Source organism: Astyanax mexicanus, chromosome 6, assembly GCF_023375975.1.
Source record: "Astyanax mexicanus isolate ESR-SI-001 chromosome 6, AstMex3_surface, whole genome shotgun sequence".
Taxonomy (NCBI): Eukaryota; Metazoa; Chordata; class Actinopteri; order Characiformes; family Acestrorhamphidae; genus Astyanax; species Astyanax mexicanus.
Window position 1 is genome coordinate 14,001,860 of NC_064413.1, and position 118,686 is coordinate 14,120,545.

The 118,686-nt window shown below is 39.7% G+C and overlaps 3 protein-coding genes across 4 annotated transcripts; 1 reads left to right on the plus strand and 2 right to left on the minus strand.

Moving 5' to 3' along the window:
* The first annotated feature begins 15,893 nt into the window (after positions 1-15,893).
* LOC103038500 (C1q-related factor) lies at positions 15,894-29,263 on the plus strand. The gene is made up of 2 exons (XM_007232955.4): positions 15,894-16,860; positions 26,369-29,263. Exons 1-2 carry the CDS (start codon positions 16,210-16,212, stop codon positions 26,546-26,548), a joined length of 831 nt encoding a protein of 276 aa, XP_007233017.1. The 5' UTR covers positions 15,894-16,209; the 3' UTR covers positions 26,549-29,263.
* A 32,214-nt stretch (positions 29,264-61,477) lies between these two features.
* On the minus strand, positions 61,478-76,069 carry dcakd (dephospho-CoA kinase domain containing). Of its 2 annotated transcripts, none has more exons than XM_007232953.4 (5): positions 76,014-76,069; positions 75,364-75,476; positions 72,806-73,009; positions 68,646-68,733; positions 61,478-68,467 (listed from the first exon to the last, which is right to left on the minus strand). In XM_007232953.4, exons 2-5 carry the CDS (start codon positions 75,473-75,475, stop codon positions 68,182-68,184), a joined length of 690 nt encoding a protein of 229 aa, XP_007233015.1. In that variant the 5' UTR covers position 75,476; positions 76,014-76,069; the 3' UTR covers positions 61,478-68,181. The 2 variants fall into 2 exon arrangements, with proteins under 2 accessions (XP_007233015.1, XP_007233016.1); XM_007232954.4 differs by lacking the exon at positions 76,014-76,069 and adding an exon at positions 75,779-76,007.
* Positions 76,070-84,688: 8,619 nt separating this feature from the next.
* On the minus strand, positions 84,689-113,094 carry LOC103037419 (protein FAM171A2). The gene is made up of 8 exons (XM_007232952.4): positions 112,683-113,094; positions 107,290-107,517; positions 97,744-97,836; positions 95,920-96,072; positions 95,509-95,688; positions 93,363-93,476; positions 92,121-92,247; positions 84,689-92,000 (listed from the first exon to the last, which is right to left on the minus strand). The coding sequence occupies exons 1-8, from the start codon at positions 112,780-112,782 to the stop codon at positions 90,455-90,457; spliced, it is 2,541 nt and encodes an 846-aa protein (XP_007233014.3). The 5' UTR covers positions 112,783-113,094; the 3' UTR covers positions 84,689-90,454.
* Positions 113,095-118,686: the final 5,592 nt, after the last annotated feature.

Below are 118,686 nucleotides of genomic sequence, written 5' to 3' on the forward strand. Positions count from 1 at the left end.
CCAAACAGTTCACACAGAACAAACCATCCCTGACACATCCTTCACTGTGGTGGGTGGAAATCCAACACACATGCATACACACACTTATACACACACACTGCAAATAGGTTAAGATTTTATTTTTGATCCCAGTGTAGTGAGTTGACTGCTCACAGGTTTCTGCATGAGCGCGTGAGTGACTGAGTGAGTGTTCAGTGTATGAGGAGGCAGGAAGATACCCTCTTGGTTCTCGTTGCTCATCTGCAGTTCAGAACCAGTTCACCAAGATAATCAAAAATGACAAAAGATACACAACTTCACTGTACTTATGTGTGAAAAAGATGGATTTTTTTTATAGTGAAGAAACTAACCGTAGAATGGTGCAAACACAGAAGCACACAGAAAGTAAATGTGGAAATCATTCACATAGAATTTTTAGAGACTGGCATTTCTGGCTATTGTGACTACTTTTACCTTCCCTCTTCCAGTTAAAAATGTGAAATAGATTTTTAGTGTTTATTTCATTTCTTGTTGATGATTATGGCTTACAGCCGATTAAAACCCAAAAATTAATGTCTCAGAAAATTAGACCAATTGGTACTTTAAGCAGTGTGGGCAGTGTGCCAAGTCCTGCTGGAAAATGAAATCTGCATCGCCATAAAAGTTGTCAGCAGAGGGAAGCATGAAGTGCTGTAAGATTTTCTGGGAAAACAAAACTGCACTGACTTTAGACTTGATAATAAAACACAGTGGATCAACACCAGCAGATTACATGTCTCTCCAAACCATCACTGTTAATCAGTAAATGTTACATTTTATTTAGAAATCAAGGGACCAGAGTCTGGAGGAAGAGTGGAGAGGCACACAGTCCAAGCTGCTTGAGGGCTAGTGTGAAGTTTCCACAATTGTCATGGTGAGCACAGAACGCAGACACGTGCAGATACTGATAAAATTGTGTTTATTATAAAATAAACAGATGTAAGACGTAGTCAATACAGAAAAATGAGTAATCACCAATAACCAGAGCAATGAAGACAGAACCATACCATAAACGAGAGACAGTCCAGAGTTCATACACGAGAGATCCAATGTCAGAGGTAATCCAAGAGGCAGTAGTGAAAACTAGTGATGGGTCTAATGACCCTGAAACCTCGACACATGCGCCGAGCTGTCAAGGCGAAACCCCGTGTCGGTGCGCGTATCAAGTTAAGGAAAACCACGTGACCGATACACTTCCTGTATCGTTTGGTAGCGATGGGTCTGACGACACTGGAACCTCAGCGCATGCACCGAGCAAACAAGGCGATCCCCTGTGTCAGACCGCGTATCCTTTTAAGGAAAACCACGTGACCGATGCATTTCCTCGCGCAGTTGCTTGCAATGACTTTCTTAGTCCAGCAGATGTCGCCATTAAGTGATACAGCAACACAGTTTCAACACAGTGTCGATACAGTTTGGGAAATGTGCCATACACCCAATGAGGTTTCATCTGCCCATCACTAGTGAAAACACAGTCCGGGTAATACACAAGCAATCCAATATCAGAGGCAAGGCAATAATCGGCGTCGAGAAAAACAAAGGCAAGGTCCTACACAAGATAAACTGAGACGAGAGATATAGAACGCTTTGTAATGAGGAGAACCTACAATACGCGGCGTGGGTGTTTGTGTGGAGTGCTCTTTTATAGTGCCAGTAATCAGTATTCGGGACTTCCTGGAGGAAGCAGGTGAGGTGTCACGTGACCAGGTGAGTGCGTGATGTCAGCGGGTGGTGCATTCTGGGTAATGTAGTTGTTGACCTGAGAACCTCCGTTAGAGCTGGATGTGGAAGGGACAGAGGAGCTAACAGCACCAGACGTGACAACAATCAGTGATGGTTTGGAGAGACATGTGATCTGCTGGTGTTGATCCACCATTTCTGATAATTGTTTTTTACCTTCCCTCTTTCACTTCCACAATGTGCATGAGTGAACATGAATCAAGTCAAAGAGTCGAGTAAAGTGGCCATGAGTTGGTCTGATTCACTGACCACTCTGAATCCTTATTTCTTAAATATTGCCGACACAATTTGGAGATGTGTTTGGGGTTGTTATCCTGATGTCGGATGAAATTGTCACCAATCAAGCACTGTCCACAGGTTATGGCATGGCGTTGCAAAATCTTGTGGTAGCCTTTTTTTTTTTTAAGATCCCTTCAACTCTGTATAAGTCTCCTATATTACCACCTCCAACGCATCTCCAGACCATCACGCTGCCTCCATGCTTGACAGATGGCATTAAGCGTTGGTCATGCATCTTTTCATTGGTCATACACCTCACAAATGTTCTTCTATTTGATCCAAAGACCTCAAACTTAGACTTATCTGTCTACAACACCTTCTTCCAATCTTCCAGTGTCCAATGTCTTTTCTCTTTGGCGCATCGCAGTCTTTTCTTTTTATTGGCCTGTGTGAGGTAAGGCTTTTTCTTGGCAATTCTGCCATAAAGTCCAGCATCCTTAAGTCGCCTCTTGACCGTTGATGCTGACACCGGTGTTTGACGGGTTCCATTTAGTGCAGCTGTCAGTTGACAGTCCATAAGGCATCTTTTACTCAAACTGCACACACTAAGATATTTATCTTCTTGCACAGTTGTGCATCGGGGCCTCCCACTCCTTTTTCTGTCCTTGTTTGTCACTCTACGAAGGGAGTAGTTAACAGCATGGTAAGATATTTTCAGTTTCTTGGCAATATCTCACATTGAGTAGCCTTCTTTCCTTAACACAACAATGGACTGATGGGCCTCTAAAGAAAAAATAAGCCTCTATACAACAATAGGCTTTAATACAAACATTTTTATTCTTTAAAAATCATCTGATACACTTAAATTCATTGTGAAATGCACAATATTGTCTGTGAATTGCATGAAAATGTGTTTTTTTTTTAATTGATCAATTTTAGATATAATTTAGATAAAACTTTTTAACTGGCAGTGTAAATGATGTTAATAATGCAGTACTGTAGTGATGGGAGTGAAGAACATTACTGTATGTTTTTGATACTCATTCTCCACATTATATCTGAGCCTTCAGGAGTGCGGTCACACCTGTGTGCTTGTATGTGTGTGTGTGTTTTTGTGTGTGTGTGTGTGTGTGTGTGTGAGAGAGAGAGAGAGTTAGAGAGCGAGAGAGAGAGAGAAGCTGGAGTGTGTTAGTGATGTGTGTGTGTGTGTGTGTGAGACTGTGGTGAGCGCTCTGGGTGTCAGCACTGCACTGTGTGTGATGCTGAACGGAGCAGACAGCTGCTTATTCTGATGTTACCAGCTCTGCTGTGCTGTTCTTCCAGTTTTAGCCAGCATAAACACACACACACACTCGCACACACACACACACACACACACACACAAAACACACACACACTCAGAACATGTAACCACTCACTCATGACACACATTCACATGTCTGACTAAACAGACCCACTAGTAGGTTTATTCTGCACCCTATCTACACCACCTTCCCATTTACACACACACACACACACACAAAGAGAGAGAGATGCACAATAGAATAGACAGTCTCTCACGTCTGAAGACTGTAATGTGTATATTTATTAAGCAGTACATTGTGAATTTAGTTTCAGGGCTGTTGTTTTTCTGTCTCAATTTCGTTCTCTGACATACACACAAGGCTTGTTTTTCTACAACCTCAGGACAAACATATCATACAGTATGTATAAATCATAAATCACTTTGCTAAAAAAATCCAGCTCTTCTTTGGAAGACCAGCTGGGCATGGCAGTCATACATATATTTCTTTTTACAGATATGTACAGTAATATGTAATTGTATATGTACATACAGTACATACTTAAATATAAACATATTATTTTTTATAAAAATGATCATTGCTTTTGAAACAAGTAGAAAATTCACATAATCTAAAAAAACTTGTGTGGGAGTGCCCATAAGTGATAGCTCATCAGTGACATCAGTGTATAAACATTAAAATTCTGTATTGGGAATGTACTGTGTTTAGCACAGATTTTAGTATTTATATTATCATGGTCACACAGAAACTTGCAGTGGAATTTGATATAAAAAAAAGAGAATTTTTATTGGAAATCAAAGAATACCAAAAAGGAAGAAGATGGTCCACTGTATCACAAGTGGCCGATGGCCAATATATAAAGCCGATATTAAGTCGATTTTATAGCTTATATTTTCCCCATTTATTCACAATAATAATGATACACATTTAAGCCATCTGGAATTACACTATTAGTAATAGTTTAGTACTCTGGACTCACTTAAATTCCAAAGGACTGTAGGTTTGAATTAGTGATCAACGGATATGTCGGCCAGCCGATTAATTGTTTCTTTAGATAATTGGCATCTATCCGATTGGCTTTAATAATGAGCAGTAAAGCTTTTGTGTTAGATGGAGTTTTACTGTCTAGTAGCCTCTGTGCTAGCTAACACTAACAGCCAGCTAACGCTAACAGCTAGCTAACGCCAACTGGTTACTTTAACTCAGCTCAGCTAACTCAGCTAACCCAGAGGAGAGAAACTCCTGTTTATGATTCAGGGTGCTTTCACACCTGCCTTGTTTGGTCCGGACTTTCAGACTTTTCAGTTTGGTCCGAACCAAAGTAGCAGGTGTGAAAGGGGCCGCGAACCACAGTCCGGACCAAAGGACCAGATTTTGGTCCGACCAAGAGAGGTGGTCTCGGTCCGGATCTTCTGAACCATGGTCCAGTTCGCCTGCAGTGTGAAAGCGCCTTTCTGGATGGTTCGAAATTTCAGATCAATTACAGGAAGTTGAACAGGCGTTCCTTAGCAACGGCAGCAGAAGACGAAAAATAAACATCTACTACTGACTGCAGCCTGCGGGAAGGCGGAGTTGGACGTCCAGCGCGTCCAGTCCCACCCACTTTGACCACGCCACGCCTCGTCAGTCTCGCAAGCTTGTAGTGTATACACAGTATTTAAGCCGAACGACGCGCCACATTATATTTAAAGTCCGCTAACTGCCCTGTACATTGTTTACTTCCGTTCAAAGGCGGAGCTAAGACATGATGCTGACAAAGTGGGTGGGACTGGACGGCATGACGCTAATAAAGTGGGCGGAGCTAGACGCACTGAACGTCCAACTCCGCCTTCCTGCAGGCTGCAGTCAGTACCCTCACAAAATAACCGGAAAAGCAGGAAAAAAGAGTCGTGGATACAGTTGCTTCAGGACAAGCATGTTCATTTGGCGAATTTGAACTAACCTAGAATACTGTGCCTGAAGTTGCTACTGCTGGTATAAAAAACACAATAGCAGCTACTAACTACTATGGAGACGAAATGAATCTGTTCATTCATTTTATCCTTATCCTGGAAAGGCTTTCCACCGAATGAACCACCCGCTTAATTATCAACACGCCAACGTCAGACGCATGTCCTTCTAAAACCAATCAGCGTCAAGTTAAGGAAAACGCAGCGATACATAATTGATGATGAAAGGATGTAGGAGTATCACACAAAGGTCTTTGGTGCGCTCCCTAAACTGCAGTGTGAAAACAAAAATAAGCGGAACAAATATATACAATGAAGCAAAAACATGAACTTTGATTCGGACCACGGTCCGGACTTTCAGGTGTGAAAGCACCCAGAAACTCTAGAACAGTGCATACTGAAGCCTAATCACTCAAACAAAACAAAACAAAACAAAAAAAATACAGCCAAATAGTTAAACAGTGGGGAAATACCAGCTCCCTAACCAGTTAATGTAGCCTTTGCATTTATATTACGTTATGTGTTCATCACGTAAATACAATATACTGCATGTTTTAAAGGCATTATTAATTGGGACTTGATAAAATGCGGCAAGTACCAACCTTCATTAATTTCACTGATTGAGTAAATACTGCAGTAATAAGAAGCTCTAACTACCAGTTAATAGGCTAATTTACCCACTGCTTACTGGATTCAGCTTTTTACCGGGCCCATTATTAGTGTGAATGTTGCACTGAATGTTGGTGTAAATGATAGAGGTATTATTAACTGTGTGTCGTGGAGCTATAATGTGTGAGTAGTGTGTAAATAAAAAGTGCTTAGGTTGGTGTCAGCTATTGGAGCAGGTGTGGCTGCTGTAATGAGTAAATGGCAAATTCTGTAGTTAGGTACTTTACTTTAAAAAAGTTTAACATGATGAAAGACTAATTTCTTACATTTTATTATTTATTATCACAGAAGACAGCCACACTCCCCTGGATATCAAGATGTACTTTTCAGCGGATGCTACTGCAGCCGCTCAAGGAATAGACTAAACTATTTACACAGGAAAGAACTACTTTCCCACAGGCCAGATTCTCTTATTACTCTGTAATGTCACTGACTGACTAACTGAGGTAAGATAATATTGTTGTAATTTTTATGTCAGTATTTTAGCCATATTCTATGTGTTTTACATAAACTGTAAAAGAGATTCCATTGCCTCTTCTTTTTTTACACTGTGCACTTTGTAAATGTAAAAGTGTCTCAAAACATTAAATGTATGAGCCTTTGGAATTCAAGTTCGAGTTCAGAGTACTAAACTATTTTAATACTGTAATTCCAGATGGCTTAAATGTGTATCATTATTATTGTGAATTAATGGGGAAAACACAAGCTAAAAATCAAAATATCCGCTTTATATATTGGCCATCGGCCACTTGTGATCTCTAACATTGGCCATAAAATGGCATTGGCCATAAAAAAAAAACAATATCGGTCGATCAATAGTTTGAATCCCATATCAAGAATCAGGTGGGGAAATTGGCCTTTAATATTGGGAAGAAAAAGAGGGATAAAATTAAAGAAAATAAATAAAAAAAAGTAACAATATGGATACAAGCTGACAGTGAGGAAAAGCTGGTTAGAAGACAACGGGTGTGGTTGCTGACTTCACTGTGAACTACAGACACTTAATGAATACTTAATAAATAAACAATTTTAAGCTAATTAATAGATCTGCATATCAGTTTGTTAGAGGATTTTTTAGTCTTAGTTTAGTCTGAGGCTAAGTTTTAACTTTAATCTTTGCAAAAGCAATAAAAAGGTTTTTGTTCATGAGATTATTGTTTGGAATAGATGTAAATACACACACACACACACACACACACACACACACACTCACAGAGCCAAGCCTTTATCATATCCTCTCTGTGGCTCTGCCCTGGGTCTGATCTCTGCATTATGTTTGCTTTCAAGTAAAATCAAATTACAAGTTAGCGATTCGCCCTCGTGGATATTTTTCCAGGCACACGGCTGGAATGTGCTTCTTCGGCCTCTGGGACTGACTAGGGGGGGTTGTTGTCCTCCCCTCATGGGATGGAGGGCAGACAAGGGTAGTGCCGTAGTTGTGGCACAGAGAATCTCTCCGTCTCTGGGTGCTGTGCACTGCGTTACAGCCATGGTCAAGGGCAAGGTCTCTCTGAGTCAGCGGCGTGCGGCCGCCGCCCGCAGGTCCACTGCCCGCTCCTCGAGCTGCCCAAAGCCAGTGACGAAACAAGGTGGGGGGTAGGGGAAAAAATGAGAAATAAATGAAGTCGGGAGTCAAATAACTTGAGTCATAATGTGTAGTATTAAAGATGAGAGAAGCTGGGCATTATGGCCATGGCCTCAGTCTAGACTGTTTCATGCGTGGGACGGGGCGCAATCTGAAAAGGTCGTGTCATTTAGACCAACTGCAGAAAGACACAGATGATTCTGTAATTTCTCTCTAAATATGACATTGCAGTGATACAACAATCAGTCATCTACAATTAAATGAAAAGATACAGTTAATACTCTCAAACATAGAGAGATATTATAGATATGCTGCATAAACAGAAAGAAAAGTCCAAAATACAGTAAAAGATATCAGGATAATTATCAAAATACTTACATTTCAACTATACGACTATTTTTTTCTATTTATCAGAGTTGTAAGACTTTATAATAATATAATACACAGAAATCATATTTTTTCAGTTTAATCACCTTTTATTTTCTGTTACGCATTCATCCACCCATGTACACTGATCAAGCATAACAAGCATGATAACCACCTCCTTGTTTCTACACCAATTATTAATTTTTCAGCTCCACTGATCATATAGAAGCATTTTGTGATTCTGTAATAACAGAATATAATCCTTTTGTTTCTCTAAATACTTCATTATTCTGCATTCACTCTGTGCTTCAATGGTCAGGACCAGTGTTGTGCCAGTTCAGCTTTTCTGAACTAGTTTAAGTTCAGTTCATACATGCTCAAAGTGAACAGTTCACGTTCAAAGTTCACAATTTTAATTCTGAACTAGTTCAAAGTTCAGTTAATTTTACTTTTTTCGTGAGATTCAAATAAATACTTTTTTTCACACTACAAGCTAGAAATCACTATACGTTCTTTGAAACTGCTCATTGTAGACATTTGCTCATGACACTGCAATTGTGGGTTTCTTACCAGGTGATGAAAATGTTCATAAGGAGAATTGGTGTCTGTCTCCGTGCCATCACATCCACTAGCCATTTTTTTTAAATTGCAGCGCTTTCTCTCTCGCCCTCGTGCTCCTCGCTCTCCGTGTCGTTGCTCCTCTCTCTCTCTTTCTCTCTCTCTCTCTCGCCCTCGCGCTCTCTGCTTCGTTGCTCCGCGCTCTTTGTTATTAACTAGCCAACGTTCATTTACAGTGATGTCTGCACATACTGTGAACTAATTCACGTTCAAGTTCTTTATTAAAAAATGTGTTGCGTTCAGTTCAACGTTCACGGAAAAAAATATTTTGAACTCGTTCACGCACAACACTGGTCAGGACCCCGAAGGACCACAGATTTTATTTAGGTTGTAAGTCATTCTCTGCACTGGTACGAGTGGATCAGATACAGCAGGGCTGCTGGAGTTTTTAAACACTCTGTCACTCACTGTCCACTCTATTAAACACTCCTGTCTAGCTGCTTCAACACGGAGATGTTAAGTCAGAGACAGAAGCTCATCTGTGTTCATTTGCACAGTTTGAGTTCAGTGGTCACAAGACAATTCTCACAGAATGCTGTTTGTGTACTATTCCTGTAGAGTTCAGCAGTGACCCTGTCTAATCCATGCGTTTCAGCCCTACACACCCTACATGATCCACCAACCAAATAATATCTGCTCTGTGGTGGTCCTAAATCATAATTTTATGCTTGATCAGTGTATATATCATTTGGGGTCTACTGATGCTTGCCTTTGAAGTTCCAAGTAAATTGATAAAACTGTAGCTGTATTATAAACTGAAAGTAAAAAGTTGTATCTTTTCATCGAGCACCAGAAATCTGAAGTTTCTGAAATTCAATATTACATTAATTGACCTCTTTTGATTCTGCAGTAAATAGAAGACTGGTCTTGTATGACCAGGAAAAAAATGCTTGGGGATTTTGTCAAGATTTCTGCTGAGTGAAGACACTTGTAGGAACTCTGATGCTAGTCAGGCGGATGCTAATGTTAATTTTTGGAGCATGCTGTGAGCACGCTAACACAGAAGCCTAAATTTCCAGGCAACAGTACTTCACGCACCACCAAACTGAACTCATTTCCGGTCTGAAAGAGAGGTCTTTCCCTATACAAGCGCATTCTTTTCATCTACTAACGAATCTTCGAGGCATGTTCTCGCCGCGCGCAACGCCGCAAACCAGTTTTACTCAGCTCACTTGCATGGCTAGAATCAGGACGAGCGAACATATAATGACATGATTATGTAATGCTGTATAAGACAGAGGGCAGGAGGAAGGCTTGTGTGTGGATGTGTCAGTGTGTGTGAGAGCAAAATGAGTGAGACTCTAAATAAGCTCATATTTAGAATAGTAGCCAATTTAGTGTTTATAGAATACTACTAATAATAAGGTGTCATGTTACAAAATACAAATACTTCATTACCTTAATTAAGTAGAAATGTTGGTTATCTATATTTTACTGGAGAATTAATTTTTATTTTTCAACTTTTTTTCTGTACTTTACATTTTAAAAAAGGCCTATTTCATTTTAGCTTGTTTTCATTCCAGCTTCTAATCTTTCAAAAAAAAAAAAAAAAAAACGATATAGTGAATCTGATTGTGGTTGGATGAGAAGTATACACATACACCATTCTGACACGCTTTTGGTTTATACGTGATCCATCACACCCTCACACGTCACGTCCACACACGCAAAACCATAGCAAACGTACAGGGGTTGGACAATGAAACTGAAACACCTGTCATTTTAGTGTGAGAGGTTTCATGGCTAAATTGGAGCAGCCTGGTGGCCAATCTTCATTATTTGCACATTGCACCAGTAAGAGCAGTAAGAGTGTGAAGGTTCAATTAGCAGGGTAAGAGCACAGTTTTGCTCAAAATATTGCAATGTACACAACATTATGGGAGACATACCAGAGTTCAAAAGAGGACAAATTGTTGGTGCACGTCTTGCTGTGCGGCGCATCTGTGACCAAGACAGCAAGTCTTTGTGATGTATCAAGAGCCACAGTATCCAGGGTAATGTCAGCATACCACCAAGAGGGACGAACCACATCCAAGAGGATTAACTGTGGATGCAAGAGGAAGCTGACTGAAAGGGATGTTCGGGTGCTAACCCGGATTGTAACGAAAAACATAAAACCACACAATCAAATCACGGCAGAATTCTATGAGCACTTCAACTCTCCTGTTTCCACCAGAACTATCCTTCGAGAAAATACATTTTTGTGGTCTAAACCAGGTGTTTCAGTTTCATTGTCCAATTCCTGTGTGTAGTCTAGTATGAAAACTCTTAAAATGCATTAATTTTTTATTGGACATATATGAAGCTGAAACAGGGAACAGCCTAGTCCATCCCAAATTTATCAACATTAATATTTTAATATCAATTATAGTCATTATGGCTTTTAGAAAAATGTATTTTGGCGAGGGGGATAGCATTATAGGACCCTGTGGTGCAGCCTAAGCTTTTGATCTTAATGGCTTTTTTCCCCTTACATTAATCTACTTTCATACTTTAAGTAGTTTTTAAACAAGTGCTTTTACACTTTTACTTGAGTTAAACGCTTGGGTTCATCCTTCAGTTTCTACAGAAGCACTTTTAACCCCTAGTATTAGTATTACATTTATTATCTGAGTAATGAATGTAAATACTTTTGACACCTTTGGACTATTATTGAAGATTTCTAATTCTTTTGATTATTCATTATATTTATAATAATTTAGATGACACAGAATCATATTTTCCCAGCTTAATTGCTTTACATTTGTATTTGAATGCATGTCCACTATGTCATGTCAAGCTGCACAACAGGATGGAAAATGACAGGGTGGACAACTTAAGTGACAATTAAATTGCTGATGGTTTATCATGATGGGTGGACAATTTAAGCTTTATCTCAGCTAAATATTTAGACAATATGAGAAACATCACGTTAAAATTAACTAAATAATTTTTGTACATTAAGCAAGTGTCTTCAGTCCTTTAAAAAATAATGTCACTAATATCAAAAGCGGGGCTATCCTATGAAAAAACTGGAGCTAAATGAATATTTAAAATGAAAGATTAAAGGTTGGACAGGGAATTCTTGGAGCTTTTTTATTATTATTTTTTTTTTATCAAAGTTGATATTTGAATGAAAATGTCAATGAATAATGAATCTAATCTAAATCTTGTATCAGACAGCACTGCATACATGTAACTAATGTACAAAAGATACTTTCAAGTAAAGATTAGCAGTACTCTATATCTGTAATAATGGGTTTATTCAGAGTAAATCTTGGAAAATGTATTGTTTTACAGTGTACTCTATGTGATTTAAACTGTTACTTTATGCTGCTGAAAGATAAAGCACATAATACTGATATAGACTGCTCTCTTGAATATTATTCTGCACACTGGTCTCTCTACACTACAAAGCTCCCTCTGTGCATTCAGACAGCACTAATCGCGAGACTTGACTTCACAATCATGCAAAACTCTACCTGGCCAGTAGCTGGCTCAGCAGCAGATAACAGAAAGACACTGCTATCAGATAGAGGTGTGTTTAGTGACTGACCATAGGCAGATCATAGACCAGCTTAGCAGTGCAGAGACCAACTCAAGGCAGCAAGATGATAAAGACAAAAAAAAAATATCTGGCCTTTAATTTGACATTTAATTAACTAAGACATCATGATGATGGGGTCCCACTCTCACAAACAATCTCTCTCTTTCTCTCTCTGTCTATTTCTCCTTTCGTTACAATAATTTCATTTCACATTTACAGTTTACAGCGGTACAGTTACAAAGCTCCGTGCGACAGTAGGTGAGCTCTGCGGTACAGTTAAAAAGCTCCGCGCGACAGTAGATGAGCTCCGCAGTACAGTTAAAAAGCTCCGTGCGACAGTAGGTGAGCTCCGCGGTACAGTTAAAAAGCTCTGTGCGACAGTAGGTGAGCTCCGCTGTACAGTTAAAAAGCTCTGTGCGACAGTAGGTGAGCTCCGCGGTACAGTTATAAAGCTCCGCGCGACAGCAGGTGAGCTCCGAGGTACAGTTAAAAAGCTCTGTGCGACAGTAGGTGAGCTCCGAGGTACAGTTTAAAAGCTCCGCACGACAGTAAGTGAGCTCCGCAGTACAGTTAAAAAGCTCCGCGCGACAGTAGGTGAGCTCCGCGGTACAGTTATAAAGCTCTGCGCGACAGTAGGTGAGCTCCGCAGTACAGTTAAAAAGCTCCGCGCGACAGAAGGTGAGCTCCGCGGTACAGTTAAAAAGCTCCGTGCGACAGCAGGTGAGCTCCGCGGTACAGTTAAAAAGCTCCACGCGACAGCACATGAGCTCCGCGGTACAGTTAAAAAACTCCGTGCGACAGTAGGTGAGCTCCGCGGTACAGTTAAAAAGCTCCGTGCGACAGTAGGTGAGCTCCGCGGTACAGTTATAAAGCTCCGCGCGACAGTAGGTGAGCTCCGCGGTACAGTTATAAAGCTCCGCGCGACAGTAGATGAGCTCCGCGGTACAGTTAAAAAGCTCCGGCAACAGTGCTCTTACTGTCCCAAAGATTCAAACCCCTAGTAAATACTGTAAGTAAATCGTACACTTGTTTTTATTGGCAGCTGTACTAATCCTTTAGCTCTGTACTGTATTTAAAAAATGTTCTGTCTCTGTTTGCATTAAGCATAGCCTTAATATGACTGGTTATGGTTATACATAGTTAAAGTACAAGAGATTTAGGAGAAAAAAACACAAACCATAGGCTTAATATGACTGGTTGTGGTTTGCACTTATTGTTTGCACTATATAAGACCTAGAAAAGTTTTATTTTTATTTTTTATTCTTATTTCTATTTCTTATAGAATCAATGTGTGAGAGAAACCAGTCTGTTAAGTGTGCGTTATATGATTTTGTCAAATAAAACTCTAGTTTTCAAGCCGTTTTTCATTTTTACATTTTATTTATAAATCTTGTCTCGTTCTCGTGAACCCAGTATCGTGTCTCGTCTCGTGATATTGGTGTCTCGTCACAGCCCTAAATTGAAGTTATGGTTTGGTCTTGCATTAACATGCATTGTCAGATATCTGGAAAGTCCTTATACTAAAATCCATCCCACATAAAAAAACCCATTAACACATACATTATATGTCCATATATTTGAGAATACCTCTTCTTAAAGTGGCATCCATTGCTGCCACAGATGGGCTAGAGAAGCATACAGCAGTATACATCACTGAGCTGTAGAGCAGTGAAACTGTGCTTTCTGGAATGATGATGCTCCATTCAGTACTTTTGGAAAGAGTTGGGGAATTTGGGATGGGACTAAAGTCTACAGCAATGCTCCAGAATTTAGTAGAAAGTATTTCCTGGACAGTTACTCCAAAAAAGCAGGATAAATGTGTGTTTAATACCATTTATTTAGGAAGAAACCCTTGAAAAGCAGACTTCCCAGTATTTTTGTCCATGTACAGCATGTCATTTCTGTTAAATCTTCTGTGACCATATGAATACATGATTTGTCACCTGCTGTTACCAGATTTATACAAATAATAAAAAGATACATAAAATGTACTTAAAATATGCAAAATTACTTTTACTTTGTCAGACAAATATCTCTATTACATGTGAAAGGAAATACATTTTTTGCCTTGATATAAGATCATTTCACTTTCAAATACAATCTGGAACACTTGATATTGGATTGTGTGTAATGTGCTCCATTACCTCAAATGCATTTGCCACCCCAGATCTACATCAAACATGAGATGCAGAGACATTGAGAGACAGATAGACAGCGAGAGAGAGAAAGAGAGAGGGAAAAAGAAAGTGAGAGAGAGATGGTGATTGGGATCCTGTTAACAGGGGGAGCACATTTTTCCCCACTTCAAGAATTTGGTGAAGTGAAACCCTTTCTAGAAAAAATAGATTATTTCGATACCACTAAATGCTAATATTATGGAATTACGTCCAGCAGAACCAGCTTCATGTGCAACACACAAAACACCAAATAAACATCACCAAATAATATACTGACTGCCTGTGCTACAGCGGCTCATTTAAATTTCTTCAATATACTTTCTGTAAAAATCAAGAAAACGTGTTTTCATGCTGCAAATGAACCCAGAACAAAAGTCCTAAATGCCATTGGCTATTCTGGACTTGGAGGCTTGCCGTTCAGAGGTGAGTATATCATCGGACTGTAGTGTGCATGTTTACCATGTTAACAAATTGTGAACTAATATCATCCTGGTTAGTGGCTAATGCTAATGCTCCAGCCTTAGTGCTGGAGAAATCTGAAAATCTAAGGTTACTGTAAATAAACAACAGCACTTCACTCACCCATATAAATAGGTTTCAGGAGAGAAATCTGTGTAGATCCAGCGCTCATTTGACATTGAAAGAGTGTTTTTTTTTTCAGAAATACAGTTCTTTGATAGTGCACCCTATAAACCGGTGCTCTTTATAGTGTAAAAAAAAAACTGTACACTGTGTGTCCATCAATACTGTTATAAGCAACACGCCAGTCATTAGGGGCATCGCCTGGCCTGGGCTTTCAGAGCTACAGTCCTGAGCATATTTCTACTTCTTTTGAATTATTTTCATTAAGACAGCGGCAATCAAGAATCCTAAATTTAAAGCAAGCTTTGTTTATTTGTCAATTAATTACATAAAAAAGAAAAACTATATATTATATGGGATGCTTACAATATCTTTAAAAAATATCCTAGAATTAACAGACAACTGTCTGTCATTGTATGTGGGAGTGTGTAAGTACACTTCTGTGATGCAGCATTTATGTAGAAAATAAATTGAGATCTTACAGTAATACTGCCTTTTCCAGGGACACCTTTGCATTTTTTCAAAAAGACATGAAAAATCACACGCTGCTCACATTACAAAAGCATGACTGTGGGACAAGAAAGTACAGGCACAAGACACAGGTAATGCACTGTCTGCCCGTGTGAAAAACTTTAAACCAATAATGTGACAGTGATGAATCCGTATTGTTGAACACTCTTAGTCCTGTAGAAGAATGGGACTATATATAACACCTTAAACACTTTATTGCTTAGTATGCTCAGTGCCAAAACATATTTTAAGAGTTGTGAAAACGAATGGAAACATTACAAAGTGGTAAATGCTTTACTGTCCCAGCTTTTATTTCTAATTTGGGGTTGTATATAAGGTGATTTTTCATCTTCTTCCCATTTCTTCCTGTCCATCCACCAGCCGCGGAAACCTCCCAGCTCAACAAGTGGAAACTAAATCTCATTTCATAAGACTGAACAATAAAAGCACAGTGAAATGACTCTGTGATGTCTCTGGGTGTTGAGTTTGCCTGGCTGCGCTTCTCCCTCCCTTCATCCCTTCTTTCTCTGTACCCTCTCCCTCCTCTTCTTTCTCCTCCCACTCCCACCCCCTTGCCTCCTCTGAGTCATGTCAGGAGAGTGTAAGAACATCATCTTCTTCTCCGTCTCTTTCTTCTCTTCCTACTCTACACACACACACACACATACACAGACTCTTCTTTTCTGCTCACCTGCTTAGAACACTCCTCACACAACTGCCATCTCTCTTTTCCTTCACACACTCACACTCACTCTCTCACACACACACATAGTGAGAGGACCCTCCAGCGTCCTCGTGCTGAGTTTCTAGGTGGAGGGAGTTTGGTTCCCTCTCCCGTTCACCTCTCACCATTCCGCCGTGCGGGGAGAACTCCGCGCTGGCGGCCCCACCCCTCTCCCGCCTCAGCCTGGGACGGAAGACCCTGCTGGGGGCCGCAGCCGCCGTCATGTTGCTTCTCATCCTGGTGGTGCTCATCCCTGTCCTGGTCAGCTCAGTGGGTGGCAGCGAGGACGCCGGGCGCTACGAGATGCTGGGCACCTGCCGCATGGTCTGCGACCCCTACCTGGAGAAGGCGGGCGGCACGACAGCCGGGGCCATGGGCACAGCTGTCACTCACATCCAGGGGGAGGCCGAGGCCCTGTCCGACCACAGCATGGGCCCCCCGCTCCCCACCTACGCTCACGGGCCACAGGGCAGGCCGGGGCGTCCTGGAAAGCCTGGAACTCCTGGACCTCCAGGACCCCCGGGACCACCTGGTGAGCCAGGTCCGCCGGGACCCGTGGGGCCTCCGGGGGAAAAGAATGAGGTAGAGCAGCCAGGGATCTTCTCCTTGGGTGGCAGGGCTGCCACAGGCATCAGCACTGCCACCTACACGATGGGGCCCCGCGTGGCATTCTACGCGGGCCTGCGGAACCCACAGGAGGGCTACGAGATCCTGAGGTTCGACGATGTGGTCACCAACATCGGGAATAACTACGACGGCGCGTCGGGGAAGTTTGTGTGCAAGGTGCCAGGGACCTACTTCTTTACCTACAATGTCCTGATGAGGGGCGGAGACGGGACCAGCATGTGGGCGGACCTTCTGAAGAACGGACAGGTGAGGGGATTGTTGCCACCTTATTATTCTATTCTACACTTTTAGCTTAAAAGTACTAAACTGTACTTCTCTGCACAAATGCTGTCCCAAATGCTGAGGTGGAACCCTTAAAGAGTTTAGATACATTCTTAATACTTATCAAATATCATATTCTAGTCAAAATCTTAAGTTTGTCATTTGTTTATTGAGAACAGAAAGGATTTCACTGAATAAAACTTTTGTCTGAAGGCAAAATTCTGATTTCTGAAATTTGTTTTAATGTTAATGTTTTAATTTGGCTACTTTTCCCAGCATTGCATGATGACAAAACTACAACTTACAAATATGTATTGAACAGTGAACATCTTTAAGAGCCCAGCAGACATACCAACAAATATGTTGTTGATCTTGTAATCAAAAATGTCATTGTTTAGTATAAATTATGCAGACTTTTCTCGTATTTTTAGAACACATGCTTTTTTTATTCTCAGACAAATAATTCAGGCTGCTGAATATTCTGAGCTGAGTGTTCCCTAAAGAAAAATATTATTTTAGGTGAATTAATGGTGGTTGGGACAGTTTTATCTTGACATTAATAGAATAAAATACCCAAACAAAATATCAATTTGTGTTATATTGAAGAGGTTTGTTTTAAGTTTGTGTTTTCACAGCCAGGGCTCAGCAAAAACTTCACTTTTTTTCCTTCCATGCAATAAAATAAACCTTTTATAGCTCACAATATCTCTCCCACTCTCCCATTTGACCTCATGTCCCAATCTTAATTAAACACTTAACTCACCTTAGCATTCCTGTTTAAAAGATAAGAAAAGGCTGATTTTCTTGACAACTAATTAGAGGTTATCAAATTAGTAAGTACACCCTAAAGGTTAGATTTTACCTCTGAGTGCACATTTACATGGTTTGTAATTTTGTTGGACATATCTGTTCTGTATTTAGTCAGATATAAACTGTGTGGATCCTCATGGGGATTTAGGAAAATCTTGAGGAACTTTCTTGAGTCTCTTTCTTGTTATCTTGCCTTATTTGTACCATGTTAATTCTAGAAGCCAGTAAAGACTCTTTAAAAAAAACTATATGTACTTGTACAGACAAATGGAACATGGTTACACAGTGGAAGGACAGAAAAATACCACAAAATAAGCCACCAATAAACCCAGCGTGAGATTAGGAGTCATACCCAGTCATATCCCATCTGTCCAGGCAGAGAATGTTAAGTTTCCTCGTTCTGTAATGAAGTGCTTAAGGGGTTCTGAACGCTGCAGAAGAAGCGCGTGTGCCACAAACACCAATGGAGTTATCTTTAAGAAGATGTTGAGCGGTGTCAGTACACATTTTGCTGCGTGCTCTGCTGAGCGTAAACAGACTTGAGATCTTATGAGGTTTCTGTGAACCAGCGAAGGCTTTCTCCGCAGGACAAGCCACAAACAGTATGTTTGCTTATGTGTGTTTCTGTGTGTCCTTCTCTTCTGGCTTCCCTTACTATGTCATCCCGAATCAGTAGATTTATTAAACACACACAGTGCCCCCCCATACACACACACGTGCACCCACACACACGCACACACACACACAGCCAGTGAATCAGCTAGGCAGCAACAGGGTTTGAGGGTTTACGCATACAGGCATGTACTAACATGTACTTACTATACACATTATGCATGTATTTAACACACACATATACACACGTCTGAAATATTATATTACTTATATAATATAAGGATATACATCTCTCTTTCAGCCGTGATTAACTTTACCTACAGCAAAATGCTCCATAATCTAACCCTAATGAAAAATGTGAAAACTGCCCTTTTTTAGAGCAATTTTATCATTTTTTATCTTTCTGAGAACATCTGATTCTCAGAAGAGTAAACAGACAAGCCCGTCAGTGTCCACGCACACACAGTCACAGCAATGTTAGTCTGACGGACAGCACTGTTGATGCCAAAAGCAGTTTTAGAACCTTAGCGTGACGACAACAACACCTGTCAAGTGCTAAAAGTGCAAATTACAACAAGACCAACAGAGAAATGCAGCAAACCAACGGCCATTTAAAGAGAGTCTGTATCAACATATATATGTGAACAAAAAAATACATAAACACATAACTGATGGAATAGCTGCAAATGTAATTCGTAAATATTCAGACAAAAAGTCAAAGAAAGCATTTTCTTTCCCTTTTCTTTAGAGCTTAACTGGGGAGAAAAGAACAAATTATGAGAAAAAAACTAAATCTAATACATACTCAAAATCTAAATAATAGTAACAGATTAACAGTTTATTGTAACACATTACACATCCAGAAGACTTGGTGTCATTGTGTGGGGTGCTGTTTCATAGGATGCCAGATCATCTTTGGGCTTCATCACAAACACACTGACAGCTCAACATTACTTAAATAAAGTCCTGCAACCAGTGACTCTATGGACCCCATCGTACACCCTGAGCAAGGTGCGTCACAATGCTCGTTTCTATCTTACACCCCGTCAACAGTCTGTTTTCACGCCTTGCGCACCTGACGTTAAAATAGCATTGGAGTTTAGGAATATATTAACGCTGTCTGGAAGTGAGGTGTGTTCAGGTAAATTTCTGCTGTGTTTCTATCTTGGCGACAGGAAACACAACAGCGCCACTAACTGATTAAAACCCTGACAACAGTCAGCTGCGCAAACATGTCTGGATCACTGTGCCCACTGCACATCCCATGCTAAATACACATACCATCACTTCTTTACCACAGCAAAAAAACACCTCCCCGAGTCTTCAGCAATCAAAAAATGTGCACAGTTACTATACATTGTTATTATTAGTTATATTTCCTTCTGACATTAATAAGGACTTTTATTTATGTTCAGTACACAGACTTAATAACTGTAGCTTAAGCAGATACAGGCATTCTGCTGTTTTGGAAATAAAAAACTGAACATTAATTTATTTTATTTCAGTTCGCTATTATTTAACTGAAATTCACTTTTAATTTTGAAAAAAAAAATTATATTTGAAAAACATCAAAGCACTTTTCCACTAAGGTCTCGCTTCTCGTGCCACCCCGTCAATTATTCAAAACTTTAAAAAATTTGAAATACACAGATCTATAAAGCTAAATATTATTGTTAATTTCTTATCACCAGGTCACATTTTTTTTTAAATAAACTATATTAAATAAAAAAAAAAGTTTAGAATAAAAGAAGAAGGCAAAGATGGTCACAGCGCGTCGGCCTCAATGTTTTTACATTAACTTGCCATGACACATTAAAGGCTTTTAGTCATTTTTCCCAACAGAGTGCTATGACTTATATATTTTTTTCAGATTTAAATTTTTGCCCAGCTTCAAAAGAGCACCTGTTGGAAAGATTCACATTTCTAATACTCCTAGTAGCACTTCAGCCTATCTTTATCTTTAATAATCCATATTAATTTATTAATGAAAGTCTCGTCCAGTGCTCTAGAATTCCACTGGCTACTGGAGACGCACGGTGGAGTACAAAGTGGTATTGCCTCTTTTCTCTTAAAAAACAAACAAACAAACATATAGGCTACAGATATAAAACTCAGATCAGTTAAATAAACTTAAGATGAGTAAGACCCTGTAAAGTTAATCAAATTTTGTCAAATAAAAAGTATAGGTTGAGGTTTTGGTGAGCTGTTTCCATGATTTAAAAGTGAAACTAATGTCAGTTAGTCAGTGCTGCAAACCGAGCTTTTACATCAACAATAAATAGAATAAATAATAAAATAACTTTGTTGTTCCCTTAAATGAGCTGCTGGAGTACCTTTACAGCGTGAACGTGCAGTCAGTGTCCTCTGATAAGATGCACAAAGATACAAACGCGCCAAAGTCACAGAGCATCTGACTCTTAAAGGGAATGACTGATTGGTTTTTTGGTTTATTTCACTGATTGCTTTATTTCTTGTTACGCCCAAAACACACCCATGAATAATTAAGAGAATTAGAACAGGCCTTTTTGACTGTTTTGAGAGGAACCTCTACAACTTCACATTGCAATGTCTAGCACGTTGTATCATACATGCAATATACATCAATTACACACTACTTCGTTATATGTAGTTCAATAAAAAATAAATAACCAAGGGTTGCCATATCAGTCAAAAAAATGTTATCACTTATCACCCTGGTAACATTTACTATAACTGTCTTCTGATAAGCATTGTAATTCAAAACGTCCTTCTGGGTGCAGCTATTTTTGCAACTATGTCTATAATGAAAACGCATTGAAAAACAACTAAAATGCATGAATGTTGGAAGAGAACATTCAGAAATACGAAAAGCATTCTGTTCTACTCTGCTCAGCTTGTTGGCTCTTTTACATTGCTGCATAAATACAAAGACAGATGAAAGCAAGTCTTAGAACATTTTAAATTATTACAAAAACATCCAGCACAAAATAATCAGCTGCATTTTATTTAAGAAAAGCTGACTGAGGTTAATGAACAAAACATGTTAGAATGTGAGAATATGGAAAAATGCTACCTTTGTCTAATATCTCTTTCACTGCTGTCCTTGTAACTCTGTGAAGTGAATGACGTTAATAATGTTCTGAACATTACAGAAGAAATGACTTACAAAGTACTTTAGCTTTTAGAAGCACAAATCTAATTATCTAGTAAATGAAAATGTATTTAAGAGACACTATCTGCAGCTGGCATTGACTAATAATGTGAATACTAAATAGTTTTTTGTTTGTATTAAATAGTATTGTACTGTTTTAATGCCTTTACTATAGTATAGTGAAGTCTATAATAAATTGGAAGTAAATACAGTTTTTGTGCTTTTGGCTCCGACACGTTAAAACAAACTTCTGACGACTATGAGATTAAAACAATACAACAATTTACAACAATATACCCTATACATTTATGCTCAACATACACCACCCTGTTTAAAATCACTGTTTAAAAGTTTAGAAGCAATGTTTTCAATAACATAAATCTATTTAAGTTTCAGATAAATACATAAAATTATTAAATAATTAAAATGTTTACAGAAATGAAGAAGAATAAGGTTTAGTTACATGTCCAGATGTGTGTACAGAGCTGCATTTTATACCAAAAATTCTCTTCAAAATACATTTGAATTCAGATGTTGAGTTACAAGAGGGACATTTTACTTCCACAACTAAGAGTTCCTATTCAGAAATTCAGGAAAGCCGTAAACAACCCTGACTTCAGAATCCAAGATGGCTGCCCTGCACATCAGCAGTAGATAGATAGATTGATTGCTGAATAAAGCAGTAGAATTACCGTATTTTTCGCACTATAAGGTGCACTTAAAATCCTTTAATTTTGCAAAAATCGCCAGTCCACCTTATAAACCGACTTCTTTATGAATTTTACCAGTCAGGTTGTAAGAAGCAGTAAAGCCACTCATCTGCTTTATACAGGAGTTTTAATTTAGTTCTCCTGCAGTATTAGCATTACCTGCTAAGCACTCGCTATTCAGCCATTCAGATGTGAGTATTATCAGCCTGTAACTTGTGTGTTTACCATGTTAAAACAAGCTACGTGGGATGAACCTCTAGCTAATATCACCCTCAAGGTTCCCCAGTGTAGTTCTGTTGGGTGGCAGTTAGGCTGCATTAGCAGTTAGCCGCTAATGCTAATGCTCCAGTCTTAGTGGAAATCTGGATATCTAAGCTTGCTGTAAACAAATGAAAGTGCTTTACTCACCCAAATAAACAAACAGTCTTTAGGAGAGAAATCTGTGTGGATTAATATCCAATGCTCATTTGATTTGTCTGAAAATGTTATTTTAAGAATTACAGTTTTGTTTACTAGACTTAGCTTAGAAGGAAAACTTGGCCACACCCCTTTTCCTAACAAGAGCCGCTTTAAAATACGCCCTATAATCTGGTAAGTATTATGTATGAAAATAGACCATAAAATAGATGTTTTTTGATAGTGTGCCTTATAATCCGGTGCACCTCATTCACTTTATTATCTTTTCTATCTTTTGGTGTGTCATTAAATCAGCTTTACACACGGTACTGTCCTACTTCTATTTAGGGACATGTTTCTATGCTGTTTGGATGTGCAAAATACTGTATACCAGTTATCAGCTGGTATAAATAACAATGCTAAACTGAGAAAATGCTAATAATAATAACCTGGGACATAAAAAGTGCAAAATACTTGGTTAGATTCAACATAAAATACCATTAAATAATTGTCAAACCTTTAAAGCTGAGCTAAACTCCAAAGTATTTAATTAAATGCAGCTTTAAAATGATAGAAACGGAGGTCAAATATGCTTTACATATTGGTTATAAAATTATTAAAACATAAATATTTGTAAAATGCAAAAATATATGTCACTTACAAGCAAAATGTCTGATCTTTAAAATGGCAGCTTTAAAAAAGAAGGGAAAAAAACTTCCTAATTGTATTCCAAGTTATTTTGGAGGATGTTTGTTGGACTGTTCTTCATGAAATTTAGGCACAGTTTAAAGGAGAAAAATGTTGATATTTTATTTTTAGGTTTTTACTTTTATTTTTGCAAATACTATGTGGATACAGCTCTCCAACATCCCATAACAGCAACAAATGAAAACACCACATTTAGGATAAAAATGGTCTGTGTTTTAAATAAGTGATGCAAAACAAGGTCTCTCCACATATAAGTACATTTTATAGGAATAAATAAAAATTATCTGATTATTTTCAGTCTGTGCATGCATAGCAGAGACTGAGGTAGCAGAAATAAGTGAGCAAAGTTTAACATTCACAAGACGCTGCTGAAACTAAAGGCTTTAAATAATATTCATTTCTTTAGCTGATATATGTTTATTTATTTATTTTTTTTACTATTTTCTCCCCAATTTGTAAGGCCAATTACCCAACCCACTAATTAAGATCTTTCTATCCATGTGAAGTCAGCGCTACATAAACAGGATTCGAATCGGCGATCTCCTGATCATAGTGGCAGACAGTGCTTAGCCCACTGAACCACTCAGAGCCCCTGATATATGTTTATATTATGGCTCGATGCATTCCAAAAAATTTTAAGCATGAAGTTTGGGCTTTACATGATATTTACACCATGTCTTATTTTGTGAGATTACTTAAAATAATTAACATTTGATTATAAACCGGCTCATGTACATTTCATATTATTCCTTTTTCTGATTACCAAAATTAATATAGAAATCCTAATCGGATTACTAATGATCTCTACAAAATATTCTGCAGTATTTAGATTATGAAGTGCATATATGTACATATACTGTACACAATCATATATAATGTATAAAGTATATATAGTGTATGGCAAAGTTGCATGGAAGTGTGGAATTATTATGATAATTCCCCATAGAATATGCATTTAAAGAAGCATTCTGAAATATTTAACATACAGACATAGAGATAAGCATATAGGCATGACTGTGGAAGTGTGCATGTTTGTACTGTGTGTGAGAGATCTAATGTAGTGATACGTGTAAAGACATTAAACGTGGCCTTACAGTCAGATCTGCTGACCTAGGGCCTGTCAAAACTATACATGTGTCACATGTGTACTAAGGCATTTGGTAAACAGTGTAAAAAGCAACAACTCTTTTGTGTGTGTGTGCGCACTGACCTTGAGTGCTTTAAGCACTAATACACACTGATCTAGCACACACATATGTGCGCGCACACACACACACACAGACACACACACACACAAACATGCACAGTGCGAGCTGGTTGAGTCAGCATTGTTACTCATGTTAAAGAGAGAGAAGGATGAGGCGGCCTGCAGGGACACAGTCTCCTCGCCTGGCTGATACACTGACATTTCCCGCACTTCTCTTTCTCTCTCAGCATTAGCCAGCATCCCTCGTCCGTTCCTGCCCGAGCAAAAAAACACTTCACTCTGCCCAGCAGAACACTTACAATACACTTACCTCTATCTGTGCCTCAGTTTCAGATTTAAATAGTTTTGTTAAAATTAACTGAAATGAGCTGTTACAAAACAATGTCAGTAATGCCTTGTAAAACCATGCATTAACATTAGTGATAGTGACAATACTACTGCAAAAGAAATTTTCAGAGGCTACTTGGTACCACTCTCCATCTTTCTCCATCTCAATTTCTCTTTCTGCATCTTCCTCTTGCTTCATCTCTACTTTTCTACATCTCTATGACTTTTTTAGTATAACTCAATCATTCTCTTTCTTCATTTCAGTCTATTTCTTCACTTCAGATGTAAAGTGAAAAAGATCTTTCAGTATCTTTATCACTTTACATCTCAATGCTTTCAGTCTCTCTATCTACCATCATCTCAAACTCTCTTTCAGTATTTCTCTCACCACATCTCAATCTCTCCATCTCAATTTCTCTTTCCGCATCTTCCTCTTGCTGCATCTCTACCTTTCTACATCTCAGTCTTTTTACAGTATCACTATCTTTTTCCAGTTCAGTCTCTTTCCTACACCTCAGTCTCTCATTCTGTATTTCTTTTTTCTCCATCTCAGTCTCTTTCAACATCTTCATCACTCTACATCTCAATCTTTATATTGCATTCCTACCTCTCTACATCTCCTTCTCTCTTTCAGCACCTTTTCTCATCTCAGTCTCTTTCAGTATGTCTATCTCTCCACATCTTTTTCCAACTCTATCTATCTTTTATTATGCCTCTTACCTTCTTATTCACTCTTGAGGCATTATTTTCTATTTTTTCACTTCAATCTCTCTTGCATTGTCTCTATCTCTCCACATTGCAATCACTTATTTAGGATGTTTCTTTGAATCTCTGTCTCTCCCAGTCAATTGTCAATGAAAAATTGCACATTAATTGCTAAAAATTAAGTAATTACAGGTGTGATCACGAGAAAGCATAAGTGTTGTCCCAATGCCCTACAAAAAGGCTTTTGGAGGCTTCTTTTAGGTAGTGTACCTCTTGTTGAGAGTTGTTGACTCTTTCTTTCCACATCTCAATCTCTCCAGCTTTCTCCATCTCAGTTTCTTTTTCTGTATCCTCCTCTTGCTGCATCTCTACCTCCAAGTCTATTTTTTCATTATAACAATTTTTCCAACTCAGTCATTCTCTTTTTCCATCTCAGTCTCTCTTTCAATATCTCTATCACTCTACATCTCAATGCTTTCAGTCTCTATCTAACATCATCTCAATCTCTCTTTTAGTTTTTCTCTTACCACATTTCAATCTATCCATCTTAATTTCTCGTATTTGAATCTCTGTCTCTCCATGTCAGTTTCTCAGTTTTTCTATCTCTCAGTGTGTATATATTTTTGTCTCTTCATGTCTCTTTTTCTCTCAATTTGCTTAGTTGTTTAATTGATTTGTTGGCAAGACAAATGATGTTACATTTGCCTGTGTTACATGGTTGGAGATCTTTAAAAGAGACTGATCACACAACATACGTTTAAACAAATAAACACCTTAAGCTTTAACTTTTAGCACTTAACATTTTCCCTCTCTTTCTAAATGAGTAAGAGGAGCCTTGGCATGCGCTCACATAACTAACTTTCTCTCTCTCTCTCTCTCTCACTGTAGGTCAGAGCAAGTGCTATAGCTCAGGATCAGGATCAGAGTTATGACTACGCCTCGAACACGGTCATCCTGCATCTGGACCCTGGAGACGAAATCTTCATCAAACTGGATGGAGGCAAAGCCCACGGCGGCAACAGCAACAAGTACAGCACCTTCGCCGGCTTCATCCTCTACTCTGATTAGGGTCAGGAGTCAAAGGGTCACGAGGTGGAGGGGAAATAGTCAGGGCTCATGATTACATAAAGAGAGAACGTTTCAGTGTCTTGATCTCCACAGGGAGAGAGATGAGGAGGACTTGGCTGATCTGCTGCTTACAGAACTGAAAGTCTTCAGTTACGAGTAGATTGAGCACAACTGAGGCTCAGCAAGGACATGGACGGATTCATTTCTTTCTTTTTTTTCTTCCTTGTAAACGGATGTGCTTCAATTTTGACAGGCAGTCACATCTAGTTCACTGACTGATTCTATTGTTTTTTTTGTTGTTTCTAATTTATTTGACGATTCACAGTTTTGTTTTATTGCTTCCTTATAGTCATTTGTTCATTTACTTATTTATGTATTTACTTGTTTGTTGGTGGGGTGGTTTCTTTATTGGTTTATTTGCTCACTTTCACATTTATTTATTTACCCATTCTCTCTGTTGTTTGTAGACACTTGATGCCTATATCAGTTCAATCCAAATAAGCCATATTAATTTTTTTTCAGAGAAGTTTTCTATTTTTTAACTCTCATTTAAAAAAGAAGCCATGTTCATCCCACACAAACCTCTAAAGAGCAAAATCGGAGTCTCGCACAGTAGATCAGCAAAGCTCTGTTTGTCTCTCTCTTATCCACTCATCTTTTCTCTGGGAGTGCTACTTTCACTGTATGATGAGGCCGCGAGCGCAGGGTTTTCTGTTTCTGGACAGTAGCCATGAAACGATGGTCAAGCCAAGTTGCATTTAGCCGTTTCATAAAGATATTTGTCTCTGTATGAGTGTTAGTGTCTCGTCTTTAAATCTGCGGTGATATGTGTCGTGCATAATAACTGACCTTATGAGAAACTATACCCAGAAGATCACGAGATTGGTGTGTCCAACCGATTCTGAATTCAATGTGAAAAAGCACCCTGGTCCTGATGCTCCATCCAAAACCATAGCATTTATACCAGTATCTGTAAAAAAAAAAAAAAAAAACATTGGATGTGGAAATAACGGCTTACGATTCCCTAAAACCTTGTACTGTGTGGTTTTTAAAAAACAAAAAAACAAACCTAGTAGAGAAAAAACACTACTCAATGTAATAAAAAAGAAAGAGATTATTTAAGGGCTCCAATCAGGAATTGCTGAAACAGCACCGCAGGTCTTTGCTCTAGGATGGAAAAGACAGTGACTTCACTTATCTCACTGATGCATATCACTGACGTTAATTACTTGCAGGTAATTGCTAGACGAAAGCACAAGTGGTTGGCCTATTGAGAAAAAGCAGTCCATCAATTTAAAGAGAAAGGCTACCACTGGTACAACAAGGTGCATCTTATTGGCCTTAGTAAAAACGCATCATTAGTATAGAAATGAAATGTCAGAACATTGTTTCTGAAATTTACATTGACTTTTATTTCCCTGAAGGCAGTATGAACCCAAGATATGTTTTATTTTGTTTGATTAATATACATCCATTCCTGCATTTCAGACCTGCAACACATTTCCTAACACTTTGTTGTTAGGACAACAAAGCCTGTACCATTTTGTAATGTTGCCATTCCTTCGTATTACAATTAAAAGAGGTTTAGCACTGAGGATACCAAGCAGTGAAGTTTTTATGTGTTATTTTGTAGGCAGGCCAGTCCATACCTGTAGCTTTTTTCTGCAACCAGGCCTTTTTAATGTGTAGCATTAATGTTTGGCATTGTCTTGTTGAACAATGTATGCACGTGCCTGGAAAATATGCCATCTTCAATGCGGTACACTGTGTGTTGCTCTATATTGTGACCACAATGCACAATTCCAATGTGTTTGGTTCCTTACAGAAGTATCCAAGCCCATAGAAGATGATGCTGGACATGGTTAACTTTGTGCCCATGTGGTTCTATCAGCTATTGTTGAATGGCAGTTCTTGATGCAGAGCCATCTGAGGGATTGGAGATCACAGGTGTTCAGCTTAGGTTTGTGCCCTTGCCCTTTACGCACTGAAATTTCTTAGATTGATGCAAATGCAAATCCCTTCCAATTGTCAAACTGCAGTCTTTGCTTCCCAAAGAGTCAGCCTATTAGGAACACTGATTGTACTAAAAATACAGCATCATTTACTTTTTGTTCCTCTTCACTAGCCCTAAACTGCCCCTTCACATCTTTTTGGAAAGTGTTGCAGGTCTAAATTGTAGGAATGGATATGTATTAATAAACAAGTTGATACTTGGATTTATAAAGTCTGCAATTAATGGTTCTTTAATGGCTAGAGCAGATTCAAATTGTCCCATGAGCATCCCTCAGCTTCGCTTCCCCATAGTCTACAAGTGTAGCCATTCCTGATTGGGTTGTTGAGGGTAAATCTGTAAATTATATTTGCAATGGAAGACCTCCTGGAAGACAACCCTGCCCTGCCCATTTCAGTTTCATCCAAAATAACCCTTGTTTATTAGCTAATTAGCTTGATCAGATGTCTAAAGGCTAGCATGTGGAGGGCAGGAGGATCTCCAGGACTGGGATTGGAAACCAATGGTCTACAGTCTGTAATTGAACACATACAGTATATAGTATACTGTACCTTTAGGGTAGGTGCACTGGTGGTGCCAAGGAGGGCACTAGATAGCAATGTGGCTACCACTGGAGTTGTTGAGAGAGTCTGTAATCTACCATATGTATCTGGATACATCAATGTAAACTATACTTTTGCTAATAAATGGAGATTTTCTAACAATTTGTGTCTCTCCAATGACTGACTAAAAGAAGAAAAGCACTTTTATTAGCTTCTAGCACTTTTGTGTTTTGTTTAGGTTGGGACAAAATTACAGATTGGAATAATCTATCACATCAAAACAGCAAGAGGCCATCAGAGAGACAGAGAGAGAGACAGAGAGAGAGAGAGAGAGAGAGAGAGAGAGAGATAGCAAGAAGAACTTCAGATTGATTATCCTGATTGCAAAACAGAGGGAGAAAAAAGGAAGAGACACATCGCGGCTAAATATAAAGGGCGTGAAATATCAAATGACTGCAGGGCTAGTGCCCTCTCACAATCAAAAGAGATCAGCGTCTGTTTCAAATCAGCGAGAGGGCGGGAGAGTTTTTGGAGTGGCAGGAGAGATAAGCAGAGGGAAGAGGGCTGCAGTGAGAGAGTTCTGTAAAGGAGGAGGCGAGCGTTGCAGAAATGGGAATTCCTGCTGAAACAGGTAATGCTTCATTTACGGCCTCAGAACTCCCGCAAACACTCATTCAGTGTCCTCCGAATTCACAGTCGTGACTCTCGAGCCAAGAGTTGGATCTCATTTCTTAGGAGTTCTTAGGCTCCACATCCTCCCAAAGACACTTCAGGTCTGCAGGCTGAATTAGTGAAGAAGTGACCCTCCTATTCATCAGCTGGCCAAAAATAAATTGTGTATTACAGTCATTAAGGAGTGGTTGATATGCTGTGCAGAGAAAGAAAAGCTACTGTAGACAAGTGTACAATGGATCTACAGTAATCTAGTAATGACTTATCAATCCAAACAATTGAATAATAATAATAATAACAATAAACTTTATTTATAAAGCACTTTTCATACATTAAAATGCAGCTCCTGCATAAAATCAGGATAAAAAGGAAAAAAATGGAAAAAAACAGAAAAAAGTAAAGTAAAATTAACAATTCAGATAAGACAATAAAAAATAATAAAATAATATAAATAGTAAAACTGTAAAAGAACAAATAAAATAATATTAATTAAAATTAAAAAAGGTTGTGACTGTGTTATATTAAAATAAATCAATTAAAACAAAAAGGTAACATAAACATCAAAACATAAAACAGCAAAAGAAAACATAAAAATGTAACTCGATACATATATATTTATGTACAATAAAAATTATTAAAACAAAGTTTATAAAAATATGTCTTCAGCTGCTTTTTAAACTGTTTACTGATGCTGCTTGTCTGATCTTAACTGGTAAGCTGTTCCATTTTTTTGGAGCATAAAACCAAAATGCTGCTTTTCCACTTCTCTTCTTATTAACTTTAGGTACTTTAAGCAGACTGGAAGTGCTAGATCTTAAGGTACGACTGGGAACATAAGAAGATAAGGAGACAATCTGTAATATATGATGGTGCCAATCCATTTAAAGCCTTAAAAACTAATAGCAGTACTTTAAAATCTAATCTAAAAGAGACTGAAAGCCAGTGTAATGATGCCAGAACTGGTGTCATGTGTTCTCCCTGTCGTGTTGCTGTTAAAACACTGGCTGCAGTGTTCTGGACCAGTTGCAACATATCAGTCATCTTTTTTGTTAGACCAGTAAATAAAGAATTACAGTAATCAATTTGTGAGAAAACAAATGTGTGTGTGAGCTTCTGAGCATCAGACAGGCTAATAAAATGTCTAACAAGAGGAATGCTGCGTGATTGAAAACAGGCAGATCATGTAACATTGTCAATGTGTTCTTTAAAACTTAGTGTAAGACATAAAAAAGCAGTGTTTCTGACTGGGGTAATTGGTAGAACCTGTAGGAAAGAAAAGGGGGAGGGTCGAGAGAGAGGAGAGGGAGACGAGAGTGGGAGGCGGTTGCTGGTGTTCTGTTTTAAGAGAAAAAGAACTATAAAAAGTATTAAGAACAAACTTGTTTGTGTGTCCTTGAGTTTGTGTTCACTCACGTCCTCGCTACCTACACTCCTCAAGAAGAAGATTTACACTAGGTCAGAATCTAAAAGCACTCCAAGTTAAACCTACTGGTTTAACTGATTTACTCAGGTCTTAATCGCTTCCATGGCCACTAGTGTATAAAACCTGTTTAAAACACCTAGACACTAGAACTGCTTCTATAAACATTAGAACATAAGTAAAAGAATGAGTCACTCTCAGGAGCTCCGTGAAATTCCAGTGTGTTAATTTAATAGGGTGCCATCTGTGCAACACGCCCAGTCATGAAATTTCCTCACTGCTAAATATTCCACAGCCAACTATCAGTGATATAATATTACCTACATTATCATCACTGTCCAATGAAAAACTATATCCCAAAAAGCAACTTCACAGGAGAGAGTTAAAACCTTTTACTTTAAATGGAAGTCAATGTAAAAAGAGTTTAGTTCTGGTATATTAAAGGGATTTCTATTGGTGAATTCAGCAACAAATTCTGACACAGTGGAAAAAAGTTTGTTTGTTCAAATGAAATAAAAAACAAAAAATAGTAAAAAAATAGAGAAACGTTTTTTTTTTTTTTTGGACAGCGACAATATGTATATATCATAACAAAGTGAAGCAACAAAAAATAGAAACTCAATTGTGCCAACGTTAAATGATAGAGCAAGGTCAGCAGAGGCTTAGGCACATAGTGTGCAGAGATCACCATCTTCAAACAATCGCTACAGACCACCAATCATGTGGTCTTCAGATTAGCTCAAGAAAAGATAAGCGTAGGGAGCTTTATGGAATGGGTTTTTATGGCCGAGAAGCTCCAAGCCTTATGTCACCAAACGCAAGGCGAGTAAGCCAATACTTTTTGGTAATATAATGTATGTAAAAGACATTCCTGGTCAAATTATATGTTTTGTTGATTTAAAAAAAACACCAACAAATGCAACTGTTTATGCAGGCCACTTTTTAAATATTAAACTTAGATTTAATAAAGCAACAAATAAAATGGAAACTGTGACGTGCAAAAGTCTGGACACCCCTCCACAGTCTCACTAACTGAAAAAAAATTTTTTTGCCTTTTTTGACTCATTATAACTGGTTATTCTGACTATTCGAAGATCTGGATCAGGTTCTGGTGGTGCACCATTTTACTGTGCAGCTTTGCTAACACAGAATAAATAACATACCCGCAACCCTAAAACAAATGTTGATGTCTGTATTGTGACAAAAAAATGTGACAATCGTGGGTGGATCTATTATGCTTGGAGGTTGTGTCGCAGATTGGGAGGAATGGGAAGATGGCAGAATAGATTCTACTAATATCAGTAAATTCTAGTGACACAATCAGTCACAAAGCTGAAGCTGAACAGAAGCTGGGTTTTACTATAGAGCAGTGGTCCAAAACATACCTCAGAATTCAGCATTAACTACCTCAAGAAACAAATAGTGAAGCTTTTGGAACAGCAATCCCCCCCTCCTCTCCCAAATACACTGTCTTTTAGTCAAGTCAAGTCAAGTAATGCATATGTACAGGTCATACAGAGAATTGAAATTATGTTACTTTCCTTCCCAAAAATGACTGCAAGTACAGAAAAAGATTATAAATATAAAAGAATGGGAGGCACTATATGTACAATACAACAGGGACACAGATAGACATAAGTGAGACAAAAGACAATAGTGCAAAAGTGATGCATCTGTGTCTTCAGTGGTCTGAATAATCAAATAAAATCTGATTAAAATGAGTCCTGGGTGCATTTCTATGAGGATGTCCTCTATTAAGTTCAAACACCTGCCTTGAGTATTGGGTGTAAACATGACTTCAAACACTTACCCAGTGACCTGCATACCTACTGAAATTCAAAAAGTCACAAGACAACAAAAGACTGGCTTGTACACTATTAGTGATGCTTTAGCATTCTGCTCTAAAAAGTATGGCTACTCCAAATGACCTGCTACTAAAAATGAAACAATGAAACTGAAACACCTGTCATTTTAGTGTGGGAGGTTTCATGGCTAAATTGGAGCAGCCTGTTGTTCAGTCTTTATTAATTGCACATTATTGCACCAGTAAGAGCAGAGTGTGAAAGTCCAGTTAGCAGGGTAAGAGCACAGTTTTGCTCAAAATATTGCAATGCACACAGCATTACGGGTGACATACCAGAGTGCAAAAGAGGACAAATTGTTGGTGCACATCTTGTTGGCACCTCTGTGATCAAGACAGCAAGTCTTTGTGATGTATCAAGAGCCACGGTATCTAGGGTAATGTCAGCATACCACCAAGAAGGATCAACCACATCCAACAGGATTAACTGTGGACGCTGTAAAAGGAAGCTGTCTGAAAGGATGTTCGGGTGTTTAACCCGGATTGTATCCAAAAAACATAAAACCACGGCTGATCAAATCACGGCAGAATTCAATGTGCACCTCAACTCTCCTGTTTCCACCAGAACTGTCCGTCACCACAATAAATTATTGTGTTTTAAAACCAGGTGTTTCAGTTTCATTGTCCAATCCCTGTTTATGGTAAGAATACATCTGCAATACTTATAATATACACTATGCAGACATGCAGGATGTAATAGGACATGGAACTAGTGTCCCATGGCTTCTGCCAAGTCCTATAGGGGCAAAAAAACAACACTGCCCTGACCTGCAGAATATGTGTGTGGTTATCCTACAGAGTCACTTGTCTGTTTTCACAGACAATTTTAGCCATATGCTGCTAGTCTTGATGATCACCACCCACTGCGCTGTCTATTGTGGGCGGTAATGCAATCTGTAAGAGCTGGTGTCAGGCCTAGGTCCTTTCTGACCACCAGAAGACTGTGAGTCAGCCTGAAGAGGTAATGTTCCTCACCTGGGCTAAGCCCAGAGATTCAGTGTTGAGTTTTGAGGGCTCAGTTATTCCTCTATCCTCATCTCTGTTGTTTAAAAGGTTTTAGAGTAGCATAGCAGACTCATCCAGAGGGTCGCTCAAGAACCTAGACTGGGTGAAAATGGTATCCATGGGAAAGTTCCAAGACAAAAACCAATCCTTACCAAAAAGGATCTTGATGACGAGATGTGTATCCCGTTACATTTGGAGTACTTTCATAATACTGAATGACAAACATGGTGGTGGTAGTGTGATAGTCTGGGGCTGCTTTAGGACCTGGACAACTTTCTGTAATTGATGAAACCATGAAATCTGCTCTCTACCAGAAAATCTCTAAGAAGAATGTCCAGCAATCAGTTTGTGACCTCAGGTGTACTTGGGTTCTGTAGCAGGACAATGATTCGAAACACACCAGAAGGACCACCTCAGAATGGCCAAAAATATATATAATATGTTATTATGTTTAGGGGGAAAATACTTTTTAGTGTGTAGTGTCTGTGTGTCAGCTAGGATTTAAGCCCCTATCATAGTGAGCATTATTATTCCCATTACTTATTCTTTAGCCCTATTCGGACAGGATTAGTTTTTCAGTGGGACGTCTGTGAATTTTTTTTCACACTTCTACTTAGTGATAAAACTCTTGCATCCAAACTGCTATTGAAAAAAACTGGAGGACCAGAGAGGTTTTTTTTTTTAACTTTGTTCAGTAGCTCCTCCATTTCCACACGCTGTTTTGTTGGATCTCCATGGAAACGCGCACCCAAAGTATAATTACGGCGCGTAGCAGTAGACAAATAGCTATTTTATTAAATGCGAGGTGGCGAAACTCAGAGATTTGCATCTGGATGGGCCTAAATTTACTGTAGGAGCACAGAGTTTAGTGAAAAATAGTAGGTCATTCAGCCTGTAATTTTCTCAGAGGATGTCTGGGAAAAACACATACATGGTCATTCTGGACGGGAATAAAATCACAGAGGACCCCCCATAAAAGAGAAAATTACCCCTAATCCCATCCATATAGGGCTCTTGAGGTATTTCCAGTTCACATGTGATGTGACACTGTGGATTGATGAATGTTAAATGTCCACAAAACTATAGAAAATGATTGCTCCATCCATCTAGCACTCCCTGATAACCCAAGCTGTGTTAATTTGAGGTGTCAATTCATGACCAATTTACATTTCTGCTTTCCTATGACTTTTGGCTTTTCAGTGTAAAGTCTAAACGAGGATTAATTAAAATATAAAGTAGGGTTATGGTGGATTTCTGTCTAATCTAATTTTCTCCACAGTGAAAAACAGTTAAACAGCACAACTGTTAGTGTAGATGTTGTGTAATCCAATTACGCTTTGGCTGGTTGTCAGTGAGCCGGACAAGATGAGCAGGTGTAAGACCACATCGAGCAAAAGATACAGAGCGTGGGGTCACACCTTGCTGACAGGACTGACACAATACCTTCACCAGACTCAATTAACGAGCTGTGAGATGTTCCTGAGGAGAGCACACACACACACAAACACACATACACACACACACACATCGTTAGCAAGCAGAGGTTGGCCCATCCATCAGTACTTTCTTGTTTCCTCCGAGGGCATGGGAGTGTTTTCTCAAATTAGCAATTTCACTTCAACACAGACACACACACACACATACACACACACTGAGAGAAATATCAGGATGTCAACACTGACAGACAAAAACAAACAACCGATTGGATGACTGACAGGAGAGACGATGAACCCACTACAACCCCAATGGCCTTCTCAAACTTCCAGAGAGATTGACACAAAATGAGTTCCAAAAGTATTTCCAGGCTTTTTGATGCACTGCAGGACTTTGGTGACTACAGTGCTGGTAGGGATCCATTTGACAACTTTCAATCTTTCATGTCTTTAGGAAACTACATTCACTGTACAACATGGTTCTCCCTGAGAATAAGAATGCAGCCATTTTCATCAGAGTGTAAAACTAACTGAATAGGCTTTTCTGTCCTTTTAACCACTTTTTAAATCACTTTCTGTTTCTTTCTCTCTTTTTTTTATTCAAGAGAAATATATACTTATCATTACTTTGCTAGTTTGGACCATGCCAACAGCTTGATGATGGGAGGAGACTGTAATAGTGGGAGCAAAACTTTGAGACTAGAGTTTGTGAGATTTCTGCTTCGCAATAGAAGGCTAGGCTTGGTTATAATAAGCAAAACATTGGATAAAGGGATATGGCAACGTGTTAAAAGTTAAAGGGAAGTGATGGGATGGGAAAAGGTTGTAACTGTGAATATAGAAAAAAAGTAAAGATGGCATCATTGCTATAAACATTAAATTTGAGGTTTAGGGCTTGTTCAGAAATGTTTGGTGCTATAGCCCCAGAAGCCCAGGCCAGCCGATGCCCCGATTCTGAGACAGTTGCTCTTTTTCAATGTGTCCGATCTCAAAATCCTGCTCTGATTTCGTAGTTAATAGTGCTACATGAGGTGACCTGAAAAAATAATTGTTCATTGCAAGGTTACAATGTCAGCTTTACCAGCTGATTAATTTTAACATTTGTTGATTGAACCAGTCATCTTGTCACTCATAATTTGCCTCCCACTGAGAGATTTGGCCAGAGCTGGCACTGTGCAGACCTATGCACCTTATACCCTGCACCCATGTTGAAATGAAAGCGAGGCTGGGGGGTACGCTCCTAAACTGGAAATTCCAAGGCAGCGAGGGAGCCAGCAGAATATCCACAAGTTTAAATGGCAGTGCCTATGTGAACAACTATCCTCACACACCTCCCTGAAATAATGGTAAAAGCGTTCGAAAATGGGCAGAAAATAAATGCAGGAAATGTTTGGTTGAAATTATTGCTGCCAAAGGAGAGTCAACCAGTTATTAAATCCAAAGATTCACATACTTTTTCCACCCTGCACTGTGGATGTTAACATGTTGTGTTCAATAAAACTATGCAAACATATAATCTTTTTGTGTGGTCTTAGTTTAAGCAGACTGTGTTTGTCTATTGTTGTGACTAAGATGAAGATCAGAACACATTTAATGACAATTTATGCAGAAATCCAAGTAATCCCAAAGGGTTCACATACTCTTTCCTGCAACTGTATACTATATCGTGGTAATGATGACTGAACCCTGTGATGGACTGGCTCAATATCCAAGAAGAAGAGAACTTCTTCCTTGACCCAAAAGTAGTGGATAAAAAAAATTGATGAAAAGACAGATAGATGGACTAATAATTGATTTTGTGGGATCATGGCCATGACCAAGACAAATCAGAGCATTAATAGGTTTTTATCCAAGACAATAAAAAGACTATACTCAAGTATACATCTATACATCACTAGCTGTAGGTTGACATTTCTACTGTATCATTAACTGAATCATCACTGGTGCAGCTTTCTCTATCAGTGGGAGCTGACAGCCACCACAGACATATGTCAGCTGACAGAATCGACAGTTAGGGTTCTCCTCCAAGCAGATTCAGCTGTCATATAACATTGCATTGGGGGCAGTTCAAAAAGATTTGGGGGCAATTCAGAGGAGGCATGTGGCAGCCCTCTTCCTCTCATCACTGGTGACACTGTGTGATGGATGGAGTTTTAGCTAGTTTGTGGGAACAGGAAATTACAAACTTGGTGAGAAAATGATTCCTCAGGAAATTAGTTGTTTATTTCACTGCAGTCAGTATGAACCTAAGATATTTCATGTTTTATGTGCTTAACATCATTTCATTTGTTAATATAAATCAGTTCCTGGATTTCATGCTGAGGTTTCCACATTGGAAACGTGTATTGGGTTCAGAAACGTCAGTATTCTGGATCTTTCTTGGTAGAAATAGATGCTTTAAGCTCTGAACCAAAAATGAACAAAACCATCCAGACTGTTATCAGCAACATGTCCAAGGTCTGTCATGGTATGGGGTTGTCAGTACACGTCTGTGTGACAGTATTGTAGAAAAATAAAAACTAAGACCTAAAACTAACACATGCTGCCTTTAAAACAACATTGTCCTTGCATTGTTCAACAAGACAATGCAAATCCATATTCTAAAAACCTTATAAAGGTGTGTCTGTAGAAGAAGAGGGTACAGGTACAGAACCGTCCTGCCTGCAGTCCTGACATGTCCTCATCCGAGAATATGTGGAGAATTTTAAATGAAAAACATGACAATGACCATTTACTGTTAAAGTTAATGTTAACTGTAAAATGAGTTTGAAGGAAGAATGTAAAAAAAATACCTAAACACCTAAACACTTTATTATATGACATTACATTACATTAAATTACATTTGGCAGTCGCTTTTATCCAATGCAACTTATAAATAATTATATACATTTAGCAATACAGAACATAGTAGTTCAAGGCAAAAACATTTTTAGACAAGTTCTAAAGGGAAAAGTGGAACAGTGGGATATAGGAGGAAAAGAGGGGGAGCAGAAAAGAGATTAGAAGTAGTTAGTTTGTTAGGAGAGTAGGTTGTCTTTGAAGAACTCTGTCTTCATGAGTTTCTTAAAAATAATGAGGGGCACATCTGCTCTGGTAGTTTGTTTCACCACTGGGGAACTATGTATAGGAACCATATGTGAACTATGTACTTTATCGATTGGTATCCTCAGTACCAAAACATCATTTAAGTGTTGTGCGAAGAAATAACATCATTACAAAGTGGTAAATGATTTACTGTTCCCTAGTGTTATAGTACTTGAGTCCAAAAACGCGCGGTCTCGGTCGCATACTCCACCTTGTTTGGAATTGGTCTTGTCTCAGTTTCGAGGTGAGGTGAACTCGGAGACTGTGGACGAGTCCGACCGAGTTTGAGTCCTCTGTCTGAGGTGAAGTTCAGTAAAAACTGAACATTTTTAATATTGTTACTGAACATCAACAGTTAATTCAAACAGACCGAATCAGTCCTTTTTCTGTGTGTCAAAAATCTGATTGACTAACAGCGGGAGTAGTTTGTTTTTTCACTGTTAGCCAATCAGATTTTAGACACACAGAAAAAGGACTGATTGGGTCTGTTTGAATTAATTGTTGATGTTCAGTAACGATATAAAAATTTAGAGAACAACTTAGAGAACCCAATTTACCTCATCTCCTGACTGTGAGAGGAAGCAGAGGAAACCCACACAGACACAAAGAGATATGGAAACTCCACCAAGACAGGGAGGCTGGAAGGCAAATATGCTAACCAATAAGCCACCATGCCGCCATCAAAGTCAAGTATAAACCAATGTGAAGGAGCTGGCATGTGCACATTCAGCAGACCAGTGATGAGTAAAAATAACACTCAAACATTTTTTTGTTTTTTACAATCACAGTGTGATTTGTTACTCTGCTATATTGTGATCATCACGTCCACAGCTTTATATAAATTGGCGTCTTTGTCTGATGCTTAAAGGCCTCTGTGCTGAAGACTTGCAGTGGTCAGGAGATTATTTTTTAAAACTAGACTCATGTTTCTGTCATCAGGTGTAAAATTCACTCCTAATAATAAGCAATTGTAGAAGCTGGAAAAAGCGAATGCAAATGTCACCATGTCTAACACGTTTCGCTCTTTTTCAGCCTGTATCTAAACACCAATCCTCGTACGTTGTGTGGAAAAGGCCATTAAAGATTATGCGGCCCCCTGCTGGTTAAACCCTGTCTACATTACCACATCAGGGTCTCTTGCTGGGCATGAAAACGATGTGAGATAGTGGTCAATTCGGTGCATAATGAGATTGGTGGTGGCATTTGCAGGCTGTGTTGATAAGACCGGTCTCTTATCTCTCAAAGACAGACCCAGAACTAGAGACGGACACCTGCTAGGGTAAACAGCCCGATCATTACGCTTTATCTGTGTTAAGTATCTCTGTCTAGTGCTAAAGCAGCCAGCAGTCAACAGCTCTATAGACTAGTCTGATGTCTGAAAGCATATGGTTGAACCTCGATGGGTCAAATGAACAGTGTTTTCTTGTTTGTTTGTTGTCAACTTTTATCACAGTTATCAGTGTTAGCCGTGAGGAGAGCAGGAGTGAAGACAGGAAAAAGTCTTCTGAATCTGAGTAGGTAGATATTTCAAACAGGTAGTATTTACAGATTTAACACAATGCACTTTATATTGACTGCTTTGTGTACACTGATTCTTATCACTGGAGTTAGAATCTAAACACCACCGACAGAGGTTTTCTATAGACGTAGAAAATTGTGGAACAAAGTTTCAGTGGAAGTCATGAACAATCTACTATTCCCACATTAGATCTTAACATTAGGATCATTAGAACATAATAAGATGCATATGCCATACCCTATACATTAGATCAGGGGTGTCCAAACTTTTTTTGTTGGGGGCCAGAAGGAGAAATATATTTGAAGTCACGGGCTACACTCTGTAATAAAACAAATAATGAAATATACCACTTTAAATAATACATTTTTCCTGATTACTTTCATTTACACACCATTTTACTTGACTTACTATCTTTATCTTTGACAGTGTTGTGTAAACTAAGATTTTTCAAATTGATGTTTAATTTCATGATGTCTCTTAATATTAAACTCCTTAATTACAGCAACTTTTAGACTCTTTGGCCCGTTTCTCTGAGCTAGAAATGCACACCCTCTCCGCTTTTAGACTCTTTGGCCCTGTTTTTCTGCGCTAGAAATGCGCACTCTCTCCACTTTTAGACTCTTTGGCCCGTTTTTCTGCGCTAGAAATACGCACCCTCTCCGCTTTTAGACTCTTTGGCCTGTTTTTCTGCGCTAGAAATGCGCACCCTCTCCGCTTTTAGACTCTTTGGCCCGTTTCTGACACCTAGCGTTCAAACTTTGAATCTCACATTATAAAAACCTGTTTAACAGCGGGACAACTTTCATTCTATTTCTAAAATACCTTGCGGGCCGCTCCAAAAAAGAAAACGGGCCACAAATGGCCCGCGGGCTGTAGTTTGGACACCCCTGCATTAGATTAGAAAGCATATACAGTTGCTGGTGTATACTTGTGTTTTCAAAGGGTGTTGTCACACGTACAGTTGGTTCAAAAAATCGGAACTAAATTCGTATGAAGAGTTTCTCCCTTAGTTTGGTTTGTTTTTCACAATATATGTCACAGCAAACCATGTGAGCACGGTCTCTCCAGCTTATTGGTCAGACCAGTCTGGGATGGGAGCAAGAGAGTCAATACAGGAAGAAGGTTCAGTGTATTTGACTAGTGTATATTTCTGTACAGTTTATCATGAAGCAATGGAAGAAATAACATTCGAGTAAAGGTCCATTATTTCGATTTAGGGACATAAAATTCCTCCATGAAGCTGAAAAATATACTGTCCTGGGGCCTCATTTATAAAACTCTGCGTAGCTTCTGGAGTGAAGTTGTGTGAACGCACAAAAAACTGGAAATAGCATTACCCATAAAAGATCCATGCAAATCACTTAATGAATATTTAAATATTGGATTCCCCATTCATCCTAAGCTGTATAACGGAGGAACGCACCGAAAAGACGTGAAATTATGTAGACTGTGCAGTAAAAGTCTTTGTTTCAGAGGTGGAGGAGGAAGAATGTGTTGTTTGGTGGTTTTAACCCACATGTGGCTGCAGCAGTTAATAATAATAATAACTTGACAAGCTGAACTGTTACAGAGGTTAAATAAAGTGTTTAGATTTAAAAATCTTTTTCGAAGGTTGTAAACACCTGTAAATGGAAATTTATTACCTCATTCTGTAACATTGGTTTCTAAAAATCTTTGCCCAACTTAGCACACAGTTCAATGTAAATAGCTACTAATAGCTAATAATAATAATATTGATAATAATTGCAATAATATAAATAATAATAATATTACTATATATATAGCACCTTTCGATTTTTAAATTGTGAAATAAAACAAACCAGATAATACTAATAAAATTTGTAATAAACTACTACTACTAAGTGAAATACACAAGTTAGCATAAAAATAATAAAAGGCGAATAAGATGTGGGACACACTGAAACTTTATACATGCAGACAAAATATATTTGAACAAGTATATTTATATTTTGTTATATTTCCTACGTTTTTAATCTTGATTTATGCAGTATGTATTTACCTGCAATTCCGTGCATTTGAAGGGATACGCACACCTTGCTTAAATGTGAGCTTGTTTTCATGGCAAGTATTTCTTTGTAAATCACAGTTCTTGCGTGAGATGTTGCGCACGCATATTTCAGGCCTGTTTTCATGCATACGCATCCTTTATAAAGGAGGCCCCTGGTGACACTGCTGAAAGAGACAAAGGGCCCTATTTTAGCAATTTATAGGCAAGCCGTCAACAGCACACCATGCATGCAGCTTGATTTAGGGCATGTCAGTGTGTCCAGTGCTATCAAAACCACAGGAAAAGTAAGCATTGAGTGGCTTAAAATATGCAAGGCATAAGGCATGTATTAATTTACTTAATTAATCACGGCTGTGTTTGGATATAACCTGAAATATGTGAAATGAGCGTGTTACTTTCAATTCCCTTTTAACCACACAGCTATGCGGACTTTTCCAACCCTTCTCTTTAGAGAAAACTGAGCTGCTCATTCAAACTGAGAAGATACATGAGCAGGTCATTTTCAGAAACTTTTTATTTTATTTTGTAATTTGTTTATTGTTGGGCACGCAAAGGTAGCAATATACATCTAACCATTGACATCTGTCTAGGTTCTAATCAGTCTGTGGCGCACCTGTGTTTTTTTCTGTTGCTAAGAATGCAATGCAGCAAAATTTCACCTGAACACAACTCATTTTGAGACCACCACGCCCACTGTTGTTAGATATATTCACTAGCACCGTTGCAATTTAAACAACACAGGCGCGAGGCATAAGAAAGACTGTTGGCGGGGTCTAAGATAGCAATAAGAATTGTGAAGTGCCTTGTGCAGGGTGTACGATATGACCCCAAGAGTCAAGAGATGTGATTTAAGAGGGAAAATCTATGTATAGTGTTTTCAATTTTAAATACACATTAATCATCAAAATAATAGTTGCCCAAAGCAGAATAGGTACAAATCGCACTTTGTCTCATTGGACATAAAATCCATGTGTGAACCTGAACTTTTAAAAGGTCCTGCAACCAGTGGTTCTTCTTTTTCAGAATGCATACCTCAGTGTGATATTCCAACAGGGCAATGGTTATCCACAAACCGCTGCCATCTATATAGGTTGGCCAGATACATCACCAGACCTAACCCTGATTGAAAATGTGTGTGGTACTAGTTAACATTCAACCCCGACAGCAAAATCTGCAGGAAATGTGTGAGAATATTTAAGCTGTGATGGATGTTTGCATGGCGCCATTAAGAACCTCTACAACTCCATGTTGAGACAACTGGCATGTTCCATAATGTATGATTTGCACACTACCTCTTCTGATCCGTAGCTCAATAAATATTGCCCATATCAGTCTAAATTTTAAATGTTTTCTTCTGGGTGCACAAAACTTGTATTTAAATACATTTAATTTCAAATTTAATGTGATATAAAATACTCATGCCAATTCAATGTCACTTCAAATAAAGTGTTACCCAACGTTGTATTTCTGACTTTCTGATCTTTTTCTTTATGCCTTTATTTTAATGATCTCTCTAACCCACTCATAACAGGGAACGCCACTGATTCAGAGATTTGATGTGAAGTGCCTCATTCTGCAGAAGTGTATTGAGTCAGAATTGTTCACAGTGGTGGTGATGAGAACTAGACATGTGAAAAGATTAATGCCTCGAAAATCATGAAGGTTATTACACTACATGATTGTGAACACACAGCCTGGTGCCTGACATATAGTAATATGACAGCTTTCAGATGGGTTTTAAAGTATAAAAAAAAACGTAACAATAAGAACCTGCAGAAGAACATTTTATTTATTGTTGGGCGCAATAGTTCCTGAGAGAGAGAGATAAACTAGCATGCTGTTTTATCTGCAGTTCCGTTCAAAAAACTGCAGAGCGTGAGCACACACACACACACACACACACACACAGACACACACGACGCAGCCGTCAGTTCCCATTTTGAAGGGTGTTTTCCAGCAGAGTTGGCATGACAACACTGGATGACTGGACCAGCGCCAGTGTGGCATGAGGCAGGCGCTGCCCGAAGTCACACAGTATCGGTCAGGGTCCAGTTGCAAGGCCTACTGCGCTCACATACACACACACACACACACACACACACATATACACACACACTTGAACTCGTACCCTTATCTTATCAATTTCAAAAGTGCATCCCTCCTTCTGTATCAAAGCCCACTTTTACACAAGCACGCTAGCTTTGGTCACTATTATTTTAAATCTGTTTCTGCATGTAAAGATACTTTTCTGTCCAGAAAAAGATTGTGTGATGGTAGTTTGTGTTGGACTGTCTAATGAATGAATGAAGTTATATACACTGAAAAAGTTTGAGCACCCCTGAAAATCTTCATGATTTTTCTTTATTAATTATTGGCTGTTCAGATTAGCAATTTCAGTTAAATATATCATATAGGCTAGCAGAGAAACCTACACATACAGGTGAATCCAATAATGAGAAAGGGTTAAGGTGCCAACTGCAAGTTTTTTTCCTCTTTGCATGGCAACATGGGAGCATTAAAACACAATTCTTAATTCTTGTTTGTTTAACATCATGATTTAGGGGAATGATACAAAAGGCTCTCTCCGAGATTTCAGCTGTCAGTTTCCACTGTGAGGAACATAGTGAGGAAATGGAAGACCACAGGCACAGTTCTAGTTAAGACCTGAAGTGACAGAACAAGAAAAATCTCAGATAATCAGAGGAGAAGAATGGTGAGAACAATCATAGTCAACCACAGACCACAGACCAGCTCCAAAGACCTAAATCATCATCTTGCTGCAGATGGAGTCACTCATTGTTTAAATATTCAGCACATTTTACACAAGGAGAGTCTGTATGGGAGAGTAATTAATGCAGAAGAAGCCTTTTCTGAGCACACGCCACAAGTCGCTTGAGGTATGCTAAAGCTAAAGCACATTTGTACAAGCCAGCTTCATTTTAGAATAAGGTTCTGTGGACTGATGAAACTAAAATTGAGTTATTTGGAGGGCGGTATGCATGGTGGAAAAAGAACACAGCATAAGTAGAGTTGTTTATACAAAAATGAGAACAATAAATGTTTGACAGAAAGTAGGAAATTTGTAAAAGTAATAAGAATTTAAGCTCACTGTCAAACATTCACATCACAGCTACATATCTGAGGAACTTCCTGGTTGTGGCTTGACTAAAGAACTGCAAACAAACCACCTACTTGATTACAGTAAAATCAGGTGTCATGTTTCCCACCCAAATGCATGTGGTTAAAATTAGAATCCACTCCAGATTCTAGTCACATAAGTGACCAGGGTAAATGTAATTCCAACACATTACAATTTATTTAAATCAAATTTCCCAACACATACCTACAAGTTCTTAAAGCTGCTTAAACAGAGTGAGCTGGTTGGCTGTTACTTCATCTGGAGAAAAAAGGCATCCAGAACAAAATGTGTTGTGATTGGAACATTATGTTTATCACAGGGTGTGATAGCACAGATTTTTGGAAATGTATTACATTTTTGTTATAAGCTCTACTCAGAACAGATTAATTTACAGGGGGTCCTGTTTAAATCTGCTTTTTTACAGGAGCTCCTCTTTTACTTTAATTCTGCCCAGATCACCCAGGTCTATGTTTTCTCATTCATCCTCCGAGAAAATTACAGGCAGATTTACTGGCTGATTGTTTTCACAAAACTCAGCTGTGGTCTGATGATTTTACTTTACTACATTATTTATTCTGGCAGATGTCTCTTCAGATTGAGAAAATATGTTTTTATTTGCCCACATATAAGATACACCAAGCTACATAACATTGTCTGTGTAAACACTATCAGAACAGCAAGGAGAAAACCTTCAAAATCGTAAGATGAAAGTGAAATTAGATTTTTTTTAAGTTCAAGCAATTATTGCAATCAAGCTGCAATCAAGCTTTACCAATAACTGGTAATGAGTCTTTCACATCTTTGTGGAGGAATTTTGTTCCACTCTTCTTTACAGAACTGTTTTTGTTCAGATACAGTACAGGCCAAAAGTTTGGACACACCTTCTCATTCAATGCGTTTTCTTTATTTTCATGATTATTTACATTGTAGATTCTCACTGAAGGCATCAAAACTATGAATGAACACATGTGGAGTTTTATGTACTTAACAAAAAATGTGAAATAACTGAAAACATTATTTATATTCTAGTTTCTTCAAAATATCCACCCTTTGCTCTGATTACTGCTTTGCACACTCTTGGCATCATTCTCTCAATGAGCTTCAAGAGGTGGTCACCTAAAATGGTTTTCCAACAGTCTTGAAGGAGTTCCCAGAGGTGTTTAGCACTTGTTGCCCCTTTGTCTTCACTCTGTGGTCCAGCTCACCCCAAACCATCTGGATTGGGTTCAGGTTTGGTGACTGTGGAGGCCAGGTCATCTGCTGCAGCACTCCATCACTCTCCTTCTTGGTCAAATAGCCCTTACACAGCCTGGAGGTGTGTTTGGAGTCATTGTGCCGTTGATAAAATAAATGATCGTCCAACTAAAAGCAAACCAGATGGGATGGCATGTCGCTGCAGGATGCTGTGGTAGCCATGCTGGTTCAGTGTGGTTCAGTGTTGCCTCTCCTTAGCAGTGGTTTCCTAGCAGCTATTTTACCATGAAGGCGCAGTCTCCTCTTAACAGTTGTTCTAGAGATGGGTTTGCTTCTAGAACTGTGTGGCATTCAACTGGTCTCTGATCTGAGCTGCTGTTAACGTGTCGTCCTCATGTGTGCCAGTTTTGTTTTAGCGCTTGATGGTTTTTGCGACTCTACTTGGGGACACATTTAAAAATTTAGCAATTTTCCGGACTGACTGAGCTTTATTTCTTAAAATAAGGCTGTGTAGTAACCTGACTTCTGCACAACACAACTGCTGGCCCCAACCCCATTGATAAAGCAAGAAATTCCACTAATTAACCCTGATAAGACACACCTCCTCACCTCTTGAAGCTCATTGAGAGAATGCCCAGAGTGTGCAAAGCAGTAATCAGAGCAAAGGTTTGAAGAAACATGTGAAAACGCATTGAATGAGAAGGCCTGTACTGTACATTGGAGGGTTTTCGGACATGAACTGACTGTTTAAGATCAGCCACAGCATCTCAATCAGACTTGGACTAGGCCACTCTAAAACCTTCATTTTGTTTCTTTGAGGCATTCAGAGGTGGACTTGTTTGTTTGCTTTGGATCATTGTCCTGCTGCAGAACCCAAGTACGCCTGAGCTTGAGGTCACAAACAGATGGCTGGACATACTCTTTCAGGATTTTCTGGTAAACAGCAGAATTCCTGGTTCCACCTATTACAGCAAGTTATCCAGATCCTAAAGCAGCAAAGCAGCACCAGGCAATCACGCTACCACCACCATATTTTACATTCAGTATGATGTTCTTTTTCTGATATGTGTTTTATGCCAGATGTAACGGGACATACACCTCCTTAAAAGTTTCCAAAGAATATTTACCAAAGATCCTGGGTAGCATCAAGATGTTTGCTGGTAAATATGTGATGGGCCATTGTGTTATTTTTAGTCAGCAGTGTTTTTTGCCTTGGAATTCTGCCATGGAGACCATTTACACCCAGTCTCTTTCTTATTATTGAAACATTAATACTGACATTGACTGAGGCAAGTGAGACCTGCGTTCGTTAAATGTTGTTCTGTGTTCTTTTGTGACCTCCTGGATGAGTAGTTCATGCCCTTTTGGAGTAATTTCCGTTAGCCGGTCAGTCCTGGGAAAGCTCACCAGTGTTCCATGTTTTATCCATTTGGGAGATAGCTCTCAATGTAGTTCGCTGGAGTCCCAAAGCCTTAGAAATGACTTTTTCCAGACTGATAGATAACTAATGACTTTGTTTTCACATCTGTTTTTGAATTTCTTTAGAAAGTGTTGCTTTTTGAGATCTTTTAGCTGCTTCATGTTGTCAGAAAGGTTCTATTTAAGGGATTTTTTTAATACTACAGTTGGCTTGGATGTTTTTTTTTTCCCTAAATAAATAAAACTATAATTTAAAAAGTGTTTTTTTTATATTAACTTAGAGTATATTTGTCTGATATTAAAGTCTGTTTGATAATCTAAAAAATATAAGTATGACAAAAATGCAAAAAACACAAGAAATCTGTAGGGTGCAAATACTTTTTTCACGCCACTGTATATGTCCCTCTGATAAACTAATCCAATCCAAATGGGGCTATAGCTAACCCATGAACAGAATGACCAAAAACAACCACATTCAAATTTTGGCCTTTAACCCATCTATGCAGTGAACACACACTTTTACACTGGTGCACACGCATGCACACAAACATGAAGGAAATTCAGGCCTCCAGCAGCAACAACACAATACAATAAGAAACATATTCAAACATAAGTTAAAACACAGAAGAATATAAAATATATACGGCTTTATAATCTTGATTATGCTTCGCAACTGCAAATCAATGCTTTGCATACATTATGAACTTACAAATACACACTTATACTGCTTTAGTTGCAATCCCAAATGGTCAGTGAAGAATTGTGTAATAGCACTTTAAGATATTAAGTAAGCATCACTGCCACTAACCTCTGTCTGCCTGTTTGACCAAGTAAGTCAGTTACATCACACTGCTGGACATTCCCAGCAGCCCTGTCTGTCTTATTCTTCTCTGCAGTTGTTTTGTGTATGAGAACATCAAATCATCTCTTAGATTAGCTGAGTCCAGATAGCTGCTCCAACACAAACACTGAAGCTTTTCTTCTATTAACTCATTAACTGTAGCTGATATAGGAGTTATTTTATGATAGCTAACCTTTATTTTTGAGGAGTGGAAATCAGAGGAGAAGAGATGAGAGCAGACTGGGAGGTTAAAGTGACAAATTTACCCAGAGCATCACTCACAGCAGGCCTGCTTGTCAATCAAATGAGATGTCAGTGCTTTTAATAAATCATCAAGTGATTAAGTAAAGTGAAAAATAAGTCTATAGGATCTATATATGTTATTGTTTAAAAAACCTTTTCAAACTTACCTGTTTTGGTCCAGAATTTTCTTTTAGGTCCAAACCAAAGCAGCAAGTGTGAAAGGGGCAACAACCCCTTTCCAGACCAAGGGACCAGAGTTTGATCCGACCAAAAGAGATGGTCTCGATCCGGACCTACTGAATATGTTCCGGGTTACCTGCAGTGTAAAAGCACTTTTCTAGATGGTTCTAACTTTTAGAACAATTACAAGAACTTAAGACAGTCTTTACACAAACCAGAGGACAATGAATTGGTGTTGTGCCGAAATCCGACTCTCTGCAGAATCCGACTCCCCTTCGCGAGCAGGATTTCGGTACAAAACCGCCTGCAGTAAAACTGCTGAAGTGGAAACAGCGCTTATAAATAAATTAACAAACACAAAAACGAAGGGTATTTCAGTTTGTTTTAGTTAGTTTTATAAACTCTCAATTCAGTTTCAGTTATTTACAGTTTTTTTATTAGCTTCTGTTAGTTTCAGTTAACAAAAATCTTTTTTCTCTTTCAGTTTTCGTTATTACGTTCGTTTTCGTTAACGATAATGCCTTGCTAAGAAGAATCTTACACTCATTCTGCTGTGTGGTGCACATATAAAGGAAGGGGAGTCTGTTTCCGACAGACATTCTACATTCTAACATTCTACAAACCGATTAATATGAAGTATAGAGAGTTCTTTAGTCTGCAATGTGAAATCAAAACTGACTGTGCCAAATATACACAATGTAACAAACACAAACCATGGTGCAGACACATACATCAGTCAAGAGGTACTGCACACACAAGTACATAACCAGAATATGTCCTACTTTACATGTCTTAGGATATTAATGTTAACTTTGTTAGGTTTTCTAGTTGATAACATGTTATGCAGTATTTTGTACATGCCAACAACATAAAAATATGTCCACAGACAGAGACACAAATAAATGGAATTATTAATACACTGTAAACTGCTACTGCTTTAACTTTTGTCAATGTCTGGTGTAGCCATCTTTGATCCTGATCTCTTGGTTGGTGTGACTCTCCCAACTGTCCGAATAAGAAATCTGACTTGTGAGGGCATGGCATTTCTTACATCCAAATTCAAATGGAATCCAGCATAACACTTTTGAGTTTACGGAGAGGGAAGAAATACAGTTGTAGTTAGAAGTTTTATAATAGTAATGTTGAGATTTCAATGATTTCATTAAACTGTTCTTCTTGGCAGCCTGTCCAGGGGTGTATACACCTTCTGCCTGTTGCTGGCTGGGAAAGGCTTCAGCCTTAAACCCCCCCACCCCCCACCAAACCCCCCACCAGTCCAGTCTTGGTCTTGAAACCAGTCTTAACACCATAAACAAGCCAAGCGGACCCAAGCGCACCCAAGCGCAGAGAAAAAAACCTGTGAGAACAGGCTTTAAATTAAAGTGGCTGTATGCCAAAAGAAACAAATATGTTTAAATTGAAAATAAATGTTTATTGTTTTAGTAAGGGAAATGATAAAATGTAACTGATATAAGGGGATTTGTTGAAGTTATTTTACACTTGTGGTGTAGCTGTCTGTGGCTGGGTTTGAACCAGCAAACTATGGTTTAGCAGCCCAGTGCTCTACCACCACACCACAGGGGAAAACTGCTGAAAACAGAAATTGCACCCTTAAGAGTGCTAGTAGGGAAAAAGGCGGGAAAACAAACAAAGGAGACACCACATGTGGTGTGGCTCAAACTAAAAAGCTTTTCCCAGAAACTCAGACAACTGAAATAAGTGTTACCTTCTCTTTTTCTTTTATACAAAATAAAAGGGGCGCTAAACAATTCAGCCCCTGAAACTTTTAGGCTTTAACAAGCCTTGCTTTTCTTCTTGGCTTTGCTTTGCCTTCCTTTTTAGTTGTCTTTAGTTAAGCTTTAGCTTTTCTTTGCTTTTCTTTACTTTTCTTTGTTGTTCTTTGCTGGCTGGTGCAACCTTACCGGTCACCTCTCAAAAAAAAAAAAATGTGTGACAAAGGCAAGCAGGAAACACAGCCTTAAATACAGGAACCTGGAGTTGAAGCTAATTGGCACTAATTACCCCTGGAACTCTGGGGATGAGTGCCTCGCTGCTGCCGCCTTCTGCTGGTGCAGGCTGAACCCTTACAATTTCTGTGTCTTCTCAGTCTTTGTCTTGACTTCGGTGGACTACTACTGTGTTGAAAGCAGCCTAATCCAATGCTAATGCCAAAGGTAATGATTATTAGGAACTAAACTTTTGTTCTATATATTGTTTAGTGTAATATTTTAGACAATATATAATTGACTATATTGATACTGTAGATATCATGCATAATAAATAATATATATGATAAAAAAAATCTGTATTTTTAGTCTTTTCTTGGTCTTGGACATTCCTGGGTTCAGACTTGATTGTGCTGTATATTTTTAAGAATCTGATCACTGATCTAGCTAAGCATGCCAAATTGTTGTATAGAGTGACCATTCATAAAGATTGATCACCGACAAAAGCTCTGCTCGGTGTAGTAGTGTGAACTACTGAAAGCTCCTCGCCAAGCCATCGCCAACTGATCACCGACCAGTCACAGACACCTTACAAATATTTGACATTCTAGTTATCTGACCTAGTTGGCACCTGGGAGTCAGGAGCAAAGGCTACATACTGTCAGTGGAATTATGCAGAAAGACAGAACCACAGGTCCAAAACACACACCCTGCATTACCAAAGCCATTTCTGGAGAGTCTGACCACTTTTTGTTCACTGTTAGATCATGACATGACCGGTAAACTCCAGAGGGAGCCCGAGAGTGAGTTCTCCATGAATAGGGGTAAATGGAGCTAAAAGCGAAAAACTTTAAATTAAAAATAATTATAAACTACTTGTTCTGAGTATTTCTTTAATTTAAGAAAGTAGAATAATGTTTTTTACTAAAAAAGCAAAGAAAGCGTTCCTGTATATTTCAGTTTATCTACAGAAAACAGGTTTACACTGTAAAGCACTAGCATTACTGCTAATGTGAGCTGATTGGTTGGCGAGCTGGTCATGGAGATACAGGTAGAGCATGTTTAAAAAGCTTATAACTGGAGTTCAAAGTGATAAAAAAAAAAAAAATTATGTCTGCAGTACTGAAACATTTGATATAGTACTGTGTTTAGAACATAAGTCCATATTTCAGTATAAAACTGATCAGACATTTATAAACTTTATAAAATTTATAAACTAAATTTTGCTCAGTTGCTTCATATGAACCTATTTATGTTGGACTCCTCTAAATCCTCTATAGAGATTCTCTGCCGTGGCATTGCTAGTTTTGGTGTGTTTAGTTTTAGTGTGTTCTCCTTCCTGCAGAGCAGCCAGGTGAGTCTGCGATTTCCCACGATGAGAAATCGTGTAATTTGTGACCCTGTGTCGCTAATCACTTGTGTGAGTCAAGTAGTGTGAACCTGGCATTAAACACAGAGATTTCACAAAGGGTGACAGGCCCATATTACTTAAAAGATGTTAGTTCAAGAAACAAAATATAATAAGTTATACACCAATTCAGAATTTAATTCTTTGATTTATGTGGGGACATCCTGCTATCTGTGGTCACAGGGTTTTAATAATTTAAGTCTTCACTAAGCCTGGCAACATGTGATGTAAGATTTAGCAATAGAAATGCAAAATATTTAACAATACATTCTACAACTGGGTGTCCACTACTAAGTCTTGGGTTTGCCTTATGCCAAGCTCAGACTACACAACATTTTTGTCCTTCACAATGTTCACTATGTCTTTTTAGTTTAAGCAGTTACCTTAAAGTTTTGTGTCGTTCTCGGGGAACTGGCAACACTACACGATAGTCACTGACCAGTCATCTTCCATGTCCTTGTGTGAGTTCGTAGGTGGGAAAGCGTAGACTCTGACAATCATGGTTACAGAAACGCTTTGCATGATGGTAGCGCTTTTTTGTTTAGAAAAACACAAAAAGAGGAGGAGGAAGCAACTGTGGGCTCGCTCCTGTGTGACCCGAAGAGGACATCACAGGCTTTGTGTAATATACTCCAGAGAGAACTTGAGGTGAGGGAAAGATGTAGCTACTTAGGTTTCAGTCCATGTAATCCATGAATCCATGAATATCTCATGGATGAAGTAGATTATAAAATGATTATTATATTATTCTTCTGTTTTGCTTGTCCAGAGAACTGCAGGAGCACAGACCCGCTTTCTGTTAGCCATGTTTACATCTGTGCGCCACAGAGCGCTCTGTCTTCCTATTGGTCAGCTTCAGGGAGCGTGTCGCAGAGCATGTCAAACTAAGTGATAAAATACAAAAAAATTCTAACATGCTCAAGCTGCCGACATTCAGAGGGAGCAAAATTGGCCCTGCTCCCTCCGGGTGGGTAGATGGCGCTCTCTCCCCACATCACTCCTAAGGTGATGTCCACAGCACAGGGCATCTGTGAGCTGATGTATCAGAACCGAGTCGCTGCGTTTTCCTCCTGCTCGGCAATGCTGCATCAGCAGCAGCTCGAAAAGAAGCGGTGGCTGACTTCACATGTATCGGAGGAAGCATGTGTTAGTCTTCACCCTCCTGGTGTTAAGGCTTTACTAGAGATAGGGGGGGGTCCTAATGAGTGGGTTGGGTAATTGACCATGTAAATTGGGGAGAAAATTAGAAAAATGAAAGATAGAATTATAAAGAAAAAAAAATTTAATATGCTAATCTTTTTGTTTTTTTCCCTCACGTCAACAGTACACGGACCTTGGTCGCTTGCGACAAGAAAATTGGGTCACAATCGGGGTAAATTTGTGTAGTCTGAGCCGGGCATTAGACTCTGCATGTCCTGGTCTGTGTCTTGTCTACAACACCAGCTAAATGTCCAAAGAGAATTCTGGTAGAAGCTTGTTAATGGCTACCAAATGTGTCTAATGAAGGTGCAACATGTTAAGGAACATTCACCTGCCACAACTGTTATGTCCTGTTTTTAGTTATGTTAAAATAGACCCGTCCCTCAGAACGGCCATGTGGCTGGAACCACGTCTCTGCAGCGGACAGAAATTTAAAGGGAAAGACAGCTGGACCACAGTAGGATGTCTGGTATGTTTCTAGGGGTTTTCTCTCTTGCCCTGCTGAAAAACATGAGCGTTCTGCTGTGTGCATGTCCTGTGCTATAACTGGCTAATTGTCAAAGTCTCTCACTCGTTCTCTGGAACACGCATATGACCTCTGAGGCCCGGCACGTAGTCCTCTTGCTCACAAACACACAGAAACACACACACACACACACACACATACACATAGAAACACACAGTCAGTCAGACGTCTTGGTTGTGGGGCCGCTGGCCCTCGTCAGTCCGCATTAGCATAAGAGCAGTTTATTAGAGAGGGAGAGAGAAGAAGGGAGAGACGGAGAGAGAGAAGAGCCACTAGCTGTCATCTCTGTTAAGAGTCTATCAAGCCCACATATCAAGACAGCAATAATTCCATGCACAACAGCACATACATACACACATACAAGATGAGTACATGCTTTATGTAAGCACACATGTACTCACACAGGGCTCTCAGTGACTATGAATAACTCTCGCAAAAACCAAAAGGCAAACATACGCCGTGTCTTAACGTTTTATTTATGCCCTCCGAGTGTCTGACTGTTGGTAGAACGTATCGCTGCTGCCTGGGAACCCTTTACATTTACATCAGCAGTTCTGCTCTCCTTTCACCCTTTATCAATGGTGAGCAACACCACTGTGCCCATTACACTCACAGCAGTAATACATACACTACCATGCCAGTGTGACTACTGTGTTAAAAATAATCCCCTTTCATGCCTCATATGCCTCAGATTCTTTGGCATATCTAGATCGTGTCAAAATTTTCTTTGATAGACTGAACAGTCAGAAACTACATGAAATACTGTAGATAGACAGATATTTGCAAATCAGATCCAAACCACATATTTAGGTAGCTGGACATGTGATTGGAATCAGATTTATATTTAGAATCTAGAAACTTATTTTTTTATTTATCTTAAAATACAAGAAATTTTGCATTGATGATGTGATCTTGTTTTTTATTCAAATGGTATTCAAACATTATTTCAAAAAGGACAATCTGTGTACAATGTACGCTGTATCATCAGATATTAAGGACACATGCTGAGCTTCAGTCATTATTTTTTATTTGAACTGTGCAGTACATCACAGAAATCTGTGTGAGATTTAGCCTCCGAATCTGCCCAACCACATTCTCCCGGTCCCATTCCCACACTCAGGGTTGCCAGGTATAGACAGCAGCTCGCAAACAGTGTGCTGCAGCCATGGAATTGTACCAGCTGGCTATTTCTTAGATGAACAGGTAATCATTCAGCTTCAGTAAGTTTATTAAACATATCTGGGTAATTTATCACCACCACTAGCATAGTACATACAGGCATTTTGGGCACTGAAACATATATATTCACTAATTAACTACATAGTGAGACTCATAAGCGCTTGCCACTGTGTTTTAACCTGACAACCTGCATTAGCTTTGTGTCTGAGGACCAACAGATGGGGCAGAAAACTCGATCCAGTCTTTGGAAAATAGGATTCCTGTAACAATTTCACACACTTACTCGCATTTATTACTGATTGTTCCTTTAAACAAAAATATCTGAATATAAATAACCATATAAATAAAAAAATACCATTGGAATGATCCTAAACAGATTATTTTATTTTACATTTAAATATCCATTATTGAAAGTTTTAGTGTTAAGAAGCAACCAATGCAGCTGTCTGTGATGTCCAGACATGCAAATCCAAACTGGTCACTGATCACATAACAGTGCACAGTCATCAGTTTGACTGCCATCTTTACATCTGTGTTATCTCAGTAAACAGCTTGGGAATGCACACAGCTGTATAAATTGTAAGGTGTTATCTTATATGAGTGAGACACTGTCCAGCATGCCTATGGCAGAGCAATGTGAGTTGCAGTTGGTACTTCTTTCAAGATTGTTATATTTGTTTTACAATACAAAAAAAACATACCTGTCTTTATCCCCAAATCTTTCTCTTTTAACTGCCAGATTTAATTATTATGTCCTTTTTTGGGGTTTAAAGCTCCCAGGATTTCAAGGGATCTCAAAGGGATCTGGATGAAGATTCCTGCCCCCCCTGCTCTTCTTTTTGCCTCACCTATGACCCTTCAGTTTCAAAGTAAAACAATTAAAAAATATTCAACTCCCAAACAATCTAGCAGCAGATTAGGAAAGCTTGTAGTCTTCCTGTTATACATGCTCCAGTATGGTACAATCATGCCTTCCTACATTCTCTATCTGATGGCATATTTGGTAATTGGGTTAAAAATCCATTGTAATGCTGAAAGATCTGTACATACAAAGTTCTCTCTCCCTAACTCTGATTTTTTCAGGTTCTTACAGATAAGAAGTTATATCTTTCAGAATGAGGGTGACCAGATTTGGGTTTCTGAAAAGGAGGAAAACTTCTTTTTTATGGGGGGTTTGTGGGGATGTCGGTTTTATTGAATTCATGTATAATATGTATTTTCTGAATTTCTCTGATATAACAGCTCAATTCTACTTCTTCAGGTTAAAGGTGCTTCCTCCTTTAAACAGCTATAACATATATTTTTATCAGGCTACAAACAGGGCTGCTTTATAAATTCATGCAATGCAACAAAGTCTTTGACACTGTTTTACTCTTATTCAATGTGGGCATACCTTTTGCTAATATTAATTTTATATTTTTTACACTTACTTTTTAAGTTAACTGATCATTTATCAGTTTTAAAATCTGTTATTTCACTTGTTTTAGTGCTTTATAAAACATGTTGATCCACAGCATAGAGGCTACAAAACTCAAACTATGCAGCCTTTCAGCACACCTTTAACCCAAATATCTAAAATAAAATAATGTAGCCTAAAATATACACTTGCTGCTCATCCAACACTTTTCAGTCTTCACCGTTTGCTATTTTATCAGCCATTGCTCATCATTCTCCTGTAATAGAACTAACATTACCTCCATCACCTCAAAGTCCCTGTGTTATCCTAACTATACTAACGTTACCTCCATCACCTCAAAGTCCCTGTGTTATCCTAACTATACTATAGTTACCTCCATCACCTCAAAGTCCCTGTGTTATCCTAACTATACTAACGTTACCTCCATCACCTCAAAGTCCCTGTGTAATCCTAACTTTACTAACGTTACCTCCATCACCTCAAAGTCCCTGTGTTATCCTAACTATACTAATGTTACCTCCATCCCCTCAAAGTCCCTGTGTTATCCTAACTATACTAACGTTACCTCCATCACCTCAAAGTCCCTGTGTTATCCTAACTATACTAATGTTACCTCCATCACCTCAAAGTCCCTGTGTTATCCTAACTATACTAACGTTACCTCCATCACCTCAAAGTCCCTGTGTTATCCTATCTTTACTAACGTTACCTCCATCACCTCAAAGTCCCTGTGTTATCCTAACTATACTAACGTTACCTCCATCACCTCAAAGTCCCTGTGTAATCCTAACTTTACTAACGTTACCTCCATCACCTCAAAGTCCCTGTGTTATCCTATCTTTACTAACGCTACCTCCATCACCTCAAAGTCCCTGTGTTATCCTAACTATACTAACGTTACCTCCATCACCTCAAAGTCCCTGTGTTATCCTAACTATACTAACGTTACCTCCATCACCTCAAAGTCCCTGTGTTATCCTAACTATACTAACGTTACCTCCATCACCTCAAAGTCCCTGTGTTATCCTAACTTTACTAACGTTACCTCCATCACCTCAAAGTCCCTGTGTTATCCTAACTTTACTAACGTTACCTCCATCACCTCAAAGTCCCTGTGTTATCCTATCATCACCTCAAAGTCCCTGTGTAATCCTAACTTTACTAACGTTACCTCCATCACCTCAAAGTCCCTTTGTTATCCTAACTATACTAACGTTACTGCATGTTTATGTGCTACACATTCCCGCTCAGTCTGTCCCTCGGTTTCTCCGTCACAAGCCTGCTCTCCCCCAATCTGCTGCTTCTGTCTTCACCTACAGAGGACGTGGGGGCTCTGTAGATAGATTAGATAAAGTAGATAGATTTGAGGAGAAGGGAGTGACTAATTTGCGATACAGAGAAACCTGGAATGGAGCGGAATGGAGTGGAATGGAACGGCGTGGCAATTCTAATCACAATGCACTGTACTGTAGGCAGTCAAACAAAATCCCGGACGATTTTCTAATTCCCCCTTGACATTTTTTAGGTCTCAAAAGTAGGACATAGTAGAGAACGTCTGGTCACCCTAGTCACCCTAGTCAGAATGTAACACTCTATTATTCTCTCCCATCTAAGGATCTGGTGTCGCAGATTTTATTATGACCAACATCTATGAAATTTTTTCACAGAACACCTTAGGGTTGCATGGGAGAAATAAATGTTTATGATGCTAGAGAGCAATGTTTAAAAGGAAAGTCTCACAAGAATAAGCTCAATAAACGCTAGACATAAGCTTCTACAATTCAAAGTTATACATAGACTTCAGTAGGGATGCAACAGTACAGTGAGGCCACGGTTCAGTTTGTATCACGGCTTTTGGGCCACGGTCTCGGGTTCGGTTTCGATATATCAATATTAGAGCTTAGATTCTCTGCCCGAACCCGACCCGAGATTTCCCACCACATTCCTCGGGTCGGGCTCCAGAAAGTAGTCTGTGACATAGGCATGCTATATTTATTTTATATAAAGCTCTGGCGTGATAATCACAACATAGCTAAGTAATCAATATTATCGTTAATGAAAACAAACGAAAAAAAGCGAAAACTGAAAGTAAAACTGAAACTAATAAAAACAATAATAAAAAAGATAACTAACAGGAACTGTATTGAGAGTTTATAAAACAAACTAAAACAAACTGCAATTCGTTGTGGTGTTAGTTAATTTATTTATAAGCGCTGTTTCCACTCCAGCAGTTTTACAGCGGGCGGTGTTGGGCCGATTCTACTCGTGAAGCAGAGTCGGATTCTGCGGGGAGTCAGATTCGGCACAACAGTGGCAGAGCGCGGCACAACGCTCTCTGTGGTGTTAGTTCTTGTTTTTAGCGCTTGCACTAGCCGCCAAATAAAGACAAAAAACCCTGAGGAAGCTGCAGAATGGGATTAGAATATGAGTATGAGGGAGATCACTTATTCTGTAGTGAAACAGGATATACAGTAAGTGGAATAAACACCACACAGCTATAAGTCCAGCTGTGAGAACCTTTACATGTGAGTAGCTCATACACCAGAACACCCCATGCGGAAGAATGAACTGATAAATCTCTCTGTCTTTCTTACTCTCTTTCTCTCTCTCACTCACTTATAGGTGATAATTTTGATGAAAATTGGTGAAGCCTGTAGAGTTTATTGAGTTTTTGAGTTTGTTTATGTGTTTCTCAGATTGATGTGTAAAAACTAATAAAAACTAGCAAACCCACTCTAAACACTAATAAAACTAACTGAATTGGACGAGAAAAGGTGAAAACAAAATAAAATTAAACTATAATGAAACATTCAAAACTATTATAACCTTAAGTTACAAATCAAACTGTTTAAAAAAATTCACCAGTTAGAATGTTAGAATGTTATAATGTTAGAATGTTATAACATGCGAGCTTCTCTACTTGTCCGCGTTTGACTTGCAGCACTGTGTGTAGCTGTTCTTACACATTTTTATTACATAATATGTATAAGAAAGAATATGAGGAGCACTCACTGCAACCACCAATCGCTGCGCCCCCAACAGCATGCGCTAAGCAGCGCCTTCCCCTGGCCCTTCAGTACCAGAGCATTCATTCGCTCTGTTAGTGCGCGCACCGTTGCATCCCTAGACTTCACTATTGTAAAACATTATGTGACAGATGTAAAGGTGCAGAAGCCACTCTGGCTCATCTATTTTGGATGTATCCTAAGCTATCCTAATTACTGAGGTGATAAATTTGGCTGTTACTTAGAGGTGCACGAATGTAAGAATTTCTCCTGACCCTGAAATGGCTCTGTTTGTTTTTTCAACGGCTTTTGATTTTTTTGATTGCTGTACACAAACTGCTGTCACATATGGGATGATAATTGACAAAAAGATCATTTTAAGACTATGGAAATTGGATACCCCACCTAAATTTATAATGTGGCTTACACAAGTTGCAAACATGCTGCACATTCAAGAGGCTCAGGTATACATTGTTTATACAAGATTTTTTTTTTATATGACATCCATTTTTGAAATACCTAGACAATATACATGACCATTAGGTTGAATACTGTAGCTTATTTTATTTTCTTTCTTTTTCACTACTCTGTTGGAGCTGTATGTATGTGAACTTTTTTTTTTATTGTGCCCTCTAATGTTATGTTTAGGATATGGATACATTTTCTGTTTTTTTTTTTTTTAATTGCAATATTGTCAAAGTTAATATTGTGGAATTTAAAAATCCTATAAATAAATGTATCAAAATGTGATGAAAAGGGACGAGGGTGGCTAGTAGTCTGTAAAGCAGTAAACTGAATAAAATAAAGACATTTAGTGTAGTAGTGAAGCATTATTGCCTATTCTATTTATAGTACAATAAAGCCATCATTAAACATAAGCTTCTGGGCTCCTAATGGGCTGTGGATGGTCTGGGTCCACTGGGTTCTTCCCTATCTGCCTCTGGATCGCAGGGGCATGGTGGCGGTTTCATGCCTCCATTGTGGTAGGCATTTCATGACATAATCCGTAACACATGACATATTTTTGCAAAAAACAATAGAATAGAAGTAACTGTGCGTGTGTGTGTATGTATTTATGTGTATTTATTAATATGTATGTATATTTATGTATGTGTGTATATGTATAAGCATATGTATAGTTAGATATGTGAGTATGTGTATATATGTATGTTTGTTTATTTTATGTTTATTTTATTTTATTATTATTATTTTTTTTGTTTGTTTGTTTGTTTTTTGTTTAGTTTTTTTTTTCTTTTCTTTTTCTTCTTCTTGTACCCCCCTCCTGTACCTCACACTCCGATCCTTCCAACCCTGAACTCCCACAACTATATCCACACAAAATATATATATATATATATATAAAATAATAATAATAAAAAAAAACAAAAAAAAAAACATAAGCTTGAATTATCTGAGGCCATTTATATCTAAACTTTTTCTTAACCACTTGCTTACTAATACTAATATGAGTCACTGTGCATCACTTGCATTTAGGTTCAGGTGAAGCCTTTTTTCATTTAGGTTTCTCTTTTTTTAAGCCCTGTGCCTCCGACTGTTTTCACATTTCCTTTTATCACCATGACAGCATCTGTCACAAAACAAAACGTAAGTGCAAATGGACTTTAGAGGTAGAAGTAATAGACTGGAACACAGAGTGAGCATTACAGCAGGTGATGTGGTGAAGCCAACCTTGTTTAATCTGCAGATTAGACCAGTTACATTCCTTTTTATTTGCAAACAAATACATTCTGTTGACGTATTGTGTGAGTGACTTCACCATAAACTGAAATACACAGTGATAACAGAGCAGATGATGGACTGGAAGTGTGCAGTTTTAGCATTGTCTTTGATTACAGTACATAAGGAATGACCTGTGACAGGCATCACAAACCTCACAACCTCAGCATCAGGCCTGAAACCAGGGCTAAACTGCGTCACAAAGTCTAAGTCATACAAAGCTGTTTCAAAGTGAAGGATCCTTCGTAAACAGCCAAATAAATGCAGGAGAATTTTTGGATGATTTGAAGGACACAGCTGATGTATCCTTTATGGCCCTCGGAGGCCCACAATTAAATGAGCACATTCATTGCAAAGGAAAAAACTTGGCAAAAATGGTGATATACAAAGACTCTTGAGAAGTGTTTAATTAAAAATATTTCAAAGTATTTATTCATTATTTCTGTAAATAAATTAAAAAGCACATAACTTTTGTGCCTTATCACGTGTGTGTGATGTCACTACAAAGTAGGGGCGTAACGGTACGTGTATTTTTTACGAACCGTCACAGTACAGGGGTCACAGGTTTGGTTTACGCAAACGGACGCAAAATACACGAGTAGGAGAGTAGGAGTAGCAGTAGGAGACTTGTGGAACCAATGAACATATCCCGGAAAGTGCAGCTGTAGCACTGTTGCTACTAGCAACTCGCTATTGACCCATAGACTGCGCTAAGAAGTTTAGCTCTGATTGGAAACAGTGCAGGCTGGAGCACACAAGCAGAGAGCAGCGCAGAATCACAGATCATTCACTCATACTGTCTTTCTCTCTCACACTCTCTCTCCCTCTCTGAGATATTGTAATACAGCACAAAATGATCTAGTCTGCCAGACCTAAACCACACTACCATATTCCAGCATAAAAAATGATTGAAAATTGCATAAAAAATTGCATTAAAAAATGATTTTAATTCATTTTTAAGTGATTGACACCACTAATATAATTTAATTGTAACAATCGAATGCTGATATTTCTTAAAAAGAACTCAAACACTGAAATGCATCCAGTAATATGCTTAGGAAAATATTTGTAATTTAAGCAGTTAAAGTAATGCTGTTGTTTTTGTTTTTAATAAAGCTCCACAATCAGGCTCACTGTTTCTTTGTTCCAACAAGATCCAAAAGATGTTGCCTCTCATGATGACAGTAGGAGAGAAACCTGGTTTCAAGCATTTAATAAAAAAGCTCGAGCCCTGTTACAACATTCACACCCAAAAAACAAAAAAATGGTTATAAGTAAGATTCATTGTTATTGTGAAGTTAATTAAAGTGAGGCTATACATAATGCACTGCCTCTTTATTTTTTCCACCAACCGCACGTACCGAAAACGTACCAAACTCAGGGGTTTAATACAGAGGTGTGAACTGACCCATGAATATTCTGTACCATTGCACCCCTACTACAAAGCATAGCTAGACTGATCCAAATGTGCACACAACAGGTTACTGAGAAGGAATCTTTATAGGACAAGGACCCGGTCTACCTCGACTGCAGACTAGATTTTGAAACGCAGCTAATCTCTGGAAGAGATTCTATATGTACGCGAAGATTCGTACAAGAGAAGAGTTAATCTGAGAGAGAGAGCATGGTAAACTTGTGTGAGCACACCTATATTTTACACGTGAGCAAATAAAATCTGTGAGCTCTGCATGAAATAGGCTCTTGCATTCAAAAACTTCGCTCTCGACTATTGGCAGTAAAATGATGCCATAGTTCTACTGCTAACTGTAGAAAACTTGGATGCTGTGGTTTTATTGTTTTTAGGTCTATACAAATAAATACAACACTGTCCATCATGTTGTAAAAATTGCAGCAGAGACTAGAAATAGAGCCAGATATGCCTACTCATTTGATAGACCCGTCCCCTTCTTACAGAATAAGCGTATTAGATTAAAGCTATACTAGCTGTAAACTACACCATTGCATACACATGATGGCTGGCTTTCATCTCCTTTCATTTGCTGGACCAGTTTAGTGTGTCCATTGTGTGTGTTCATAAAATGAATGTGATGCTTTTAAGAGGTACCCTACATACTAACCCAATAGGGGCAGTGCAGACAGGCAGATCCTAAATGATTTAAAGTTTTGAAAAAAAGTTACCTATGTTACTTTGATGTGTTTTTGCTGCTGTGCAATTAGAAACCCCCAGTGTCACGGGCAAGTATGGGAACAGTTTTATGAATGCATGTTGAAACTGCAGCCTGAAGGACCAGTAGCAAATTTGATTTTTGCCCCAGATAACCATTTTTTCAGTAAATGTCAGTAAAATCAGTGCTGAAGAGCCAGTGGATTCACAAAATAATACAACTCTTTTCTAACAGGTTGGTTTAGAAGTCAGAATTAGTTAGAAGCTCTAATTCCCCTTTTAGCCAACATAAACCCACTATTTAAAGCTTATTTCACTGTAACCCTCAATAATAACTAAATAAACCACTACGTCTTTAATTTTGTATGCAGCAATAAATGTACAATAATAAATGGAACTGTTTTAATAGGCTGCAAATTGACTGGATCCTTGTTTTTAGAAGTCTATGGTATGCTTTTATGCATAATTTAGGTGATCTAATTCTGTGTCTGTGGTATATGGGCATACACGAGTGTATGCATAATACATAATACATAGACAGGAAAAGCTTATTTCCAATTACTTATTTTGGAAGAAGCAAATAATGCATCAGACTGGCTAATGTAAAAGTTAATGAAGCTGAACAGCTTAAAGGGGAAGCCCATCCATTTGTCACAAACATTGCATAAATCACAAGCAAGAAAATATAAAAAGTTCTTTAACATACGTAGTCCTACTTTACTTTTTGACAAGCACAGAGCAAGACATGTAACTTGGGAAATAACTACAGCTATGGAAAAAAAAAAAAAAAAGAGACCACTTCAGTTTCTTTGATTTTGCTATTTATAGGTATATGTTTGAGGAAAATGAACATTGTGGTTTTATTTTAGAAACTACTGACAACATTTCTTCCAAATAAAAATAATGTTATTTATATGCAGAAAATGAGAAATGGTTGAAATAACAAAAAATATGCAGAGCTTTCAGACCTCAAATAATGCGAAGAAAGAGTAAATCAATATTTAATGGAATAACCCTGGCTTTTAATCACAGTTTTCATGCATCTTGGCATGTTCTCCTCCACCAGTCTTACACACTGCTTTTGGATAACTTTATTTCACTCCTGCTGCAAAAATTCAAGCAGTTCTGTTTGGTTTGATGGCGTGTGATCATACATCTTCCTCTTGATTATGTTTTAGAGGTTTTCAATTTGGTAAAATCAAAGAAACATAATTTTAATTGGTCTTTTATGTTTTTTTTTCCATAGCTGTATGTTGCAGCTGGGCATCGAAATAAATATAATCTATTCATGGTGGAGGTAAAATAAGGGAAAATAGTTCTCATATAAAACTTAAACTGTATTTAAAACTGTTCCTTGTTCCCTACATGATCCATAACAGATCACTATGCAGAACAATAATAATATAAAGAACACAAATTTTCCTATATATTTTCCCTATACATTTCCCTATACGTTTCCCTATAAAGTAGTGAATGATTTTGCAAATCTGGTAATAAGTGTGAGCTCCCATAATGTGTCTGAACAACAGTCTTCCTCAGACAATCTGTGAAAAATTAGGCATCAGCCTATTTGGAGAATATTTCAATGCGATACTTGCTGAGTAATTAATGCATGCCGGGAAAAGAACCAGGTGACACTGGCCACACTACTACAATTGCCCAACACTGGTCACACTACTTTAAAATGATTTGATTCAAGCTAGTTTGTATACATTTTCCTAGGTCCCCTAGTAAAGTTATACCAGTGTGTGTAGTCTCTGTAAGTCATAAATATGTATATCATCATCAGATCGGCAGAAATGTTTATTATGTGCAGTTGTTTTAAAAATGATTCAACCCCCACTGCTGTAAAGTGTTTTAGCAAGTTTAATATTTAGTTTTTTTTATTTTGTTTACAATCAGATCAAAGAAGGACTTGTATAATAGCAAATGCAACTTAAATGAATAAAATAGAAAAATTCTAATACACCAACAAATGTCCTTTTTGTGATTTATTCTCAAAATTATCAACCCTTAAAGATTTCCACACTCAAGAATATAAGTTTTAATTAGCTGTTTTTAATCAGGCATTTAGAACAGAACCATAACAAGCAGCAATTAGCAGATTTAATTACGCAGAGCTGAGGATTTACATACTCAGCACCTTCTAGTCAGTTAATGGTGTCTTTGCAACATGGTCAAGTCCAGCGAATGGTCACTGTGGGTAAACCACAATGGTTGGTGGGATACTGTTCTTTGGAACGACGAGACAAAAATTTTATTATTTGGGCCTATGGATCAGTAAGATGTTTGGAAGAGAAAAAAAAGGCTTATACAGAAAATATCACCTTGGCTACTGTGAAGCATGGTGGTGGATCAGTCATGCTCTGCTGTGGAAGATACCAAGAATTCAGTTAACTACCAGGAGACCTTGGGTGGAAATGTAATGCAGTGACAAAGCTGAAGCTTGGGAGACGCTGGATCTTCCAACAGGACAATGAACCCAAGAATAGCTCTAATTCTACCATGGCTTGGTTGCAGAAGAAGGGCTGGAAGATTCTGGAGTTGCCATCGCAATCGCTAAACTTAAATTCCTTAGAAAATCTCTGGTGGGACTTGAAGAAGGCAGTTGCAACACGCTATCCAAAGAATGTCAAAAAAAACTGGAGGTCTTTGCATATGAGGAATGGGCAAAAATACCTGTTGATCACTGCAAGAAATGTGTGTCAAGCTATGTTTCATGTTTGAAGAACGTTATAACGTTATAAAGTTGTTCTAAGTATTAATGTTGTATGTGACTAAGGGAATGAATAATTGTGTTAATGAGGAAATCACAAAAAGGTCATTTTTTGGTATATAGAAAAAACTTGCTGTAATTTAAGTTGCATTCGTCTATTATACAAGTCCTTATTTGCTCTAATCTAATGAACAAGATAAAAAAAAAGTTAAACTTGCTAAAACACTTTACTGTAGAGGGGGTTAAATAATTTTGAACACAACTGTATGAAAATATGTTATTTATAAAAACAAATGAATCTAGCTTAAATCAAGTAATTTAAAGTAGTGTGTCCAGTGTCGCCTAGTCCTTTTCCTGAACTGGCCCAGAATTCCCACATCAATCCATCCCTAAATAGGAGCAATCCATGTTTGTTTGTACACTATACGTTACTCAGCGCTGAAATATCAGTTCTACATTTTAGGTCACCGCTACAAAATGGCAGAACCTCGCAGTAGTATATAATGAATAATTCTGGGCACAGTTTAAGTTTTGGACTTGCTCAAAATCTGACATTTCAAGTCTCGATGCTATGCAGGCCAACCTGTACAGGTGTGGCCGTCCCCTGACATTTGACATTTAAGTTATTTATACCACTATAAGGACTGACTGTCCAAGCTGCCATTACATTTCAAACAGCTCTTAATTATATTGTTATATTCTTGTTTAAGCAGAAAATTGATTAAAATGTGAGAGTCCCCTTTAAGTGTTTTGCTAACTACTGCAGCCTACTGGAATGCTTTAGCTTGGAATGAACACAGAATGCCAAATGACTGACCTTTAAATGGACTAAGCATCAGTTATTAGATGCAAATTCCAAAATAGATCTCATACAAAACCGAAAAAAGACGACTAAGTGGACATTAAACGTGTTCACAAGCTGATATACATACACAAGCAGTTCTTCAGATGTGGTGAAGAACGTCCGATGTCTTATGCGCCGAGTTGTCCAGCGGTCTAAAGCGCTGCCACTATGAGCGGGAGGTCGCAGGTTTAAACCCCCGCTCATGCAGCTTTGCCATCAAGCTGCCGGCGTCAGAGGGAGCAAAATTGGCCCTGCTCCCTCTGGGTGGGTAGATGGCGCTCTCTCCCCACATCACTCCTAGGGTGATGTCCACAGCACAGGGCGTGTGTGAGCTGATGTACTGGAACCGAGCCGCTGCGTTTTTTTCCCTCAGAGCGAGCTGTGATGCTGTTTGGTAATGCTGCATCAGCAGCAGCTCGAAAAGAAGTGGTGGCTGACTTCACATGTCTCGAAGGATGCATGTGCTGGTGTGTTGGGGCATTACTAATGATAGGGGGAGTCCTAATAAGTGGGTTGGGTAATTGGCCGTGTAAATTGGGGAGAAAATGAGCAAAATAAGAAATAAAATTATAAAAAAAAAATAAGAACGTCCGATGTCTAGTACTGTTTGAATGTTTGATTTCCTTCAAAATTGCTGGACCTCTAGGAACAGATCTGAAGAACTGTGAAGTATGTGCACTGTGTTAAGAAGTCAGAGGTCATTTGTTTGTGAGGTTTAGATTGTCAAATTCATTGTGAGAACTATTAAAAATGTCATTAGTGTTTTCTTATAATATATATTATAAATCTATTTAAACATTAAAACCTTCAAATTTCACATTACATTTCAAAATCACATTTTTAACCCACATTCACCATATTCTCCTCCACCGTTACTGCATGGAAGCCCTTGGCTCCATTTTAGAGGGCACATCTCATTAAAAGTTCCACCTAGCGGCTAAGACGCCAGGAGCCTAACCGTGTACAGGAAGAGGCCTCCTAGGCCGGCAACAGCTGCCACAGCAATGGCCCTTACGATCAGGAACTCCATGGAGTCCTCCAGCTTGGTGTGCAGTTTGAGGACCTGGCGGTGCGTGTCCTCGCGCGAGCCCGAGTTTTCGATCACGTGGCTGGCCAAACCTCGCTTCTCGTTCAGGGGCATCTGCGCGGCAACTCGTCGCTCGGCCTCCTCCTGGCTCAAACCGTCCCTGTGCATCAGCCGAGCCAGCTGTGTGGCAGGATCACTGAGGCAGAATAATATAGAGAGAGATGCAGAGAGAGACACCAGCAGAGAAAAAGAGATTTATGAGACTACAACACAGAAACTAACATGCTGAGAACAGCTTCACGAACAGGCTCAGTTAAGGATGGCAGTAATAATGAGTGCACTGTGAGAGGTGGTGCAGAAAGAAAAGCACTTACCAGTAGACGACAACTGTGTGATTTAAGAAGCGCGTGAGACGCCGCGTCTCAAACAACAGAGGCACATCCAGAATCACGTACCGATAACCTTATGGAAAAAAACACACACAATGAACACACACACCCACACCCACACAGACAGGAGGACAGATAACCCATCACAGAAAGAGAACAAGAACTGCTGGATTTGAATGTACAGGTCAATAAAGTAAATCATGACATCCTGATTTTGGAGAAGTGAAATAAAGTTTATAGGATTTACAGAAAGTGTGCAATAATTATTTAAAGAAGATATGGCAGGTGCCTAAATTTGGGCACCCTAACAGAAAAATTACATATATCAATATTTAGAAGATCCTCCTTTTGCACAAATAACAGCCTCTAAACGCTTCCTATAGCTTCCAATGAGAGTCTGGCTTCTGGTTGAAGGTATTTTAGACCATTCTTCTTTACAAAACATCTCTATTGACTGATATTGACAGAAATCAATGCCACCCTCAACTTTATTCCTCAACTTGATTCCCAGTACCTGCACTGATCACACAGCCCCACAGCATGAAGAACCACCAAATTTTACTGTGGGCTTAGAGTGCTGTGCCTTCCAAATAACTCAATTTTAGACATCATCATCACCTTATTTGAAAATGAAGTTGGTTTGTCCAAATGGGCTGTAGCATACCTCAAGCCACTCTGTTTGTGGCGTGAGAGCCCCCATACAGCCTCTTCTTCTGCAAAGGGCGCTGAATAATCGATGCACAGTGACTCCATCTGCAGCAAGATGATGATGTAGGTCTTTGGAGCTGCTCTGTGGGCTATGGGACTATGACTGTTCTCACCATCCTTCTCCTCTGCTTATCTGAGATTTTTCTTGCCACTTCGGGAAACTGACAGCTGAAATTTCTGAGACGAGCTTACTGTATCCTTCCTCTAAACCATGATGTTAAACTGTCTTTGTTTTCAGGTCATTTGAGAGTTGTGTTTTGAGGCTCTCATGTTGCCACACTTCAGAGAAGACGAAAAAGAAAAGAAAAACTTGCAATTGGCACCTTAAGCCTTTCTCATAACTGGATTCACCTGTGTATGTAGGTCAAGGGTCAATGCGATTACTAAACTAATTTTGCGTTCCAATAATTAGTGCTAAAGGTATTTAAATTTAAAGGGTGCTCAAATTTATGCACCTGACTTATTTGGTTTAAAGAATTATTGCACACTTTCTGTAAATTCTATAAACAAATTTTTCATACCACTGGACATCATGTTATGGTTAGCATGTGTATACATTTAAATGCAGCTCAAACTTTTCATAGCATTTATTAAAAACTAAAGGTAAAGGTATTCAGTCAGTATTATAGTCAAAATAAAAACTACAAAACAAATTGGAAAATAAATGCATTCATTGATTAAAAATTAAGATCAATGTAAAAAAAATCTCAGTAGGAAAGGTTAAATGCTTAGAAGAAAAAAAATATGTTATGTCTTAACAGATTTTGTGTGGCTTTTTCCACTTAATCATTGCTGTATAAACCAAAAGGTTGTCAGAAAATCAGCGTCTGTGGCAAGGAGCATAATTTTGTTTTTCTTGCTCCTTCCATCTAATTCTAGCATATATTGGTGTCTGTTAGCTGAAATGATACTGGTAGAACCACCAGTTCTGACTTGAGCATTGGGAGATTTCTAAAATATGTCTGGAAACTGGAAACGACTTAACTGAAAAGAAAGATGTCAGCTTCCCACATTCTGTTTATTTTCTAGTTGGAAATAAGTGAGCAAATCCTCTGTATAAAACAAACAGATCTATGGCATTTGAAATCATCATATTTATTTATTTTTAATATTTTAAATACATGTGTACATGTGCATTGAAAAGTGAATTGCTCCAAAATTATTTTAAAACTCCTGAATGGTCTGTATTTCTGTTAAGCTCCCTTTCTCATTACTCCCAAACTAGAACTTATATTCTTTCAAAAATATAAAAAAACCTTACTATTTATTTGAAAAAGAAAATATACTCATTTGCTTGCGTCCCCAAACTTTTGACAGGAAGTTCAAACACAAACACACACACACACACACACACACACTGTTTTGAGTGCTGTGATTGGAGCACCCGGGGCAAAGTCAGCGGTTTGTTAGTGATTTGCTCAGCGGTTTTTCGCCTAGACCGTCAGATGAGGGGGGGAAGAGTTTCCAAAGGTTCTTTGAACTGGCATCCGCTACTTTAAGGGCAGTGCAGATCATTCCTTGTGACAGAGCTAGAAAAAGACCTGCTGTACTATTCTCCCTTTGGTCATCTAGGCTAAATTGATTGTGACATCCAAATAGAGATGTTTTTAGACAAAGCTAAAAGCCACGTTAACGGACCATGCGGTAAACACACTGTCCCGCATGCTGGAAGGCTCGACACTGTGCAGGAACTTTTTCATCTACAACTCGCAGAGTATTTAGTTTTTGGTTTCTACAGGCCATTAAAGCAGGAAACAGTAATAAAAACAAAGTGGCAGTTAACCCCTAATGCTGATAGTGATTTCTATTATACACTAATAATTACTATGCGGTAATTACATGAACAGCAATGCGCATTTGGGACTGGTATAAAATAACTGAGCTCTGTTCTTATTGGCTGTCCAATTAAGTAAACTGGGAAACCATAAATAACTCTTAATCTATCATATTTCTTAAAGTTAAACTGCTAAAAATGTTTATCATGTCCATGTTCCACTCATGCTTTTCCTTTTTTACTGTACTGGTGTTTTGTACTATATACCAATTTAACCCCTACTGTCCTAATAAAGAGGAATATTTTGTTTATTGTCAGAAATGCATGTACAGTATAATACAAAATAAGCAATATAAACAAACAGAATATCACTAATTGCCGTGTTTCGCTGATTAATACATCTCTGGAAAAAATTAAGAGATCACTTCAGTTTCTGAATCAGTTTCTCTGATTTTGCTACTATTTTCCTATTAGGTATATGTTTCAGTAAAATGAACATTGTTGTTTTATTCTATAAACTACACACAACATTTCTCTCATATTCTAAATAAAAATATTGTCATTTAAGAGGATTTATTTGCAGAAAATGAGAAATGCAGAAATAACAAAATACATGCAGAACTTTCAGAGCTCAAACAATGCAAAGCAAACAGGTTCATATTCATATAGAGTCCAGAAATCAATATTTGGTGGAATAACCCTGTTTTTTAATCACAGTTTTCATGCATCTTGGCATGTTCTCCTCCACCAGTCTTAAACACTGCTTTTGGATAACTTCATGCCACTTGATGGCTTGTGATCATCCATCTTCCTCTTGATTATATTCCAGAAGTTTTTAATTTAGTAAAATCAAAGAAACTTATTCCTTTTTCAAGGGGTCTCTTAATTTTTCCCAGAGCTGTGTATAAAACTGGAACTTTTTATTTATAAGTCATGATAGGAATGTCTGCTCTGCTCACCATAAACAGATAGAACTTTGCAGCTCTCAGACAGTTCTAAGAAAAAACAGGTCATTAAATAATAACCTGAAGCATCATTTAATTAACAAAACACATTCTGCGTTTCTGAGTAACTAACAGCTTTTAAAAGGAACATCTGGAAAATAGACTGTTGTGCTAAGCAGCAGTGCCATCAGATTCTTATCCTTATGGTGTCTAGGACACATGCGGGTGAAAGAAAAACAACTGTATGAAGAAGATATTTACGCTGTAACAAACAGCCAAGTTATTAAGCAGCTTATCTATGTGCACTTATTACCGTCTACAGCGTTGCACTGCATGTGATTTAAGGCATTAATCCTAAAAACACTGATGAATATTGTATTGAGTGTAAGATGTAACAGAACACAAAGGCCTTGAAAGATGCAGCTGAAAGAGCCGCCACACTGTTTTATTAGAAAGGCCTGTGTGCATGTTTAAAATCTGTAACCTAAGGAATTATATGTTTTTCCTTGGTGTGTGTGTGTACTGTATTGTATTTTTCAATAAAGAACAGCAGTCTGTGTCTGAGCCAGTCTCCACACAAATGAAACAGCAAGGAAGCATGCGTGTGTGTCCCAGCTACAGCAGTATCTGATTCCAACACCTGTTTCTTTGTGAATGAGGCAGACAGTGCGATAGCAAGTGTGTGTGGGTGTGTGTGTGTGTGTGTGTTGTTTTCTAACCTCGGATGAAGTAGAGCAGGATCTGTTTGAGCATGGCTCTGTGGATCTCTGGGTGTGTAATAGAGTTGAGCAGCCTGCGTTTCTCAGGGCTGGAGAAGATGATGTTTCCCAGCTTCTGTCTGTCTATCTCTCCGTTCTCCAGCAACACCTCTTGCCCAAAGTGCTGCACCACCAGCCTGTACGCAGCACTGTGTGGCTCCACCACTGTCACGCATAACACACACACACACACACACACACACACTTTTACAAACACATCTGTTAAAATGGCAATGGAACAATGAAAACTTTTCCAGTACATCCCAAAGATTCTCAATGGAGTTATGGTCTGGACTCTGGTGGACAATCCATGTGTGAAAATGATGATCTCATGCTCCCTGAATCACTCTTTCACAATTCCAGCCCCATGAATCCTGACATTCTCATCTTGGAATATGCCCGTGATCATCAGGGAAGAAAAAATCCATTGGTTGAATAACCTGGTCTATATTCAGTATATTCAGGTAGTCAGCTGACCTCATTCTTTCAGCACATATTGTTGCTGAACCTAGACCTGACCAACTGCAGTTTTAATCCAACATCATTTACATGATTTTACTTGATATCCAGGTGGTGACTTTTTATTTGGCCAGGCAGTGTATTTGTATTGATATTGCAATACGAGTTAATAACAGCCCATTTTAAAAGCTGCAATAAGGCCTTGACTAACTCTACTAAATCTATCCAACTGTTACCAGCAAAAGATGGTCTTGAGCTGGAATTTTCAGCAGGGGAGTTTTCACCACTAAAATGATCCCCTGTGTAAAATTATTTAATTTATTTTTTACACATCATGCCCACTCTAGTTGGACAAAATTATTTAATTATTTTCCAAATTCCTATCAACTTTGAGACAACCACAAAGACCATCCACCATCTTTTTTCCAACTGCCGCTGATGCTGCATCACCGGGTATCCAGGGTAGAGGACAGCGCAGATACCCAATTGCTATACAGTACCAATCAAAGGTTTGAACACTCTTTTCTTTCAATGTTTTTTCTTTCTGTGTATGATTTTTTTTTTACATTGTAAATTTAATATTGAAGACATTAAATCCATGCAAGAACACATGCAGTATTATTTTGTATACAAAAAGTGATAAATAAACCAAAATGTGTTTTATACTTTAGGAAAGTGTTTTTTACCAGTTGTGAGGACAGAATTTTACACGCTTGGTATTTTAATCTTACATTAACTGCTTGCTTCAAGCCCTTCCACATTACCCTTGGACATTTCCAAACATCACGTTTATTCTTCTTTAAAGGTGTCCTTTCACTAAAATCAACTTTTTTCTTGTTCTTTGTAAAATACAACAGGTTTCTCTGATCATAAAACTGTTCCTCAATCTCCATTGTGTGCAGCAGGAAAAGAAAATATAAAAAAAACAAGTTGATCGGGATAAGCACTGTGTCCTCGTCAACTCGTGAATTAGTATTGGCCTCGCCCACCTTGACTCACTTTGACAGTGCTGGTGACAGGCAGGCAGCCAGGTACGTTTCGTCAGATAGAAGCTAACAGCCCTAGAAAGAGCATGGCAGAACAACTTGTTCCTGTGTTATTTGTGCAAATAACACATCAGTGTTATATGCTTTGCCCAGTAATTTAGAGCTAAGGAACAAATGGTTCGAATTTGTCTATGGAACACCAACAGTGAAGTTGAGATAGGTAGGTGTGTATGTTTAAAGCAGTTCTGTTTACACTAGTTACTTAGCCAGTTAGCTATCATGTGTAAGCAGAAAAGGGTAGTCCAGGTCCATGACGTAACAATCCACCTAAGGGTTTTGTTACAACTGCCTGGGCGGCTCTGCTGCGGCCCAGCCAATTTTTACTTTATGTATTTTTTATACATCATGGACCTGGACTACCCACCTCTGTGGAAGTAACTAGGTTTAGTAAATAGGGTCTCCGCATTTTACAGAGACTCTAAGACTAGGTCAGTGGCTGAACTGCACCTAGCAGGGCATCATTACACATGTTGTAAAGTAACGCATGACATTGCAAAGACTGTTATTAGTGTAAAAATGTCTATTTTAAAACGTTTTTAGTGCTGTTAGCCAATCAGAGGCGATATGTTTGCATGTATGATTATTCATGAGCTAGAGCTGAAATCCTATCATTTCTCACCATCCACTCCTCCACCGGACTAAAGTAGCATTATACCGGATCACCGGAGCACTTTTGTTTTCTTTCTTTTTTTTTTTTTACAAAAAACAGCTCACATGGCATTCATTCATACTAGAGACCACAACTATACATTTAAAAAAATTACAAAATGAATAAAAATACAATGGAATGAGACCTTTAAGCATTCTTTGGTAGGAAGATTTAGGAGCTTAGGGTCGTTGTTTCGGTTCCTGACCCATCTTTTCTTCTTTTTTTATCCGTAGCCTAAAATGGTCATACATTTTATGGTCTTAACATTTTCCCCCCCCCCCAAGACTAATATTGTGTCCAAAACAATAATTTTTATTGTGACCGGCATAGTGGTCATCTGTGACAGCTTCCTGTCCTTAACCTACCTTTTCTGGCCACAACATCTGCATCAATGACAGGGCAGCCCAGCTCCCTCAGCTGAGAGGACACGGTGCTCTTCCCTGAGGCTATCCCTCCAGTCAGCCCTACCAGAAACATGCTGAAAACACAAAGCAGAGACAGACATGGAGCTACAAAATCAGCCAAGAACAGCAGATCTCCTCCGGCTCTGTACACAGAGAGTAGATGAAGGACGCCGTTTGGCGGTCATATGGAAAAACTGCACTCTCTGATATAACTACTGAACACAGAGAGAGAGAGAGAGAGTGAGAGAGAGCGGAGGACTCTTTTACACATTACACTTTTAAATTATTATATAAAAACATTATAACCACACAGAGCAGCTAGCTCGACGTGCAGGAGGAATGAGTTAACCTAGCTAAGTAAGATAAACTGACTTACACTCAGTGTGGCTGAGTTTAAGTCATTTCTTGAGTCTTTTCCACCTCACTGAACTCACACTGTGTGTGTTTATATGTTTAAACCGAGCTAAGCTAAGCAGCTATCCAGTCAGACACCATGTATATGTGCTCTATAGTCCGCATACAGCCGGTAAATCTGTGTTTTAGTCATTTAAAGCTCTGTAATGTGTTTAAATGTGTGTAAACAGCTGATTTTAGCCTTAGCTATAACTTACAAAGCGGCGGTGTTGTTGAGCTGTGTGTTTTAAACGGGCTCGACCCCCTCTCTCTCAATTTTTCAATTCAATTCAATGTAGCTTTATTAGCATGACTGTGAATTACAGTGTTGCCAAAGCCTTATAACAATTAACAACAATGGTATATGAACATACATAACAGACATAATAACATTTATAACAGAAAGTAATTATGACTATTATAATAATTATATCATTTATCAATAATTATAATTATATTATAATAATCATTTTCTCTGGGATGGGGTCCCCAGGATTTTAGAGGTCATTTTGAGGTGTTACCCACTGTCTCTCAGGCTGTGACATGCACTGACGTATTTGGCAGCGAGGGGGGCGGTGTGCCCCTCCCCCAGAGTGATCCGTAATTTTTCTAATAGTGAAAATGTTTCAAAATTTTGAATTAAATAATTAAATTTGTTAATGAAGAAATTTCGTGTTTCTTTGAATTTTTCACACTGTAGAAGGAAGTGCATCTCCGTCTCGACCTCACCTGTCGAACAGTGAGCACACAGTCTCTCCTCTCTGGGCAGCCAGGACTGTTTATACCTGCCGGTCTCTACGGCCAGTCTGTGGTCACTGAGTCTGTACTTGGTCAGGATCTGTCTCTGCTTTCTATCTCTGACAGTCAGGAGATATTCCTCTAATTTATACTCTGTTTTTAGGGCCCGATAGCATTCCAGTTTGTTTTGAGTTTGGATTTCTTTTTGCCAATGTTCCAGATAATCACTCTGACTGTGTTTGGTGATTTGCCTGATGTTGAGTTTGGGTGGTAAAGCAGTGCTGGGCTGAGGCTGCTGTCTATTAGTATCTGTTAGAGAGTTAATAAGCCTCAGGACCAGCTGACTGAGGGAGCTCTTTTCAGGGTTCAGTTCTTGGGTCTGTAACGCCCTAAATTGCAGCGTGTCACTGGGACTCGTCTTTAGGTGCATCCAGAAATTTAGAGCTCGTTTTTGGATGTTGATGATCAGAGGAAATCGGCCTAATTCTGCCCTGCATGCGTTGGTTGGAGTTTTTCTCTGGACTTTTAGGATCATTCTACAGAATTCTGCATGCAGGACTTCTGTTGGATGCTTGTCCCATCTAGTGTAGCTGTGCTGACTGAGTGGACCCCATACCTCACTCCCGTACAGCGCAATGGGCTGGATCACACTGTCGAATACTTTACACCAGATTGGAATGGGAATGTCAATATTGAAGAATTTTCTCCTGATGGCGTACATTGCTCTGTGAGCTTTATCTTTTAGTGCATTCACTGCCGAACTGAAGCTCCCGGATGCATTAATGATGAGGCCGAGGTAAGTGTACTGCATCGTGTGCTCTAGGGCGGTGCTGCCCAGACTGAACTGGTATCTGTGTTCCTGACATCTGGGCTTCTTTTGGAAGATCATAACTTTGGTCTTTTTCAGGTTTACTGCCAGGGCCCAGTTCTGGCAGTACTGCTCCAGCAGGTCCAGGTGCTGCTGTAGCCCCTGTGCAGTGGGAGACAGCAGCACCAGGTCGTCTGCGTAGAGCAGGAACTTCACCTCCCCACCCTGTAGAGTGAGACCAGGAGCTGCAGACTGTTCCAGCTGCACCGCTAACTCATTAATGTAGATATTAAAGAGTGTTGGACTCAGACTGCAGCCCTGTCTCACTCCTCTTTTCTGAGTGAAAAATTCTGTATGTTTGTCTCCAATTCTTACTCCACATTTGTTTTCCAAATACATCGATTTAATGATGTCATAAACTTTACCCCCTACACCACTCTCCAGAAGTTTATAATATAGTCCTTTGTGCCAAATAGAATCGAATGCCTTCTTAAAATCTACAAAACAGGCAAAGATTTTTCCATTTTTGGTTTGATGTACGTGTTGGTTAATTAGGGTGTGTAGGGTGTAAATGTGGTCTGTAGTTCTGTGATTTGGAAGGAAGCCAATCTGATTCTTGCTCAGGACATCGTGTTCGGTAAGGAAAGACAGAATTCTGTTATTTAAAATGTTGTTAAACACTTTCCCCAGATTACTGCTCACACAGATGCCTCTGAAATTGTTGGGATCTGATTTGTCTCCACTCTTATGGATTGGGGTAATGAGTCCTTGACTCCAGATGTCAGGAAAACAGCCTGAACTCAGGACGAGGTTGAATAATTTGAGCATTGCTTCCTGCAGATCAGGAGTGCTGTTTTTAAGCATCTCGTTCCTGATGCTGTCAGGACCACAGGCTTTTTTAGATTTTAATGATTTAAGTTTTTGAGCCAATTCTACCTGTGTAATTGGATAATCGAGAGGATTTTGGTTGTCTTTAATTGCACATTCAAATGACTGTAATTTTTGTGTGATCAGATTGTAATTGGAATTTAGATCTTTCTCTGAGATTTCTTTGTACAGATTTTCAAAATGATTTTTCCACATTTCACTATTTTGTGTGGGTATTTCCTGTGATTTTGTTTTGCTCAAGTTATTCCACATCTCCCAGAACTGGTTGTGTTCAATAGAATCTTCTATGTCTCTCAGAGTTTTGTTTGTATAGTTTAGTTTTTTGGTTCTGATTGAGTGTTTATATTGTTTAAGAGTATCAAAATATTTTTTTCTCAGGTCCTGATCTTCTGGTTGTCTGTGTTTTAGATTTGATAATTTTCTTAATTCTTTTCGAATTGATTGGCACTCGTAATCATACCATTTTTCCTTTTTCATTTTTTTGCCTGGTTTCCGTTTAATTTTTTGGAGTTCAGCCATAGAAGATGCTATGTGAAAAATGCTGTTAATTTCACTCACAGCATGATTTACACTTTGCTTATTGTTTTCAAAATCTGTGTTAATAAAGTTAGTGATTTTGTTAGATACATTAACTGATTGAAGTGCATGGATGAATTTGTCTGCACTATCTGGAGCCCATCTGTAGGTCCTGTGGACTGTGTACAGCTTACTGGACTCTGCTGCTGTTTGTTTGGGTGGATGTGACCATTTCAGGTACACATTAATTTGGTTGTGGTCTGATAGAGGGGTTTGCTGTCGGACAGTGAATGCGTTGAAGGAGGAGGGATCCATGTCAGTAATGGCGTAATCTACTACACTAGCTCCAAGAGCTGAACAATACGTGAACCTCCCTAAAGAGTCTCCTCTGATCCTGCCGTTAAGCATGTATAGACCTAAGGCTCGACAGAGATGCACTAACTCTTTACCGCTCTTATTTACTGAGCAGTCCAGGCTGTTTCTGCTTCTGAGTGATGGTGTGAGGTATGGAGAGCCCTGACCAAACACATGTTTGTTGCCCTGTGGATCTACATAGTCTAATTTAGATCCAGTTCTTGCATTAAAATCTCCACATAGCAGCACATTTCCCTGGGCCTGGAAATGGCTGATCTCTGTGTGGAGGCTGCTGATGTACTCCTCATCATAATATGGGGATTCTGCTGGAGGAATGTAGACAGCACAGAGGTATGTATCTGTCTCTGATATGCCAATTTGTTTATGGAGTTTTAGCCAGCAGTGTGATTTTCCTAATTTAACAGTTGTAATGTGTTTGGCCAGTTCTTCCCTGAACCACACCAAGAGACCTCCAGAGTCTCGGCCGCGCTGGACTGTGCTTAATTTGATTGAGGGCACAATAACCTCACAGTAGCCTGAGGGACAGTGGGTGGACATGTCTTCACGACACCAAGTCTCTGTGAGAACAAGGATGTCTACACCTACAGTGTTCTTTATAAATTCAGGATCTCTAATCTTCAGACCAAACCCTGAGGAGTAAAGACCCTGAATGTTCCAACAACTAATATAGAATGAGCGCATTAATAACAAATATAAAAATACATATCAATTAGGTCTATTTGAGACATAACAGAAGAAATATATAAAGTAAGAAATATATATAGTGTAAACAGTACAGTATAAGCTATTTAGAAATATTATTATATCAAATATATTGAACAGTGCAATTTAGTTATGTTATAATAAACAGTGCATGTATTAAACAGTGCAATTTATATATATATATATATATTTTTTTTTTCTTTCTTACAGGTGATTTGCTACATATTAGTATTATTATAAACAGACATTTTTTTTTTTTTTTTTTTTTTACTTTACCAGCAGTCTTGTGCACAGGGTGTAAAGCATCTCTTTTATCTCTCCAAGCTCAGTTGTAGCTGATGGGGGGGCTTTGGGTAAGGGTGGCGGGGGCTGTGCCACAGCAGCAGCGTAGCTCTGTGGTCTTTGCCGTGGGGGGGATTTCATTGCAGGTGATGCCTTTGTTTTCTCCTTCCTGGTGGGTGGGTGTGGAGCAGCAGGTGAGTGTGGGGCTGTGGTGGGTGTGGACGCAGGTAGGTAAGTGGAAGCAGAAGGGTGGGCAAGAGGAACCCAGGGCCTGCTGTGCCTCGCAGGTGAGGGTGGGGTGTACCTTGGGATATATAGGGGGGGTGGTCTGAAGGCTCTTGCAGGCGGGGTGAAGTGTGGTGTGACCGTGTTGCGTCCCAGGGCTGCATCTTTTAGGGTTTTTGCAAAAACCCGGACGCCGTCCTCGTGGAGATGAAGCCCGTCGTACATGTCGCGGGGTGTGATGGAGTGGTGGTAGGCCAGGTGGACGTTGGGTAGTGTGGCACATCCTCTGCTGATCTCTGCGTTCAGGCTGTTGATGACATGTGGAGGTGTGTCAGAGCGTGCCAGCAGAGTGGAGATGATGATACGGCTCTCGGGGAACTCTGCGCTGGCTCTCTCTGCCACTTTCCGTACAGCCTCGGCAGTGTTGCTCCGCTTGGTGTGGAGGTCATTAGTGCCCGTGTGGATGATAATGCACTGAGGGCATCCAAGGGTCTCCTTCTTTAGAAGCTGGTGGGCGTGGCTAGTGGTGCTGCAGGGTTTTGCTGTTACAGTATGACCAGGAAAGAGCTTCTGGGGGTCGAGGAACTTTCTGTTGGAGTCCATAAGTAGCGCCACATGAGGCCTCTGTTTTGCTGAGGTGGCAGTAGTGGGCTGTGGGGGAGGTGAGGGCTTAGCAGAAGGTTTCTGGGTGTCTGGAAGTGAATCATCCTTTTTATCAGGTGGGTCAGGCTGATGAGGGGGGCTGAGCAGGTCTGAGCCGGGAGGACTTGAGGTAACTGTGTGTTTTGTGTTACTGGTGTCTGTGTCTGGGGGTGTTTGTGTGGAGGCTGAGGCACAGGGTCTGATGTTCTGGATCTGATCCATCATGTCCTGTAGCTGGGTTGTTAAAGCTCTTTCTTTTGTTATTTCTTCTTCTTTTAGTTTTGCTATCTGTGCTCGCAGGCTGTAGTTTTCCTGCTGTAGCTCTCTGAGGTTGTCTCTGAGCTCAGCGATGCTGGACTGGCTCTCTCTCTGTATTTGTTGAACCTCCTCTCTGAGCTGCTGGATGGGGCTGGAGGAGCTGCTGGTGTCGTTGTGTGAGAGCCTGGCCTGTGTGTGTTCTTTAAACTCAGTAAAGTCCAGCTCCAGCATAGCCAGACTCTCTCTCAGCTGCTTGTCAGAGGGGGATGGGGGCGGGGCTGTGGTGGACTGTGGGGGGGGCGGGGCTTCTGGACCGTCCTCCTCAGAATCAGTACAGTCCTCAGCAGTGCTGGACCTCTCTCTCTCTACCTGGGTCTTCAGCTGGGGGAAACTCTGCTGGAAGGAGTTGAGGCTGAGCTCGTTGCCCTGCACTAACACTGTACCTTTAGTGTAGTAGGTGATGGTCAGGACGGGGTTATCAGTGTCCAGGTGTTCGTCAGTACAGACGGTGATCCTGCCCCCTCTGCCGATCCCCTCTTTAAAGATGAACTGGTAGTGGCTGCAGATAGCAGATCTCCAGGCGGACAGGGCGGTGGTGTGGAAGATCAGGTTGTTCTTCACCCTCTTGCTGTGTAGGTGGATGTAGTCTGCGTACAGGGTGTCAGGGTTCTGCTGCAGGATCTGCTCCTTGTGCTTTTTCTTGGCTTGGGCGCTCCTGCACTTCTCCGGGTACGTGACCTCTCTGCACGGCGCGAGCCCGGTCTCCATGGCAACTCAGCAATGTAGCAGTTTTTAACGGCTGCGTCTGGAGCTTAGCGGTTAGCCTGAGATGCTAGTGGCTAGTTTTAGCGTTTTTTATAACTTTATCCGCAGTAATTGCAGGAGTTTCAGCGGGTACTCCTACCTCTCTCTCTCTCTCTCTCTCCGGCGCTGTATTCACTCCGCTGGTCTCAGTCCGGCTCGTGTGTGCTAAACTTCAGGTTTAGCTAGCTCTGCTCCTCTCTGTGGCTCTGCACCGCGTTAGCTTCCTCTTTCTGCTGATATTTCAAAAATTTTACCTGGAAATCGCAGATAAACTTCAAAAAATGTTTCCTAGATGTTTTATAATTAAACTTTTAAAGTTATTTCTTCTGTTTGTCTCACTTTAAGACCCAAATTTGAAAGTATTTTAGGAGCTCATTTTAACTGTGGCTTCTCTCTCTCTCTCTCTCTCTCTCTCTCTCTCTCCTCTCAGCACGACCTGCAGCCTTTAGACTCAGAGATGAGCGAAACCCGGCGATTCTAATAAAAACCCTTCCTGAAGAGGAACTACAGCGCAGAAGCCCGGTGTGTCAGTGAGGGGATTACAGGCGCTCCTCTGCTGCCACTCGGTGGATTGGAGAGACGTGTCGGTCCAGATTCTGCTTTATAAAAAATGACAATGCTGAGCACAATATTTACACTTTACACACGTTTAACACTTTAAAAAGGCGCTTTAAAAACACTGAACACAGTTATCTCTTCGTAAAACAAAACCGTCTCACATAAACTGTATGCTATATTAAAACAATGCCAATTGCTAATTGGCCGATATAGAGCTCTGGAAAAAAATAAGAGACAACTTAAGAATTTAGTTTCTTTGATTTTACCAAATTGAAAACCTATGGAATATAATCAAGAGGAAGATGGATGATCACAAACCATCAAACCAAACTGAACTGCTTGAATTTTTGCACCAGGAGTGAAATAAAGTTATCCAAAAGCAGTGTGTAAGACTGGTGCAGGAGAACATGCCAAAATGCATGCAATCTGTGATTAAAAAATCAGGGTTATTGCACCAAATATTGATTTTTGAACTCCTAAAACTTTATGAATATAAACTTGTTTTTTCTGCATTATTTAAGGTCCAAAAGCTCTGTTTCTTTTTTTATTTCAGCCATTTCTCATTTTCTGCAAATAAATGCTCTAAATGGAATTTGGGAGAAATGTTGTCTGTAGTTTATAGAATAAAACAGTTCATTTTACTTTTTTAAAACATTTACCTATAAATAGCAAAATCAGAAAAATTGATTCAGTAACTGAAGTGGTCTCTTCATTTTTTCCAGAGCTGTATGAGCCACCTGGCCAAACAACTCACTGGTTATTTTTTTACCACTTCAATCAGGAATTAAGCACAGGTGAGCTCCTTTTTTTCTCTATATTTTTACTGCACAATTCTTTTGTAATGTTCTTTTCAGTTTACTGTTTCTGGCAATAAAAAATATATAAGGTCACTTCACTAGTGGGGTAGTTTTCTAGTAATGTATAAATATCTTTAGCACTTGTAGATTTCATTCATTTTAGGGACTTGATGTACATTTTAAATTTTAGAAATATAGCTAGGTTATTGAGCTTAAAGGGTGACATTTAGAGATGCACCGATGTGGGATTTCTAGACCAATGCCGATATCCAATATTACACATGTATATATATGCCAACGCAGAGAGACTACACAGCCCAGTGTAAATTCAGAAACAAATATAATATGTATTTGCCTTACGTTTTAGCTTTTAACCAACTGTATGCAAACAATAAAATTAAATTATTTCCTGAAATTTTTATTTTCACATTTTGTTTTTTTTAATTTGTTTAGCTAACTTGTTCGTAAACAAAGATGTCAGAAGTAGTTACATTCATTACTCAGGTAGAAGTATAGATACCAGGGTTTAAACATACTTCTGTAGAAGTGGAAATATCAACTCAAGCTATTGAGTTGTAAAAGTACTGGATTTATACCTGTAAGTTTCCTTAGTAACCAACTCTTGTATGTTGCATATGCATGTTTGGTCATGCTGGTCAACCACTTTGACTGGCTTCAGCTGGCCAATGCTTTTTATTTCAGGAACCAGATATTTGTATGTTACAGATATTTGTGTATCACAGTTATTAACACTATTATGCTGACTATTGTCTGACACATTGTTTTATAGTGTTGTGAAAAGGTTTTATCCATAAAAAATTATTTTTAATACACCAAGGAGCATATTTGGTACTTAAGAAAATATCAACTCAAAACACAAGTGTAGGTTCACTGGAGGTTTTCAATATTAAAAAGAAGGCCTGTATTTGTCTGTGAATGGCAACAGTGAGCTCCCTATATTTATTTACAAATATCTGTGTAGTATAACCTGCCTGGGGAAGACTGGGGTTCCCAATTCCAGTTTCCTTATCCAGCACACCACATTTATTAATTTATTAACAGTCTCCTAATTATTTAACAGGCTTCAAGGTCAATAGACTGCAAGAATGCCACAACCATATGTTGCTGGTCCAAGAGTCATACAGAGCACAATTGGTCTCTCCCATTATCTGGATGGTTGGATGACGACCCTCCCTCTCTTGAGCTTGTTTTGAGAGCTGTTTTACACTCTATTAGTGCTTTTAATAAAGTGTTATGTGAGTGAAAATGTTGAGTATGAAAATACCACTTGACAAATGAGTAAAATCAATATGTAAACAAGTTTATTCTCTTTTGGAAGAAGGTTCACAATCAAATTGATCTCTTTTTTTGTGCAAACAATTCAATTACCTTTTATCTGAACGAAATGGTTAACACACAAAGCATTGAGTGTTGGCTTTTTTCGTAGCTGAGACTGCACACGTGAATTAAAAGAAACACATCATCCGCCTTGAATGAACAGATTTTACCCCACCGAAATAAAACGGACCCAATTTAAAGACTGATTTAGCCAACAATTCAGGAATGTGCACAATCGGTTGAAAACTGACGCCAGCTTAACTGACTCCAGATTAAGCAGAGAAATATTTACACAAACATAATGGTTTCTTAGAGCACTTGTAACCACATCACATTAGTAATATACACTGACAAAGGCTTACTGATATGTCCAGTGACAGTTTCCGTTCCTATGGATAGTTAATAGAAATGACAGAAAAAGAGAATGGCTTTGATTAAGAGAGAGCCCCTTTGCTCTTAGGATAATTTACAGACTCTGTATTCACAGAGAGTATGTAAACGTTACGGAGGATTAACAGCATGCTCAAAGTGACTGAAGAAACCAAACGTGTGTCTCAAATCAACCCTTTTGAGTACACTGGAAATTCAGCTATTTCCCTTGTCTTTTCTTTTCTCTAGAGAAATAAAGTAGATCTCAGTATCATATTAACTCGATTGACCCTGTATATAAGCCCACAATGGTTCACTCTCATAACTGCATTAATGTCATTAATAATATCATTTTCATTTACCCTAAAATAGAGCCATGTGGGGTGTCACAAGAAATGGATACTAAATGGATAAAATGGATACTAAATAATGTATATTACTTTCTGCTTTAGAAATACTAGCTAAATAATGATCATAGGGTTACAGGGGCTGAGAAAGCTTCACTGTGAGCTGCTTAATATGATGAGATCATATATTTTACTAAAGATGTCCTGATTTGATCCAGTGATCTATTCCATGTGCTATTGTAATCCAGTATCAGCTATTTCCATTTTTTTTCTCAATGTCTTCTAATGCCAATAACACACACTGGTTAATTATAAATCATAAGAAGACAATGCTGTCAATACTTAGACAGAATTCTGAGGCAGGAGAGCACCAATTCCATGTCTGAATCGAAGTTTAGTAATCTAGACTTCTGTTTTACTAAGTGAAAAACGTCAATGACCAATGATAACAAAGCTTAACATAAATATCTAGCAGGAAGCTGCTCATACACTGGCAAAGTCAGGATGTACTTTGGATTTAGATACAAAGACATTTATAATTACACTGCTTTCTAAGTGAAATAGTGTAGCATCAAGGCATCAAGTCAGCTTTTCTTGTGTTTCAGGCCCAACCATTATTTGCAGTTCAAAGCGATGAAATGTGTTCTCGGTAGGTAACAGGAGAGTTCAGATTGTGCAGTGTAAAATTACCATTTTACAGTGAAATATAAGACTCTAATATCTATAGTGTTCTTGTGCTTTGACTGTGATTAAGCCACCTTTTCTCCAGATCTATGGCTTTTTTCTGCCATTGCTTAAATATTCTATTTTATTATATCCTATTTTATTGTATTATATTCTAGTATATGAGAAGGGTACTGCACTCCTTTCTTTGGTTCCAGACAGTCAAACTCAAGCTTTTCCTTTGTTCTTTAAATGGTAAAACATATAGTATTTTGTTAGACATCAGCGGTTAGCTATCAGCAGTTAGCTAGCAGCTGCTAAAATGTTGTGTGTTCATAAGTTAAGTCAATTTTTATGTATATAAATAACTAATAAGAAGTAGGGGTTGATTTGAGACACGGCCCTAAAGCCACAATTAGATTTCAAGAGTTTGTTAGGTTTCTAGTACTCTCGGGGTCAATCACACCATACTGTAAAACAGCTCAAGCATTTAGTGCCTCTTTTTCTCTTCTTCTAAAGTCATTTTCTTACTTTGGAGTCTGTATTCAAGACTGAGTAGGCCTCGTCATAATTTCTTTATAGACTACTTCTTTACTATGTTTACAAAGATAACAGTATCAAAAACAAATAAACAGCATGACAGGTGCTTCTGCGATTAGACTGTTGCTGTGATGTCTGTGAAGCTGGAAGTGCCACCAGCATGCTAAATACTGACTTCACTAGGTTGTGAATGATGCCTTTCGTTTAGCAATGGCACTTTACCAGTTACATTAAACTAGAAAATGCATGACTTTAATAAATGTAAGGGTATAGAAAATTGTAATGAAATACAGTGCCCTCCATAATTATTGGCACCCCTGGTTAAGATGTGTTCTTAAGCTTCTCATAAATTGAGTTTTGTTCAAAATAATATAGGACCACGATGGGGAAAAAAAAGTAAAGTCCAACCTTTAACTCAAGTAAATTTTAAGGGGGAAATAAAATCCCTGACTAAGAAATAATTATTCTTCATAAAATCACCTGTTCCACAATTATTGGCACCCCTAACAATTCTTAGGAAATACATTTAATAAAAGTATTTCTGTCACTTCTACAGTAGTTTACGAAGTTGATCAGAGTATGTAGGAACATTTAATTAGTAATTCACAACTTCCTGTTTCCCTGGGGTATAAATATGACGTGACACAGAGGCCATTTATCTTCAACATGGGAAAGACAAAGGAACATACCATTCAAGTGAGGCAGATGTGTGTTGACCTTCACAAGTCAGGCAATGGCTACAAGAAAATCGCTACTCGCCTACACCTGTCCATATCTACTGTCAGAGGAATTATTAAGAAGTTTAAAACAACTGGAACAATGGTAAACAAGCCTGGACGAGGACGCAAGTTTATTTTGCCACCACGCACAGTGAGGAGGATGATAAGAGAAATAAAAAGTTCTCCAAAGCTCACTGTTACAGAATTGCAACAAATGGTAGCTTCTTGGGGTCACAAAGTCTCCAAAACAACCATCAGGCGCTATCTACATGCCAACAAGCTGTTTGGGAGGCATGCACGGAAGAAACCATTTCTAACTCACAATCATAAACGCAAACGTTTGGAGTTTGCTAAGCGGTACTATGACTTCAACTGGGACCGTGTGCTTTGGTCAGATGAAACAAAGATAGAGCTTTTTGGCAACAAATGCTCTAAGTGGGTCTGGCGTAACACAAGAGCTGAGTATGCAGAAAAGCACCTCATGCCCACTGTGAAATACGGCGGGGGATCAGTGATGCTGTGGGCCTGTTTCTCTTCTAAAGGCCCTGGGAACCTTGTTAGGGTGCATGGCATCATGAATGCTCTAAAATACCAGGACATTTTAAAACAAAATCTGGTGGCTTCTGCCCGAAAGCTGAAGATGGGTCGTCACTGGGTCTTTCAGCAAGATAATGACCCTAAACATGTGGCCAAATCTACACAGAAATGGTTCACCGCACACAGAATCAAGCTCCTCCCATGGCCATCTCAGTCCCCAGACCTCAACCCCATTGAAAACCTGTGGGGTGAGCTGAAGAGGAGAGTGCAGAGGAGAGGACCCAGGTCGTTGGATGATTTAGAGAGAATGTGCAAAGAGGAATGGTCAAAGATCCCTCTTTCTGTATTCTCCCATCTTGTGAAACATTACAGGAGAAGATTAGGTGCTGTTTTGTTGGCAAAAGGGGGTTGTACAAAGTATTAACATCAGGGGTGCTAATAATTGTGGCACACATGATTTGATGTTAAATAATTATTTCTTAATGTGGGATTTTTTTCCTACTGAATAAATTCACTTGAGTTAAAGGTTGTATTTTACTCTTTTTTTCCATCGTGGTCCTATATTATTTTGAACAAAACTCAATTTATGAGAAGCTAAAGAACACATCTTAACCAGGGGTGCCAATAATTATGGAGGGCACTGTAAGTGTAAAGTTTGACTGGGGTGTAACAAGCCATTAAAAACAAGGAATATTAGAAGCATACCAAATTATGCACTACACTTACGAAAGTGAATGCACATGCTGTATTGTCATATAAACGTTTATCGTGGGCAAAAGATATATGGGTTTAAAAATTTCAGCACCGAGACGCAGTATTTAATATGTAGAGTAAGAGAGAAAGAAAGAGAGAAAGAGAGAGAGAGAGAGAGAGAGAGAGAAAGAGAAAAAGAACACTGACAGCTAACAGCTACCAGTATAAAAAGAGAGAAGATAACAGCACCAAAAGTCTCCTGATCTCTAATCAGGGAATCAATGGTGTTACTTGGCTTCCACTTAAGCAGGTCAGGGTTGTTTAGAACTTTAACATGAGTCCATCTATTGTTTGCATCCTTATCAGATGATCCTGGCCCAGATACAAAAATATCAATCTGGTTCTCATTTCCTACTCCTCAGAATGGCTCCTGCTTTTATAGTTTTATATTTATTTTATAGTTGTATGAGAAACAGGGCTGTGTTTACTCTTCAGTCCCAAAACAAACTGTCATCCTATTCTACATACAGTATCTCATGCACATATATGCTATCATACATATACACAGAATCCCAACATTTTCTATAACGTTAAACTCCACATCCGAAATCTATTTGTGTTAATGGAAAAAAGTTTGGGACAGATTAACAGGATTAACAAAGAATTACATCAGGATAAAGAAACATACATTCATCTCTACTGTTCAACACAGTCAGTGCAGACTGTGAAAAGAGTCATTATTAATAAGGAATCAGTATTTCCTATCCAATACTTCCCCTCTGAACAGTATTTCAGGAGGACACAGGTGCTGTTCAGCTCAGTAAGAAATCATCTTTATGTAAGAAATGCAAAACATGACATAGGTCAGAAAGGAGGGATGACTTCAACCACGACCGAATGACTAAATCACAACCATTAAAAAAATAACACAAAATATAGATGTTCAATACAATTATCAAATAAACAATCTACAAACCCATATAAATCCTAGTCTGTTATCTTAAGTGCTGTAATTCGGAATGTTTGAAATGGAATGTTTAGAATAATATTTCTATACTATATTTGATATTCACTGTTTATGTTGTAACATCTTGCTGTTGAAGAAAAAAACAACAAACTATTGCCGCCAAAGAACCACAGTTCAGGCAAGAAAAACAGAAACAAAATGTAAAAGGCATAAATAAAGTGATGCACACTGTATGCTGTAATCTATTAGCATTGGGATGCTGCGTACATGTATATAAAAATGGTTGAAAAGTGGTTGTCTGAAATAAAAAATGTTTGTGTTTTTTTTTTTTTGGTACAGATATACTGCATTAAGAACGTCAGAGTGTGGCCTGGATCTGACTGCTGACCATCCACAACTTCCATGCCTTTGAAGGAACTCCTCGTCATAGCAAAATCTGGCCTTCTTTTCAGGTAACAGTTCATAAACGTGTCTCTCAAACCTCTCAAAGCCACCTTCAGATTTGAATCCGAGTCAAAAAAAAGTCTTTCAAAAAACTGATCAGCCTTTTCGGTGGACATGGTACTATTCAAAAACATATCATCACAAATCATTGAACTGGGAAGGAACTAAGACAGTTTAAGATGTAATTTTGTGATTTTTGTGATGAAAATGCCCCAAAATTGATTGTAAACAGATGATTCCTATTCCCCTGTTCTGGACCGGTAAGACATCTTGTGCTTATTCTCTGCATATGTTTTCCTTGTACCCACTGTAAAAAGGCTGTAACTTGTTGCTTGTTATTATGGACTTCAGCTAAACATTATCCAGCAGCGTGATATCTAAACTCAAAGCCCAAGCTGATTTCAGCTTTGAGAAATGTGTTTAAGTCTCATCTTCACCTACAGGTTATTTTACTTCTTGGGATGGAACACCATGAGTGGCCGTTCCTCAATACGCTGCCATGGGCTTTTCTTGTTCTCATCTTTGTCGTCTGGGTCATTGTCGTCCTCTGGGCTGGTGACAGAGTCACGCTGTGTCTCGCTGTTGCTGCTACGTGAGCTGTTTCCTCGGCTGCGACCCCGTCTAGGCATCGACGACCCTCGTGGCTCTTCGGGACCATCATCCAGGAGGGGAGTGAGTGGATTTTCCAGGGGTGACCCTGCCCCCATGCGGCCGACCCCACCGCTGAGATCCAGGGGGTCATGGTAAGGCAGTTTTGAATACTGCTTCCCGCCGCTGACACTGTTCCCTCCATGCCCTTTGCGTCCACTCCCGTGCCGGTCCTCTTTACTCTTCCGCGCAGAGGCTGATTTGCGCTCATGTGGGATATCCTGAAGGCCTGTATCTGGACTGCAATCCTTGCTGCTGCCAGCAGGGGCGCTGAGGGTGCTTTGAGCACTGTGGTTGCTGCTGTTTGCTCCACTGTGGCCAAGCTCGGTGCCAACGTCAATGTAGGAGTGCCGCACGTGAGCGTTGGCACGTCCATCCAGTGATATGAACCAGGCACGAGGGTGCTGTTTCACGCCAAGTTCTCGAAGCTTCTTCTCGGTAAGTGCATGAAGTTCTCCATTCATCTGAGCCATAGTGGAGTCATTAAAGAGCACCGGGATGTGGACGGGGGCTGACGGACCTCCAGACGCCCACATGTTCTCTTCAGAGCTAGCTGGCGACCCCACCCCTGGCTGGGCTTGCATCTGACCTGAGCCTTGGTTCTGGAGTCCACCGCTGACACCGTTACCCGCACCTCCCTGGTTCTCCCTATCAGCTTGGCTCTGGCCATCCTTCCCACCTTCAGCGGCATTGAACTCAGACGACAGGCGCATGTAGTGCGCTGGGATAACCAAGGTTGGGACCATGCTGCGATACATGTTCTCTGTCATTTGATCTAAAGAGCTGCAGAATATGATCTGTCCGGGTTGTGTGTTGAGTGATGTTGGACGAGCAAGGAGGTCTGGGCCTTGGGAGACCTGAGAGTACTCAGGGGGCTTGTCTGGCATGGCTGGAGAAGGCGGGTCCGCCGTGTATCCGCGATTGTCATTGACAACATGTCTGCGACGGTACTCGTGATCCTTGTCATCTGAGCTGTACTTACGCCCGTACTCATCATGAATAAGAGTGCTGTCATGGTTGCCTGTGTCTGTGGAACGATGGACCTTCATGGGAAAGCTTTCGCCTCCCCGCTGGGCACCTTTTGACTGTTTGCTCTTGGACGAATGCCGGAGTTTGTGTGCCGGTACGTGTTTGGAGAACTCTTCCCTTGCACTTTTGTATTCACGAGACGGTGAAGCGTCAGGTTTACTGGCATCCAGATCGCCATTGGAAGCAGCAGGTTCAGCATGACCACCACAGATGAGGTTGAGACGAGACGTTGAGGTGCCTTGGTCTCGTTTAGCGCCACTCAGAGCAGATGAGGCTTGGACTTGCTTTTGCTGCCGCCGAGGCTTTAGACATCTTCGTCTGTAACAGATTGAGAGAGAGAGAAAGACAAAAGTGTTGGATTGTTGGATTGTCCTTCAATCAAACCCCAAAAGGGTAGCAAATGCATTAAAACAAAAATGACGAACCACATTCACAGACCTGCAATAGTAGAGGAGGACGCAGAGCAATACCAGTACAAGAAGAGCCAGAGATCCCAATATGGACAGCAGGAAAAGAGTATGGTAGGCTGTAATATCCCTCAGGCCTGGATGAGACAAACCTGGCCCTAATATGCAAAACAGTCAGAGAGAAGTCTGGTCAGAGATGCTGTTAATGGAAGATTCCCTGTAGTGGTTAAGGATAGCTAAGATGCCATAACAGACATGCCACATGTCATGGTACAGGAGCAATCTTGTATCTTGTCCAGTGAAGCTAATGAATAAGCATGGAGGGACTCCTGCATTGAAGGTGGATGTGATTTTTCTAGAAACGCTTGTCTGTGTGCATGTACAATTCTAGCCAGACTCTGCTAGTCACAATCATTACCACCCACTGCACTGTCAACAGTCGGGGGTAATGACTACTATGGTATTTTCCCAGTACACACGTGATATTATGCATCCTTCTGGCACCCACTATTGGGCCTTGCTCAAATTCCAACAAGTAAGCCCTTTCAATGAATAACAATATATCACAGGCCACAGTGACAATAATATGGCCACCATATTATTTTATTTTAAGTGCCTTCATGACTGAATAAATATAAGTCTAAAAGAGGCACAATTTAATTTCTGATGTCATACAGCGCAAAGCGGCAGGATCGAGCAACTACAAGGTGATGACAGAACAGCTCCTTCCTACCTGCACTCACTCCTGAAGGCTTACGCTACCTCCCGGCCGCTGCGCTCCTCCAATGAACGTCGCCTCGCTTTACCAAACAAACATTCACACAAAGCAATCCAGACTGTTCTCATACAGAGTTCCCCAATGGTGGAACAAACTGCCTTCCACTACCAGATCAGGAGAATCTCTCGCTATCTTTAATAAACTCCTGAAGACAGAGCTCTTCAAAATGCACTTACTCTCCTAATGCTCCTAACTAACTAACTACTTCTAACCTCATCTCCTTCTTTTCCTCCTTCACTCCTCGATTCTATTATTTCCCTTCGACCTCCTTTAGGCCCTTTCTAAAGATGTTGTTACCTTTAACTTCTATTACTTTTGTACTTCACTATTGTAAGTCGCTTTGGACAAAAGCGCCTGCCAAATGTAATGTAATGTAATGTAATGTAATTTAAATACAAATCACAATACAAAGAAAAAATGGCAATAAATGGTTGTTCATTGGAAGGGCTTCAAGTTGAATATCCAAGAAAGGACATGTTATTGAGTGCATATTACCTGATGAAGAGGGGAAGGCTGCAATCCAATAGCCAAGCCGTGAGGCCATGAAGTCCAATGTGAGATGAGCTCCATCTCTCTTAATGTAGCCTGTCCCATTCCTCACCCACAGGCCTGCAAAAGACAAAAGCATTCTGAATGACAGCCACAGCTTCAGATTGTCACAGGAAATCAGCAGTAAGTGCTGTGATTAGACAGCTTCTGTATTTTTTATGAGCATTAGGGAAAACAGTGAACACTGAGGGTGTGAACATACTAACATTTTCGTGTCAGGTTGCTGAACTAGTACAGACAGTATGCTTTTGTGGTACATATTAATGTGAGGTGTTTAAAAGGGAGTCCTGACTCTTTAGATCTGCCCATGTCCAATACTGCTTATATATGCTGTGTAAACTATGTAAACTGCAGCACTGAACAAGCACATTTATTTGTATTTGAAGACATCCCAGTTCTAAATATGGGCAGGAAATCTGGGTAATGACTAAAGAACACTTATGAGCCCAGATAGAAGCTGGGCTCACTCTGAAATTGTAAAAAGGAGCTCTAATATCAGGAAGAGGCTGAGAGAAGAGGCGTTCCTCCTTTGCGATGAGGTGGTTTGTTGATCATAAAAGCGGTACCAAACAGAATGAGACCCAGAACCCAACAGAAGGGATTAAGAGTACCATACTTTTTACACTATAAGGCACACTGAAAATTCTTTAATTTTCCCAACAAAAAAGTGTGCCTTATAAGGATTGTAAGGAGCAGTAAAGCCACACTGCTGAAGTACAGCTTTATACAGGAGTTTCAATTTAGTTCTCTAGAACCAAGGCTCGAGACTGGAGTAGTATTAGCATTAGTCGCTAACCACGCTAAGAGCTAGCTCTTTTGCCGTTTAGAGGTTAGAATTATCGTCCTGTAGCCTGCTGCTAACCCCGGCTAGCACTGCTTAGTGGAAATCTGGAAATCTAAGGTTACTGTACATAAATGGAAGAGCAACTTATAATTCGGTGCGTCTTATAGTGCAAAAAAGATGGTACCTGAGCATCCACCAAGGATTACCATAATCAACCCTGAACTGGACCTAGCAGATAAGAAGATTATAATGATGATAATTAGGTCTAAACACTCAGATTAAATAGTAAATTATGATTTTTAAGTGTGAAATAGCTTCATTCTCTTGATAGATGTTATTATCCTAAAAATCCAAAAAATTTGAAACCAGACTACCCACCAGAGGGCAGTGTAGAAACTATGTTTTAGGTTATAAATAGATTTCTCATCTGTTTTTAGTCTGCCTCTGGTACCAGATAGTAAAAGTGTTAACCATAGCACACAGATAGTGTTTCAATAAAGAACCAATAAACAAGATGTTGGATTTCATTTTGATGCTGTGTTTTAAGCTAAAGTAGATCTAGGACAGAGATTCATCATTACATGCTTTAATATGATCTTTTTTCAAAACAGTACTGAGTGAACAGTGAGTGACTGGATGTAGATATTGTTGACTTGATGGCGCCTTACTGTCCACAATTTCTCAGAAGTAGTGTAGCAATTAGGGGTGTCACTATTCTCTAAATCCTCGATTCGATTTTATTTCCGATTTTAGGGTCACAATTCGATTCGATTCTCGATTTTCTTTTTTTTACAGCAGAGAGGTCTATGCCAGTTTTAGATTAGTATATGGTCATTCATTGTTTTAATAATCAAATTTACAATATCTTATTTCAAAAGGTGGGCTTTGATGCAAAGTGATACAAGTGATCTGTAACACAACACTAGAGACACTAATGGTCAAATTTAAATAATTTAATTAAGATATATATGTAATGCCATCTAGTGGCTTTTTTTGGTAGCAGCAGTGTGCACGTAACAAAATAAATAATAAAAAAAATACTGGAACAGTCATGTAAAAAATAATAGAACAATTAGAGCCTTAACAAACTGAACTCTATCCTACTATAACAGTTAAACATCAATCCTCTTTTTGACTTCGATGCTCAAGACCATGACATAATTTCGATGGATTTCGATGAAATATCGAAATCGTGACACCCCTAGTAGCGATGAATGTGATCATTGACTGTTATCAAATCATGACTGCAACAGTATGTATGATATGGTGTGTTCATATGTGTGTGTGTGTGTGTGTGTGTGTGTGTACCTGTCTTAGTGTCATACACCCACACAGGCACGCTGGTGGGTGATCGGACCCGTGTGTCAGAGGGCAGAGGAACAGAAACATGAATGTGCTCAGTAACCTGAACCGCATTGCCCTCACGGTCAAAGAGCTGAGCACTGACCGCTGCTACTGCTGTTAGATCAGTCCAGCTGCTTTCACCACCTACAAATACATACACAAAGTGGAGCACACATATCATCAAAAAATCATTTCCAAAAAACCACACTGACATAATGTTATTGACATAATTTATTATTGAAAAATATTTTTTAAATTTACATTTCACTCTGATTACGATTCTCAAACAATTAAATAAAATATGGAAAAATAGACATTTACTGTCATCAGGGTTTTTTTCTGAACAGTGATGGCTCTCCCACTCTGGTGTATTACCTGTGTTGTTAGGCTCCAGGGCTAGGAGGTAGGGAAAGGCATTGATCTCACTAAAATCCCTGGCAGTGGTCAAGACTGCAGTCAACTCAGAAAAGGAGGAGTTCAACTGTAAGCTCCGCCTTGGAATATGTAGCCATGGCTGGCTCCGCCCACCTGCAGGACAAAAAAAAAATGTTGTTATAGAATAAGATAAACATTAAAAACTGTGTCAAATAACCTGACATAAGCAGTGGTTCTCCAATGGTACGTGTTTGTAATCATCCCAACGTTATATGCCAGTATGAACAGATGCACACTACTGATACTTACTAATTCTAGGCATTTTGGTTAAAACTGAAAAAACACATGATATTTTGGGTAGAATATTTATTAAAGTGTGAGGCCAAAAAAAGGTTAACAACAGAAACAATACTGCTGCTGTTGCTATGGCAACAGGAGCAAGAAATGGTAGTGTCTGGATGGTGCACAGCTAAAGGCTAAATGAATGTGTGTATGTGTGTCAGTGTAAGTGAATGTGTGTGTGAGAGAGAAAAAGAGAGAGAGAGTTGAGCAGGTTTGCATGAACCGCTAAGACCTTAACAGCAAATAAATACAGGTTTAAATAAAGTTTTAGAACATCCCTATTTTTTGTTTTCCAGTAGTTGTTTTTTTATCATCTTAGCAATTACTTTATTATTGCACCTATCAGAACTCTTATTTTCACTGCTGAAACTGAGACTTTAGCCCTATTCGGATGGGATTAGTTTCTCAGGGGGACGCGTATGAAAAATATACTTCACACTTCTACTCATCTGGACTGCAATTGAAAAACTGGAGGACCAATGAGTTTTTGTTTGGGCTTTCTCAGTCACATGACTTCATGTTCAGTAGCTCCTCCATTTCCACTCGCTTGTTGTGTTTGCGTGGCTCTCCGTGGAAACGTGCACCCAAAGTGTAATTACGGTGCTTCACAGTGGACAAATAGCTATTTTATTAAACACGAGGTGTTGAGATGTGAGTCCGGACAGGACTAATATTACCTCACAACCACAGAGTTCAGCGAAAAACAGTAGATAATGCAGCCTGTAATTTTCTCAGAGGTCGTCCGAGAAAAACACATACATGGTCATTCTGGACAGGAATAAAATCTCAGAGGACCCCCCATACAAGAGAAAATTACCCCAGGACCCCCTGAGAAACTAATCCCGTCCAGATAGGGCTTCTGTTCATTGTTAAGCTGCCATTAACAATGCCATGTGGATCAGCCAGAACACTTCCTGTTTTCAGGAGTCTTTTGAATGTGTAGACAACAGTACTCACCACTTTTTGGCTTCATCAATCCCTTTTTCTGTTCTCTCTCTCTCTATCTCTCTAACATGTGGTGAGATGCCCGGTTGGCCAAGTTGAGCAAAACTGTGCTCTTCTCCTGCTAATTGACCCTTCACACTCTGCTCTTACTGGTGCAATGTGCAATTAATGAAGATTAGCAACCAGGCTGGTCCAATTTAGCCATTAAACCTCCCAGACTAACATGACAGGTGTTTTAGTTTCATTGTCCAACCCCTGTACATAGTTCTCTATGTTTCTGGGGTTTTTTTGTTTTTATGATGAAAAAAGCACCACCCCCCCTATTTTTACAACATACATTATATGCAACATTGTATGCAATGTTTTTCTTTAAAACCCCTGGCAAGTTGCTGCTAATGTTTATATTCAGATTATTCACTGGATCTGTAGCTTAAATGGCAAAAAAAATTGAAAAAATCTGGGGGTGTTTTAAAACTTTTGACCGGCAGTGTATTATTAATACTAATCAGCAGCATTATCATCATTAGCATTTCTTACCCGGAGAGCCATGAAACACCTGGATGACATCATCATACAGGATGAGTGTTCCTGGCCGTTGTGCCAGCAGGTACAGACTGACAGAGGCATACACTGACAGACACACAGACAGAGAGAGAAACATGGTCAACATTTTTAAACAGTAAAAGTGCTAATCTGTTCTACTCTTAAAAACATCCTCAAACGAACATCATCACACACACCATTCCTATAAAATAAACATACTATATACACACACCATGTGACTGTCTGCTATTCTCACACATGCTAAGTAACAGTCATCATGTTCACCATTCCTTATATAAGCACAGAGCTCTCTATGCTAAATTCATGATCTTCCACTTGTGTAATATCCAGAAATAAATCGCATTCATATATTCAAAGAAAACCACAATATACAGCATAAAACCTTATGAATATACCACTGAAATAAATCTGCAATGACCTTTCCAAACAATTGAAAAAATATATTATCGATTCAAGAAATGTTAACATGAATTAAAAGGCAATATCAACTCAAGCTACATGGACTTTCCAATGTAAGAAAAAAGAAAAACAAAATAGTCATCTTTATCAATGTCATACATTTGCATACATTTGTATATTTACCTACATTTTTTTATATGGCACAAGTATGTACATTATATACAGTAGTTTAAAATATTAACATAGTACCCTGTTTTTGTATTAACTTAAATTGATGAAGCATTGCTATGTCAACATACGTCACTGACCAAGTTCTCCTACCACCATCCTAGTGTTACGCCCTCGCTATGTTTTCCTGTGTTTTCCCCGTTTCCTAGTGTGTTTCTCTTGTACTTTTCCATTACGTGTGTGTAATTTGTAGCTCCGCCCCTCGTTACCTGTTTCCCCAGGTGTTCATTGTTTCATGTTTAGTATAAATAGTACTTGTTAGTCTACGTTTGCACCTTCCTCTGTCGTTTTGTCTCGCCACGTTAGCTATTGTTTATTCACGGTTTCGTCACGCTCTGCTTGTTTCTTGTTTATTTCTAGTTCCCTTTATTTCTTGTATATTTCTAGTCACGTTTAGTTCTTGTTTGTTTCTTTGTTTATTTTGTATATATTTACGTATTATTCCTTTGTATATATTCCCTTACCTTGTTTTGTTATTATCTGTTTAGTTTAGCTTAGTTCTTTGTTGGTTTTCCCTGTTTGTTTATGTATATAGATATTTTCGTTATTCCCCTGTTTTGTTTACTTGTTTATTTGTTATTTAATAAAGTCATGTCTTACCCGTTTAAACGTCCGCCTCCCATCTCACCACGCGTTACAGAAAGACCGACCGCAATGGACGTTTATGCGGGAAACCCTTGGGTTGGATCCGGGCTGGCCATCCGTCATGCCCCCTTTGGGACCTCGGCGCAGGAAAACCCGAGGCCTCGAGGCCGGAGAAGGCCTCGGGCTAGGCGTTCTAAGAGGTCCCAAAATTCGGAGGATTTTCTTGGGGGGGGGGGGGCTAACGGTTGGGGCCATCGGCCACGCTCCGAACCGCGAGGTAGGCAAGGCGGGCAGAAACGCGGACTGTGAGGACTATTTCTGGGATTACGTGGACCTCCTCGCAGCCGCGTCCAGTTCGGAGGACGAGTTGTACTGTCCGATGAGAGCCCGCTTGCCGCCGCTTGCGGAGGCTATCCTCCACCCGCCTCCCAGGGCGCGCTCCACCTCGTCGGCTCCGCAGCTAGCTTCTGAGGCTAACCAGCTAGCTCCTCCGGCGGCTGCAGCTCGAGGCTTCCCCACGGCTACGCGGCTAACGCAGCTAGCATCTCCAGCGGCTGCAGCTCCAGGCATCACCACGGCTACGCGGCTAACGCAGCTAGCTTCTCCAGCGGCTGCAGCTCCAGGCATCCCCACGGCTACGCGGCTAACGCAGTTAGCATCTCCTGCTTCCACGGGTCAAGTTTCTCTGGCTGCTACGGCGCCCGCATCTTCTACGGCTGCAGACCCAGCTTCCACGGCGGCCGCCGAGCAGCGCTTCCAGTCACCCGCAGCGGCAGCAGATCTTCGCTCCGGGGTTCCCATGACAACGGCGCTACACTGTACTGCTACTGCCACCCCGGAACCTGAATACGCTGCGGTGAAATTAAGTCAAGTCTCCGTGCAGTCTTCAGCAGCCCGAGTCGTCACACAGACACCTACAGCCCAAGGGTCCAAGTCTGTTCCTGTGTCAGCGGTGCCCGCCACCGCCAATGTTTCTGTGCCAGCGGTGCCCGCCACCGCCAATGTTTCTGTGCCAGCGGTGCCCACCGCCAATGTTTCTGTGCCAGCGGTGCCCACCGCCCATGCTACGATGCCAGCGGTGCCCACTGCTCCTGCTACGATGCCAGCGGTGCCAGACACTGTCCATGTTCCTGTGCCAGCGGTGCCCACCGCCCATGTGCCGATGCCAGCGGTGCCAGACACCGTCCATGTTCCTGTGCCAGCGGTGTCCACTGCCCATGTGCCGATGCCAGCAGTGGCCACCGTCCATGCTCCTATGCCAGCGGTGCCTACCGCTCCAGCGCCGACGCCAGCGATGCTCGTCGTCACGCCGCCAGCGCCTGCTGTCCGAGTCGCCGCGCCGCCAGCTCCTGCTGCCCGAGTCGCCGCGCCGCCAGCTCCTGCTGCCCGAGACGCCGCGCCGCCAGCTCCTGCTGCCCGAGACGCCGCGCCGCCAGCTCCTGCTGCCCGAGACGCCGCGCCGCCAGCTCCTGCTGCCCGAGACGCCGCGCCGCCAGCTCCTGCTGCCCGAGACGCCGCGCCGCCAGCTCCTGCTGCCCGAGACGCCGCGCCGCCAGCTCCTGCTGCCCGAGACGCCGCGCCGCCAGCTCCTGCTGCCCGAGACGCCGCGCCGCCAGCTCCTGCTGCCCGAGACGCCGCGCCGCCAGCTCCTGCTGCCCGAGACGCCGCGCCGCCAGCTCCTGCTGCCCGAGACGCCGCGCCGCCAGCTCCTGCTGCCCGAGTCGCCGCGCCGCCAGCTCCTGCTGCCCCAGTCGCCGCGCCTCCAGCTCCTGCTGCCCGAGTCGCCGCGCCTCCAGCTCCTGCTGCCCGAGTCGCCGCGCCTCCAGCTCCTGCTGCCCGAGTCGCCGCGCCTCCAGCTCCTGCTGCCCGAGTCGCCGCGCCTCCAGCTCCTGCTGCCCGAGTCGCCGCGCCTCCAGCTCCTGCTGCCCGAGTCGCCGCGCCTCCAGCTTCTGCTGCCCAAGCCGTCGCGATGCCAGCGAGGCCCGTCACCACACCCACGCCTATCCCGGCACCCAGGACTAAGTTTCGCCCCAAGCCCCGTGTGCCCAGGTCTGCCCCAAGGCCCCCGGACTCCAGCCCAAGAACTTTGCCCAGGCTGGCTCCATGGACTACCCCACAGACTTTAGCCAGTCCTGGGCATCCCCAAGTGGTTCTGGTCCCCATGTCACTTCCTGTTCTGGTCCCCGTGTCTGTCTATGTTCCGGTTCCTGTCTTGTCTGGTTTTTCTGTGCCTGTTCCTGTCACCGTCTTCGTGTCTGTTCCTGTTAATGTTTTTGTTCCCGTTCCCATGTCTAGTCCTGTCCAGTCACCCGTCATGTCTCACGTCCAGTCATCGTCCCCTGTCCAGTTTCCTGTCCAGTCTCCTGTCTCGCCCAATGTCCAGTCTCCAATCACATCCCCGGTTCAGTCTCCTTTCTCTGTCCAGTTTCCTGTCCGGTCTTCAGTCCAGTCTCCTGTTCTGCCCCATGTTAAGTCTCAGGTCTCGTCTCTTGTGTTTCCCGGCCTCTCCCCGCCGCCGGCCCCCGGGGTTCGTTTTTACGCGCCTCGGGAGCTGCGCGTTTAGGGAGGGGCTTCTGTTACGCCCTCGCTATGTTTTCCTGTGTTTTCCCCGTTTCCTAGTGTGTTTCTCTTGTACTTTTCCATTACGTGTGTGTAATTTGTAGCTCCGCCCCTCGTTACCTGTTTCCCCAGGTGTTCATTGTTTCATGTTTAGTATAAATAGTACTTGTTAGTCTACGTTTGCTGTCGGTCTTTGCACCTTCCTCTGTCGTTTTGTCTCGCCACGTTAGCTATTGTTTATTCACGGTTTCGTCACGCTCTGCTTATTTCTTGTTTATTTCTAGTTCCCTTTATTTCTTGTATATTTCTAGTCACGTTTAGTTCTTGTTTGTTTCTTTGTTTATTTTGTATATATTTACGTATTATTCCTTTGTATATATTCCCTTACCTTGTTTTGTTATTATCTGTTTAGTTTAGCTTAGTTCTTTGTTGGTTTTCCCTGTTTGTTTATGTATATAGATATTTTCGTTATTCCCCTGTTTTGTTTACTTGTTTATTTGTTATTTAATAAAGTCATGTCTTACCCGTTTAAACGTCCGCCTCCCGTCTCACCTCGCGTTACACCTAGCTGCATTTATTTTTCTTTTTTTTCTAGCTACATACTTTTTGTAACCACACATATAAACCAAGTGGCTCTATATATGCAACATGAATATTTGAGTACACCCAGCTTTAAAACTTGGTCCACTGGTCCATTGACTTATAAAGCTTTTGCATGACTTCTAATTAATTTGAGGCAAGGTGATGGGTGTTTAAATCTAGAAAGTGCAGTGTAAGTAAAGAACACATCCTTTTAAAAACAATTACACCAGATATTAACAGGCATTTTGTATGTGAAAAGTACCTCTCAGGGCTCCGGTAGTCAATGGCAAGCTACATAAACAGGATTCGATCCAGTGATCTATAAACAGCATTTTATATATAGAACATATATACAATCTATATTTCCTCCCACCATAGGAGGTCACAATTTGTCCATTTTGAATTCGAAAAAAAATATTTATGATAAATAACATGTTTCACAGGATTCAGGCCTTCCACCTGACCTAATACGCTCTAACCACCTAATGCCCCACTAACCAGCAATAATCCTGATTTAATCTAAATTTAATCCACAATTAATCCAGCCAAACAGGGCAGATTACAGCAGCTCCAAGTCCCCAGAGATTTACTATTACAGACACAGGGGAATGGGGATCTTATGCTGGGATGAAATGATAAATGTCCCATCATTACAACTCTTGATTAATTTACATTTGACTTTTTCTAATAAACAGCAGGTATTTGTGTGACTAATGACTATATAAAGAGTGAAGAGTGTTTATTGAGAAGTGGGCCAAAGATGTTTTTATTGACTCAAACTGGACAACAATACAGACTCTGTTGTTTCCTGAAACAATGGCTTTGAATGATAGTGGGTCTCAGATAAATGGGACAGTCCATTTATGCAGACATTTACCACTCCTCGATCCACATCATCACGTGTGTACCCAGAATACACCATAGAAGCCAATGCAGCCCAAAGTGGACAGCCCAGTGGGTGGTAATGATTGTGACCTGCGGCAACTTAATTTTCTAGAATTGTCTGTGCAGAAACGTTAGCAGAAATCACATCCACATTCAATACAGGAGACTACACACACATGCTGCAGATCAGTACAGCATTCTTTAGCTTCCTTTGGAACATGGCAAATGTTATGGGACACATACTGTAGTACAGTAGTTCCTTTCCATTGATATGTTGCACATCAGTGTAAAATAAATACCTTCATTTATAGTATAGTAATTAATTAATTATTTAAATCTACTCATAGGACAAGTCATGGAAAAACAGTACTAGCTCTTGTTCCATGTCAAGTGTAATATAACTGGTCAGTATTCATTAACTTCACTTTGATTGGCCTATTTTCATTATGTGAATGATCAACTGACACACTGCATGCTATCCATGCGTGCCTGACAGGGTTCAGTTTTAATATTGATACGATTGATCAACTGCTAAGCTTGATCAATAACAGGTCTAGGGGTGGGTACTCTGGCCTTTAAATAATATCATGATATTTTAAGGTATTTTTGCGATAACAATATTGGTAATATGGTGATATGAGAACATGGGCATTTTTTTTATTATTATTTCAAGAATATACGTCTGAGCTGTCCAGTGGACTAAGGCACTGCCACTATGATCAGGAGATCACTGGTTCATATCATGGGTCATGCAGCTAGTCATCAGCAGCCCTGAGAGAGCACAATTGGCCCTGCACTCTCTGATCGTGTAGGTGGCAATTTTCCCCACATCACTCCCAGGGTTATTTGGGTCAACACAAACGTCTGTTAGCTGATGTATGCACGCTGGCTACTCGGTGACGCTACATCAGCAAGGTTGGACAATTGGCATAGCAAAGAGTTCAGAAATCAATATTTGGTGGAATAACCCTGGTTTGCATTATCTCCTCCACCGGTCTTACGCACTGCTTTTGAATAACTTTATGCCACTCCTGGTGCAAAAATTCAAGCAATTCAGCTTCATCATTTTAAGTGGCCTCTTATTTTTTTTTCCAGGGCTGTATAATACAGAGAATAACAGTAGTGATTGCAGTGTTTCAAGTTTCAGTTTCAAAGAGTTTATTGTCATGTGCACAGTAAGAAACAAGTTTCCTCGTACAATGAAATTCTTTCTTTGCCCCTCGCCAAGTATGCCGCATAAAGATAAAAATAGAAAATATACAATAAAGAAAGAATAAAAAACAAAATGTAAATATTAATTAGTGTTAACTTTACATCCATGATGGAAATATATACATGAAAGCAGTAATGGGGTATGGATATTATTTACAAGTAAGTACATGTTATCTACAGCAGTGGAATATGAAAAAAGTGCAAAAGGTTCAGTAGTGCAATTATAAAATTTTGCAAAGTAAAGTAAGCATGTGTCTCTGAGAAATGTCCTTGACATGTAAATGTGTAGAGAGTAATGTGAATGGTTATTTCTGAGGTAGGTTCAAGAGTCTGGTAGCAGTGGGGAAGAATGAGTTCTTTAGCCTGGTGGTTTTGCATTTCACACTTCTGTACCTCCGGCCTGAAGGCAGAAGAGTGAACAGTCCTTGCTGGGGGTGGGTAGAGTCTTTGAGGATGGGGGCAGCTCTCCTGAGGACTCTCTGGTGGTAGATGCTCTGCAGAGAGGGCAGTGGAGTTCTGATGATCTTCTTCGCAGTCTTTACCACTCTCTGCAGGCGTGTACGGTCCGTCGCTGTAGTGTTGCCGTACCACACGGTGATACAGTTGGTCAAGAGGCTCTCAATAACACAGCTGTAGAAGTTGCAGAGTATCTTGGGAGACATCCTGAACTTCCTCAGCCTCCTCAGGAAGTACAGCCGCTGTTGAGCCTTTTTGACCAGCTGTGTGGTGTTCAATGTCCAAGTGAAGTCCTCACTGATGTGGATGCCCAGGTATTTAAAACTGTTCACCCCCTCCACTTCAAGCTCCCGGATGAACAGTGGCTGATGAGGTCTCCTCTCCCTCCTCATATCCACTATCAGCTCCTTCGTCTTGTCTGTGTTGAGGGCGAGGTTGTTGTCCTCACACCATGACACCAGTCTTGTCACCTCCCTCCTGTAAGCCGCTTCATCTCCGCCACTGATATGTCCTATCACTGCGGTGTCATCTGCAAACTTCAGGATGATGTTGTCCTTATGGGAAGCGACACAGTCGTGGGTGAACAGGGTGTAGAGGATAGGGCTGAGGACACATCCCTGTGGGGTGCCTGTGTAAGTGGTGATACTGGCTGAAGTCCTGTCTCCAATCCTGACAGGCCTGCCAGTCAGGAAATCCAACAGCCAGCTGCAAAGGGTCGGGTGCAGGCCGAGTACATACAGTTTGTTTGTGAGTTTGTGAGGAATGACCGTGTTAAAGGCAGAACTGTAGTCCACAAAGAGCATCCTGATGTAGGAGTCTTTGTTTTCCAGGTGGGAGAGAGAGTAGTGGAGGGCAGCAGCGATAGCGTCTGAGGTGGATCTGTTGGGACGGTAGGCATACTGCAGGGGGTCCAAAGTGTCCGGTATGCTGCACTGGATGTGATCCAGAACCACTCTCTCAAAGCACTTCATAATGATCGGAGTGAGTGCTACTGGCCTGTAATCATTCAGGCAGGTTGGGGGGCTCCTCTTGGGGAGGGGGACAATAGTTGTGTTCTTGTAGCAAGTGGGAACAATACTCTGGCTGAGGGAAAGATTAAAAATGGAGCTGAAAATGTTAGGCAGTTCGTTAGCACATGCTCTGAGGGCCCTTCCAGGAATGTTGTCTGGTCCTGCCGCCTTGCGGGGGTTGATCTTCCTCAGAGCTCTGTATACCTGGCCTGATGATACTGTCAGAGGGGGGGAGGGGGGTGTGGAGGGCTGTGTGTGCCTCTCGGTGGTAGTGCTGGGAGTTTCAAAGCGGGTGTAAAAGGTGTTGAGGTCATCTGGTAGGGTGTCTGCAGTGCTCAAGGTGCTGGTGGTAGTCTTGTAGTCTGTGATGTGCTGCAGGCCTTGTGTTGCAGTATTCGTAGATTTTTGTTCATCTTTCCTGCTCTAAATCTCTCCCTATACAACTTCCCAAAGGTGTTGTATTGGATGCAGAGCTGGTGTCTGCTTTCTATTCTGAATTGAGAGAAGTGGATCAAGTTGTGGTCTTCTAATGTTGAAGCTCATTCACCACAACACAATGTGTTGCTTTTCTTGTGCTTCTTAATTCTTAATTAAGTTTTAATTTCTTAGCTAAATTAACCCTACCACACATGTATGACATGCTTGATGCAAAGTTTATACTTCCCAGGTGAGCAGAGATGGCCAGTTTAATCTTAGTGATCAATTTTAATTTTAATTTGATCATTAAGATTAAACTGGCCATCTCTGTAAATGAATAAAGTATGCAAATATGTATTATTTTCTGTTGTAGCACTCAAATTATCTCTTTTGGACAAATGAAGTACAACTATCCATTTCATATGAGGCATAAGGTAAACATGAAAATATTGTGTGAAATGCAAACAAGTACTCAACATGACCTTTGTATTTAGTGATCCGTGCTAGGTAGTGGATGTAAGAAAATAACAGTATATTTCAAAATATTGCAATGTTTTGTTTTTCAATACTGTGTTGATTTTTAAAAATGTATTGATTTTTATTAGTTTAAATGTAAAGATTGCTGTCAGCCAGTGGTTCATTTTTTGTTGTCTTTAAATCCTGCCCACTAGATGGCAGTGTTGTACTCTGTTGTTAGATCCCACTGTTCTGATTGTATTAAAAATACACTTTTCTTTTTTACTCAGATTTTTTCTAAAGATGATGTGTTTTTATACTATTAATGCTTTGCTAAAATAAAAGATTTAAACAATTATTAAATATATTGAATTGTAAGCCCTCTATTGTGATACATATCATATCGCCAAGTACTTGCCAATACACATCCCTATATTAAGATGCACCTTTTGTGACACAGTCATTCATGTATAGACCCAAACAGCTTGTATAATTTTCATTAAAAAAACAGTACTAATACAGTGCTCTGAAGGTTCAGCCATGACTCTGAATAACAACCCAAAGCCAGTTTGGGAGAGAACACCACAACTGTTGAGGATACTCAATTGCAGCATTAACACAAAACATAACATTTCACAAAACAAAGAAAACCCAACTAAACCATTATAAAAAGAAATTTAATCTGTTTACAGACAATCATTGGATTATTCATATTACAGTGTTTACTCACAGGGCACTCTGCTGGCATGCCAGGGCACTGAGCTGGTGACATAATCTCTCTGAGATGCTGTGATGATGACCCACGTGCCTGTGCGGTACAGGAATTTTACGACCACTGCATCGTCATTCTCTGCCTGGCTGGATGCCAGCACGCTCTGATTGCCATGGACCACAATGGCAGCTTTGGACAGCGGTGACAGGTCACCGCCATCAAACACCTGAACCCTCACCTGCACCTCTGAAACACAGACATCGAACAAATGTTACTGCATTAACCAGATCTTGATTTATGTACGGAATGTGCTGAACTGTTTTTTTTTTATAATATTCCTACTAGGGCTGGACAATATGGTCAAAATTACTTAATATCACAATATTTCTCTTTTTCGACATTCAAATTCTGATATCGATTTGAACATTATAGCCACCACCCTCACTATATGTAATCACATGCTGATGGTGCTGGGTAATATGATTAAAAATAATCACAGTATTTAAAAATACACAGTTTTTTCCTACATATCAATACAGATTCTGCTATTCAAATACTCTTTCATGCAGAATACATACGGTAGTTTTTTATAATTTTTTTGCAGTACATCATATCATTTTACACTCTCTGTAATGAAATGTAGAGTATTTTAAAGACTATAAGGCGCACTATCATTCAACATCTATTTTCTGGTTTATTTTAGACATAAGGCAGACCGGATTATAAGGCACATTATGTGACACAGGGGAACAGGGGTGTCACCATGTTCTCCCTTCTAATTTACCAGATCTCGCCATTGGAGGCGGTTAAGAAAACATAACTGTAATTCCTAAAAAAACCTTACCTTAGCTCTCTCCACGGTAATGTTAGCTAGCTCACCGCTAATGTTAGTTAGCTTGCAGCTAAAATAGCTCTCTCCCTGCTAATGTTAGCAAGCTCTTCGCTAATCTTAGTTCTATCCTCGGTAATGTTAGCTAGCTGACCGCTAATGTTAGCTAGCTCGCTGCTAAAAATAGCTTTCTCCTTGCTAATGTTAGCTAGCTCTTCGCTAACCTTAGCTCTCTCCCCGGTAATGTTAGCTAGCTCACTGCTAATGTTAGCTAGCTCGCCGCTAAAATAGCTCTCTCCCTGCTAATGTTAGCAAGCTCTTCGCTAATCTTAGTTCTATCCTCGGTAATGTTAGCTAGCTGACCGCTAATGTTAGCTAGCTCGCTGCTAAAAATAGCTTTCTCCTTGCTAATGTTAGCTAGCTCTTCGCTAACCTTAGCTCTCTCCCCGGTAATGTTAGCTAGCTCACTGCTAATGTTAGCTAGCTCGCCGCTAAAATAGCTCTCTCCCTGCTAATGTTAGCAAGCTCTTCGCTAACCTTAGTTCTCTCCTCGGTAATGTTAGCTAGCTGACCGCTAATGTTAGCTAGCTTGCTGCTAAAAATAGCTTTCTCCTTGCTAATGTTAGCTAGCTCTTCGCTAACCTTAGCTCTCTCCCCAGTAATGTTAGCTAGCTGACCGCTAATGTTAGCTAGCTTGCTGCTAAAAATAGCTTTCTCCTTGCTAATGTTAGCTAGCTCTTCGCTAACCTTAGCTCTCTCCCCAGTAATGTTAGCTAGCTCACCGCTAATGTTAGGTAGCTCGCCGCTAAAAATAGCTCTCTCCCTGCTAATGTTAGCAAGCTCTTCGCTAATCTTAGGTCTCTCCTTGGTAACATTACTTTACGTAAACTCCTGTATAACGCTGTATTTTAGCGGAGTGACTTTACTGTTCCATACAACCTGACTGGTAAAATTTATTCATAAGGAGCACCAAATTATAAGACGCACTGGCGATTTTGGGGAAAATTAAAGGATTTTAATGCGCCTTATAGTGATAAAAATACGTTACAGTTTGGTCAGTGTTCTTTTGGCCATGATATCCTCAATATTCTTAAAAAAGCATATTGTCCAAACGATAAGAAAATTAATTAGGCTACTATAAAATATTAATATTCCTACTAATAGCATATTCATATATGATGTTACATCCATATAGACCATTGTATCATGATATTTAAAAGAAAGCTTCATGATATACAATATTAATCATATTTTCACACACAAAATTTTGCTAGTAGTGGCAGGTGCTCTAAATACAGTGATTTTTATTGAAAACATGCTGCACCTCGGCCAATTAAACGGCATTACACTTTTTTCAGTAGGTCAGTGTGTTTTTACACGCTGGTGAAATCCACAATTTATGTCATTTATCTTAACAACAATTTTATCACAATATAGTGTCATATTGCCATTCTCTACCTTCTATATCATAAAGTCTGTTCAATCTTGAGGCTCTTTTGTAGTCAAACAGAGGTTTTGATTTGCCTATTTAACAGTCCTATGAGCAATAATCTCAAGTTTTTGGTCTTCCAGACCTTACCTTGAACTTCACCTCTACCATTCCTGTTAACTGCATTATATAGCCTTTTTCTGCTGTGTAGATATCAATTATAGTTTTTTAATGTTTAGAGAGCTAGGCAGCTAGGCTGATTGTCAGGACAAAGTATTAGTATTTAAAAAGCTTTTTGCATCAACTTTTCATTATTTGTAACAAGTAATAAACTCAACACACTAGTTAAATCTGAATCCTTAATAAAACAGTTATTTTGAGAGCTTCTACTCACTCACCTATATGTAATAATATAAACTTTACTGTCCACAATTCATTTAATTCATTTTGTTTACGTTTAATGCAAACTTCAAGAATTTACATTTACATTTAAGGCATTTAGCAGACACCCTTTTCCAGAGCGACTTACAACAGTGCTTCGTTGTTACTTCAGATATCCAGAGCTAGTTTGTAGACTAGGATCAAGAGATACACAAAGCTTGATCATTTTAGAACCCTAGGAGATTTTTTTTTATTTATTTTTTTAGTTAAGAAACTCTTTAAAAAGATGAGCTTCAGTCTGCGTTTAAAGACTGTGAGTGACTCTGCTGTTCTGACATCCAGTGGAAGTTCATTCCACCTCCTTGGTGCCAGCACAGAGAAGAGTCTGGATGTTTGTTTTCTGTGGGTTTTGAGACATGGTGGCTCGAGCCGAGCCGTACTGGAAGCTCTAAGAATGTTATGGGGTTTTAAATGTTGTGTTTTTCTTTTCACTGCTGAATCATATGGTGACTGTATCACCAGAGCCATCTTATGATGAGATGATCCAGTGAGTCATTTTGTTTAAAAAAATGCCCCAATGAGATTTATCTCAGGTTTGGGGAAAAGCTGTTAAAAGATATCTTGGCTTACTCATTAAAACTGGCCACATGCGGGAACCTGAGCCACTTCCATAAAACTGTGAGTTTTACCTTGTTACAATTAATGCAGTGCTGAAATACAACATTAAATTAACAAAGCTTTACAGGCCAATAAATGCTTATACCTATAGTGCTGAATTTATACCTACAATGTTGAAAAAATACAGACATGTGCATTGCAGTGTTGCATTAACCTCTACAGTGCTGAATTTACATGTTCAGTGTACACACCTGATGTGCTAAACGTACACCTTAAGTACACCTGACACCTTGCTGAATTTACACCTGCAGTGTGAAAAGAACATTTGTCATGCTGAATTTACACCTGACGTACTAAATTTACATCTGCAGTCCTGAATGAACACCTGACGTACTGAATTTACACCTGCAGTGCTGAATGAACACCTGACGTACTGAATTTACACCTGCAGTGCTGAATGAACACCTGACGTACTAAATTTACATCTGCAGTGCTGAATGAACACCTGACGTACTGAATTTACATCTGCAGTGCTGAATGAACACCTGACATACTGAGTTCACACCTGCAATGTTAAAGGCACACTTACAGTGTTAAATGTACACCTTGCATCCCAACTTACACATATTGTGTTGAATAAACATATTTATGCCTGAATTTACACTTGCAGCATTAAATGTACACCGGATGTTCTAAATGCACACCTGCAATTGTGAATGCACATCTTCAGTCCTTAAATTGTAGTATGAAAATCATTAGGCCTTAATTTACACCTGGAGTGTTGAACGCACACCAGAAATGCTGACATTATCCCTGAGGTGCTAACTTCACACCTACAATGTTAAAGAAACACTTGCAGTGTTGACACACCTTGCATCCTCACTATACACCTACAGTGTTGATTAAACATATTTAGGCCTAAATTTACACCTGCAGCATTAAATGAACACCTGATGTTCCAAATTCACACCTGCAATTCTGAATGCACATCTTCAGTCCTTAAATCATAGTGTGAAAATATAATTTAGGCCTGGATTTACACCACAGTGTAGAAGGTAAAAATTGTTTTGTCATAAAGTTACACACACAGCTCTGGAAAAAACATAAGAGACCACTTTAGTTTCTGAATCAGTTTCTCAGATTTTGCTATTTATAGGTATATAGTTGAGTAAAATGAACATTGTTGTTTTATTCTATGAACTACGGACAACATTTCTTTCAAATTCCAAATAAAAATATTGTCATTTGGAGCATTTATTTGCAGAAAATAAGAAATGGCTAAAATAACAAAAAGATGTAGAGCTTTCAGAACTCAAATAATGCAAAGAAAACAAGTTCCTATTCATAAGGTTTTAAGAATTCAGAAATTAATATTTGGGGGAATAACTCTGGTTTTTAATCACTGTTTTCATGCATCTTGGAATGTTCTCCTCCACCAGTCTTACACACCGCTTTTTGATAACTTTATGCCAGTCCTGGTGCAAATATTTTAGCAATTTAGCTTGGTTTTGGTGGCTTGTGGTCATCCATCTTACTCTTGATTATATTCAAGAGGTTTTCAAATTGGAAAAAAATCTAAGAAACTCATCAATTTTAAGTGGTCTCATTTTTTTCCCAGAGCTGCATTTACACTTAGTGCTGAATTTACGCCTAATCTAATGTGCTGACATTACACCTGCAGTGCTGAAGAAAAATAAACTCATACAGCATTAGGAACACCTATAATGAAGTATAACAAAGACCCAATACTGAATGCACAGTGTGAAAGCCTGCAGTGTTTCATTAACAGCTCGGTTAGCTATAGTGCTGAACAGACTCTTTGAGTGGCGCGAGGTGGTGTCATTAGAATTCGAGGCAACACTGCATCTGAGCATGAGCATCGCTCTGAAACCCACAATGACCCCAGCACAGCTCGAGGCGTATATAACGTTATACCAAACATACCCCCCATCTCTCCGTCTGCCCTTTATACATACGTCTAGAGCTGAGCGCGCGCGCCCTCGCCCACCTACATTCCCCATGCACAGCCCTGCTATTGTGGGATGTCGAGTACACTATAGTGGAAGTGGAAATCAGAGAAAGGCATGGGCGTGGAGCTGCTGCTGCAGCAGCATGTGTGTGTGTGTGTGTGTGTGTGTGTGTGAGCTCGCTCACCGTGGGCTCCATTCTCCGCGAGGGATTTGCTCTCACTCCATCCAACGCAGGAAAAGAGGAGGAAGCACAGCAGCAAGTGGGAAACGTGCAGGGATGGCATCCTCAAAGCTACATCTCCCTCTCCACCTCACCAGCCATGTCTATTCTTCCATGTTTTTTTATTGGTACAGATGGTCGCTGAGAGGGTCTCGCCTATCAGATGCATCATCCACATCCTCCTCCTCCTCCTCCTCTTAGGGATGCTGCTACGTTTTTTTATCCCCCACCTGTATTCCGCCAAGACCACGCACTCTCTGGCTAAGATTGGTAGGCACCGTGTCGTTACTTGTGCTAGGACTGGTTAACAGAGCGGTAGATACGGCCAGCCAATCGTTAAGCAGGTAACAGCTGAGATTCAGCCAATCGTTGTTCATAAAGGAGGGGCTTTCCTGAATACAGGCGGAATTTAAAAAACGCTGCTGCCTTTAGTCAAGTGATTTCATTGTTCATGGAAGCGGAAAGCTGGTGGAGCGGGGAGAGCGGCCTCTAGCGGTGGGAACACGCTGTCACTGTTGCTATTCGGTAGGAAGGCTTTATATTGTAAAGATGTTTCTTCAGTATTTTGTCGCAGTGGTGCCTTTGCGTTTCTGTAGGGGAGACGCTAGAGGGCGCCAGTGACTGTTTAATTGTATTTGTGCAGCACATTCTGCATTGTATGTAAGGGCCATTCCACTGAACAGGTGTTATTTCTGTCCACACAAAACGACTTTAAAATAAATTTTGTTATTAAGCATAGTGTCTTGTACATTTACATAATGTCAAAAGTAAACTATGTAATTAAACACATTAATAAAAGCATTTGTTATCTGTCCCCACTCTCTAACTATAAACTTTACCATGAAATATAATGATTAAAATCCTTCAGAGATGTATTTAAGTTAAAATACACATTTTTTGCTCCCTGGTTTCATTCATTCCTGTAACCAGAACACATTACCCCATCTGAAACATCTAGAACATTCTACAAGTCACATCTACAACAGGAAGTGACATCAGTTAGTTCTTCTGAAAACCATGAGAGGACAACAATTAAGTAATTTGTATTAGTTTTGCTGTATATTTGATATTATTGTAACTATGACTGAGATGGTCAATCTCAACGCTCTGTCCTGTTACCTAAATTAATTCTTATTAGTTTATTTTTAAAACAAAAAAAAATGGTAAAATCACTAGAATGTGCTCAGTGTCCTCATGCTATTAGCATAGCTGACATATATCTATGTTTCATGTGTTCGCTAATTGTATGATAAAAACTCCTGGAAAAGTCTTGTTACTTTAATTTCTGTTACTTAAAGCATAAAAAGTAACAGAAATAAGTGCCAGTAACAGGAGTGATTTTTTTGGTCATAAATATAAATTACCATTTCTTTAAAATAAACACTTTCTTGAGAGAAAATCAAAGGAATTAGTGGACTTGCTTTTGAATGTCACATGAGTTTTGTTAACATCTTCAGCTTAGAAACCTTGTAATAAATTAAGTAAAGCTGCCTGAGTTTAACCAGTAGATGTTTTCAATAGTTAAATATATGTGTTATTAGATTCAGAGTTGAAAAAAATAACTTTAACTTGGAAGAGTTACAACAAGCAAGCACTCAATACACATATATAGCAGTGGAGCGCTAAGAAACATGGCCATAAAACAATGAAACTGCACAAATAAACTATGGTTATATACTGTTTATCGTAATTTTTAACAAGGAAAATACTTACATTTGTTTCTTTGGGAGCTTGGCAATATCATAGACTGTATATAGCTGGACAGAGCATCGTCTCTTAAAAGTGAAGCCACCACAGGTCGGGCGCCCCCTGCTGTTCGGCTGCAGAAAGCTGTGTAACTCCACCCATCCCCATAGGTTTCAATGGCAAAACAGACAACTTTCAATCACGTTTTTTTCTAATATACTGTAATTCTACCTCCATTATTTAAATGCAACAGCTAGTGTAACCTCTGCTTATATTGTCAAATTTTTATATCCCCACAGAATTCGGTTTTTAAAACTTTATTCAGCTCTATTTAAAACAGGTGTGGTTATTGTAAAAGGGCTGGTTATGGGCGGGACTAATAACAGACCGTCAGCTCCGCTCCGCCCCGCTCTGCAGTCTGTGACCGCGAGGCAGCCCTCAGGGGCGGGGTTATTCAAATGAGTAGGCGGTCTCTCCACAGCCTTTCTCCCTCCTCTGGTCTCTACTGCGCAGACTCTGGTCTCTGAATCGCCAAAATGGCGGAAGATTTTGGCTTCATTTTCATTGAATGAATGGGAACGGCGACACGGCGTCCATCTTTATATACAGTCTATGGACAATATGGTGGCCATATTGCCAGTGATTTCTTTTAGCCCTCTGTTTTTATTGTGTCTTTGTTTGAAGGGTCTCCTCTCCAGAATAACAAGAATCGAGACACCCTCCCCCTAGGCATGCACACACACAAACTGTGGGGTAGGGCTAAGGCTACATTCACATTACAAGCCACATTGCTCAAATCCAATTTTTTGACGGTTTACATTCACAAATGTTAGTGACCTGTATCTGTGTGTAATGTGAACAAATCTGTCCCTGAATAGTCTCACACACTGATACATGTATAAACGTCACCTTCTTCACCATCAACAATAAACATCATATTTAGAGATGACTCATATGAATTCCAAATTGACCATTCACATTCATGTTGCATGTACATGGATAGGATACTATCAGAATTAGGACCACATATGAAAGTGACTCAAATCTGATTTGAAATCGGATTTGGAAGTTCACACAGACGTGAAAAAATCAGATCATAGAGTCACTTCAGCCTGGTAATGTGAAGGTAACCTTAGAGTCAGACACAGCTCCCTTTCAGCAGCTCTAGCTCTGTGCAGCTATTTACATGATTAAGCAAAGGTGTCAAAAGTATTTACATTTATTAGTAGAAGTATAGATACTAGGGTTTAAAACATTTTTGTAAAAGTTGAACTATCAAGCCTTCTCAAAACTACTTAAAGTATAAAAGTAAATGTACTGTAAAAAATAAAATGACGGCATGCGCTGGATATCTGAGGAGAGGTTCCCAGCACTTCACTCAGATAGCTTGTTGTCTCCTAGTTCATATGCACTGGTCCCAGAACAGCAGTGAAGCTTCTCTGCCACTCAGGGTCACGTTCTCCTCACAGCTCTCATTGTTGATAAAAACACTCTGACCTTCCTGATTCCTGAAAAAGCAAAAACAACCTCCAAAGCCTTGTGTCATTGTGACAGTTAAAAAGAGAGCAAAGATCATAAGGTTATTAAGTGAATTATAACGTGAACAGTAAAAATAATAACTGTATATATAAATGTATAAAAACATTTAAGAATTAGAGTGTGAAGGTGTGGTTATCTCCAATCACACCCTTCAGTGCACTACACTGGAATGGTATATGTTTACACACCCCCCCTCAGATTTAACGGTGACAACTTGGTCTGAAAGGTAAGAAATGCTGCTTTTTCAGACAGGATTCTGAGGCATCACAACGTTATTAGAAGGTTTCTCACATAACGTTCCCAACTAGATGAATACTAACATTATGGAATGTTTTAAGTGACATACTAACGTTATCGAATGTTAAAAGTAATATTCCCAAAACTAAAAATTAAAACACTGATACAAATTACTACCGAAGTTCTAAGCTCCAAGCCTATTTTTACCATTTTCCGCCTGAAATTACATACTCACATTTGAAGGCTTATCACTCCAATATTAAATTATTTAGAGTCAATTCTATGAATTAATATTACTTAGAAGCCTTTACACAATTCATTTAAGGCATTTTAATTATTCAATTGAACATGTAATGGCCAATATATGGTAAAAATCAGGAAAATTTTTAGGCGCTTTTCAGATTTTCTATTTTTTTTTTTTTTTTTCAGACACATAAAATGAACTATTTATATGGAACAAGGGTTTTGACAGCTCTATATTTTACTATAATGTGTTTACAATCATCATATAAAATTTTAAACCTATGACTGGTTAGAAGTTATAGTGATTTGAACCAGTAATGGTCTTTTCTTTCTCCAAAGGACTGGAAACTTTATAAGAGTAAAAAATACCACTTTTATAACTCATTTTGCAGTAAACTCTGGGTTTTTGTGTGGTCTACTCATATACAAACAGAAATCCGCAGTGTCTCTTTAAGAGCGGTTGTTCTGCTGAGTGGAAAGTCTATTAGAGAAAGTTTCTATGGCCAAGCATCTCTCTTCCTTAGCCTTTCAGCTGGCCGAGCTCGCCACCTGATTGGCTGAGAGACCTCATTCTCATACCGTCATGTCCAGTAGGCTCCGCCCTGTCTGGCTGTGGGCCAGAATCGGAGCAGCGTCGAATAAAATGCTTTTAATTCGTAATTAAAGTTAAGATTCCGTCTCACATTATTCCTCGCGCGGGGTGGATATAACTGTGGATTATAGGAGACTGGATTGATGGATTTTCTTGAGTCTGGGCTCTTTTTGAAGGTAAGAGAGTGGGGGACGCGCTGATGGGTGTTGGGGGGGGTGGGGGGAGTGACTTTAGGTAACTACAGGACCAAACCTGTGCATTTTTCAACTCTGAACACGCGCTCTTTCAGCTCTAATTCAGGGGCCGTACATCCTACAACGGAGCACAGTTTCGGAATCCGGAGAGCCAGACGGTTCGAATGGTGAATAACATGTCCGCATTCGATCAAATATGGACGTCCGATAAACGGAAATATGAAAATTATGATTTAATATTTTCATAACCAAGGCATATTTCGCCCTAAATGTTTATTTTCTGAAAGGAGATACAGCTAAATAGGCTATATAACTGAAAAGCAGAGATTCTAAGCTTTAAAATGGTATATTGGGTGTCTATATTGAACCTATAACTATTCATAAACACAGCCAGATATTAAATATCATATTTTTCTGGCCCACCGGCGGGCCAGGGCATGTTAAGAGGCTAAGAACATCCAGAAAACTGGACAGATTTAAAAATTGTAAGACTGTTGTCACGTCTGGTGCTGTTAGCTCCTCTGTCCCTTCCACACCCAGCTCTTACGGAGGTTCTCAGGCTAACAACTACACTACCCAGAATGCACCTACCAAAATTACCTATTTTTCTGTACCGACCACAATCTACCTTTGTTTATTCTATAATAAACATTGTTTTATCAGTATCTGTACGTGTCTGCATTCTGTACATACCATGACAGAATACGCGGCCTTTCAAGATCAGATAACAGATACTGAGGCTATTAGATCTGGTTTAGCCAACCAGGGCAGGCTACTCGGTCAGCACCAGCAAACGCTCGCTGGTGTGACCCAAGCCGTTTCTGAGCTAGCCCGCCAACAGGCTACACAGCAGCAACAGATTTCTGAGCTGCTAGCTCACCTCAGAGGCTTAACTGAGCCTAGCCCCAGCCCGTTAGCTGCCCCCAGTATGCCCAACGAAAAATCCTCTGTGCCTGGTTTTTCTGTGTCTAAACCGGAGATTTTTGATGGGGATCCGGAAAAATGCAGCGGTTTCCTTTTGCATAATGCGATAATAATTTTGCGATAATGCTAAGATCGGTTTTATTATCTCCCGACTTTCTGGTAAAGCACTAGAGTGGGCTACAGCTATTTGGGAGGAAGTTTCTGGGGCTAGTTATGCTGATTTTTTTTACCCTTTTTCGCTCAGTTTTTGATCATTCTCGCTATGGACAGTCGAATGGAGAACTTTTGCTGGCTCTCAAGCAAGGTCAGAAGCCAGTGGCTTCCTACGCTTTGGAGTTCTGCACTCTAGCAGCTGGTAGTGGATGGAATAACGCAGCTCTGCTTAACGTGTTCAGATGCGGACTCAACCCTGACATACAGAGGGAGTTAGCCTGCAGAGACAATTTGCTTACCTTGGATCAGCTCATTTCTCTCTATATTCGATTGGACCAACTTCTCTCACGCCGCCCCAAGACCAGCTCACGCACACAACAAGCTCCTGTGACTCTGCCCT

Excerpts from the sequence above, each read along its gene's own strand:
- dcakd (XM_007232953.4), bottom strand. The coding sequence starts at position 75,475 with ATGTTTCTGGTAGGGCTGACTGGAGGGATAGCCTCAGGGAAGAGCACC. Across the intron at positions 73,010-75,363 it reads AGATGTTGTGGCCAGAAAAG|TGGTGGAGCCACACAGTGCT; the intron begins GTAGGTTAAGGA and ends TATGCGTGACAG. Across the intron at positions 68,468-68,645 it reads CACACAGTTGTCGTCTACTG|TGATCCTGCCACACAGCTGG; the intron begins GTAAGTGCTTTT and ends ATTCTGCCTCAG.
- LOC103037419 (XM_007232952.4), bottom strand. The coding sequence starts at position 112,782 with ATGCCATCCCTGCACGTTTCCCACTTGCTGCTGTGCTTCCTCCTCTTT. Across the intron at positions 95,689-95,919 it reads CCTGGAGCCTAACAACACAG|GTGGTGAAAGCAGCTGGACT; the intron begins GTAATACACCAG and ends ATGTATTTGTAG. Across the intron at positions 92,001-92,120 it reads GTCCTCCTCTACTATTGCAG|ACGAAGATGTCTAAAGCCTC; the intron begins GTCTGTGAATGT and ends AATCTGTTACAG.
- LOC103038500 (XM_007232955.4), top strand. The coding sequence starts at position 16,210 with ATGTTGCTTCTCATCCTGGTGGTGCTCATCCCTGTCCTGGTCAGCTCA. Across the intron at positions 16,861-26,368 it reads ACCTTCTGAAGAACGGACAG|GTCAGAGCAAGTGCTATAGC; the intron begins GTGAGGGGATTG and ends CTCTCACTGTAG.